The following is a 144,179-nucleotide window of genomic DNA, read 5'->3' as shown; positions in this document are numbered from 1 at the left end:
ACCCCTGACCACTAAGTTCACTCCAGTCAAATAAAATACATCCTGTTTTTGTAACTTTCTACCACAAGGCAGAGCCTGGTCTGCATACACTCTTTCCAGACAAAGATTTGACCCATAGCTGAATTTTAATTAGAAGCAGGGGAGGTGATGGGAAATACAAAGTGCTGCTCCCACTTAGGATAAAGGGTGAAAACGCATTTGGGAAAACACAGAAAATTGAGTTCGTTCATTGTACTGTCTCTCCACTAAAATTAGTTGATAAAAAGTGCTTAGAAATATCCCCAGACATGATCAGTGTATCCATTCTATTAGTTAATTGAATGACACACAATTTGACACTTAAAATACATCCTGGATTTTCTGTACAATCATGAAAATCTCTCACACAGGCTGCATCTTTTTGTTGTTGTTGTTGTTGATAATTTTGTTCTGGAACATTTGCATTGAAGTGCAAAGGTTTAATTATGTTGTGCCCTGCATCTCTTACCCCCCAACCCCTTCCCATGGGAAGGAGGTAATGTTGGGTAACCCCACGTGCTGTGCAGACAGGAATCTTTTTTCTTCCCTGCATAGAGTTTGTAGAAGAGCTTGGAAATGCCTGGTACATGCCAAGTCTCTGGATAAGCCCTAGGTAAGGGGGGTCACATTTTTGTGAGACCTCTTAACTCAGTTCCACAGTTCCACAGGAAGTCAGATGAGATGATCTGATCATTTCATAGCCACGTGGATCAGACTGATCACACAAATGTAAGTTTAGTTTGCAATGTATGTGCCTATATGCAAGCCAGGTGTCTAGGCTCCCATTAGAGTAGCTGGAGAGCTAGTCAAATGAGTTTAGGTCACGATTCACCTCATTATAAAATAGACACTTATATTTGATCAGATTAATCACACCCTAAGCTCTACTGACCATTTTTTCATTGATTATACTGGGAAGCCACTTGATAAATACCTGCTCAGGTTTAGATGTCTATTTTATAAATACCCGACCTTGAGTTCAGTTTCTAGTTTGAGACACCTGATAACGTACCTTCAAATCAGCATCTAGATGCTCAATGAATCTTGAGTGCTATTAAGCTAGCCAGCTGCAGGTACCTCCACTGACTGCGATGGGAGCCGCAACAGCTACCTCACACATAGACACCTACGTGCAGACACCTAAATTTAGGTGTCCTAATCTGCGTGCTGAGCCTAACCTTCACATTAGGTAAATGAATCTGCTCCCAGTCAGGTTTGTAGAAACACAGGTTTAAAATCTGGATTTGAATAACTTTGATGAACTGAAGAGAAGCAAAGGGTTTGGAAAATATAATCTCAACTACACTGAGAACTGAATATAAATCAGCATATGAGCCAAACAGGAATCTGTTCTGTATGTCCGGTATCTAGTCTCCTGTTTTTTTTTTATATCTTTATATACATACCTCCTACTCAGTTGCTCAGAAGCCAGAACAGGATCTGCCTTTGTAGAAATAGATCAGGATCATTTGTCCTCTTAATGGTTATAAGCTGATTATCTGTTTTTGAGTAGATAAAACACACTTTGTGATCATTTGTGCTTACTGAGAAGAAGATGTTTACCTTGTGTTGAAATCTGTTGTATGGTTGATAGCTTAAATTAACAATTCATCTTAATGATTCTTAGTATTTCAGTTGCAAATGAAAATCAGGGATTTATAGATTCTAATGTTCTCAGGTGATGACACCTGAGTGTGCCTGTGTGGGTTTAAATACTTAGCATTTAATGCACTGTAAAAAACATCAGCAGCACAATCTATTTTTACCAGAGATAGTCTATGTAACTAAATGTTTTCAGTGCTAATTAAGGCATTCTCATACAATGACGATGAGTGTTAGACAAATACCTTGTAATCAGGCAGCACTCCAAATCTGCTCCTGTGTTCACACTGGATATTGCTGATAATTATCCTCTTCCCAATCATATTATCATAGAAAACATAGCTGGAAGGGACACTGAGATGGGCTCATCTATGGCATTCTCCTACCCCCAGCTGGATCAGCTATACCTAAAGTTTCTAAGCAATGGGATCTTTTTTAAAAAATGTATTAAAATAATATCTTATCTCTTACAGTTTTCTTCACAGGATCAGACATTGTTTTATTTCCTTTTGTGGGACAGAATTTTTTCTGATCCAAGAAATAAATAAAAAAAAAATGCACCACCTTTTGGTTTATTCTGCATCTTGGGCAAAATGCAGCTACAAATTACCTCTCCATACAAAGAAAATAGATGAGCTCTTTTGTTCCAGCTGTCAAGTTTGGACATAACTGAAAGGGGAACTGTAGGCTTGAGGGTATGAAGAGGAGAATTATTATTTTGTCAAAAGCCTGTCTTCCTACTAAGAGACTCCTAAACATAATAACAGGCATCCAAAATGTACAGAACTATTTCTGAGCAATATCAAGCTGTGCAGATCTAATATCCTGAACAGGAGCAAACTGTCCTCTTGGATGCACGTCAGTCTGTTGGGAATGAGAAGGAGCTGTAGGTGTAAAGCTGAGCAGGAGGTGATTCACAGCCTGTAATGTTTCTCATACCTGAACCCCTAACCATGGCAAATCAGTGTGGAGCTATAAAAAGAAAATGGGGATTCCTCAAGATGAATTCTAATCCCTCCTCTAGCAGATATGAGCAGATGGAAGAAACAAACAGACAGCTCAATGTGTTACATGAGAACTCCCACAGTGTAGGATAAATCCTGAGGTGGCATAGAGCTGATGTAGTGAAGAAACAAGGGGGCATCAAAACGTCTCTTTTTTTTTGTGTCACATTATCCACGAGGTTGTGGGCAGCCACATTTGATTTAACTAGCATTAGGTTTGCTCTAATTAACTTGTAGATACCTAACTTGGGTTCCTAAATTTAAAGATCTGGGGCAATATTTTCAATATATTACTGGAAATGTAATATGCATTTAATCAACCTAAAAAGAAACCTCAGAAAGAAAAAATAAACAAACAAGAGATGTTCTGGGTCACATCTAAAATGGCAGCAGACCCCATTTCTGGGGGAACGGAGTCTGAGAAGTGAAAAAAGCAACCATTCAGAGCAGCTGCAGAGGCAGGAGTGACAGCCACCCCCAGAACCATTCTAGTTTTGGCTCAGCTTTCAGCCCTGCTCACTGGCTGTTGCTCCCCTCCTGATACTGTTACTCCAACAATCCTCCTTTCTTTCCATTTGTATTCTCACAACTTGTCTCACATCACCAACATGCTTACATAGCCTACATGTCTACTATTATCACATTGCCACCTTCACTTTGTATATGTAAATTAAGCTGCTTTTCTCCAGCTCTGAGCTTTTTTAGAGCAGAGAGTGTAGTGTCTTGCATGGGGGATCCTATTACTTTCTCAGCCTTATGCATTCGTGTAATAAACATGATTTATCTTCCTAATGTCCCTGTAATTTCACTTATATGGATTGATCCAGACCTAGACTACGGAGCAATGTTAATATGAACTGAATGATGAAAGTACTTGGTCTTTTAGTATCAAAGATACTAAAGATGTGCAGTTATGTATTTACACTGCTTTGCAATTTTGGGAGCACTGGGGAGCAAAGATGGTGTCTGAATTCCATTTTGTATTGTTGTGGCCCTGAACCTGCACGGTTTTATTAGAGTTGTCCATCCAAAAGCTGAAAGTCCATGAAAGCCTTCATGGACTGTCATAAGTTGTCACCAGTCTCAGTGCTTGAGAGTCGCTGTGCCAATGCAGTCAGTAAGAATCCAGCCATCAACTTGAAACAGGACTGAGATTAAGCTGGCCTGCAAGTCAGACTCTGCTACGTCCTCAGCAATTCAAATGAAAATTTGTGCCGCTGTCAACAGCCAAATTTGTATTTTCATGAAAAACGTGAAGAACCTGAAAAACTTCACAGCCACAATTAATTCATATAAACATATTTGTTTTACCTCAGATGTCCAAATATATGCTGTTCATCTCCGTGAAAGCTCTTGAGGTGCCCAGGTTCCAAGGGCTGAATGTGTCAAGAATCATAGCATGAAAGCTATGCACCAAGGTACTACTGAAACAAGGTACTACTGAAAAATAATATTATAGGTAGAAATGACTTTTTCTGTCTACCTCCAGAACTAAGTGCATCAATATTGATGAAGGAGAGGTGTAGGTAGCCATGTTTTAAAATTAGTGATACATTAAACTCCATTATTTCAAAGGCACCTAACCAAACCCTCCGATTTTGCACATTGTACAGATCTCATTGGAAAAGTGATGTACCCAGATTTAAGTAAATTAATGTCAGTGGGATTAAGTAGGCTGTAAATCAGGAAAACACTTGATTTCCTTGCCTGTGATGAGAATTGAGGGGAAATTCAGTGTGCACACATTCTTTCCTGCTGCCTTGCGAAACCCAAGCAGAAGTTTCTCACACAAGCAGAATGAAAAAGTGAAAATGAAAGCAAAGATAAATTAGCCAGTCAGCTGCTTAAAATAAATGGAATTCTAAAAAATCACTAATGTGGTTAGTTCATTACAACGGGCATTGATAATTGATAAGTTCGTTGCCGTATTGAGAATCTTCCAGGACTAATAAGCTCAGCTCTCAATAAAACAGTTACCTCGTAATGAACATCACTGGTTTACTGCAGTGTTACTGTAGTGCAGGAGTTTTCATTCTTCATGAAAACAGCAGCATCATTTTAAATGCAGGAGACTGGTGTTACTGTGGAGGTTACTTTAGCCTGGTTTCCTTTGAAAAGCTGATCATACAATTTGTCTCCTACTACATCGGACAGCAGCTTAGGGTTCTCAGTGAGCTTCAGTATCCACTTGCCTTAAGAGCACTGATGGCCAGATACAAACCCAAATTATTGCCCCTAATAAGAGAAAAGCTGCGGAGTTCACTCAGCAATCATCTGCTGGGTTTGACCTGCCACCAGCCTGCACCTTCCACATCACGGCACGTCTTGCTCAATTAATGGACGGGCGATGGGGAGATCTGGAGGTTTGGGGGGCAGTAAGAGGGTAGGTGAATCAAAGTGTCAGGGACAAGCTATTTTTTTGACAGCAGAACAAGTAAAGATTATTTTCTACAAATTCAGTACCACGCTGTCCCAACACAAGTCTCCCCTTGTATAAAATCCCCTCTCCCAAAGTATTTCTACTTGACACATGAGAGGTAGGGCTGTGTCTGGCTCTGAGCTATGCCAATTGATTGGCACGTGCACGCTGGCAAATTGGCTGGTACATCACGAGATAGGTGGCCACTGAACTCACACTGCTACCTTTTCCTCGGAGCAAGCATTAATTTCTGCCTTTTTGTTCCACTCAGCAAACTTTTCCTGAAGCCTTTACATTTTTCTTTCCACCTCCTTGATAGAACTGGGTGACTGGCAGATGGCATAATTCCCTGAAGCCTCTTTTCCTTATAAATAAAATGAAAATAATCTTTTATTATTAAATTAAAAAGTCCCTTTTAATTTGTGGGCTAGTATCCTCTAAATACAGAACAATTTTCTTCGCTCATTATGTATTAATACTTCCTCTGCCTGGAAACAGGAACACGAGCACTTTGACACAGAGAGTTACAGGATGTTTCTCCACAATATCAGACAGCTGTGTTGTACCGAGCCATCGCCCCTTCCTTAGTGCCAGCGCACTGTGAATTTAACACGTGTGGCCTTGAGAAGATAAAACAGTGCCGCAGTTCCTGACCCTAACGGTACTAGAGCCAGCAGATCGGGCCACATTGCTCCGATTGGAGCTTTTTGGTCCTCACATGCCAGATTCATACAGCTCTGGCTCCAGCAGGAGCTGTGTCTCAGCACTGTAGGCTGGTGGTCCCCATCCCCATCCTCCCACAGCGGGAAGAGTTTGTTTTTTTTACACAATCACAGAATTGAAGGGGTTGGAAGGGACCTCCAGATACCACCAGGTCCAACCCCGCTGCCAAAGCAGGTTCCCTACAGCAGGCTGCCCAGGTAGGCGTCCAGACGGGCCTTGAATATCTCCAGAGAAGGAGACCCCACAACCTCCCTGGGCAGCCTGTCCCAGTGCTCCGTCAACCTCACCGTGAAGAAGTTCTTTTGCATGTTGGTGCCGAACTGCCTGGGCTCCATTTTGTGGCCATCACCCCTTGTCCTGTCCCCACAGAGCACTAAAAAGAGGTTGGCCAAATCCCTGTCTCCCACACCTCAGGTATTTGTAAACATTGATAAGATCCAACATCGATAAGATCAATGGGTTATAGATTACAGGTTTCAGTAGGAGGAAGGGTTTTATGCTTTGCTGCTGCTGGGGTTGTGTCACCTGTGCCCAAAAGACCACGTATTGCAGTCCCCATCGGGGTCCTGTGCTGATTTATGGTCTGAGACTAAAGTCCTGCCTGCTGTTCCTCATGCCCAAGAGAAGAAAACACACAGTGAGCAGCTTCTCTGGTGGTTCCTTGTCCTGCCTCCTGGCTGACACATCAGACACAGCACAAAGATGGTCAACATGAAGATAAAGTCGCTGATAACCCATTAGTGAGCACTGCTCTGGATCAAGCCCCTAGCAAGAAACGCTTCACTTGAGGACCCATTCCTCCTGCAGCCTCCATCTAGTGTTGATGTGCCAGGCTGCAGCTTCTCACCAAATTAATTCAGTGACTGCACTAACTCTTCTAGCCAAGGTGAATTTCATTGGTGTTATCCCCACTAAACTTTTGGCTTTGCTGGTACTGCCTGTAGGAGCTGCTATCTATTAGGATGCTGCTGCTTCTCCCATTTCCCTATAAAAATCACACTCATTTGAAAGATTTGTATTCGTATTGGATAAAAATCCTACTTCATTGAAAACAAATGAAACAGGTGAACAGGAAGAGTCCAGAAAATGGAAAGTATTTTGTGAAGGAAAGAAGCTACTGTCAGAGGGGAGGGCAAGGTGGGTAGAGCGTGTAATTTTGTGGTGAGAATTGCTCTTTGCAGAACTGGCTTGGAAAAAAAGCCCAGCAAGCAAAAGTGGCTATTCCCAAGGAGGTTTTAGGCAAACTTTTGCTCTGGGCCTGTACCAGCAGCTACAATGTCCAGCAACGTTTGTAGCAGTAACCACAGCAGAGAGTCGCTGACATCTGGAAGTGAGCTCTGAGACACCAGGTTAGAGGACAGCCGGGCTCAGAGGATTCTCCTGCTCCCTTCTTCCACGAGGTGCCTGGATGAGACCAGGATTTGTACCCTGTTGTGGGGGCAAGGGGAGCGTTGGCACCATCTGCCAGAGGCATCTGACTGCGTTCCCCTGGTTCCCTACGCTATCAATAGAGAGAAGCAGGCAGCCTTGAGAGGCGTTTGGAGCAGGCATCTCGTGGAGATGCTCTGACCAGCCCTCCGGAGGAGCGCGCGTCTCTATCGATTGTGTAGGCAGCCTTGCAAGGTTAAGTATTTACATCAGGGACCTCAAGATACATACTCACAGGACAGGAATGAATGCCTTCTTTATATCGTCTCTCATAGCATCCAATGTTATTTCATAATGATGATCCTTGTTCACATCTTAAGAATCTCATAATTGGAAGGCACCTAAGAAAAATCCAATGCGAAAGCCAGGGGGATATGAATCACTTTGAAACCTCTGAGGGCAATGAAGGATGAAAAACGAGTATGGGGAGGATAAGAGAAAACCAGCAAATAAAGATGAAGAGGGAGAGGTCGAGTAACAAAAGGGCTTTGATCATTCACCTGGTCTTGAAGCTGAAGGGAAATAGGCAGCGTGCATTATGTGGAGCAGTGCTGCCACACAGTGACAGGGAAAAAGCTCTGAGCTTCACAGCAGTAACGACACCGGGAGCTTTGTTTAATGCCAGAGCCTAACAGGACACTGCCTCGTCTGCTGAAAGAATGCAAAATGTAATTACTGGAGGCAATGTTATAAATACCTACTCTGAGCCTGGCTGGAGCGACAGGTGTTGAGCTAGTCACCCTGGTTCAGTTTATTACAAAACATCAATAGTAGTTACAGAGTTAAAACTGGATTCAAGCCCTTTCTTTTAGCAGAATGATCAATAATCAAAAAAAAAAAAAATCATTTTCTCTTAGAGTACAGACTAAGCTTTTATGTATGCTATACAGTAATTCTGTAACTGATTTTGAATTATTAGAAAGAAGCTAGTCCTCAGCTAGAAGATGAATACATGGCATGTCTTTCTGTGACTAACAAAATTAGAATGTATTTTCAAAGGGAAAAAAAAAAAAAATAATAATAATAATTCTAGGATCCAGATAAGGTTAGGTAGTAATGTCATATAAATTCCAGCAGTGGGCAGAAGAAATGCATCATGTCTTCAGAAAATCCCAGTCCAAGCAAGTACTGTCCTGAAGTTTCTGTACTGTTTCTGTCTTAATACCAACGTAGCCAATTGTCTAAGAATACAGTAAAACATGTTTCATGGACAGCACAATCATGGAAGTCTCAGCTGGGAGACCTTTGGCTAAAAGGCACGAGTATGCAAAACCTTTTTTGATCTTTTCTTTAGGTAATCCCGCAGGATTCCACATCAGAGAAACCATTATGCACTAATCTATCTCTTTGCTAGCAGAATACACAAAGCAGGAAAACAAATTATTTTCCTTCTCCTGGGTGTACAAACAGGGCCTTCCTCTCCCTGTTGTTGTGGAGCTGCTACACACCTGCCCAGAATTTAAGCAGTCCTTGAGATTTAAAGGTGCTGAACTGGCTCCCAGTGGGATTTGAATGCCCTCAGAAGTGTTGAAAATCAGGTCACAGGATCCCCTGGGAATGGCAGGTTGGTACATTTCAAGATAAATAATTTGCATGAAATTCAGCAGGGAACAGGCCTGCCTTATGTTCCATAGACTAGTCCCATGTTTTCATCACAGCAACCCAATTAATAGGTAGAAGTGTCTTTATGCATGTATTTACTCCTGTTCACATATGTGTATGCATACACAGCTTCCCGTTAGCAGTTTTACATTTCAGCCTCATCTCCACAAAGTCTGCCTTTACTTTTGGATGAGCTGCTATTTAGACTGGCCACCACTGGCCACTGGGGTGAAACAGGCACTCCTAAAAGGTAGATGTCACATCTGGGCTCACTGAAAGCCAAGGAAATAAAGATATAAATAAATAGTTGTGCCGCATAAAAAGGGGATTCTGTATGCTATCTTTGCTGTCTGTGCATTTTACCTAACAAAATTAGGATGGGGACCCAAGAGTGCATTATGACAACTAAACACACTTGAATTTTGAAACGTCTTTTCCTAGCACCCTGTGAAACCCTGAGAAGTTTCTGTAATGATCTAAAAATAAAGTTGGATTAAGTCCCTTATCGTCTCCCTTTTTATTTTATATGAAAGATCAATAAAGATAAAGGTTAGAAAAGCCCTGCCTGGTACTTGCAATCCTGGCTCCTAATTGTCTCCAGTTGGAAGTGTGAACTCAGCCAAAACCGCAATGCTGCTAGCAAATGCTATAAAAAGGAAAGCTGTCTGAAATTGGAAAAGTTTTTTTCAACACTTTCTCAGAGAAGGCAGCAGCAGGTCTGTTTAATACATTGGGGAAGCTGCAGCCAAAAAAAAATCTGTGATGGAGGAGGGTGTGAAAGGAAACATGAGGCTGTCAATCAAAGTGAGAAAGAACAGAATTTCCAGGGAGCTGGAAATGCTATATTAAAAACAAGCTATTTTGAGAAGACCGAAAAATATATTTAATTGGAAATGGAGAGAACAACAATATGTAGTAAGAGAGGGAACTGGAAGAAAATTAAAAAAAAAAGACTGCAACTCACAATACCAACTTTGAAGACATAGGGATTGAAAGAAGTTGCTGGCCAGTGTTGCAGGGGAATGTGAACTCCTCCCAGAGCTGGAACATGTCATGTTCTCTGTGTGCTGGCCTTTGCCATGCCAAGCAAGGATTCTGAGAACTGCTGTGATCAATTTAGAATGATCTGGTGTTCTTTTAAACGAGCGTTTTTTTGCCACAGATTCCTATCATATATTAAAAGTAATATTTGGAAGAACTTTTCAGTGAATGATCATGAAGCACAAACAATATCAAAACGTAAATAGGCAACTGGGGAAAGTCAAGTCCAGACCTAGCTCTCAGAGTCCTCAACATTTATAAAATGTACATACCACTGTCCTTCAACATTTATAAAATGTACATACCACTATTTCTACTACAGTAGGGCCACAAAGCCCATCAACGGGGAGATGAGGAAGCAAAAACACAGATCTACATTTACAGAGAACTTCTGCTGGACATATATTTATTTGATTTTAGAGTACCTATGGCTCTGACAGAAAATGGAGCACAAACAATGAAGATTCACTTGTGCAGAAAACATTTGAATTACTAATACCTTCCACTAGCTTTTAGGAAAGGATACGTGATGAGAAGATGTGATAAGGAAGTAGGACAAGGGAATCATGACTGGGGCACCCTGCATCTCCTTGAACAGTGCTGCTCAGTCCTCAGGCTTGTCAGCATCCCATGGCAGATGAGATTGTTTGCTAGCTGCCTCATCCACACAGCTGCTTCTTTCCCAGGAGGACTGCCTGAGCCAGGTGTGAAGAAAGAGAGGTCATCATTCCCGCGAGTAAACAGAGAACAGCAACATGAAAGAAATGTGAGAGGTTATATTGCAAAACAACAATTTTTTGAAGAACTATTTTAAGTAATCAGGGTCTGCAGAGAGTTGCACATTTCTCAGACTAGAAAGATTTACTATGCATAGCACTAAGAAGTGGCAAAGGAGAGCTTTGGGGTTCAGCAGAAAGACAGATAGAAAGGGGTCCACCTCCCCAAATCCATCTCCCTGGTAACCTAAGCAAGCACATCCTAAACCTTTTTCAGAAGCCTGCTCAGCTCCATCTTAGGAAAAAAAAAAAAAAAAGAAAGAAAAGAAAAAAAGGTCTCAAATATGTTAATGTTCAGTTTACTGCCACTTCCTACAGTGCCAGCATAGTTCTCCATCTTGCACAGCTTCTTGAATTCTCAGATTGCAAAATCCCCACCCTGTGGAGAGAGCAGTCCTATGTCCCTTGAGTTGTTTTGTTGGACATAAGAAATAACACTGTTCTCATCCTTCATAACAGAGGGTCTCGATTCAACTCTATTCTCTCTGCCCCTCTTACTGTTTGGCTTCTTTTACATGGAAGAGCAGAAGCATATGCAATAATCAAGACAAGCTGTGAATATACCTTTACCTATATGTCCCTAAAATGCTTTGAATCATCGTAAAATCTCATTTCCCTTTTTGTTTCTTGGATGCTTTGTATGTACAGATTGCAGAATGACTCTGTGGAACCAATTAGGACACCTGAGTGCTTCTCCACAACCACTGGATGAAAGATGATCTTACTAGTTCCCAAGTATACGACCCCAAACCCTGTAGCACTGAATTTCATCCTATGCCAATTACTCTAGGCCTCAAAGCAATCTCATTCTTTCTGTACAACACAACTGTCTTTAGTGTCAATGATACATCCCAGGTTAAGTGTCACCAGTTTTCTCAGCACAGTCCTAATCTTCTTCCCATGGCCATACATGCAAATATAGAAAATGTAGTGGAAATGTCAATATTTTTAAGTCCTCCCAGCCCTCCAACACCCCCAGTATACCCATTAATGAATGCCACCTTCCCACCCAGGTCTTCTAATACAAGAGTATCCAAGGAAGCCCCAGTGGTTTTATCACACATTGATAACCCCAGTCCGCTCTCAATCCCATATCTGCCACTTCGTTCAGGAGAATGTATCTAGTGGGTTATGTGAAGCAAGGAAGTGGAGCATTCTCCTGACTGCATTAGCAATGTGCCAGCTAATCTTGGAGAAGACATTTCACTTCTTTTTCTTGCAGTCCTCAATTTCAAAGATTAAGGTCTGCAGTGTAGAAGAGCACAGTACAACGTATGTCTTCCAAATCTTTACATGAAAGATGCAGAGGAACTGATGAGCTGTGTATTGTAACGCACATCAGTCTGTTCCTTGGTGGAACCACAGCATTTATTTGGTCCCTTCCACACGCACTGCATTTATTTATTCTTAATTTCCCACATTTCTTTCTTTTTTTTCACCCTTTTTATTCATCTCGGAGTCAACATTTTGGGGAAATCTGATTTTTTTTGGCTGGAGAACAGAATGGGCGAGGACGGTGAGGGAAGGTGCGCAGGGTTTTACTCTGTCCCCTCACGCCTCAGGAGGGGACACTGCTCATCCCCTCCTGAGCAGCCCACAGCCTCCCAGCGGGGTGAAACCCCAAAGCAGGGCACATCTCCCTTTTCTGAGGCTCCGGGCGGACACATTCCAGTCAGACATTTCACTCCTTTTTCACCAACCAGCCCGGCCAAGCCAAGCCCAGCCCAGCGGGGTGGGGGGCGCTCGCCCCGAGCCGGGTCAAGCCGCTTCCCCGAGGGATAAGCAACCAGAGCCGGCTTCCCTCCAGCTACCAGACCTCCCTCAGCCCTCCGGGGCTGAGCTCCAGGCCGGGCAGGAGCCGGGCTAGGGGTCAGTAGCGAGCCGGGCAGTGAGATGGCGGCGGCCGCCAGGCTGTGGAGGCTGAGGCGGCGCCTGGCCGGGCCTGTGGCCGCAGCCCGCAGCAGCAGCAGCAGCAGCGCGGCCCCGCCGGAGAAGCTCACCCTGAGGCGGCAGGCGGAGGGGGTCCGGTGAGCTGCGGAGAGACGGAATCGGGAGAAAATGGGGGGCTCTGAGGGCGGGTGGGTGGGAATTGGGGCGGCTCTGACAGCGGGGACTCGGGGGGGAAGGGTTAGGGGCTGTGGGCGCAGCGCGGAGCCTCACGGAGTTTCCGTGTGCACGCTTGGGGCGTGTGGGGTTCATCAGTCGTTTTGAAAATTTGCTCGTTTTCTGTTTGTTTGTTTGTTTGCCTTGTGCTAACCTTCTGTATTTAACGGCTTTTTGCAGAAGCATTGTCCTGAACAACCCCAAGAAGCGAAACGCCCTGTCCCTCTCCATGCTGCAGGCCCTGAAGGAGGACCTGCTGCACGACGCCAAAAGCAAAGAGCTCCGCGTTATCGTCATTTCAGGTACTCCACAGAAGAGGAATGGCTGAGAGAATAAAAAGAAACAGGCTAATTTGGAGCTTAAAGCTCAGAATATCACTGAACTATACAAAACGGGGCAGGAAGGAACTTGCAAGCTGGTTTCTTACAGCCTGCCAGAATATAAACAGTACCACATGTGAGCCTTCCCACTCAGACCTCGCTGCCCTTCTATATTCATTCTGCTTTCCGCTTTCATACACTTAATTCCTCATTCTTGAAGCCAGCCTTAATAATTGACTAGGTTCTATTATATATCTGTTGATAATTAACACATCTAAGAAGAAATGCTGTTGAAACAGTATTCAAAATGTTAGTATTTCAGTCAGGTTGCCTGGTGTGTTTGCAGAGTTGATAAGCTTTCGTTTTCCTTTTGTAAAAGTAAGCAGCAAGTGAAATGATTGTTTTTAAAGCTACATATGAACAGTAGCTCAAACAATAAATTCAGGTCCTGATAGTCATTACGCTGAAGAACAAACACTCCTAGGTAATGGTTTTCGTGCAGAAGCAGGCTGAGCTTGCATAGCTTCTGTTGCCTTCAGTGGCAGGTACAGATTTGTAAATGTTTAATGTAAATGTAAATGTTTACAGGTAGTAAACAGGGTTCAAAGGGTTTCTTGTGCTCTGTTCCGCCTGCTCTAAGCCAGGATCAGACTTTGTTATTTTTGCCACTGATTTGTCAAAACTCTTTCTAAAACTCTTCAATGAAGAAGAGACCATAGTATTGATACTGCAGTCACCTGCAACCTGCAAGTGTAAAATTTTATCTCTCAGAGCCTCTCTTCCATTTAGATATTAACCTGTAGAGTTCTTAAAGATAATAAAAGTTGAGATGTTCTTAAGCCGTTTTTTTCCTCTGTCCTTTTAAGATAATCTTCCCCTGTTCTCCTTCCAAACATCTTGGAGAAATAGATTTACTAATTTTACTAATTTAGAAAGCTGGGATTTCCTGTACTGAGAGGAGAACATTGCTCACGTGTAAGTGTGCATGCACATGAGAGTGGAAATAAATTAACTTCACAGCAGTGACAAATATATGTATTCAGTATTTCAAACAGCAGTTACACATTTTGTAAGATGCTTCAGGTTACTTTTTGAGAATATGGTGCTCTGGGAGTTTGTGAGTACAGTTTGGTTGTTTTATTTTTCTTGCCTATTTGTTTTTCAGTTTAAAAATAAATTGCATGTTCCTGCTGATTTCCAATTCCATTGCTGAATGGAATGCAAAACAAGAAATCTCAGGAAAAAGACTTGTCTTTGAGTCTTTAACACAGACTTTACAGTGGATTCTTCTTTAATGAGGCACAAATGCAGATGTGATTAAATTTCCAGATAATGTATCGCTGATCCAGTGAGCTGATTGCTGGTGTGTGGTTATTGCTAGACAGACTGTTAGCAATAAGCTGATTCATAAGAAGCAAATGCATAGCTAACGTGGTGGCTTCATAGCTGTAGATGGAAATGTTGCATCCATGCAAATATCTGAGGAGATCTGAAGGATTAAAAAGCTTCAGATTAGTTTATTTTTATGGCAGGTGTCTCCCAAGGAAGGAAAACTGTTGTAGAGTGTAGTGTGTAAGTAGAGGTTGTTTTGATCATAGCTGCCACTTGAGGAAAGCAAATCTAAAACTTACACGTCCAGAATCTTGCTCTTTTTCTACCCAAACCCTGGAGAAGCTTTTTGGGATTCCTTAGATGAGTGTTAGCAGCGGAGGAACAGAGGCCATAACAGCAGAAAAACCTTCTCTAGCAGAAGAACCTCTTTTTCCATTGTTGCCTTAAACACCATAACTAAATTCTTGATGCTTATTTCATAGAAGTTAATCATTAGCATACAATGAACAGGGAATAACCGTATTTGTTAGTCTGAGAGCAGAGCAGTCCATTGTCACTCCAGCTAACTAGTTTACACTGTACCAAAGAGCAGTTCAGTACTGTATCTCTTTTAAAGACTGGGCTGAGAGGTGTAAAGAGCCTTATTTTTAACTGAGTTAACTTGGAGTGGAAGTAAAACTAAGCCTTTAAAATATTTATTGGCATTAGTGTGGTTAAATCGTTTATTGCAGCAATTTAAAGGTATTACAGAGCTCAGAAGGCAGTGTTTAGGAACTGAGTGTAAAATTCCCTCTACTAATCTACTTCTTTTTTGATCATTGACACTTTTATACCTTTAAATGGGGTATTGATACACCACTTGGCTTCTCGATTAGTTCAGACTGACAGAATTTCATGAATTTTTTTTTTGCAGCTGAAGGCCCTGTGTTTTGTTCTGGCCACGATTTAAAGGAACTGACAAGTGAAGATGATGTGAAGCATCATTCCCAAGTATTTGCAATATGTGCAGAGGTAAGCAGTTCTTCATAAGTGCCACCCCCTTTTGCCTGGTTTTAAGAGCAAGCAGTGATACTGGTTTAAGTTAACACCTGATCCTGGTGAACTTCTGTTTTCCCTGGATTTCTCTATGTGCAAATGAAAATCCTAGAATGCCAGTGTGCGTGCTTCCTACTGTTGATGGCCTGGTGCATTCCTTATTTTATCCAGTTCTTCTTGCAGCTGAATATTTGGGCAATATCTTTCCCAGAAATCCAGGCATAACCAACTTCATAGCACTTGTGCTCAAAGGATCATTCCTAGCATCTAGCTAATAACTCAAGACAGGCTTAAACATCGAGTAGACAATGTGAAAGTAAGATCTGAATACATCTCTGACTCTGGTTGCCCAGTCAGCAGACCATACAAGATCTCATTCTTATTGCAGAAGCACAGACCTGAAGGTTGGGATGTTAAAGTGGATCCTGGAACCTTTGGAGAAAATGGTCAAAAAGCCCTTTGATTTTAATGGCATTAGAATTTGACCCCCTGATCCTGCTGAGAGTGATCACAAAAAGTTTGAAACCTTTTGTTCTAGTTCCTCCAGAAGAAATAATGATCTCTATACACATTGTCAAGCTAACATTACTCATATGTAATGCTGTAAAAGCCATGGTTTGAAGGTTACTACTGAAGGCCCGTTGGTATAAGACATAGCAATCATCCTTGCAGCTCTGTCTGTATTTCATCTTGGTATGCTGTCCACGAAGAGGTAAGCACAAATATGACTGAATTACAAGTTAGCCCCTGCATCAGAAAGGAGTCAAGGTGAGACAAAGACTGAAATTCAAAACTGAATTTAGGTAACTTCACCTAAGTGACATAACATTTGCTTGACTTCTTCTATTGGAGATTTAAGTAGAAAATTAAAATTTGTTATCTTGCTACACTGTGCTAATGTGACCATTTTTAAAATCTAGATGATGACAGTCATCAGTTAAATAGATTTTCTATCTGCAAGCATTAAAATTAGGTTTGTTTGGAGATTCCCACTGTATTTAAGGCAAACCTGAGTTAGAAGAGCTAGACAAATTTGTCTTTCTTAACTTCACGTATCTGAAGTTGGATGTCCTGTTTCTGAAAACTACAAGAGTGAAAGCAGAAGAGTGTTTACCCATCCTAAGTCTAACAGAAATAGGAAAAATTGGCTACATAAACCTACATAATTGGCTACACAGCTGAGCAGTGACTGGGAGAGCAGTGGTTTTGTGCATTAAAGCCCTAAAGCAGGTTCTGCAGAGAGGACTTAAACTCCAGTCTATGAAAGTGGAAAGTGCACACTGTGATACCAGGTCTGTGAAGCACGTGCAAGTTTTAGAACAGCCACGACGTAACTTCAGGGACTAACTGACCGCTTTCTCCTGAGCAGGTTATGACTTTAATCCAGAAGCTTCCAGTACCGGTGATTGCCCAAGTAAATGGCTTGGCTACAGCAGCAGGCTGTCAGCTAGTGGCAAGCTGCGACATTGCGGTGGCGAGTGAGAAATCTCAATTTGCTACTCCTGGGGTAAACATTGGATTGTTTTGCTCCACACCAGCTGTGGCCTTGGGCAGATCTCTTCCAAGAAAGGTAGGCTTCCTTTGCAGGCACTCTTTTTAATTTTGCAATTAGTAGGTTCCCCTTGCTAGGAGTTTTAGTTCCATTGCCTTAACTTCATCTTCCTGCAGTACAACATTCAAAATATTTCATTGCCAAAGACGTCTTCGTAACACTTTGGACTGGGGGAAAAGTAATAAAGGGATGACCTCTGCTTAGGGAAAGCAGCTTCCTACTGATCTGATTCCAATCAGCAGGAACTCGTATCAGCAGCACGCCAGCTCAGTGAGCCCTCTGCTTTCCAACAGACAGCTCTGTGCTTTAGACAGTGACGTCCTCCCCCTGATGAGAAACCCCTGCAAGTTCAGGATATCAACTCCACTGAGCTATCAATTCTGGCCAGGCAGTGACATTTCACTACCAGCATGGTCTGCCTGCATTTAGATCAAGATGCTTTAAATAGCATCTAAAACCCTTCCGTACCTTTTTCCTGGTTTATTTCCTACTGATTGTTACTATACATTTCTCACTGCATAAGCAGTAGTATGACCTGTAAAGCCTCCAGAACTGAGAAAATGAATGTTAAGTCGTGATCCCGTTAGATTCATGTGGACAGGCTCTCCAAGCCCAGCAGGGTTCTCCTGAGATTTAAGGACAAGTCCAGTTGCTGGGTAAAACCTTCAAATTTAAATTTCCTATCTTGTATGACCATCAAGTTCAAATACAACTTGTGTGTTTTGTCGTTGTTTGGTTTTTAACTGTGCTATAGTGTACAGTTATAACTGTTTCTAAATTAGTATTTATGATTTTTACAATTACCATTTTAAATTTTGTGGAACATAATTTTCTCTGTGCCACTCTTCAAAGTAGCAGGTGTGTTCCCTACAGTGCTCAGGATCGCTGATTTTACCTTTTATCAAATGAAATGTTGCCACTGTTTGTAGCTACCTAAGCAAAGATACCAAAAGGATAATCAGCTCTTACAGTTCTGGGTATCAGTCAATTGCATGAAGAGTCATGGAAAAAAAATCTCATTGAGAAATAACACGGAATGGTCAGTGAGCACTTGGGGGATATTTTAATTTGAAACCTCAAACACAAGATGCTGAGTGCAACAGGAGACTGAAGTAGATGGAGCTGTAAGAAGGACACATTTAAAAACACCCAGACCAAACTTAAACTCAGGTATTTTCAAAAACTGCACACTGACTTATTAGGTGTTTGTTTATTATTCCATGCTCAGCTTAAAATATGGAGTTCAGATATTTGACTTTGTGGACCATCCACATCTTTCTTGATTTCTACTGCAAACACCAGAGATTCTGGGCTTTTGGAGGCGAAAAAAGCTGCAGTCAATGGGCAGGTCTGAAAAAAGGCCAGCTCTAGACCCACTTTTCTTTGTAGAAACCTCTTAATATTTCCTTGGCTGTTTAAGAAGCCAGATTTAAATCTCAAATTTGCCAAAAGAGTAATTCATACTTGAATGAGGAGACTGAAATTCCCCAAACAGAAGCAGTACAGCAGTGGAATTGACTTAATGTGGTATCTTTTCTTGTTCAGGTGGCATTAGAGATGCTTTTCACGGGTGAACCTCTTTCTGCCCACGAAGCATTAATGCATGGGCTTGTCAGCAAGGTGGTACCAGAAGACAAGCTAGAAGAAGAGACCATGAGAATCTCTCGCAAGATATGCGAAAGCAGCAAATCCATCCTGGCACTGGGGAAAGCCACTTTCTACAGACAGATGGCACAGGACCTTGATACTGCTTACAAAATAACCTCTCAGGTCATGGTAGACAATCTGACTTTGAGGGATGGGCAGGAAGGCATTGAAGCCTTTATTCAGAAACGGAAGCCTGTCTGGTCACATTCTCAGGATGAGAAGAAATGAATACTGTTTCTAAGCTAAGCTTAGCTGTGCTTCGTAATTCTTCACGCAGTTGCCTTTGGGAACTATATTTCTCTTCTTTCTGAAAGTTAAATTTCTTATCATACCTATGCCAAAGCCACAATAAATTATTTCTAAGTATATATATAATAAATTTTAAGAAAAATCAAACGAAATATTTATTTCTTTTTCAGCAATGAATCTTTTCTGTGGTTTCAGAAGGAATGCAGTGCTACAAAAATCAGTTTGACATGTCCCAGATTATACATGGAATCACATGGACTGGGAGAGAACTCGGATCACCCCGTTTAGTACCTGTCTCCCTAGTTCTGGTTGTTATTAATAGAGAATTAAAGGGTTTGGACACATTCCAGTTGTGATGGAGTACTTATATTCCAATGCAGTTCAGTGTGTTACAGGCAGAAGCCAGTAACACTAACCCATTCATTGTTATAAATACACCTGCCTATGAACTGTGTGTGTTATTAGTTTGTCTCCCTCAGCAAATCCTGTTGTTTCACCATCAGTCCAAATTAGCACTTGCAAAATCTAGAGGATTTTGCTGTTGACTCCAGGGAGGCTAAGCCTGGCTTGAGGTATTTGGTTTCCACAAAGGACACACTGCAAAAAGCACTCCCTACGGGCTTCAGCAGAGATTCACCTGGCAATGTTCTGACCCAGTCATAATCTTTAGGCTATGTGTCTTCAGTTTATCACAGAATCTTGTGCACGTAAGCCTGACTTTGTGCTTGGAGCTGGTCTTTACCAGCACTGGAAGAGGTCAGCCTTGGATTTAAGGTCTTGAAATCTTCCAACAACAGGGATTCAGCTCCTCTTCTGGGTAGTCTGTCCAACATTCCTGGTGGAAAAAAAAAAATCTTTAACTTTGAGGCTCCAGTCTGAGCCTCAAAGCATCACTTTTCAAACGTTGCCCCATTGCACTATGTGACATTACTAAGAAAACTTCATCTCCAGCATCTCTGTATGCCTCTTCAAGCAGTCACAGGTTGCACTTAGATCACACTAGGCTCCTCTGTGCCAGACTAAACAAGTCCAGCTTCCTCAACTCTCCTTGTAGGTCACGTTCTCTAGATAATTGACTCTCTGGTGGATGAGTTCCAGTTTCTCAACATCCCTTTTGCACTGGCTGTGCCAAAAGAGTACTATGGTCCAAATATGGCCTCACCGGTGCTGAGCAGAGGGGAATAAAATATTCCTTCCATCTGCTGGCCACTTTGAGCCAGTTGCTATTGCTCACCGTGCATTTTGTCTTATTTGTGATGAGAGTGCACTGCTGGCTCATACTCAGCTGGGCATCCACAATAAGCTGGGTTTCAGCAGGCTGCTGCTCTGCCTGGCAGTTCCTAGCTGGCTCTGGTGCTTGGTGTCACTCTTCCCTGGGTGCAATCCTTCTCATGGCCTTTCTGGATTGAAGACGAGCCACTCAGTATGTCACCTGTTTCCCCAGCTCAGGATCACCTGCAAATTTGCTGAGGGTGTGTTAGTGATGGGGGAGTATGAATCAATAGGGACATCACTCAGGTGTGTTTACTCCTTAGTGCGTGGTTCCCTGCTGGTGCACGTGTCAGTTTGTTTCTCAGTTCTCTGCAGTGAGTGACTTACCCAGTAAAGTTCTGGGATGGTTCTTTCCAGGGGCTGATCATTCCTCCAAGCCAGCATGGATGAGTCCACAGCAGCTTTGGCTGCCTCTGCCCTTCCCAATGCCCTGATGCTGACCCTGTGAGCCTTGCCCAGCACTCCTGAGCATCCCCAGCATCAGGCTAAAAAAGTCCTCCTGGCAGGCCTGCCTGTTTCTCCAGGCACTTTGAACTGAAACACTGCCACAATGGAAAGTCAGCAATTTGGGGTTTGGGCCACAAAGTTGCCAAACGGAGCTAGAGGAAACCCAGGTGAAGTGCTATACAATGTAGCTGTAGCCAGTCTGCTTCAGGATGACCTAAGCATGAGGATCTTGTTGCAAAGGGCATTTCTGGTAGCATCTCCCTGCTTCTGGAAGAGGTCTCATAGTTCAGCCAATCTGCCTCCCATAGAGCAGCAACGGGCTGTACTCCTACCAGCTGCGCTGCTGGGATCTGTGGGTTGAATGACACTTTGCTTCCTAAGAGTGAAATTCTGTTTGTCCTTACACTAGGGAGCCACACCTGGCTAGTTTGGTTACCAAAGATACCTCTTTTCTAACTGACCTACACATTTTTATTCAAACTGCTGATATAAACATGCATCACTTCTGTGTATACACCCCCACAAAGCACTTCTCTCTGCTGTCCCCAATGGATGGTCAGGATGAAAAGAAAGCAATTTCCAATCCTGCTGCTGTTTTTAATTTGAGAAACATAAACTTCAATTCACTGTTACAAATAGTTCATTTCCATGGGAATATGAAAAATGCAGATTGTTGGGAACAGTCATTTTAAAAATATAAAATTCCATTGTAATCAGTAAGAAAGTTGAACATGTTTTATATAAACTCCCAGTTTATATTGGTAAGAAAACGTTATGAACAGTTGTCCTGGTGTCAGCACCCTGGTGTGGTGCTTATCTGCCTGCCGCAATAAACCACAACAGTTAAGAGACAGAAGGGTTAAATCTGGAGCCCAGTAACCTTCATCATGTCCTTTTCAATACAGTAAGATGTTGCACTTAGACTGTGCTCCCATGCTGCTTTAAAAGCATTAGGAAAGAGTAAATTGTTTTTAAAAATATTTATATTTAATGGCTACCTTGCAACTACTCAGCAAATCTCTACTGGCTCTTTTGTTCCAGGCTTTTAGGAATAAGTACATTATCTGATTTTTGCAGAACAGTGCTCTTTTCAACTAAATGCAGTAATAAAATGGTTTCACTGGCCATCTTAAAACATGAATGACAGTTTAGATGAGCACATTCTTTCAGATATTTAGAAATTCTCCTGCAATCGATTGCCATCCACAAAAGGCAGGGTTTTCGTTACCGTTAATTGACAGTTACAAGTTTTGAGGAAAATTTCTGCATTTTAAAAGAATAATTACTTTATTTGAAATATTTTTTACTGAAATGGAATTGAATCTGGTCTTGTTATTCCTGTGCATTGATTTGTTGGATTTGAATGGCCTCATGAGACTCTAGTGTTACAAAGGCATGTAGGTATCCTTAGTGTTATTCGAAGTGAGCAGTGCTCTGTAAAGTTAAGAACAGGCATGCTTTAACGAGACAAAATGGTGATGGGAGAGAAGTTAACTATCAGAAATGGTGGACTGGTTGTTTAGAGGATACACAGAGGGTAGCAGTGTTACCTTATTTTCCATGTAAAAAAAACAAACAATGCCTCAAGTTCCTTCATGAGTCAAATCCATGGACGTTCAGGAAGCACAGAGCTGTAGATGGCTGAGGTCAGGTCCTTAAGAACACCGCTTTTGTAGGGTCGTGGTCTTTTCCAGTCTAATTCACTGGCATATTATGAGATACAACAAACGGTTGTGTTGTATCTTCCTGACCTTTAAGGGAAAAATATTTATTAGTGCATTTTAACTCAGCTTCCACAGTATTTGTTTGTACTATTTTGTGCAATAAAGTAATTATGTAATTAGCGATCATCAGTTCCAAAAATGGCAGGAATATTTCCCTCTTGCTTGAACTGCTAGAGAGAGAAGAGCTTCAGAAGGCTTCAGAATATTCCTGCACTGGCCCCTATGGATTGACAAAGCAACATCATTTTTCATTTCTGACTTGTAATTTTTTTTTTTCCCACATCTGCCTTTACTGTTTAATTTAACAGATTTACAGGCCAGTCCTGGGAAACAGAACGGTTCCAGAATTGTTAATTATGTTCCATAGCCAAGAAACAACAAACCAAATGATAGATTGGGAGCCTTACCGCTGTGGCTATCTGCTGCCTGAGGGAGAGTCTGTCCTAAAATAGCAAGGAGTCTAGCCCTTGTCACCCACTCTTTTTTATTAAAGAGTCTGCTCTGCAGCGGTCTGCCAGGTAATTAGCCTAGTTTCAAGTGACCCTAATAGCATGTGGCATGCACTCAGGCTTCTCTGTAAACTAAGTATGCCTCCATCTGCACAGAGCCGCTGGGATGCAGCTCATCCCTGCAAATGACAGAAAGGTACAGGTTTTCTGGGAGCAGCTAGTATGGAAATGTAGAGTAAATGTAAGCGAGGAATTGCCTGGATGAATGTAATGAACCATCCAGACACTGACCTCAAAGTGTCAGTGAAGCAGAGGCCTTATAAAGAGTCCTTTCAGTCTTTAGGTGGAAATTTTAGAAAAGATTCACAGGCAAAATCTGGAGGATGCAATCCCCTCATGAACAAGATGGACAAGCCAGGGTGCAGAGATAGGTAGAATAAACACAGCACAAGGTTGTTCCTAATTCATGGACTAGTCAATATTGTCCCTCATCACCTCATTTTGGGGATGTATGGTGAAGATGCAGTTGGACAGAGGACTCAGGAGTTGGACAAGGTGTTTATGACTTTCATGTTCAACAGAGCCAAAGAACAGAATGGGAGACGGTCTCATTTGGGCATTTTGTATGAGCTTTGCGTGGTTTTCTCAAGGCAGCCCAGCCTGGAATTCAACTGACTGAGAATTGGTTTGGTGTTGGTTTGAAGAAAACTTCTGTTTCTGTGGAGGAGAGAGCTTGAGAACGTGTACTACAACGGCACGAAAACCTGGATGACTGACTCATTGGCAAAAGCTGGGATCATAATTTTTGTGGTCCAGCTCATGATTTCTGAGCATTTGGATGGCAACACCGTGTCCTGCACAGAATTGCCTGTGGGTAATTCCTGTATGGTGATTCCCATATTCCAGATGGGGAAATTGAGGCCAAACCTGCTCTGTTTCAGGTCCCACAGTAAGCCAGGGGCACTGTAACAATGGCATCCAGAACATGAACAGCTGCTCCTTGTACTTCTTCAGCAACAAAGGTTTCAGTAAAATCAGCAGAAATGCAGGACGGTCACGTGCCCTGAAAAGCCTGCAAAGGCTTCTGAACAGGAATTATGAGCTACTGCATCAAAGGCCCTATGCTTGACATTTATTGGCTTTTTGATGAATGTTGGGGTAATTTTACTGTCAACAGTTTCTCATTAGGAGCCTGGCAGTGTTCTTTCTGACCATTATCTTGCTCAATATCACATCGGGTTGCTACAAAGAGCAGAGATTTTATGTAAAACCCATCTATCTCTGTAGCTGCAAAATGTTTTAATAATTCTACATTAAAATAATTTCATGGAAATGCTGGCTGCCTCCTCTAAGCAATAAGGGCAATAGACAAATGGTTAGATTTCCATGAAGACCTCAAGCCACAGGACAAAACTCATACTGCAATGAGTAGGATTCATTTGTCTTGATTTGAATGGCATTGCACCTCGATCATACTAATTCTGAATTTAGCCACAGAGTAATGCGTCCCCATCCTGTTTTACACATTTTTGAAGGAGACTCACAAAGGGCACAAAGGCATTAGAGCTCTCCACTGCCTACTGTTTCCTGGCTGTTTGCTGACAGTATTAGTTTTTTTTTGTTTGTTTTGTTTTGAGTTTGGTTTTTTTTTTTTTCCTTTTGGTCAATCCTATAGCTTTCATAAAAAGAAAACCGTAGAACTGTACCCCTAATACCACAGCATATTTAAAAAGGGGACAATCATCCATGAACCAACTGTAATAATTTTCACTCTATGACTTTTAAAACGTGAATACGACTATTAAATATTTGGATTCTGAAGTCAGAATAATGGGAGCATCACAAGGCTACTGTGTTTTTTTATTGATTATGGTTGTGAAAGAGAAAAAATGGAAACCAAAACCAGATGATGAAGTAGCAAATTGAATATCTACTACTAACATTTAAGCCAGCTTTATGGGTTTTGGAATCCTGATTCACGACTGTTGTGCAGGCCAGCAACTGACACCTGGATATTTTAACATGGTTTTGTTGTAGCTATTTAGTAAAAGGGAGCCTACCTTTTCCCCCTTAGGTAGGACAGAGTTTTCAGGCTGTCTAGACTGCAGCTTGCAATGCCCTGAAGTTATCTGAAAATAAGAAACATTCCTGTAGCCTAGGTTAAATCGTAACCACAAGTTTTAAACTAACTTCCACAGCAGTGCAAGTTAACCTGTTGGACCTTGGTAGGTATTGATCTCTTTGCCAATTCTGCTGAAGGAAAGTCACCTCTGGAAAAGGCAGGACAGGTATGGATGGCAACACCTCAGACTATCTGCAGCTTGGCTCATTAGAGCAGTATGTCAGTGGGGTCTGATGTAATGGGTCATGTTTAAGAGAACAGAAGCTCCAGCCATCGTCTGCTTTCTGAAGGAGTTTTTAAGGACAAATTAACTGCAACAGGAGACATTCGGGCTGCCTCAGCTGCTGATTACTGAAGAGGCATTAGGGTCTTCCAAAGTGGCACTCAGGTTTTGTTCCAGACCTGTCCTTCTATAAACAATTACAGCAGATGAAATCATTTTTGGAAAGATGAGTGTTTTCTTTGTCAACTCTCCCCCATCAAGGATAATGTGCTATATACCTACTCCGGTCTTCTCCACTTCCTGGCCCAAAATCACTCTCCATATGGACATTGAATGATACTTCTGTAAAGAAGCAATGAAGAAATTGGTAAGAGATATAAAGAACATGGGGGAAAGGAGAAAGCAACTGAATACATGAAATCATTCTCCTAATGTGGCCTTCAGTCTAAATATGAGTGTTTTGATTCTTATACCTGTTTAATGAAACATATATTTCATGACATAAAAAAATTATCATCTGTTGTTTAAGGGAGTCAAGCCTATAACAAAAGTCTATTCTGAGTGTTAGGATACAGTATAAACAATCATGGCCAATATTTATGGGCTAGTCTCCCTTCCTTCTCAAGACCTCACTAGATGAGATTAAAAATATTTTTAAATGAGTGTGCTTTTTCTTGCCTTTTTGGTTTTGAGTCCTTAGTGCAAAGTCAAAACAATTTTTCCTTTTTTTCCCTCCCCCTTTAGCTGGATAACTTTTTTAATGAATGCCAAGACTCTTATATAAGTACACAAATCTGGAAAGCTTTACAAAATACCACGTCGCAGTTTAACAACTGGTGACAATGCCATAAATACTGGAGTGGGGGAGTGGTTTTAACGGAAACTCTGTAAAAAAAAAAAAGAAAGTAAGGCATAACAGATGACAGAGCAGAGTTATGAGAGAATTTGGTTCTCTGAAAGAAGGCCATGCAGGAGAAATGCTGAGGGGCAGGGAAATGACTCTGGATTTCTACACCAGAGTTTACTCAACTGGATGGATATGGTTGGTAAAAAACAATTTCACCAACTGGACTATATTCACAACTGGACTGTATTCACAACACAGGCTCAGGGCATTGGGATGTACTGCAAATGCATGATCATCCGCACAGCAAGGTACTCACCACATACATCCTGCCCATTCTCTCCCATCTAGCACCAGCAGACTTTTCCAAGCTTCATCATGGATTTTTCCTAGTGTGGAGAGTGCACAGTACAAAACATAACGGCATTAATACATTAGGCTGTGTTAATGACCAGGTGAATTCATCACCTTCACTTCCTGGTGAGCACTCTCTGCCACTTACCGTGCAGTTTGCCTCCACAGTACCTTTCTTTTCCTGTCTCCACTTCCCATTCCCCAAGATTTTTCTTCCTATCATGTTTTCCCTAGCCCCTACAATTCTTTTTGTACAATCATCCTTCCATTTGAACGGGTGGATCCTGCTACATTTCCCATTCAGTACTGCTTGTAAAGATTTTTTACTGAGTGTCTGTGCTATTTCCATATTATAACACTTAACCAATGCAGAGGACTGGAAAACTAACCTAATTTACCCCTTTTTCGATGGAACCAGCAAGAATATCCAATCAAGGACAATCAGCCCCTTGTTCGTTGGCCCAATGTTACTATTAATTATTGTTACTATTATTATTATTATCATTGCTATTATTATTGCTATAACCTATTGTAACACCACTACAGTTCAGAAACTGAAATTTTAATGTCTCCTCTCCATATTTGGGCTTGGAAACTGTGATCTTAATTGCTGAAATTAGAAGCCTCTCCAGTGTGAGTTAGGGAATAGCATTTGCTTGGCAGCAAGAGTAGACTTATCCTCTAATGTAGACCGTAAAAACAAATAAACAACGTATTTAGTGCGGTAAAATGGAAGTTGTGGAAGATAACAGTCCTCTTTGTGTGCTGTCTGTGGGAAGCTGTATGCTTTTAGTGGTTTTTCATGTCAGCATTTATTCAGAGTAGACAGTCTAGTAATATTTCAATGGAAAGCCAGAAACCTGTCTGATGTGCTTGATGGCTGAAATACAGCACCAATTTATTCAGTTACCCACTCGTAACCACTAAAGAAGCAAAATCCAAAGAGTAAATTTACCACAGCAAAAGTCCCAGTGAACAGCTCAGTAGCAATTCATCGGCTAAAGCAATCTTTTAAAAAAGTCCAAGATCTTTCTGCCCTGTTCATCACTGTAACACTTAAATACATTTTTTACAAGCCATTTGTTAGATTATTCTGAAACATAAAGAAGAGGAAAAAATGTTTTTACAGCCCTGGACAAGAGAGAAAAAAAAAAAAAAAAAAGATTCACTTCCTGGCTTTCTCACAAAACTCCAATGTGACCTTCAGCAAGCTAATGCCCAAGAAATGTGACTGTCTGGTCCAACCTCCTATTTATTGCTTCTTGGCCTACTTACCTCTAACTGGTACTTGCCTCAATCGCAACTTTGGTTGAGCTAAGGAAATATCTAACCTTGTAAAGAGGGAAAAAAATAAAATTTAAATTTAAAAAAAAAAAAAAAAAAAAAGGAAGAAGGAAAATTTAAAAAAAAAGAAAAAGAAGGAGAAGGATGCCAACAGTGTGATCCATTCTCCTTGTAGTCAGAACTTGTAGTTTATTTCTGCTTTGAATTCATCTGACAACAGCTTCCAAGCAAGGTAAGAGAGCTGCCCCTTTTCATGAGCTCAGCTAGATCTTTCAGCACCTCAGCAACTATACGTAACGGGGCTGATCATTCTTTTTTTCCTGTCCTTTTCCCGTCTTGTCTCTGTAGACTGCAAGCTCTGCAGGGGAAAATTGGTTGTCGCTATGTGTGCAGCCAGGGCCATGGCACAACTGCCCAGATTGAACTCACCTGTGATGAGGAATGAGTGCTGTGCACCCAGTTACAACACTGAGAAGCCAAATATGAAACAATTAAATAATAATTCTCTGTCCAAGAGAGGCTCCTTCAGTTTACTACAGATTCTCAGACATCTTTGCACCTTAGCAGAAAATAAAGTGCTGGCACTATATAGCAAACGGTCAGCAGAGGGCAATAACAGCTCAAATCTTGAAGCAATTCCTGGTTATTCTGTTACCAAGCTGCCAATGTGGTGTTTCTACTTGACTGCTTAAGGGGAATGAGCCCTTGGTTCAATCACGCAGCTCTTGGAGTTGTAACACGTGTGAGAAAGCGCTCCCAAAGTCATGCCAGCCACAGCTCTAAGTTCTCTTCTGTTCCACTTTCACTGCAACCCCCATCTTTGAACCCACATCGATTATGCTGGAGGACCAATTGTGATCTGATAGTCAAGATGTGCTTCTTGAAACCAAATTCTCAGATTTTTGGAAGCAGGAGGACACCTTGTTCTGCTCTAACAAATACACACGTGAGAGATACAGATGTGTTTGGGGAGCTGGACCATTCAGCAGAGCACAGTTTCTGAAGGCCTGACTGCTTTGGCTTTCTGGACAGTTATTTTAGATACAAAACAAGTTCTGGAGATTGTTAGGAGGCTCTGGAGGGAACAAGAGACTTGCAAAGACCTTCCAGCAGACTGGACCTGCAAGCCAGGCAGACAAAGGGGGCAGAATGTGACCACCATGCCTCAGATTTTCAGTAAGAGGTAGCAGCAATCAGAGCACGGATCTCCCAGCCTGAGCTCAGCCAGCCAGCTTCTCCTTCTCACCTCTTCCACCCTGCTTACCAGGTGACCTACAGGACGTCACCTCTCCGTGACTCAACTTCCCCACCTGTAAAGAAAGTTACAGACTGGTCTGTGACACACTGGGAACAGTGAATGATAAAAAACAATCAGCTGTGTTACTCACGGCTCCGTGATGAACTACAAGGCTTGTCAAACCGCCACGCCAGTCTGCCAGGCAGGAGAGGAAAAGTGCTGAAGGAGTTAGTCCAGGTGGACTGTGCACACCAAGGCACATCAGGAGCTGCTGAAAAGTAAAAATACTGCCTCAGGTCCTCTCCCAGCAGGAACAATATTCCAGTTGTAATGCAGATATCCTGCCGAGTTATTCCACCCCTCAGGGCTGCTGAATGCTTTGCAAGAATCTGTAATGGCAATCATTAGACTGTAGTAAATATTACAGAATAGGAACGCCAAATGTCTCTTTATCTGAGCTTCAGTTTTATGTCTGACCTCATGAAAAGCAAGAAAGCACGACCAACCACACTGATAGCATTTATAATACTTGGAATTTCAGGGAACACTGCTTATCAGCATGAATTAACCAGTCCTCCCTTGATTCCCACACCGTAGGAAAAGGATGGGGAGCAATTACATTGTTCAAAGCCACCCCAGTGAGGGAAGCCTGTAACTGCTTCAAGCACAAAACAGTGAGTGTATCAGGCCATGCTGAACCTGCAGAGGAATTCAAATAAACAATACTGAATGATCAGCTGTGGAATGCAGTGAACACAGCCAGGTCAACAAGCGCACTGATAAAAGCACAGGGCGACAAGTGGGATCCAACCCAGCCTGAACCTCCAGCAGCCAGTGGCAACCAGGTAGAGGTTACATTAGCTTTGTGCCAGGCAGCTTCTGGATAATTCTCAGCAGCAGACCAGGTGGAAGATGTAATCGAGATGCTGCTTCGTCACTATTTTGCTGCCAAGACTCCACTCAGAGCAGAGTCATCTCTGCCAGTCGTGATTCAATGCCTTTTCCACTGGACAACCTTCAGCCCTGTCGTACAACTGTGCTTCTACCCAGCTGAGACAGAAGCAGTCTGTGCCCTCTTTCGATTTCCTCCCTGCCACTTCTGAGCCTTCTCTGACTCAGCGTGGCAGCGTACGCCAGGCAGAAACCATTTCAGATTATGGCAAGCCATAACCACAGAAATTGAGCCACAGCCAGCAGTAACACTAAAAGCAAGCAATTGAAACTTTGAAAGAAAAACCCACAGCTGTTATGTAAGAGTGATAAGCAGCTATAATAACCACACCTGGCAAGATAGTATTTTAATCCAAAAAGGTGTTTGCAACCTTTTCAAAATCTTCTCTTCAAAGAAGGTAAAATCTATTTTTTTTTGTTTGTTTGTTTGTTTTTGGAAAAAGGTACTGAACATCTGATTTTAGCAGACTTTTTTCTCTCAAAAACTTTCATCTTTAAGGGTTTATACAACAGTATATGCCAACATTCCCATACAGGTTAAAAATACATTCTTTCATGTGGACAGAGAGTCCCTGTTAACGTGGTAGTTGCACAGAGGATACAAAAATAGCTGCTAGCAGAAGTATATTAGGGATACGATTAAGAAATCAGGTGCTAATGAGACTGCTCAGGACTGATTCACGAAGGGCCTGTGGCTATTCCATGCCAGCCCTTCCAGGAGGTGTCTCTCTCAGGCATGAGTCAGTGCCTTGCCTCTGTGCAGCTCCTTCTGCAGGAAACTCCCTGCAGAAGAGCTGGCAGGTACGTCCTTAAAGGCAAAGCAATGTAAAAAAGGGCTTCCTATGCCTTACCTCTTCCAGCTGCACGAACAGACTACAGGGGCAGCTTGAAGAGAGCGCAAATAAAAGCAGGATGGGGAGGCTGTGGATGCTGGCACAGGCAGGAACCGGTCAGCACTGCAAAGGTACAAAAGATGGCTGTAAGCCAGTTTGGGTCCTGCTGGTCCTTGAATTGATGTTAGCTCTGACGCTCTTGTGCTCTTGAACATTCATGCCTGGAGGACAGATTCTTTACTGCCTGAATTAAAATCCTGCCCTCGGCAAGGTTAATGACTATAATTTATTAAAAGGCGTGGAATAGTTTGTTAAATGATGTTGAAAAGAGAAGATTCGTGAAAACAAGTTACAAAGCGTCCAGACAAACAAAAGGTTTGCACTGTACTTCTCTTTAAATTGAACCAGTCACTAGAAGTCATGCACTTGTCACCCCTTTTGGGCCAAGAGCAGTGTGTAAGCTATACCCACGTGTATCTACCATGTGCATGCAGGTGCCCTGCACCACACTGCTTGTTGATGCTCCCAGGGATGCTGAATGGTGGCTTCCTTCCCGTCATCTGTGGATTTCACAACGGCACATACAGCAGTCTGCGTGGAAAGCAACAAGAGAACAACTTGTAATTTGCCCCTTCCATTGCTATTTTCCCCTAGAAATGTGATTTCAGTGAAGAAGCGTTCTTCCTTGTGAGAACTAGCAAAATATTCACAGACACGACCTCCCAAAAGTCAGAAGTGGCAGGAGAAGGAATTCATGCACAGGTGACCTCACCTGTTCTGTGTATTAATCTTATTCACAAAACACTTTTTTAGCTATTAAAGAAAAATTCTATATTAAAGACTGGTAATGAGCATTTGCAAGAGACCCTGCATTGCTGGATTACAAGAAAGCTTCAGAATTCAAATGTTTTTCTCCTGTTCCCAGAGTCACATTCTCTCAGTAGTCTATTGCAAATAGACTCCTGGTATCTGGTGTTTGGCCAAAAATGGAATCCAACCCCAGAGCTAAGGGTCTAAGCTCCTCCTGCAGTTCATAAAGAGAAATAAATGCTTCAAAAGAGTGATCTAAAACACCTGAAGTGTTGGGAGGTGCCTAGCAGTAGCCAGTAGGGAAATGAAGTCTTTGCTGACCTTGGGAGCTGGAGCATAGGGATATCTTCAAGAGCAGAACTGTGCTACTGCTTTTCTTTTAAAACACATAAAAGAATTTAAAATAGACTTTTAAAAATGTTATTTTGTGTTTATTTATGGTGACTGATACAGGCCTGAATATTGCAACCATCTTGATATGCCTACCTGTGATTTTTTTTTGATCAGAAATGTCTCTCCCATTCCAGTGTTAGAGGTTCAAGTCCCAGCAGTGTCTTGACCTTAAGAACTGAGCTGCTAGGCATGATCAGTTCCTAATGGTAAAACCACTGCTTCCATCTGTCCTTGCACAGCAACAAGGGCAAGAGGAAAGGAGAGGAAGGAAAAAAAAAAAAAAAAAAAAGTAAGAATTATGCTTTCCTTCCTCACTTTTAAGGAAGAGATTTCCCTTTTATGGGGAGATCTCTCAGGTTATTTACTATCAGAGCCAGATATCTTTAATGGTTCCTTCTTTTACCAAGAGAACAAATTATTCTGTAAAAAAGCCAGTTCTTTGCTTCTTGCCACTGCCAGCTGCATGCAACTTCCAAATTACAAAGCACTCACTTAGATGAAGTGAATACTTCATTAAACAATTAAGCAATAAGGCAGAACAAAGGCTGTGGTTTCCAGGCCTTGTTCTGTAATTGTATCCTGCAGCATTAGGAGAACCAATGCTTGAGCAGAGGGTTGTGTTTTAGGCTAGGATTATCCCCTAATAGCCTTGTCCCAAGGTATTAGAGGACTGCCACGATGGGGAATTTTTTTTTAATCCATTGATGGTGATGTAAAACACACGATTTGTCCTTGAAGGTCTAGGGATGAGGATTTCCATCCCTCTTTCTTCCTTTCATCTTACTGTAACGTATTGATTACAAGCTTTTATCTGTGCTCTCACTTTCTGACCCACAAAGGTTATCCACCAGCCTGATTTCTGTGAAGGTGCAGTGTGTTGAAACCCCGTTCAGAAGTAAATAACACCACGTACCCCTGAACACATTTTGGGCACCTTGAGCCTGAGTTACACCGAGGAGGGAAAACCTGCAAGCCATGATGTTGAACAAGGTGAAGTTTGTGCTGACACTTTCTGTTCACCTCAGACAGAATGTGCAACCAGCAAACTTTCAGATCAAACAGACAGGCACCTACAGAGATAAGGCAGATGCAGGTTTAGTTGGCTGATAAGTAGAGATTGTTTGGATTGCAGAAGAAATTTAAATGTCTAAAGTCCACTTACATTCCGCTACAGAGATTTAAACCCTTTTCTTGATCTAGTAAAGGCCCAATTCAGCTCCTAATGAAATTACCAGGATTTGCTCCCCTGACTTTGAAGTCAACTCTGGGGAGAGCCCACAGCCCTACCAAAAAAAAACAGTCAGAATCCCTTTCCAGAACAGTCAGAGAACATCCCAGATAACAATGACAAGCACTTCTCTCAAACACGAGAAATCCCTCCGTGCTGCCCTTCTCCACAAATCATTCAGTTCTGCTGAAACAGAAAATGCAGCTCAAGTGCAAAGCACAGCTCACCGTGCCACAGGACACTCTGTCCTTGGGAACTGGAATTAAGATCATCCAGACTCATGTTATGGGCCAATGGAGGGCCATTAGAAGAATTAACTTGCAGTCCGAACAGGAATCTAAACAGAAATCTAAAAAAAATAAATAAATAAACTTAGATTTTTTTTTTTCCTGAGTGTATGTATTTTATGCTCTTTTAGAATAAATCATTCTATGTATTTCTTTGATTATATTTGCAGTCCTCCCCTTTGGAAATAACATGATTAATATTAAGCTCAGGTCAGTGGCATATTCTTCCATTCCCCAATGTAAGTCACATCCATTTCAGATCTGCTGATTCTGGAAAATATCTAGCTGTCTATGCTCATTGGGAAGTATGGGAGAACAAACTACCAGAAAATGTCAGAAAACAGATTTTTTTAAATATCAGAAATCAAAGAACAGCTGTCAGGTTGTTCTACAGCATGAATGCAATAGAAGCCTATAGGAAAGGGAAGAATTTGCTCAAAGAGCAGGATCTGCTGAAGGGAAGGATTAACAACTACACCAATAAAGGATTTAAGTGCCTAAATTGAAGTTTAAGTGCAACCGGGGTACTGAACTCCCAAAATACCCCCAGCTCCCCTTTCTCTCCCCTCCCACTGAACTACAAACAAACCCCAAGAATGGCACAGCTCCCTGGGGAGCTCCTTCCTCCGTCGACTTCTCCTCATACCTGCAAATCTCGTCTCACCAGTGCGATGCACCAACATCAAAAGGAAGCTAAGGAAAGAAATTAAGTGCAACTTACTAGACAACTTACTAGCGTGCCTATCAGATCAGGCTCAATGTATCTGGAGACAGCAGCACGGAAGAGGGACAAGAAGGGAATGGCTTGATGGAGCCAGAAGGCAGCACAGGGAGCTCGGGAGAAAAACAGTGGGTCAAGAAGCAGGGGTGGAGTGGGGGTGACATGGAAGAGGAAGAAGAAATGGCCTGTGGACGCTCTCAATGCCTCCAGTTCTGCTTCTGTGCAGGTACAGAATGGCACTGGCCACTGCAGCTTCAGGGTTTTTTCCCAGTTAAGCTAGAGCATCCCTCAAAAATCAGGTATTCTTCTGGCTTACTCCCAGAAGAATGCCTTTAACTGCTAAAGGCATTCCTAGAGAACGCCTAATAAATGCTGACTGCCTCTGCTCTCCCAGATCCTATCTTGGCCATTTTTACAGCTAGTGATGGTATCTCAGATCCTTGTCTAGGAAGCATCAGGCTAAGGGGCTCAGTTGTCCCTGAACCTTCAGACCATTCAAACTCATCTCTCACTTTACACACACATACCCCAATCACCTGGGGAAGGAATGGGAGTTGCTCTCTGCAAGGATGGGACTTGGGAAATGGATGGGACTTCAGACTTTCCATCTTTTGAGAAAGTTAATGCTTTTTCGTCCTTTTGCACCCTGGATCAACATTTCTGGAGTTCCGCATCCCAATCCCCATGGCAGAGGATCTGGTTTCAGAGGTTGCTGTTTGTCTCCCTAAACCTGAAGGATTTTTGTCCAATGATGCTCTAAACCAAATGCAAAATTATATATATATTTTTTAATGATTCCCCACCTACCCAAATAAAAAATAAAATAAAATTTTAATCTGGATCACTACCCAGACCTGACCACAAAAATGCACAAAAGCCACTGAGCTGGCACAACTGAGGCAGCAGTGACATCTGGGCTGGGATGTCAGTCTGCTGCTGATTCACAGACAAATCCCCAGATTTACCACTGTAAATTTATCTTGCTGTTTGGATTCCATCCTGGCAGCTAGGCACTGAAAAAGAAAGTGTGCTGGGGCACCAAGTCCGGGCACTAGCCAGGAATGCCTTGCCGAAATCAAGGACATGGCCAATCATTAGGAAAAGTTGTATAAAAGAGTTGTGAAGCTTATCTCCTGTGGGATCAGTGATTGTAAACATGAGTAATAAGGAATGCTAACTAGATGGTATTTGTATTGTTACTTTGTATGATAAGCCACTATCTTGTCCTGAGGTTTCTAATTGCCAATCTGTACAAATAATAAACCACAATACCACAGTTACCACAAACAGAAACTCAACTGCAATGACCATAAAAGTAACTCAAACTTTACTTCAGCTAAACCTGGTTTATGTCATAGTTATCTCACATCCCACTACATATTTGTTCCCTATTTTTATTTTGTGTTGCCTTGCAGTCAAAATTTAAATTACCAGCTTTCTAAAGCAGGGATGTTTTTGACTTTATATCCCATGCTTAGCATAATGGAGCCCTGAATTTTAACTGTGGAGCTTCCTAAGCCTACATAAATTCAAATAAATAACAAATAGTTTTTAACCTTTTTACATTTTCTTTCTGACTGCTCAGTCCTGCTCTTTAAATCCAGGTCATTTGTAGAGGAAAACAAAGACCCAAGATTAAAACTATTTGTGAAGAAAATCCAAAACAGGTGTATAAGATCCTCTTTGACCACAGTTCCTTAGTTCAGTGTGTCCAGTCTCAGCTATTTGCAGTAATAAACATAACAAAGCACATTCTGTGTGAGAAAAAAAAAAAAAAAAAAAAAAAAAACCTTGAATTTTGATCCATAACACAAGGAAAAGGAGCTCAATTGCCAAGAGGAGTTTTGCAAACATTAGCTTGATCCAGTGGCTCTGGTTCTGGCAACATTTCCAGACGGGCTGTCAAATGGGCTTCTCATACATAGGATTGTCCTGACACTGGCAGTTGGGTGCTGTGCTGTTGATGCTGGAGTAAGATATAATTTAGAAATGCACATAAAATACTGTCTTGCTTTCTTAAGTAGCAACCAGAAATGTCAGTATCACATGCTAATTAATGATTAATGTTTGAGGAAGGAGATGCATACTTGACATATCTTTAAACTGGTATAACAAGTTTCCGTACTGCAGAGGAGGGAAGTTCTCCATAATACACAGTAATAGGCTGTGTACTTGGAACTGTGCACAATAAATTTCCCCACCTTCAGGACAGAATGTGTCAACACACAGCTGCTCCCCAGAATAAAGTTAGTTCCAGGATTAGTAGTCAATAACACTGAAGAACGAGGAAAGAAGAAAAAACATACAAACGATGATCAAAAGGACAAAAAAGTCTTTCGGACACACCTGGGGTAGAAAAACGTAGACAGAGCACATTTTTAATGTGAGGCTAGACCTGCTATCAAAAGGTGCTGAGGGTAAATCAAGAAATAGAGAAAATAACATTGTGGAACTGGCAAAGCTCTGGGACTCGGTGATCATCCTCAAGGTGATCTCCTACTCAGCAAAGAGAGCTTTAGCTCTTTAGCAGGGAGAGTTAGCATGTACTTACACATAATGCTGTCAGAATAACACACTGACGTTATCTAACATCCCACACTGATGAATAGTAAAGCACTTTGCATCTGTTCATTGATGTTCCCACACAGGAAATCAGTAAAGTACATGCTTGCATTTAAGTACATTGTCCAATTAAATGCGTTTCCCAAACAAAGATGTTTTCGTTAACCAGGGTCTACATGCTATATGGAGTAGACACAACTCCCACATCACTCCTTTACAAAATGAAGCACTTTCCTCCCCTGTCATGTTGTGTAATAAATGTTGCAGGGGATAGTCATAGCCTATGATCCCATACCAAGTCATTGGCAGAATCAATAAAAAATAGAGCTGGGATTCATCTAACCTAACATTAGCAAGCTATAAAGTAGTCCTCTGGTCAAGAAGGACAGGTAGGACTTTGGTCAAGCTTTGCCATTACTCTGTCCACTGGAGATGTTTCCTCACAATATGGTTTGTCCAACCTGTCATAGACCACTGGAGACACACCATCTCTCTTGACTGTAGAAAGAACAGTTTAGATTAGAGATGCCAACTTTAAAATAACCAAAATTATGTAAGGGGAATCTCTTTCTGGGATCCCAACCACCTGCTGTTCTCCCAGACACCACTCCTGTGGCCCTGGATGACGCTTAATACAGAGCTGCAGACTGGCCATGGTGCCACCATTTCCCAACCCGCACTGCCCTAAATCACACAGCTCCCCCTTTCCACTTCTGTCACACCACTTATTTTGGTTAGGGTCACCTCTTTTTGAAACACTTCCTTCTTCCGTACTTCAAAGGACTTTTGGCTCTAGAAATAATTCTGCCACCACAGCATGAGCAAGAAATAATGATTTCTGCAAGAGCTGTTCAAAGTCCCCTCCTGATAGTGGCTTGACTTTTTTACAATGGTGTGGAATGTGAATCGAATTGTTAATCTGATGGCTGTCGTGGCCTTGCACAAATGACTACCTTCTATAAATAAATTCCTGCCAGCATGATGATATATTAGTAATAAGAGTACAGATAGAGCGTGTGTGTAATGGAGCTGTTATGGGTGGCACCATGTAACGAGGCACACAAAACCCTTACCTCATTCAGGACAGAGGCTCAGGAAAGGAGTATGCAGCCAGGTGAGGAGGCAGGGGGTCAGGCTAGTAACTTTTGGCTGTTTTCACCTCTTTTTCCCTTAACATTCCCCTGTAGTTCAGTGGAGAGACAGCCCCACAGACACGAAGCCACTGCGAACTGAGCTCCTTCCCCACTTCCCCCACAACCTCCAGTGCTGAATGAAAAGTAGTTGGGAGACCCCCAGATCCCTCCAGAGAACATAAAACAGCCCTCACAGCCCCGAGTGCTCAGTCTGGGCAGAAATTTACCTCAGGATTTCCAGGAGAAGCGGGCACCCCTACCCCCACCCCACAGCGGGCCCTCATGGCGGCCCCACGGCGCTCCCCACCTCGCCTCCCTTCTCCGCCCTTTTCGCTCCCGGACCCCATTTGGCTGCAGCCTGCCGCACTTGGCCGTGTGGGAGGGAGGAGTATCGGCTCTATGCCCTGCCCAGCGGGCTCAGGACAAAGGCGGCTGCGTTTCTACCGCCACAGCCGTCCCGCCCGGGCTAGGCGGAGCCGTGCCCAAGCGCCGCTCCCCACCCGGGACGAGCCGCCCCTGCCCGCCCGGCGCTTTAACCGCCCGCCGTGGGTGTTGGCCGGGCGCAGTGCGCATGAGAGCGGGGTCGGCTCCTCAGCAGAGCTCGCTTTGGGTTTTGAGGTTACTCCCTGAACCGGCTGTCCTTCGTCTGGTGTCCTTCCCGCACCCCGCTTTGTCCCCTCGCTGCCTCAGCCAGGAGAGGCGCGGACTTCTGCCCGCAGCAGGTGAGCGCGGGGCTCCCCCTGAGGGAATCTCCTCTGCCCGTGGGGACCGGCTTTCTATCGGCTTTTTATCAACTACCGAGGCGGATTTCTAGCGCTGTGTGGAGCTCTGGGGCTCGGGAAGCGCATGCAATGGGTTTCCTCGAGGGGTTCTCCCCTGAGGGCAGCGAGCCCGGCTTGGCTTCGCCTCTCCCCGCTCCCTTTTCCTCAGCGACCCCTTGGGGAGAAGCCCCGGGGCTCCCCTCACTCCTGTCAGCCCTCAGCCCTCGGTGGGAGCGATCCGGCGTGGGTTTTGTTACTCACTAATGGGATATTTCCCTTCTCACGTCAGCTTTTGCGGTTCCAGAAGCAGCACTCGGGACGGCGGCTGCTCCCTTGGGGTTTTGGCCCCTAAAGTTCCCTCAGGCAGGTTTGTGCGATGCTCTGAGAGCTGCCAAAACGCGGCTCTGAGCTCCTATTTGCAGCATGTGTAACATTAACAGCCGAGGAAAGAGGCTTCAGAGCCCAGGAGAGGTGTTTCTGGGCTCCACGCAGTTTTGTGCCCGAAGGAGAGGAGGAAAAACTTCTTGCCAGCCTCTTTGCTACCTGATGCGAGCCTTAGCCGAGCTGCGTTAAGGGTTATTTTTCTCTTTTCTTTGCATTTTTCTTCCCCAGCCCCTTCTGGTTAAAAACAACTTGCTGCTGCATGTAAAAACAGGCAACTTCAGAAAAAAAAAATGTATGGGGAAAGAGTTTATAAAAGGTCTCATACTGCATTATTTGGCTTTGGTTGTGTGGCATTACTGATTAAGGGTGATGGCAAGGAGCTGGTTTTTTCTTCCTCGTAGCTTCCTGACTCTCCACAATTTAATTTTACACTTGGGGGGAAAAAATAAAAACTGTTGGCTTAAACAGTAGCAGATACTAGCTGCAAATATTTTGCCTGCCTTCTGTCAGGTGCCTGTGCCATCTGGTGATGTGTGAGATGGCTGCTGCTTCATCAGGTTGGGATCTCAGGTAGTTCAGGCGAGGCTTAGCGTGTGTGCAAGAAACCACAGCCCTTAAAACACTCCGGATTCTGGATTTTCAGTAATCGAGGCTCTTAAGGGCATGTTTCCTGAATAGTTTTGGGTTTGGGATGGCAGCTGAAAATGGAGCTCTGTTGTGCTCGGTCCTGTATGTGGGTGTATGATGATGCCTGCTGTAAGAAGTACGCAGATGAAATAGGCAAGAAATTTGGAGGGAGGCTGTCTACTTTTTTTTTTTTTTTTTTCTTAATTGCTGGGATTTTAAACTATAAAAAATGAAGTACCATAAATGTAACAATTGTTTTCTTGTGCCCTCCCTTTTCTGAAGGGAAGAGAAGGAAGACCTTCTTTCCAAACCCTAAAGCATGTCTTAAAAGCTTTTGCAATTTCTGGTTTAGGCTAATAAAAAGGTATTATTTTAAGACTCTTCTGTGGGTCCTTTGACTAATGCAGCATTGCAGATGTGCTTTATTGTACAGCTACCATAGTTCAGAACAATGATTGTGGGTTTTTTTTCCTTCCTTTGCAATGAATATCCCCGTATAAGGGAAAAGCTGGTGTTGAAGCACTAAAGAAAAACATCATATCACTCATGTCTCAGAGAAACAAAGATACTAAGTATTTCTCAGAAGTGGAATAGATTTGCTTCAGAGGTGTTTTTCTCACTGAAGGTTTGCTTAGACTACTTACAGCAGTGAATAAATAAAACAAAGTTTTACGATAAAGTGCTAATAGTGTCTGAAATGGAATGAGGGAGATGCTATGTTACATCTCTTTACTTTGTGTACCTAAAACTCTTTTTCTGTCAGCCACAGTTGCTTTTCCTTGTTTATATGCATGCCTCTGAGAGAAATATTAACCCAGAGTGTTGGTGGAGGGGCTTGCTGGCTGGATGTAGTAACTGCAGCGACTTCACTCCTTAGCAGTTGACAAGTCACAAGCTGGCTGACCTTCGAAAATACTGGAGCGTGAAAATAAATGATGATACGAATGTAGCTTTCAAAGCCAGCCAGACAGGCTGTGTCAAATACTGTTACCACCTCCCTCCCCTTCCTTAATTAAAAAATAAAAGCGAGGAATTTTAATTTCCAGTGTCGCTAGCTGCTTAAAGATCTCCCTCTCAGTTAGGTATGTATTGATTATTGCTATACCAATGAACGTACAGGGTAAGAATTTACTGCTCTGGTTTGCCTCTGCTCTTTTCAGCTCAATTTGCCTTGGGCAGGCAGACCTTTATGTACTCGCAGAGGAATGAAATGTGCATTAAATTAGCTCCATTTTAAAGTAAACATCTCTGCTTTGTGCTTCAGATGGCTTCTGCCCTCTTCCCAATGCCATCACAGCAGTCACAGGCAGATGCAGGCAAGGAACTTGAAATCCCGGTGTGCGAAGTGACACAGAAGCACTGGGGCTGAAAATTATCTTGTCCTCTTAAGTGCTCTGTAAAACAGGATTTGGTTCACCCTTGCTCTGACTGTAGCAGTCGTTACAGGTGTAGCATCGCTGGGGTTAGGGCTCCATTGTGTAACAAGGCAGAAGTTGACTAATTACAGAGGAGTCTGCGCCCAAAATTGTTTATGTAGATTTCATGTTTCCAAAGTGGTGGCTCTCATGGAGAGCACCACCCTGACTTTAAGAGGGGAGACTTAAAGCAAGTAACTTTAAAAGAATCGGATGCTTTCTTTGCAGAAATTTCCATAAGAACATTTGAAGTCAGCGGAGACCTCAGGCATCACCTCGATGTGTTTAAAGCCCCAGCTAATATTGCCCTACATAGCCATGGGTATCATATGCAGTTTTCTCACTAAGCAGATACCGATCATCAAATCTCAACCATAGGCTGCCAGTGAGAGCCTTATCCTCCCCTAAGACGTTAATCTAAAGAAAAGTAACTACCTGTCACTGACCAGTTTTATTTTTAGTTTGGGGGGGGGGGTTGAGAGCACTTCAGGGATGTTCCTCTGGTAGCTTAACCTGCAGTGTTATATCCAAACCCATGCCAGTGGCTGCCTTACCTTTAGGCAATGGGATTCAGCTGGAGCTGCTCTTGATGCCATGCGCTGGAACAAAGCTTGCTTGCAAGGGATGAGGCTAAGATGCAGAAGAATCTGTTTTACAGTCTCCTCCCAGATAAATTCTGTCTTCAGGCTGGATGAATGTGCATAGCATTGTCAAATCTGGTAGTGATGCTCTGCTGTCTGTTTTAAAAGTCGCATGTCCCAGACAGTGGAGAGAGAATGATGAGATGATGATGATCTAGGCTTTTTCAAGAGGTTTCTTGTCTCACTTAACAAAATTTCCAAAGTATATTATTATTAAAAAAAAATATAAAATAGAAAGGCTGTTCTTGAGTATTGAGAAGGACTGGGTAAGAATGAAGGACACTATTGAACCCTCTCTTTCTGCTAACTTGAGGGTTGGATTAACATAGTCAAAGGTGTCATCTAGTGCACTGAGTTTTCTAAATCATATTGTGCTCAGAAAAAGTGTAATAATTGAATTATCGCTTAGGAACCGATGAAAATGATGGTTTGTGATCATTTTAAGCGGGCTACTACATTCAGTTTGAGATCTACTTTGGTGAACTATTTAAGTCTGTGATGAAATAGCTGGACTTGAGTTCTCTGAGTTGGTGCCTTGCCCATCTTGTTCTTTCAAAACCTCTGTACACAGGATTAATTATTTCACTGCTGGCAGCTCTCGCAGATTCTAGTGCAAGTTGTATGAATGACGTTCAGTGTGTTTCTTGAGGCTCCAGGTTCAGAAGACTGAGGGAATCTTTGTTTTTAGTCCTACAGCTAACGGATTTTGTAGCTTTGGAGGAAAGTTTGAAAGTTTGTTAGAGTGCACTGTAGAAATGCAGGAAGATTAAACCGAAATATTTGGGTTGCTTGCCTCGAAGTCCCTTCAATTCTGGGAGTGTCACATGGCTGTTAGCACTGAAATTATTTGGGGGGGGAGTCACACGTGTCTCAGGCTGCTGCAGTACCACGAGAGCACCCCGAGTTCCCAGTTTGTGAAGCATGTTTGAATTTATTCTCCACCTACTCTGAAAATCATCATCAGGATTGAGATCCAAGTGTCTTTCAAAGCGCTTTTCCTCTGCCCCTTGTTTAGAGAGCTGCGCTGCCCTGTTTAGGGGTCAGCATTTCTGTTTGGCCAGCTGTGCTGTGATGACAGTCCCTCTCTAAACAAGGGCAGGAAATGTTGCTGCTGCTGTAACTCAGGTTTGGACAGCCTGGATTTTGTGCGTGCAGTTGAGGAGCATGCATCGTAGCATCTGTGCTTCTGATCTGGAGGAGAAATCTGAGTTTAACCGCGTTGGCCAGTTTCAATCGACCTTGGCTCCTGAACACTAGCCTTGTTGGTTGTTACTTCAGTTTTGTTGGCTCCTTCTATGAGAAAGGCTTTTACATTTTCTGCCTGATCCTAGGGCTTTTCTGTGCCAGCACAAAGGGCTGAGCAATGCCTCAGGCCATCCCGCGTGCTCCTGGTGAGCCAACTGGCCTGGGATATGTCCCTTCTGGGCAGCACTGTCACGTAGTCTGTTCTTCCACTCAGAAAGGTTAAAATGCACTGAGTATCACAGAAGTAGGAAATAAATAACCTCTAAAGCTCCAGAATTTGCTCTGTGTTTCAGGTAGTGAAGGAGGGCTGTTCATAAGGAGGAAATGAATCCACCGTACCGGATCAGCCAACTTTGAGCAGTCTGTAACAACAGCAGCACAATGAAAACGTGTCGTGGGCCAGTCTGTTTTGTTTACCTGTGATCTTGTACAGCTGGCTCAAAGGTATGTAGCAGGAGCACTTAATGCAGGGAAAACCTAATCAGGGTGTTAGATACCTGCTCTGGTTTTGGAAGGCCCTGACCACAACGTGCAGGAGACGGGCTGAGTTCCTGCTCTGCTTGCCTTGTTTTATATGCCCTTCCCTCAGCATCTGGTGGCTGTTGTCAGAGGCTAATTGTGATACAAGGTCTCTGGTCTGCCCCTGTACCATTATTTTTAATAAAACCTACCCCACAGTGGCTCTCTGAATGACCTCAGAGTACTTTCAGATTTTTTTTTTTTTTTTTTTTTAAGATCCATAGCTTTCAACTCAAGCAGTGCCACTTAGTAGAAGATGACACTGCACATTGTACACTTTGTGTGTGTGTTCATATGTCTGTGTACAGCTGGGGGATGAAACAAACCTTGAAGTTCACTGGCCAGTTTGTTTCCCTGTGAAATAACTGCTCAAACCTGGCAAAGCATGTGTGGTGCTGAGTCTAGGCTTAGGAATCTGGCTTTAGAAACTGTTCTCATGAAGTGCGTTCTAGAAATTGTATGTATAATGAAGCGAGGAAAAGACTGATGCTGTGCCCTTTTAGGAACATGCGATAGCTTCCTGAAATTGTTGGCTCTATTTACTGTGAATGTATGGTGCAGGAAAGAGGATGCTGCTGCCTGCTTGCTGGCTCTCAGCTCCTGGCTGATACAGCTGTTGACTTTTGGCCTCCTGGTATCTTCCATTTTTGTGGAATTGATCTTTAGCTCATTAAGATATTTTTCAAACAGGATTATTAACAAACACTTTTTTTCAATCCCCTACTACAGAAACAATTACTTCTGACTGAAGTTCTGTTCTAGTATTTAGAAGTAATCTCAGTCAGTAAAAATAAAAAAAATAAATAGTGTATTTAAAAAAAAAAAACTTTGGCAGCTTCATGCAGTCTCTCTGAACTGTGTACTTCTGTCAAAGTAAAATCAAATCTTTGGAGGTAAAAATTCAATATTAACTTTAATATATTTCATTTTTTTTTTCCCACTACCTTCTGCCAAATATGCATGATACTTGAATTGTGTTCTTCTAAATACCTTGTGAAAGCTAGTGCTAGTGTAACTGATCGTTTCCACTGACAGAATCGCAGCTGCCCTAAGATGCCTTTTGTTTTAACATCTGGGGTTTTCTCCCCAGGCAGTACTGCTCCTGTCACGTTTCTGTGCTCTTGTGTCACGGTCTGATTAGTTGACTTTTAATCCATAACAGGACGGGGGTACACCTGAAAAACAAAGCAATAAGAAACCTAATATGTTGAATAGAGTAAGAAATTAATCCTCTTGTAAGCAACTTTCCTTTTCGCTGTGTTTCTGAAGGGCAGGAGGAGCAGCTGCCTGTGGCCCTGCTGCTCTCACTTGCTCTGATGATGGCTACTGTATTTTTTTGAACCTTTGCTGGTTACCTTGGCAATCCTAGTGAAACAAGCTATCAGTTCAGCAAGAGAAGTTCATTAGACTTGGCTCTACCCATCTCGAATCCATAAAGTTTTTCACCTAAAAGGGGGCATAAAAAGAGTGCAGTCTCCTGTGTCAGCTGTGGTTAGGAAGGGAATTTGCCTGTAAAACGTGTGTGTACAGCAGCACGCAGCTGTAGCTGTGCTAAGCATTGTACAAACACGTAGGAGTAGCTTCTCCCTTAAAGCACACAAACAGAAAGGGGAGAAGGAATAATGTTTGTGAACAGCTTATGATCATAATGACCTCTGATGTGTTAGAGGTGATGTGAAGGACTGAAGAAGGAAGTGTGTTTTCCTTTCGCTTTGTGGTTTTGGCTCTTATTTTTTTCTCCATCACCTCCTTTCTGCAGGCTCACAGCTCAGGAGCAGTGCAAGAGACTTTCTGAAACGAGTGAAACCTCCAAAGCCTTGCGACACAGTGGCAGAGCCAATCCTGTAATGCTTGCTACTTGATCTTGTGGGGGAGGCTCTCCTAACCAGTTGCACCTGCTGCCTTTATTCATTGTTTAGGAGCTTTGTGAAACCTCAGAGCCTGGACTCCAGGATGAATAACAGGAGTATTTACAGCTCGTGGCTTTGACATTTATTTCTTTACTGAGTCTGGCTACTTCTATTGCACTGGGCAAAGCTTGGACCCATTTTTGCTAAGGTCTTGCCGTTGGAGGAAGCAGAGCAGTGCTCCTAAATACTTTCTTTCCACAAAGTTTTGGCTGGCTAGTTGGTTTCTCAGTAACTTGGATGAGTATTTTCATTACATTAGTCTTTAAATTTCAGTCTCAGTTACGCTATTGACTGTAGCCTGAAGCAGTGAGCTCTGACCTCTCCTGGTAGCCTAGTCTATAAAAAGCTTACAAAGAGTTTTGAGTGGAAGTCTAGAAATTTAGGAGTCGTCTGTAATGCCTCACCAAGGGATGGACCAGATGTGGCGTGTCCAGCCTATACAGGACACCAAGATGCCTTCTAAAAACTGTCTCTGTTTTTCCTCTGGGTGCTGCAGGCTTTATGTTGGAGGTGGAGCCTCTCTTGCAGGATATGTTTTATTCTCAGGGTGTTCTTTTCAGGTTTAGCTTTCTGCGGCATAACTTCTTGGCACGTGGCAGCCGGAGGTGCAGCAGCTGCTACAGGGCTCCCGTGTGCACCTGCCTCGTGTGATTCCAAAACCCAGGACCGAGAGCATGCTTCTGCTTCTGTGGTATCACCGAAGGACCTTGAGGATGCACTGTGACTATTTATATTTAACAATATTAATAGGAGGAAAGGAAGAACGTGTAGGTGAAACCAAGGTTAAATCTCACCTCTTTTTTGAACACTAGGGCTGACAGTTACCAGCCACTCGAGTTGTGGCAGTGCAGGGCTGTGCTTCCAAGACATTGTGTGGGTGCCTTCCCACGGGACACTTGTCGGTGCTGCAGAACAGAGGAGGGAGTGCTCGGCCATGCCTCTGGTAATGTCATAGCTCTCTCCTGAGAGGAAGCGACCGGCGGGATGGAATTGTTGCTCGGTATCAGCAGATGTTATCTCACCACCACGAGATGCTAATCGGCTGACCGGCAGGCTTGGGTTTCTCAGTGCGGGGCTGGCAAGGGGTAGGGAGGCAGGAGAAGCAATCCAATTGAATTGGAAATGCGGACTGGGCTTTGCTTCTCGTGTCACCTCGTGAACCAGAATAAAGGGAGAAGCACTTGGGAAGCGGGACCATCTCATTACCCTGATACCACGCAACTGAAACGGTGTCTGGTTGCCCAGCGGCTGCGTGTAGCGTGGTACCTCAGCACCAGCTGCTTTGAGGGATGCATCGCTGCTAATTCCTAGCCACCTGCAGGGTGCCTGGAAGGATGGGCTGGTGAAGAGCAAGGTGGCTCAATCCTCAGCACAATGCTCTTTCTTGTTGTGAATGATGGTTTTAAGCTATTGGAGAAAGATGAGCTCAGTTTCTTTCCTTCCTGCCCCTTTCCTGCTTGTGCTATCAGTGCAAAAGGATGACTTCTGTCTTTGTGGTACTTTGGAAAACGAAGAAGGAAGTTCTGCTGGAGTGTTTTTGGGAGACAAGGCTAGAAAAGTGGGCCCATGTGAACCTAATGAGGTTCAACAAGCCCAAGTGTGAGGTGCTGTACTTGGGTCAGGGCAATCCCAGACATGAATGAGTAGAGAACTCCTTGAGAGCAGCCCTGCAGAGAAGGACCTGGGGGTTCTGCTGGGCAAAAAGTTTGACATGAGCCAGCAGTGTGTGCTTGCAGGCAACTGGGCCCTGGGCTGCATCAGCAGGGGAGAGAGGGGATTGTGCCCCTCTGCTCTGCCCTTGTGAGGCCCCACCTGGAGCCTGCATTCATCTCTGGGGCTCCAGCACAAGAAGGATGTTAGCAGGTCCAGAGGAGGCCACGAGGATGCTCAGAGGCTGGAGCCCCTCTGCTGTGGAGCCAGGCTGAGGGAGCTGGGGGTGTTCAGCCTGGAGAAGAGAAGGGTCCGGGGACACCTCACTGCAGCTTTTTAATACTTGAAAGGCGGCTTATAAAAAGATAGGGAGCAACTTTTCACTCAGGCAGATAATGATAGGACATGATGAATGGCTTTAAACTAAAAGAGGGGAGGTTTAGATTAGATATTAGGAGGAAATTCTTTACTCTGAGGGCGTTGAGGCCCTAGCCCAGGCTGCCCAGAGGAGCTGTGGCTGCCCCATCCCTGGCAGTGCCCAAGGCCAGGCTGGATGGGGCTTTGGGCAGCCTGGGCTGCTGGGAGGTGTCCCTGCCCATGGCAGGGGGTGGCACTGGGGGGGCTTTGAGGTCCCTTCCAACCCAAACCGTTCTGGGATCCTATGATATAACAGAACAGGTTCTAGAATGCTTTAAAGAGCAGAGGACTTTTTGCTCTGGTACGTGCTGGTGTGTGTCTGTTCCAGTGAGCACCTCCCAAATGTGCAAGCACTGTTTCTTCATGGCTGAGTGAAATAAAAGCTCTGTAAACTTTAAAATGCAATTTTGCTATGTAATGTGATGGTGTAAAAATGGCACTACGTTCTCTTCCTAGATCTTTAAATAGAAGTAGTCAGCATAAAGCAGCTTGAGGAACAAGTGAGTTAACTTCAACTGTGTTAGGAAATGAACTGGATTCTGTTTCTCTTATAAGTAAACGCTGTCTGATAAATTACTGTTTAAAAGCTTATAAAAGATGGTGTTTGAACTGGGGCTGTTGGTCTCAACCTCTGGGATTTTATTACTGGTTTATCTTTTTTTAAAAAAGATGACCATCAGTGGTAGCTGTGTTCCAGAGCATTAAAGACGAGCCTTATTTTAACTCGCTAGGATCTTCTTACCACTTATTCTCCTCCTTTTATTTTAAGAACAGGTTTGAATATAACATGCTTTTCTCTGTTTTCAGAAATGAGCACAGCTAGCAACCACACGTAACTTGCTGATGGCATCCTGCACTGTGCTGGGGTCAGGAAGTCCAGGAGGGTGTAATGCCTAGAAATCTCCTCTCAGATTTTCCTGAAGCAACATCTGAAATCTCTCCAAAGCACGCGGTTGGGAGCATGGAGAGGGGCAGCAGCGTGGAGAACCGTGGCAACCAAGCGAGGTGCAAAAATCTTGCTATGGTAAGTGCTTAATGAGCCTTCTGCTTAGTGATAAAAACCACACGAGTAGCTTTGTTCACATCACAAGATTTATTTTTTTTTTTAAGCATTGATCTTTGCGAGTTCCAGCACTAAATGGCTGGCTGTGGTCTTGGTTGTTAACCAGCTGGAAGGCTAGAAGTGTTCTGGTCTGGTACCACAGCTTGAAATTCTGGTCTGATTGTCTCAGAGAGCCTGCAGAGCGCCTTTGCTTGGCCATCCCTTCCAGGGAACTGGGAGCAGCATTTAGGATGTGCATTGCACTGGGTAGCTTTGTTCCACTACCTTCATGTGGTGCGTGGTTCGGTGTAGCTCTAGGAATGACTTAAAGCGAGGGTAAAGGAGCCCAAGGATGGTGCTCGGCTCAATATGCTGTTCCTTGCTGAAGGTCTTTGTTGACACTACTGAACGAAGCTCTCAGCTTATTCCTTCGTGTAATTAGGTGAGTAACAAAGAGCTCACCACAAACAAAGCTGTCCTCGCGTTAGCGAATATGAGTGTGCGGCCATTTAAATAGCGCGTGAGTAATTGAGGGAGTAGGATGCAGGTCTGCATTTTTTCTAATGAGCAGGATGATTCAGGCAGTGAACTCAGCAGGATGGTTTGTACCGTGCCATGCGAAGCCTCGAAAGCAGGTACAGTTCCCTGTGCGTTTTCTTCATTATCACAGCTGTTTGGAAAGCGTCCGCTTTTAATTGGGGAGAGAGCACTCTGGTAAACATGCTTTCCCCAAATGGGATCCTAAATCTCGCTCTTGCATTAAACATGAGATTAAGCTTTCCATCTCTTCCCCTCTGCCCTCCCTGCCAGCTTTCTTTTAGGGAAGTAGCTTGTTGTGAAAGAATAAGTTAGCAAGTTGGTACCTGTGTTTTTCTGTATAACTCAGAAATGCTCTGTTTCGTGCTCCTTCATGAGCTCGTTGGCAACTGGAGGTAATCCTAAAGGTGTTTGTTCTTGGTTGTTTCTAACAAAAATACCACACTGTAGTTAATATTCTGCTTTGTCCTTCAGCTTGTATTGCTAGTAAAAAGGCAAAACAAATGGGACTAAATGTAGTACTTTAACTGTTTCTGATCTGCTCTAGGGGGAAAAAAAAAAAGGGAAGCATCAGGGCGAGAGAGATGAGGCAAGAGCCAGGTATGCCATTTGGGCTGGGATATTTAGTGTATGTTGCTTATTCTATGGAAACTGATTGGATCTCAGAGAATGACAGTGGGAGTTGTGCTTTAACAACGAATTACAAGTTAATTTTATGCAATAGTTTGACTGCATTTTTTCCCGGTGTGTCAACTAGTAGCCAGTCATGTTTCCCTGGGTTTTATTCCTGGCTGTGGCAGCAAGCACAAGCCTGGTCGTTTGAGAAAATCGGTATTGAATAACGAGGCTATATATAAATTGGTGTGTTTGTACAGCCTCATCCTGAGTGTGCTGTGTCAGGAAATGACATAGATTACCTTAATCTAACTAGATCTTACCATGTGATAACCCGTATGATGATGCATCAGCTAGAATTAGAATCCCTTCAGTGTGTGCTGGAGTCGTTTATAGGAGTACAACCTGACTGCGGGGTGAGGCAGTTCCCATCAGACTGGTGCATCAGCTGGAGAAGTTCCTAAAGCCTCTAGTCCTTTACTTGGTACGAGCTTGTGCATGAGGGAAGTGAAGTATAGGCTGAGAGTTAATTTTGGTGCTACAGATACCCTTCTATGGCAAGTGGTGGAAGTTCTAGCAGTGAGTGGGTGGCGTGACCGGTGAATAAGGCTGCTGACTGGGGTGTTTGGAAGGACAGATCTGGGGCATGGGTGTTCCCCTTCACTTGGAGGGGAGGGGAATAGGAATAGCCCTTTCTTAGGTTTCTTTGGATGTAGAGAACAGTTCATTGTCCACATTTCAGTAAAAGTAGAGAGATTACTGAGAGCAGAATGTCAGGAGTAAAGGCATAATCACAGTTTGAGTTTGAGAGGGGGTCTGTGAACTAACAGCAATAGAATTCTACCACTTGTAACCCTGTAACCCTGGAACTAGGACTGGGGTTTTCAGTGCTCCTCGGATTTTTTTTTTTTTTTTGTGTGTGTGATCTGATGTAAGAAAACAATATTCTACTGTCTTGCACCTTGTGCATTTTCATCGCTGAAACAGGCTTTAGAAATCCTCAGGATAAAGAGTAGTATTCATCAGATACTTCTCTTTCTGTGCTCTTGTGTAACTGTGTATTAAAAGCAAGATTTTTATGCTCCACTAAGTAGATCAGGGGATTCATAAGAGGAAAAACTAGTTGTTGGGAAAGTGCTCCAACCTTACCTTCTTCCTGCTGTAGCTTTGCTCCTTCTTGTGAGGAGCAAATGGGAGCAAACTTCTGGGGGCCTAAAGGGAAGGAGAGGATAGTGAACTTTGAAGATAAATAATTTCTTACCGGGCCAATCTCGAGAGAGGAAGGGAGGGTCAGACTTCCAGGAACACCGGACATTCTTAGTTCTGAAACAGAAGCAGCTACAACTTACTTGACTCTTCATTTATCTCTTTCCTGGATCTGTTCAACTGGGGACACAGCACAGAAGTTTAGGGTTGACTTGGACTTCTTCTGATGGCCTCGCAAAAAAGTGTAGCCCTGCTTTTACGACAGCATTGTACAGGTTTCTTCGTACTTGATTACGAAAAAGAGGCTCTTCAGCTTCCCAGTGTCAAACCACATTAGTCACTAAACATAACCTTTGTATTGCCTCTGTGGAATTCAAACAAACCTGGGGATGTGATAATGCAGACGGCATCCTGGGCTGGCTTTAGCCTATGCTGACAGCTTTGAGCTGGTTTGGCTGACTGTTGGCTGCTGTTGCACCCTGTGTGTCTGCGCTGGCATTGCTCCTCGTGGAACCCGTCACCGGGTTAGGGATGGCTAGGAGATGGACACGAATTTCCAGGTGCACAAATGTGCTTAAAACAAAGTCAGTGCGACTCTGAAGTCAGCTGTTGGCTGATGAGTTTAATTTCAACACATTTCTCACCCCCTTATCTATGCAGTGGTGCTCTGAGTTAATCTTTGACAATTGCAGTCCTTGAAGACACATTTTTGAATGGGAAAACAAGGTGTTGGTGTCTGTTCTGTCTCAACTGCAGTAGGATTTTCTGTAGAAATCAGATGTTCAGGTCTGGATTTATGCTGCCAGATTTATCATAGCAGCTGAAGACAAGTACAAGAGCCTACGTTCAGATGGGTGGAATGTTTGCCTTGATATTTCCATATCCCACCATCATCTAAACCTCTTTCCTACTGCCAACTTCGCTGCATCTTATAGCCGTAAAAGCTATGAGGATCTGAATCTGCAGGTATATTCTGACCTCTTTGTATTGAGGATGGTATTAAAACATATCCTTGGCAAAGGGATGAGACAGGTGTACCTCCTCAATGCAGGGGATCAGTTACCCTGCGCAATAGGAAGGGTGAACAAGCACATTCTGTTCTGCTCGGCAATTTTAAATCCCAAAAGCCATTCTTGAATAGGTGGTGTAAGAATTAACCTGCAATGAAATATGTCCTTAAGCTGCTGTAACTGTTTACTCTGGAGATAATACTAGGTCTTAGCTTTTTTTGAAATAATTTCCCTTCTCTTAGAACAGATGTGTGCAGGCTGACTTATTAAAGATCAGTCTCTTTGACTGCTTCATTCCTGCAGTTGTGCTGTGTCTGTTCTCAGCTGTGAGCAACTGCTTTAGTTTCTAGGTGTGAATTACGTGCTAGGACAATGGTATCACCTGCTAAGATCATACCAGGAGGTGTTGGGTGTTCCTTAGGTGGCCTCTGCTGACCTGGAACTGCACTAGTGACAAACTCTACGGGTGTCTTGGATGTGTTGATGTGACTTCAGTACCTTTTGTATCCCAACATGTCTTGTTGAGGGCTAGGGGGTTTCCTGTTGCTCCCAATGGGCCTTGCTCTGCTTTTTCTAATTTTCCCCTTTGTTTCACACAGATCCCTGCTGAATGCCAGTTAATCGCTGCTCTTTTGGGGTGGTGGTGACCTCCAGAGTTTGATCAAGTGACTCTTTCTTCTGGTCACTAATCAAGTGGCTTAAATTGGCGGGTGGTCATGATTCTTAAATGCACCTTACTCTTTACTTCTTTGAACAAGCTTCCTCTGTGGCTCTACCAGGATTTAATACCCAAAAAATAATTGCTATGACCTTACCCTTTTTGGATTAGTCCAGATCATTCAAATGCAACAGACTCGGCAGACTTGGTTTGATTCTGTCATCCTGGGATTCCAGTGTGCCTTTAGGACATCCCGGTAAGAGGGAGATTGCATTTCCCCAACCCCCATGGCTGCATTTGGGTGGGTGGCAGCTGTTCCTTGCGGGGCACGGACAGCTGTGCTGAGCTTCATCTGCTTCAGGTTGATATTAGTGTGACTTGGAGGGAGTAGGCCTTGGGGAGGGAAAAAAAGTCATTGTTCCTACCAGTGGAGTGAGCAGTTGGAGAGGATGAGGAGCTTGAGAACTGCTTGCTTCAGACTGCGGGTGTAGAAGGAGGGTAAAGAGTGGCCTTGCTGTAAAATGTGCTGGGGAGAATGCCTCTCCTGGGGCACACACAGTGCCTGTTACTTTCACGATCTATAAACTGCATCTTTCTGCTTCAAAGCACAGAATCGTTAGGGTTGGAAAAGCCCTCCTAGATCACCTGGTCCAACCACCCCCCTATCACCACTGTCACCACCAAACCATGTCCCCAAGCACCACATCCAGCCTCTCCTTGAACACCCCCAGGGACGGTGACTCCACCACCTCCCTGGGCAACCCGTCCCAGTGCCTGACTGCTCTTTCTGAGCAGAAATGGCTCCTCATTGCCAACCTGAACCTCCCCTGGCACAACTTGAGGCCATTCCCTCTGGTCCTATCACTGGTTACCTGTGAGAAGAGGCCGACCCCCAGCTCCCCACCCCTTCCTTTCAGGCAGTTCCACAGCAATAAGGTCTGCCCTGAGCCTTCTCTTCAAACTAAAGCAGAACCTAGCAGATGATTACTCTAGCAGGTGGGTAAATCTGCTCTTTAACCCTCCCTGATGGGCATTCCTGGGCTTCCAGAGCAGTCTTTCTTGTACTCTGTTCCTTTCTCATTCCATGGATACTTGAATTCAAGTTTCTGAAATGTGAGATCTGATTTCCACGTCTTGCCTTTGGTGGATATAGAAGAGATTTGTTGTAATGACGTAATGTGGCCAACTTCTTACATCCTGGCATACACACAGGGCTGTGCCTGCCTGCCTCCCACTCTTCAGTGTTTTAAAACCTAGCACACTCCATTCTTCCAAGCTTCCTGTGCAGCGAAACTTTCGTCACTCCTGGCTTTGTTCTGGAGCCAGTCCAGCTTGGCTGCATCCTTTTGAAAGTTCAGCGAGTGGATCTGAACTCTGTGTTCCGAGTGAGGATGTGCAGTGATTTCATCACCCTGGTTGTTATAGCCCAGGATGACACTTACATACCTGAGCAGCACTCTTTTTTTTCCACTTCCTCTTTACAGCGCTCACACTGACCTGCAGGTCCTTCTGTTTTATATCACCGCTTGTTCATCACTCTGTAATTGTGGCTTTTTTTTTTTTTTTTCTCCAGTCAAAATTCATCCTGTGGACTACTAGCACATTTATATGGCTCATGAAAGTCTTCTGTCCTGCATGCTTCTTGCAGCTACATCTTCTATCAACAGATAGCAAGTTCATTGTGTTCAGGTAGTGAACTATCAGATAACAGAGGTGTAGAGGAGCTTGTTCAGGGCTTGTATCCCAAACTGCATAATGAAACAAGACTTCTCAAACATAATTCCCTCCCCAACCCCAGTTACAGAGGCACCTTCCGCTAATTTGATCTAGGTTTCCTCATTCATCTAGGATTCCTTATTCATCTATTGCTGTACTTTCCTGGGACTTCGAATCGGTGTGTATCACATCTTGTGCTTATATCCCTTGGCCAAGTCAGTAGCTCTCTCAGGAGAAATTAGATGGGTGTGAAATGATTTGATTGCTGTGAAAACAGTTAGTGGCTTTGGCCTAAAAGTTCCTCCAAACTTTTTGAATGGTTTTCTAAAACAAATTAAAGGGAAGAGGAAATTATAAACTGATCAATCTGTGTTTGATAACCAGAGAGAGATCTTCGAAGTTGAAGTAGATATGTCATTGCTTTTCTAAAAGTGGGTTGGGTCTAATGTAGTCAGTAATCACAGAATCAGTTAGCTTGGAAAAAAAGACCTCTCAGATCACCCGGTTCAACCTTTATCGTGCTAGTTCATGATATTAGTTCATCTAGTTTATTTCTGTAATGCTTCTGGATCGGTTGTTTCCCCACCTACAACCGATTACGCGCCTTGCTAACCATGGAGCACACGGGTACAATTACGTTAACAAAGTGCAGAAAAGCACAGGCAGTATTACAGCCCTTCACCAAATGGGATGGTATTATCAAAATAAGCAGCTGGCGGCTTGTAAAGGAAGTGCTTTTTGACACAGCACCCAATTAAAGTATGGAACTCACTGCCCCAGAATGCTGTGAATGTCGCTCGTTTAAACGAGCTTAAACAATAAGATGAATTCGGGCTAGAAAGGCTTATTATGGTCTGTTAAGCACGTAGATGGGAACTCCTCGAGCTGTGTATTGCTGGAAGCTGGGAGGATGTAGGGAGGAAAAAGATCAGTCCGTCCAGTGCACCCCAGTGCTATTTTCCTCACCCCCTTCCTCTGCCTTGGGCATCAACAGGGGTGGCTCTGGGCAGGCTACCGAGCTAAATGGACCTTCTGGTCTGATCCTGAATGGCATTTCTTGTTCTTATTCACTCACTTCCAGCCTAAACAGTGGAGCTGTACACTCCTGCTTCCCCTTTCTATTAATACACCAGAAGTAATTTCCTTTTTCTTCTGCACTGAAGCTTTTGTACCTGTTCTGACGCTGTTCCTACATGCAGCACTGTCTTATTTCCCCCATTTCTTTTTACTAGTAGACCTCTCTGCCGTGTTATTAGCAGGCTGGGGCTCCAGTGGTGCTACACGGGTCCCTTCTCACATATTTCAATAGCTTGCTCCCTTTGTGTTGTCTAAGAAGCACCCAGGCACTTCTCTCTCTCCCGTGGAGCTGTGCCCATTCATTCTGTGGCACTGGGAAGTGACAGATGAGTCAGTTGAACCCACCTCTGTGGGATTTTGCTGGTTGAAATGTAGCTCTCTGACACGGGTAATGCTGCTCGGTTCCCTAGCAGTTCCCAGAATAATTAATTATTAATGTTTTAACCATTGCAGATGGCTTGGGATTTTCCCCCTCTGTTTTCTGTTAAAGCTGTGCTAGCGTTAGGCTGCTGGGCTCAGTGATGGATGGACTCCAGATTAATTGAGTGTGACCATCAGGCTGCTTCAGGGTCTCCTGACTCTTCCTCCCCCAAAGGAGCACCGGGGCTGAACTGCCTCTTACTAAACAAAACTCAGCGTGGCAGAGACAGCACCTTGTACTGCACGTGCTTGGTAGGAGCAGCTGAATCAGTGTTGTGAAGCTTTCTGTGGCCCCTTGATATTCAGTGGCTGTAATGGGCAGGCATGAAAGTGATCTTTTCTATGAAACAAAAGAAAAAAGCCATCCTCCTTCACAGCCTTTCTTGTTTGGCATGAGGAGGAAACATTTGGCTGCGCAGGACTCTGAAATATTAATGGCAGCTGAGCAGACTTAGTTATTACAGCTGTTTGCATCCTAAACTTCTTCTGGTCAAGAAGTTCTTTTAATCCCAGCTCAGGCACAGTTTTCAGGTTTCAAATGGAGGCTGTCTTTTGCCAGTGGCTTTTAAGGTGGGCAGTGTTGTGCGTGTGTAGGCTTGGCTTGGGAGGTGTGTTTATGAGGAGAGTTGGAGGAAAGGGAGTAGCTTGAGTAACTGCAGAGATTCCGCTTGGGCTGCTAAAAACCCAGATTCTTCAAGGAGAAATGATGCTGGGACACCATCCCAGAACGAACAGGAACTGCTCAGATGAGTTCATTTTCCACATATTTCAAGTATTTGAAATAGGCTTGGTAACTTTAGCTATAACTGGCACCGCTTAACCACAACAAGATTCCTCGCATCTTTCTGGGAGCTCTGCTACAAGCAGTACGAGTGGGAGCTCTGTAACACTGCTCCTAGCCCAGCCCCTGCCCCGCAGGGTCCCCTAGAGCACATCTTTGAGGTGTGACATTGCTCATCTGGAAAGGAAACGAGGAAGGAAACCGAAGAGCTAATGAGCTGAGGCTGTCCTCTCAGACCCTGCTACGCCGTTCACCCCAGGTGTATTTATAAAGGGGTGGCTACTGGTCTCAGATCCTCCCTGGAAAAAAGGAAGCTGCTCAGTTCAGCAGGAGCAGTGAGGGGTGGTAACCTTGGCAGAGCTCTGGCCATACAAATCCAACCGGGCATGGAGAAGCACTCAGTCTGCTAGCACAGAGCTTCTGGAAGTTTTCTGGGCTTCTGGAAGCCTCTGCTTCAATTCACATACCGTTTTGTCCAGCCAAATGAGCAGAGCTCACGTGGGAGCAGCTCTTTTAAACGAGGAGTGTGATGCAGTTACTGCAGGGCTGCTGGGTCTGCTGCCACCACGAAGCCCTTAAACAAAAAGCCCTTTCTCTGCCTGCGGAAGTCTGGTCCTCGCCGTGAGCTCACCCACAACAAAAGCTGCCCGGAGTCCTGCTCAGCTGGAGCGAGGACCTACCTCACAACAGCTCTTTTCCTGTCATTCTCTCCCTCACTAGACATAGCAGCCGAGTGAGTATTTGGGTGGGGAAAGAAGGAGATTGCAACATCCATTAATGGGAAAAAAAGAAGCCTTGTCTGTCTCTGGCTTTTCAAGCACAGCTGTAAAACTTTTCTCAGACTTTGAAGGCTGAGCTCTGCCGTGCGGTGGGTGCGAGCCGCGCAGTGCGTCAGCCTTTGAAGTCAGTGCTTGAAACAGGCAAGTGCAAATGGCATCCAACTCCGGGCTTCTGGAGCAGCCTTGCTGGAAGCTGGACTGTTACACGTTCTGACAGTGCATTTCGGGTGGGAAGATTAAAACACAAACATCCTCACCTCTGTGCTCCTCTCCCAGCCACTTTCACCTTGAAGACAAGGAATGCGAATCTCCAGACAAGAAGCTGCACCGTGAGCTGCTGAACCACCTTTGTATTTCCCTGGGAGGTTTCAGTCTTCTCTTTTAACAGGGAGCTGCCAGCTGTGGCTGACGTCTGCAGCATCCATATCATCACAGCCCCAAATCAGCAAACCTGTCCTGAGGAGTGGGAGAGCTGAGAGTGGCTGAGAGGCTGTGTGATTCTCTTCTTTCATTTCCCTGTAGATAAATGAATGAAACGTTCCCCTGACCACTGAGAAGGCAACTAAGAGCCCTAAAGCGCAGATTTTTCTCATCTGCAGTGTTCTTAAGTGCTTAGGCACTAATTGCCACTTGGTACGAGGCAGTGCTTCAGAGCTCTAAATCTGTAGGCACCGCTGTTCTGCAGAGGTCCACGGTAGGGGAGAAATTGAATCCAGAAAAGGGAAAACCTCACTTCTCGACAACACTTAATTACATTCCAGAACTTATATAGCTCTCTTGGGAAACGTCCTTCCTGGATCCATTGTCTTACTGCGGTGCCTTTCCTAATCGTTCTTTGTCATCTCTGAGCTTCTGGAAAAGTGAGTGTTTCCCAGGGTGGAGGTGGAGGGAAAAGAGTTTGCACGTTGCTGCCTAGGCTCTCGCAGTGATGTTGTGCTAATCAAGTTAATCAAGAGCAGTGACTCACAGAAAATGAAGACTAGATGATCCCAGCGATTATTTATCACTCCTGTGCTCTACAGGAGCGTTTCCTGCCGGAGAAAATAGCCCGAGGCCTTTTACTGCTGGGGAACACATCTTTGTGTGTGTTCTAACTCTTTTCTTTCCGTAACTCAGAGGTAAAATTTTCAGAAACCTTCTCCCCCCTTATTATTCCTTTAAGCTCTGAGGAAATTCAGGCTGAGGGGGGTTGCAGAAATACAGGGAGCTGTATTTCAGTTCCAGCTCTGCCTTTCTGATAACGAAGTCCCCCTGTGGTCCAGAGCAAAAACGGAGCCAAGCCACCTGTTGGCCTGTCTTGAATACCCCCTGTCCATATGCTGCTCCTGAGCCTTGTCCCTGAACCTGACACACACCTGAAGCAGCTAACGCCAGTTTTGAGCTTGAAGAAGCGATCACAGTTCTTCTACAGGCACAGGGCTGTAGGGTGGGTTTTGCTGTTGGCTTTTTAATCTTTTTCTTATGATATTTTTATCAATTTACTCCAACTCAAATGGACATTGCTGAATTAAAGTATTTCTAAGGATGAAATACCAGTTGCTGTGTTTCAGTCAAAAGTAGCGTGCTGTAAACTCCTGGCTTTTATTGTTTTATAGTAAATGAATGCCTCTTTGGGAAGGTACGAAACAGCAAGGAGATGCTTCTGATGTGACTGCTGCCAGCTACGTTGTGCTTCTTTCTGTCTCTAAAAAGAGGGTGCTGTGTTTGCTGTCGGTGTACTTCTCCGTACCGATCTGTAGGGCGTTAATCTTTGTGGCTTTTTTCCCCCACGTAGGACGATGAGAGTATGAAGTACTTAACCCACGAAGAGCAGGACGTTCTCATGTTCTTCGAGGAAACTATAGATGCCTTAGAAGACGACTTGGAGGAACCAGTCCTACACGACAGTGGCATCCACTGTCAGTCTTCAAGGTCAACAGAAGAGAACGTGTCCAGCCATTCGGAGACCGAGGATATCATTGACTTAGTGCAGTCAACACCTGAGAGCAGCGACCACGAAGGCCCTCCTAGCAAAGATGCAGAACCAGGTAGCAGGATTTCTTGAAAATGTGGTTTTCCTTTTGACTCAGCCATGACCGCTAAAGAAATTCTGTGCCTGCCTTGCTACCCCAAGATCAATCTGTTACACATCAGGAGCCGTGAGGATCATGATTGTAACTTGATGTGGAATTGAGGGGTTGCTAAAATTGCTGTTCCTAAAGTTTTTTTTTTTTTTTTTTTTTTTTATCCTCATGATTAAGTTGTTGGACTGCTGTCTCAGTCCCTTACTGTAATTAAATTGTAACAGAACTGAACATAACAGAGTCATCACGGCAAGGCAGACTGGTGCACAGCAGCGTGTCCACGTTCTGGTTCTCTGAGACCTCTTGAGGCTCTCTAAGAGTTTTAAGATAACAAGTTGGTTATAGTGTCACTTAGTGGGACCAAGGCACATGCTTCTAACAAAAAGTTGGGACAATACAGCATACAGAATGATTTCTTCATCCCATGGTTTGCTCTCCCTGCTTCTGGAGAAGATTTATCGCTAGTACATAGGTTGTGATGTGACGAGTCCTCTCCTGTCTGTTCTAATCAAAAATAAGAACATGCAAAACCTACAGAAGAAGCCTTTAAACGTAATAAAGCCAATGTCCAGATTGTGAATGAATGGCAGAAAGGAGGCTGCTAGCGACTGTCTGATAAATATGGTGCTTTGAACTAGAGCATGCCCTCAAGATGTCATTGCTTATTGTTAGCTATGGGCAAAGTGGGCTGAGTCTGGGCTAGAAAGTTCTGGGGAGGGTAATACTGATGCTTGCTAATCCTAGGTGAGAGAAAGCCTTGTATTGTGCTCTGTGCAAAGACTTAACGAGGTTATTGTTGGCTTTTCTTCTTAGTGTTGGATGCTACCTGGCGAGCAGAGAGCCCTAAGCCAGCTGCACCTGCCGACGTTCCCTTGCATCCCTTGGTGTCGCAGCCGCTGAGCTGTGAGACTCCTCCTCTTCCTCCTCCACCCCCTCCTGCCGTGCAGCATCCAAAATTGCTTCGCTCGATCCCCACCCCGCTCATCATGGCCCAGAAGATATCCGAGCAGCAAGCGGAGAGCAGGGCGCGCTTCCCCAGCGCCCTCAAGGAAGGGAGCTTGGACAGGAAGAAGACCCCCGTAGCCAACGGTGATTGTTTTGCAGCTCCAAAGCACCCCCCTGCACCCGCCCCCAAACTGCACCGCTTTCCCAGCAACATCAACATAACCAACGTCAGCGGCAAGGAATTCAACGAGACCATCTCCAAGGCAGCCGTTAACGTGCAGGAGCGGAGAGCTCAGGTGCTGGCCAACATCAACGGCGGAGCCTTTCTGGCAGCCGAGCTGGAGGAGAAGCTGCAGAAGAACGACTTCTTGTCGCGCAACAGGAGCTCTTCCTTACGGGATCTCTCCTCCGAGCAAGCGCGCTATGAGGCCCTGACAAAGCTGGGTCTCGTTAAGGGAAAGCCAGCTCAGGACCAAGTGGATCATGCCCCGAGCGCTCAGCGTCTTGATGCGCAGCCCAAGCAGGCAGACGCCGTTCCCAACGGGTACCAAAACATCCACGAGGTCTTAAAAAGCGAGCCCAGCCCTTTCCTTCCTCTGGGCAAAACTGTGACAATCAAACCAGAGGGAGCTCTTGCTGCTAACAAGGCCGCTCAGCAGAACACAGCGAAGGGCTTTAATGATTACAAGCCCCCTAACCTCAGCCTGGATATGAGGAGGAGGTCGGGTTCGCTGCCCAGACCCTCGGGATTTCGCTCGCAAGGGATCACCGTCAAGTTTGCTGGACGTGGCTCAACAGAAGAAGCCAGGAGAGAGGCACTCCGCAAACTGGGACTGCTGAAAGAGACAGCGTAACAGGGAGGGGGGCATTGTGGCATCGGAGGGGAATCCAAGCTTGGCTTTGCGCTAGAGCAATCCCAACAGGCTTGGGATCAGACGGATGGGAAGAAGAAAGGGGAAGTTCTCAGCTTCGGGCGAGCTCAGGAGGTACTGGGACTGGACTGACTGCTGGCGTTTAGCTCAGAGACTGGCAGCACAAAATGCTGCCTACAGGGGCGGGTTTCAGCCCGCCATCCTGCAGAGATGCTCATCTGTTACTCCTTGTGACTGAGAGATGTATTTCAGTCGTGCTGGCCTGCAGCAGTGGGCACTGCATTAGGGAAGTGCCCAGTGCAGCGTTGTACGGGGCACGCTGAATGGAGGAGCCTCCTTTTTGCTCTTTTTCTAAAGCCAAAACCGAGAGCTCTGTTTTGCACACGTGTCTGTGTCTGTCTGTCCAGGGGAGCTCGAGATGGGTCAGAACTGATGTTTCTGACCTGGGTGACGCACTTCTGTGTTGTTTTGTTGTCTGTATTATCTGGCTTTGCTTTATTCTCTCACCCGTGGTGAAGGCTGCTGCTTCCTTGCTCTGTGCCCGCTCCACTTCAGCCTGCACAGGGTTGGTTTGGGTTCTGACCTCCTAGAAAGCTCCACGTCCAGTGAGAGGCCCCAGAGGGGCCTCGAGGGTGTGCGCGGCGTGCTGGTCTCTGTGCCGACAGCCAAAAAGTCTCCTGACAATCTGAAACCCGCTGTTCTGTACCGGGGGGTGGTGGAGCAGAGAAGCCATAGGAACAAGCCCACTCTGTACCAAATGTGAGAACCTTACTCAAAAGTCTTGCCTCTTACCGTAGTGTTCCTGTGAAGAAGCTGTTACGCCTTGAACAATCGCTGTGCAGCACTGGCCGGGTCCAGGTTCTGTTACTTCTAACTCCTGGTTTGACAGACTTCCTCCTCCTCTGCTCAGAGCCTTATTCAATCCCACCCTGCCAATACCGAACAGAAGCTACAGCCAAAAGTCTTGCAGGCGAAGTGGAGTTGCAGGCGAGAGCAGTGTGTAAGGGCACGTCCTTCCTGAAGGCTCCCTGGCGGTGTATTTTGCCTTAGTTAACAGCCACGCTTTTCATGACAATCCCCAAATGTCTGTCTTGGGCTGATGTTTTTGTGCGTATGGCGAAGCTGCTGCTCTGTTGTAAAGCTCCCTCCCTTTTTGTACACCTGCCACCATCAAAACCAGCCATCTTAAACCAAAATGCCAAAACCCAGCCCCTCCCCATTCCTCGTTGTTACCCCTGCACATTTAAGAGTTCTCAGACTTTTTTTCTAAAGAGAGAAATCTCCTTTATTCTCTGCACTTTCTAAAGCCTCGAGCAACCCCCTCGTTTCCCTAAGGAGCTGAGTACTAAACCTTGGCGGGGAGGAGGGGAGTGGCGATAATAGAAACTGCCCCACCCTCCAGAGAGGAGCTCTGACATAACTGTGATAAACACGTTTGTATTCCTTGTGATAAAGTATTTCAAACTTGCTGAGCTGTACTTGTAAACGAAGCCGGCGTGAAGGAAAAAATCTTTTCATAGCTATTAACCTGCCTCATAAGTTAAAGGGTATTTTTTGTTTGTTTGTTCTTGTTTTTAAATTATCTGCTTCCTGCTTTAAATTTTTAATTGTGTTATGGTCTCTGGGTTCTGTTACGGAGTTATTCTTTTTCAGCCTTTTTACTGGGCTCATGTTCCTCCCTGCGCCAGGCACACTACACACAAGCAACCAGTAATTAAAAATGCGGCCGTGCCTCGGTCTGGCAGAGCACTTCAGCGTGCATAATCGAGTGTGAGAAGCTCTCCTGGAACAACAAAAGCTGCCTGGATGCTGAAAGTAAATCACAGCCTTATTTTGAGGCTGTAGCGGTAAATCAGAGGGAAACCCAAGCACATAAATACAGCGCAGCACCTGCTGTGAAGTCCCGCGCGTGGGTGACGTGGTGCCAATGCATCATGATTTATTAATTTCACTTGCTGAGGAAACTGAAATGTTTCGTGGCCTCTGTGCTTTTAAATCCTGTTAAAGAAAATCTTGTTAGAAATGGGACGTGCACACAGAGCAGTCTTCACAGCGAAGTGCTTCCTTCCAGCTCTTCACCAGTTGCTGACAGCTGAGCAGCCACGGGAAGCGAGGAGGGGGCCACCTGCCACACATCGTTTCGCTGAAATTCAGCCCCATTTGCTAACTCTCTAATGTAACCCTAATAAATAATAAAAGTGTAATATCCAAAGTATAAAGTTGCAGTACGCTGAATTAGCTGGAGCCTGTTCTTTCACTCTTCGTGTAGGGCACTGTTCTCAGCTGCTGGGAAAGGAGACTTGGAGCTTCTTAAATTAAACCAATTTTGCCCAGGGAGGACTCGGACGAGGTATTTATTGTAGTCCTTTGTAATAGCAACTGTCCTGTTGGCGAATTCTTCTCTGTGCCTAAAGCTGTAAGTAAAGCCATGTACTGCTTCCATGCGGCTGCTAGCAGCCTGTATGTAACCCTCGCTCTGCTGCGTGTGTCTCGTTTTGTGTCTACGCTGCTGTGACTTCTTTTTTCTCTGTTAGAAGCACCTGTCTTGCACAAAGCTGATCAGTCTTCTATTAAAGTGGGATAAAACCAAAGAGACGATGGCTGATGGGAAGTGGAATGTCGTTCTTTGTCACCCCGTACCGCGCATCGCTCCTAGAGGAATGCTCCATTTCTGAATGGCTCGCAGGAAACTCACTACGGGATTTTCACGATGAGATGTAGGAACTTTTCTTGTAGCTGGGGAGGTGCAAAGCAGAGCTGGTCCTGTCTTGTTTCAACCAGGGAATGGGCCAGAACCAAAACCAACAGCTTTGGCCTTGGCCCTCACCAAGGGCCTGTCCCATTTAATCCTTTAACTGCTTCTGCCCCAACCTTCACCTACCCAGGGTCTCGCTTTCAAAGAACTCCTTCCCTCACGTAGGGCTGAGCATTTCCTTAGGAGGCGCCTCCCCAGCTATAAATATTTTTCCCCTGAGGTAAGGAGGGTCCTCAGACGGGATGGAGCCAAACCCTTTCCAAGGGAACGCCCTTCTCTTTGGCTAAGTTCTTTTTATTTTCAATTTTTCCCCCCAGACCAGGGCTTTCTCTTGCCCTGCGCAGTGACCTCTCCCACATGAGGCAATGCCTTGCTCAAAGAGCTGCTGCTGCATCCCTGACACCTCCCCTGGATGCTCGGCTGTGATCCAGACTTCACGGGAGGTGGAAGGAAAAATCGGTTTTGTTTGTAGGGCCAGCCCTTACCTTGCAGCCTGCAGGTTGCCCACTGGGTCACAACTACCTCCTGCTGCTTGCAACCAGCAAAATGAAGACAAAATCCTCTTTGGAGGTTGTGGCAGTCAGTGAAGACACATCAGCCTCACAGCCCCCAGCTGTTACGGACGCACAGGGCACTAATTCCTGACAGTGACCAGTGCAGTGCTCCAGCATCACCCCCCGCACCTTCCTGTGCAAGTCACTGCCCTCAGAGTGCCCGGGAGGTCACACCAACACCCCTGCTGTATTTATTTTTCCCATAACTTTGGCAGAAGCTCCCTCAGTAACGCTCATGCACTAACCCCAAGTCCCTGTTCCTCTCTGAGTGCCCCGCAGCCCCCTTTAGATGGCCTCAGGTGTGCGAGGAGTTGTTCAGACTGACTAACAAAGCTCCGACTCCCTTGTACTGATGCCCAGGGCCTGGAATGACACCAAAAGGAAAGCAGCATTCATACAAGCCGGTAGGCAGCAGCAGGGGGATTATTTTTCATATTTAAACCTCTATTAGGAAGCGGCTGTCACCGCGCCTCTATTTCCACCACACAAAGCAGCGCAGGGGTAGAGAATCACCAGGGGCTTAAAGCTTCACGACCCAGACAGACTTCATTACTAGGGAACATTTCCTGCCTTCCTAAATGGATTTAGTGCGCCTGATTAGGTTTCATTTTTATTTGCAACGTGATTTTTCTGGTGCGTTCAAGCCCAGGCACTGGGCGCTGTGTGCCCGGCGCATCCCATCGAACGTCCCCGCTCCCACGTCGAGAGCACGGCCACTGTGAAATGCAGGCACAGGAGTGCAGCAGGGGAGACTTTACCACAGCAGCCCTGAGGTGCTACCAAAAACACTGCAGAAAGTTAAGGGAAAAGCACAACAAAGTTCTCAAGCTCCTGGGCTGCCAACCATCACCTCCAGAAGAAAAAAAAAAGTGGTTCCCCTTTTCCCCACACGCTTTGACAGGCAAATACCAAAGAATAAATAAATGTTCGTAAAGCCTAAGTCTCCTCCTTTTTAAGTTTTACAACCTTTTTGTTGGTTTTTACTTGCCTGAGAGCTCGGATCCAGGAAATGTAGGGAAGGAAGGGAGAAAGGAAGGAAGGAAGGAGTCTTTAACAAACCAGTGTTTGTTCTTCCAACGAGGGCCACGAACACCGCGTTTTAGTGTCCCGCTCACACCCCAGCAATAACAACTTGAAAGCGGAGTTTATAATTCAAACAATACAAGTAAATGTTTTGACATTGACGCACTCCTTTGATTCTTGCCCAAATAGTTTCCTATTCGCAGCCCGCCTGGAACCACTTAGCCGTGGTTAGAAAGCCCTATTTATAGCTGGGGGTGAGGCGCAGCAGCGAAGCGCCACCTGGGCCCAACGTCTTCAGCAGGGAGAAGGGCATGGGAGGGGAGAAAAAACATCACTGGGGAAAAAACACCTTCTGGAGCTCAAAAGAAAAGGCAAAACGACCAAGTCTTTCTTTCCTGAGGGCAATAGCAGGCAGGTGGTGGTGGTGGCAGTGTGTTTATTTTGGAAATTTTCACTTACCTGGCTGGGAGGTGGAGTCTTGAGGCCACAGTGCCACCTCTGGTGGGCAATAGTGAGGGATCAGCAAGCCCCTTGGCCAATTTTTTCACTTATTTATATTTTTGGATACATCGGGCCCCTGTGCCCATGCCAGGCAGGCAGGAGGGCTGGGAAACGCCACACCACCAGCATGCGGAGTCTGTATTCAGAAACAAGCAGGGAGATCAGTGTTTGGTCACCAGCACCACGTTTCCTCAAGGCAGATGCGCTCCCATCTGAACACTGTCCCAGCAAGTTGCCAGAGCCTAAAGCAGCTGCTCCTTGCAACTCCCAGGGGGGTTGCTGCCAAGTTCAGGGCTGCTGCTTCAAGGAAGGGGCCAAGTGCAATGAAAAAACCTGGAAACTCCAGCAAAGCAGGCTGTCTTCGCAAGGCAGGACTGGTTTTCTAAGCCTTCCTATAGATCAAGTCACCTTGTGTGCATCGGTGTACGTGCACAAATGCTTCTCATGCAGTAATTCCCTTTACATGGCAAACAGAACTGACTGCTTACCTGGAATGACTGCACAGTTAATAAAATTGTAGCAAGTCTGAAAACCCAGCAATGCACCAAAAAGGATTCATACCATTTTTAACACATTATTTCATTGAAAGGTAGAAAAAGGGGGCAGACACCACCAGCTGAGGCTCAAGGTGCTGCCCACAGTTATGCTCCCAAGAAAACCTTGCACTTGCAGATTTTGGCTCCACTCAGGAGCCAGGAGTAACACAGCACCACGGCTCAAATAGGCTTTGAGCCAGCGTGCCATAAATCATGCAGCACATTTTCTGCTTGTCAGCACGCCAGCTCAACAAGCCTGACCACGGTGAAGCCTCAGCTTCAAATGCCCGGACCTAAATTCTTTCCAAATTCTTTCCGGAGACAGATAAGATAGCGGAGAAATCCCTTACGCAATCAAGGACGGGAAACAATTTCTCGCTCATCTACGTGTGCTTTCCCGGATGGGAAAGTGCTCTGCGTTCAGCTACCTCCGTGCAGGTTAAGGGATGCTTGCTTAGAAATCCTCTTCATGGGGACGCCCGCAGCCAGCGTCCCTCAAGGAGCACTCCCAGGGGAACGTCTTTGCCCCCGTCACGCAACGCCGGGGTGAGAATTTGTCACTGAGTCCTTGGTGACATTGTGGAGCCCCTGGAGGTCACCGTGCTGTAGCAAGAGAGGATCGATTGTATTAGACATGACCTTACTGAAAACACTATTAAAATACTCAGAAATTCGCTATTAAGGTACTCAGAAATTATTCTGAGTAACTGCATTCTGCAGGCCCCTCCGAGCAGACCTCAGCATTGCTTGCTGAGGAGCATCTTCGATCCCCATTACCTAATGGTTGGAGCAACTTGCTTTTTCCATTCCCCATGCTGACAGGTCCTGCTCTATGCCATAATCTAACAAAAAGCAGTCGGTGCCTTGCCTCATGCTGGGAGTCACACAGCTCCAGCATCACGAGCCGCAGATACAAACCCGCTTTTCTGGGCTTGGTTTGGGGCACAACTTGAGCAGGTTACTGGTACAGGTTACTCCCCTGATCCCATACCAAAACCAGACTGCACACCTGACCGTGGTGATCAGATAACCTGGAAAGGCAGACCAAGGAAGACAAACCCTTCTAATGGTGTAGAGTTAAAGGCAGCCTTACAAACCCTGCAGCAACAGCCTGCACGTGAACCTGGGAGCCAAACTTTCTCAAGCAGCAGGAAGCCAGCCTGGTGGAGGGCCAGGAAACTGGAAAGCAAACAACAAACAACATCTGAACATCCTTGCACCCTATGAGAACAAGTTCAACACTGAAATCATTGCAAGTGAAACAATCAAAGGGAGATTTTTTTCCCCAAGAACTACAAAAGAATTTATTCCGAAATTCATTTACAAAAGGTTTCACTGAGATGCTTTTGTTTTACTTCATTTCAGCCTGAAGTCAAGGAAACCTCCAGCTGACCTCACGCTGTTGTCAGCAAGTTGTTTTAAAAAATGTTGCCATCAGTCCAAAGAATCCAAGACAAGAAGCTGAGTTTACTATTAGGAACTGGTAGGCATCCTACATCAAAGAAGTGGAAATTATCCATTGGGGAAATCTTTCTATGGTCATATTGCTCAGTTATAAACGTGGTTAGTAAATGCACAAATGGAAGTGCAAAAAAATGGTATGAAAATAGTTCCACATGCTGTTCTTACACCAAAATTGAAACCAAGACTCCATCTCCCTGCAAAGTACTTCTCCCTGTGGGGCACTTCACTTCCCACAGCTACAATGTGGAAGTTACTTTCTCTGAGTGCAGAGACAACAGTAGCTGGAGACACTTTTGAAAGGATTTTTTGGAGGTGACTGTGCATATTCAGAATACCTGCCTGCTTAGCAAATGAGATCTAAACCTGGCAGAAATCTAGAGAAACACATCTGTGTGGGATGCTCTAAATTAAACTTCAGGTGATGTTCCACAAACTGGAAGCTGTGTAATGGCATCCCATTATGCTGTCCAGCCAGGTCCTCAGGGAAATTGTGCACAGACCATTCCAGTGCTTCCCCATCCCCAAATGCTGTTACAGCACATGCAGGCAAAGGAGGAGACCTAAAATTGCTCTGACAATTAGTTTTTTCCCTACTTTAACTGCTCAATTCCATGATTAAAGACCATTTAAGTAGGTGTATTTTCAAAACCTTGAATTCTTCTCTCCAAAGCATCATCAGGAACCTTATGTGTTTTAAAACTCACTGAGCTAACAGCATAACTAGGCAAAACCGAAGATGCTGTCTTTATTTTAGACCCGTCAGGTGATGGCAACAAACGCCATCAGTGCACAATTTCACCAACACTTCAAATGAATTTACCACCAAAGGGAGTTCTGCTTCCCTCGTGTCAGTCCACGTATGGTCCACCAGCATTTCACCCTGTCAGGGGCTAGCCCACGGACTGAGAAGCGATGCAAGAAGCCAAGAGAGAACTCACCTACCTCACAATCCCAACAGCACCTTGATCTAACATGGGTCAGTCTTCTGCTCTGGTTCACCGTGGAGCTGCAGGACCCCAAGAGGGCAACAACTGGCTGCTGTAGGTGAGCCAGCAGTGGAGCCATCTCTTTCAAAGCCGCCGTCTGCGTATGACAACAGAAGTTATGTTACAGAAGACCTCAGTTTCACAGCTTCTTGCTACCCAGCAAGAAAGTCCCGCAGCTCTTACCAAGCAAGAAGTCTGTTTCCTTACCAAGCAGGCAAATCTGTTTCAGGAGTGCTTTTCGAGGCAGGAATCCTCTTGCTTTGGTACAGCGTCAACTGCTGAAATACCTGTATAAAGTACGGCCTGAGGTACAGCCCCGAGATACACCATGAACTCCTCAAAGCATTATTTTAGAAGAACAAAGGCAACGTAACGAGTCGGACACCAATTCTAAATTACAACACTTTATTGCAGCATTGGCAAAGGTCAGATTTCTGAAGCTGGTGAAGATCGGGCGGCATTTCTGTATGAAATGTTACAATTTTACAAGTCTCTCTTCCTACATGCAGAAACCAAAAAACAGTGGTAAAAAGAATTTTAAAAGAGCTAGAAAAAAAAAGAATTAGTAACATACAGATGAGCTCCTTAACTGAATTAACTACTTCTACCTGAAAGCAAACAAAAATCTATGCTAATAAATAACAGATTGTCAGAAACAGACCAAGAAACCTCATTTCTACTTAGAAAAAAATAAAAATTCTACTTGTTTCCAGATGTATTTATTTTTTTTTTTAAACTTTTGTTTGTTTCAATAGACACAGAGGCTTATCAACCCATGAAGATCAACAAAATATTTGGATCCGCTCCTTGACATCCCCCTGTTATGCTGACTGGCACGTTTTGGTTTTCAATGATACATACAATGGGCTCAACTATATCCCTGTCCTTAGGCTGGTGTCAGGCTGTTCCAAGCAGTATGAGTCAACACCCTGTGTTAATCCACTTCACATTCTATTTTAAACCTTAACAGACATTTTACCTCCTTGGCTCTAAAGTTTTGTGTTTTTTATCACCCCTTCCCGCTCCCCAACCCCTTCTTTCTCGCTTGTCTGGCAGCAGAAGGCTACTCCTTCACCAGCAGGTCGGGAGGAGCATCTGATGGCTGAGACGTTCTCCCACGTGTCAGGGTTTTCTTTCCCGTTTCACCGTTTGCTCTACGTTTTCCTACTGTAGATTCGCAGCCCCCAACGAACACCCTTCCGACGCCAAGTGCTCGACCCGGAGATAACGCAGCTCGCACCAAGCGTGCAGCTTTGCTTTCCCACTTACTGGGCGCCACCAAGACCTTTTCCACTCCCGTGGAATCCGTCTGAATTTCAGGTTGATCTCTTGTTTCCTCTGAGCTGCTCCCCGGTCAAGTTAACCATCTCATTCGTTTGCTTCTGCTCGTATGAGAAGATTAACCCTCACATGGTTCCCGTTACAAAAAGCTTTGTGTTTTGTGTTTTTTTTTGGCAGGCCATGACTGGAAGCTTCCACTTGTTCTGTGCGGGTTTTGGGGGGGAAGAGAGGAGGCTGCTGTTTCTGCCCCACGGCCCCAGCCTGTCCCAGGTTTCGGTTCTGAACGCTCTAGGCTGACATGCTGAGATGTGTCCACTGCTCTCATTTAATTGCTGGAGGACTCCACTATCCACAACATCAGAGATACAGGACCTAATGAAATGACACTTGCTGCTGGATCAACGTCTCCTACGAAAAAAAAGGAAAAAAGAAACGGTTCAGTAAGAAATATCCAATCCTCTCCAGGTTAGCAACCACCCGAATCTGTCCGTGATTTTCATCTACCTTTATCTTTAGCACTTGGAGGTTACACATTTCTATTAGCCATGCACACTTTAAGATGAGACCATGCTGGACAAAAGGCAACAAACCTCTGTATCAGGAACAACAAGCCCCCTACACAACTGCAGCAGATCAATCTAAAGTTGATCAGAGACAGCTGCCTTTCCCTACCAGGCAAGGTGCTAGGTTACTGAAGTGCACAGCTATCTGTGAATTTACAGAAATGCACGTTATTTTAGACAGTTTTAATTTTTGTGCACAATTTCTTCACTTTTAGGAGTACTGCAGAAGTGTTAGAGAGGGCTTCCTAGAGCCAGGTAGTTGTTCACAACATTTTTAGAGAGTATTGAAGCCTTTGATCATCCTTTGGTGATGAAAGACAGCTCCCTACCCAGAACAGCCACATTTTATTCTCTTAAGAGTGTAAAAATGCATTGAAAGATCACACCAATTTGCAGAAATGTGATCCACGATCAGGAAATCTAGAAGTAGCACCAATCTTGTGTCACTAACCCTGGATACCAGAACCGACAGCTGTGCTGGAGTGGTTTTTGTTGATTTCTAGACTATAAAATTTAGTAGTGCAAAACAAAGTGAAAATTTGACAATATTTACAATCCCAAGGAAGTTCCTGGGCTCCATACCCAGGTCTTTTACCACGTAAATGAAACAGGCCATATTCTTTATGTTAATGCATAAACCTCAAGCATTTGCTAAACAGTAAGTTAATCTAAAACTTGCTTTTATTGGAAATCTTGCGAGAAAAATGTTGCAAGCAGGTAAAACTAGCCATAGGGCTTTCTGCATTTCTCAGAACAGAAGCATCCACAGTGATTTACTGCTCTTACATACTGCAGTGTTTTGTTATTCAATCTCTCATTAATTCAGCATTCCTGTGTTTTGTTTAAATACACAGTGTTTTCGTCAGGAGGTACTGAGCTGATGCACCTGCAGAACTTACTGTGCTTTTGCTTTTTTTGTTTGTTTTAAGCCTTAGCATTAGATAACAGAATATTCTAACTCTTTTTTGGTGCGCTCAAATCATCACCAACATTGGCTACTTGGCTGCAAAGCAAGGAACTTCAGTTTTAATAAGATTTAACTTGATGAACGCTCCAGCTGCGAAAAAACTTCAAGCATCAGCGCGTTGCAGAGTTGTGCTTTTATCTCCCCATCTCCCCTAAAAACACAGTTATTTTCTGTTGATGTGGAGGGGAGGAGAAGCGTTACAACTAGCTGTGTGCATCTAACCTAGCAGAAGTTACTTTCATCCCAAACAGCAGCTGCCGTGGCATGCTGGTGGTAGATAAGGCAGAGCGAGTTGTGTTTCAAAGGATTAGGGCACGATGCTGCTGGTAAGCCCGAGCAGTATTTCTACAAACAGGTATTTCAAGGGACATTTCTCTTCAAACCAGTAAACAGCACAGAACAGCTAAAAGTTCAGTTAAAAAAAAAATAAAATCATCATGATTGACTTTTAAAGACAGAAAAACTATGCATTCGCCAAGTAATTTTGACAATAAGCAGAAAAGTGACCCCTCCTTCTGTTCAAAAACCTTGATCCAGACCTTTGTTTGACAAGGTCAAACTCTGAAGAAAAAAAAAAAAAGCTGTAATTAAAAACAGGCTGCAGATGTGTGATTTTGCAAACTCCCCCCACCTCCCTCCCTTCCCTGCTACCAACACAGTTATCAGTTGGTGTAACAACCTTACAGCCATCTTCTCAACTGCATCACGTAAGCATTAATACTGGCTACATTCTCCACAGGAGAGAAAACCATTTACTTAGCCACGCCTGGAGTAGAAAATTGGAATTTGCGTAAGTGTTCAGAAACACTACACCGCTCCTACAGGTGAGGAAATAATAATACACACATGACTTTGAAATCAGGTTCCTTCTGCACATTGACATCACAAGATGACATACAAGAAGAATCCTCCTACTTTTTAACATGTGAGGTGCTTGAGATTAAGCTGCACGCTAGTCCCTAAACCCTTTATGTCCCCCAGCAACCCACACTGCTCTGTGTATTTCTGGAGTCACGCATTTCTTCACAGACTTCAGGCACCTCCCTTCTCCTCCAAACCCCTCTCAAAACTCACTTGCTGCTCTGCTTTCCATGGCCACTTTCAGCTCTGGTGCTGCCTGGTCCCTCTCCATCACATTAACCAAACCCAACAACATCAAAAAGATACAATGAACACCTGAAAGCTACTTTTTTCCATTTTAAACAATGTTTTTTTTTTTCCAGGAACAGTTCTTGTCTTTGTGTGCCTTATTCTGTTGAACGTTCCTTTTTTGTTTTCAGTTACACAAGCTTTAGCAGGGAAGATGCTTGTTTAAGGAGGAAAACAGCATCTGAAGTTCGCACTCCTGCTCTAAGCTGCTCCCCTGCATGGGCAGCAAAGGTGCCTGAAGAGAACCGATGCTTGCTTTCAGCTCTCTGCCCCACAGAGACAGCTCTCTGCTTGTCTTCCACGGGGGAGCATGCACAAACAGACTGAAGGGACTTGATTCCAGGATAATGAATGCAATAACAGATTAAAAAACGTATCGTACTGTAATGTGGAATGGAGAGAAATTTCAACAGATGTGCATTTGACCGAGTCCAAGCACGTTACCATTGCTGGAAGGAGTAAGAGCTCTCAACAGCAAAACTGAAATGCCACAATGCAGAACGTCAACCTAGCCATGGTGTATTGAAAAACAGAGCACTGGATTTTACATAGCTGCTATCAATTTACCTGTGTGAAAATATGCTCTCTGGACCAGCCCTATTTCAATGTGCTTCTGGACTATTACGATTTAAGGTGCCCCGATTATTTCTTCATAAATCTGAATTACCAGCTCCCATACTCTGAAAGTTGCCAATTCACATCTGCAAAACCCAGACTCACTGAAGGAAGGGAACTGTAAGTTGTTCGAGTTACTTCGTATTTCCATCTCTTCAAACAATAAAATACTCCCATATAAAATCCAAGTCATAGCACACAAACTGGGAAGGTGTTTTGAAGATTGGTAGTTTCCAGAAGTTCACGGAACTTTTTTTTGAGGGTTTATTTTTCTTTTTAAGTAGTATGTCAATGTTTTTTTAATGAAATGTTCTCAATAAATGAGAATTTATTTGTAAATATTTGTAAATAAAATGTACAAATTTGTAAATAAAATCTTGTCTTCCTTTCCCTCTAAACTTCACATTGAGTCTAGCCTAGACACCAAATCCATATTTGCAGAGCCCAGCAAGTATCATATTAACAAGGCAGAGAAAAGCCAGGTCTGGAGGTGTTTATCCCTCGTGTCCCAGTGCAGTTTGACAAAAGGAGCTCCAGGAATTAGGACACAACCTCCAACCTACCCTGGGCCTTCCTCCCTTAAGACAGCTAAAAAAGGAGGTCTGCATTTCTATAGATGGCTTTCATGGAAGGTTACAGTGGTGAGTGTATGTAGTAGGGAAAAGGATGTAATGCAGGATTAAAAATGACAACTGAGAAAGGGTCAGTATTAAACTGCCGGTGGAAAAGATGGCAAAGAACTGGGTGAACTGAGCCAGTACACAATTAAATTGAGGATTGAATATCTTAATTTTTTTATGATACCTTGAATGTGAAGATGGGAATAATTTTACAGCAAAAAATTCTGAACCAAGAGTAAAATACTACTGCTATGGTGATCTTCCCATATTTTGGAAACGAATACAAGAGCCCATTGAAAATGACAACCAAGCAGCACGATGAACCAGGGAATACATGTGTCGGTTCTCAAGACAGTGACACACCAACACCAAGGGTTTGTCTGGTCCAAGACAATGACAATCAGCTAGACTGAGGCTAACAGAATATGAGCAATCAGATCTCAGCTGCCCATGACTTCTGGTATTTCACTAAGTGGACTGAAAGCTTCAAAATACAGCATCAGTCAATACATCAGATATATGGTGGGTGATGCATCAAGTATTCTTGTGCAGCAGCTGTAACACAAAAACATGAAGTTCAATTCACATTCTTCCCTATTATCCATGCTCTGATTTTTCAGCATTAATAAAATACTATTATGAGAATATTTAGCTAATAAAATCCTAGCATCCTGTTATTACCTTCATGCTTCATATTTCTTCATTAAGTGGGTTCAAGAGCAATAAGAGTCAGATGCAAATAGCTGAGCTGAAATTATCAACTAACTTAACCATGATTTAGTTTGTCAGCTTACGCACGCATCTCAATGGGCCTGTTCACAGCAACAGGTCTTCTTTCTGTACTACACTTTCAAAACAGCAGGGAGTTTTGAAGTTACTAGTTTTAATAAGACTAGATTTAACTAGTCTTATTAAAGTTAAAAACCTCCTTGGTAAAGCTTACTTCTGTACACTCAAAGTTCTCAGTGTAATTCTTTTTTCTTGGTAACGTGTAATTCTTTCTTGGTAACGTATGCTTTTAAACAGATTTCATAAAATGTAGTTATTTATATTTCATTTTATGAGCAAGTCATTTAATGGATCTCGATCCTCTTTAAAGATAAGTAAGGCGCTTTCTAGTGAAGAGAGGGGCTGTTCTCCAAAACCGTAGAAGAGTATTTTCCTGATAACATCATCATAAAAAATTACTTTTGTAGATTTTGTGTTTCCTGAAGTTCCAGTTTAACAGTTTGATAACCAAAGTCTTATTGTAAGGCTAAACAACTGGAGGCAAGAGTAAGAGTTGTTAAATTGCACTGAATGCTGCTTAAGCAAGTCAAGGAACTCTGCTTTTAATGGTGTTAGAGTTAAGTACCTTCAAGGCCAGTCAGCCTTAAAAGTTCGAGTCCCCCCAAAAATCCTCTCCTTGCAGGATCAGCATGTCTTAACTTGAAGTTATACAAGCAGGTGTTTACAAATAAAGAGCAAGAAACTAATTTTTGACGCAGCACTTTGCACACACTAACAGTAAGAAATCTGACAAAAGCTGAAAGTCTCATTGCATTTAATTCAACACAGAAACAGAATATTAAAAAATAAGAGTAACTACTACAAAAGATTTTTCCTGTTAAGTGATTCATGCATTACAGACACTGCCACTAATTCATTCTTCCATTTACTGCGCTGTTATCACAGGTGAAAGAATTGCCAAATGTGTGTGGGTGGAAGGTTGGTGTGAGTTACTCACCTATAATTCTAAAAATTATTTACTTAGGACCCTGCTAGACCAGAATAGAATCACAGAAAATTTTAGGTTCAAAGGGCCCTCTGGAGGTCATTTAGCCTGAACTCCTGCTACTATGATTCTATAAAAGTTGGGCTAACTGCAAAGCCAGATCCAGTTGTTTATGTAAAGGTAAAACATGAAATCAATTTTTCTACTCTTAACACTACCCAAAAATGCAAGAAACTGCTCATCCTGACATTAACTTTCAGAACCTGCCAGATTGTAGTTTAAAATGTAATCAATGAAGACAATTGCTTGCTCAAATCACCCCTAACCTGAGGAAATGTAGAATAAAAAGTTGCATATCTTAAAGAAGGGAACAGACATGATTATTTTCAGCAAGTTTAGAGTTATTACAAGAAAATAACTGATCTGTCTTTATACACAAAGAAACAACCAGAACTAGCTCACTCGTCTCATAAACAAATCTGTAGTTCAGAGTCATTAAGATTGGAAAAGGCCTCTAAGATCACCTAGTCCCTAAAATCATCCAGTCCAACTGCCCACCTACCACCAATATTACAGACTGTTACACAGACTGGTTCTAGCATATAGAAGAGTGAAGATTTCTTCACACAGACACTAAAATGAAAAGCTCAGTGTAAAAGTTTTGCCCTCAACAAATAGCAAGATACTCTAGTGTCCTCATGGGAGCTGGTGGGGTAGTCTTGACTAGAAAGCGAGGAATACTGCAATTCACCTGTCAAAGTCAGAAGACAATCTTGAATATATCCCATAAATCTGAAGCTCTTAAAAGCATAGGTGACACAAAGCCTGTACTAGTGGTAGTAAGCCAAGGGTAGACCCAGTCTTCAATAAATTAAACTCTGCTTAAGCATCCTTCACTGCAGGTTAAAAAAAAAAAGTTTCCTTACTACGGGCTAGGATGGTTCAACTGATGCATGACTGCAAGCCTGAGCACTGCACCATGCAGCAAATAAAATATGCCCACTAAAACTAACTTCCTGGCCTCTGCTCTAAGGAGCTTATAGATTAGAAGGAACAAAGAATAAGTTACATAAGACAAAACTATATCAGAATTGCAAGCACATGGCACAGACATTTGAACAAGGAAACACTGCTTAAACTGTTCTCTGGACAATGCCTGACCTAGTTTACAGTGAAATCCTAAATTATGTTTTTCCTAAAACATTTGAAAACAAAAGCCTTTGAAAAGAACCACTGTCCTGGGAAATTTTATATATATACACACACACATATAAAACTAGAAGTATCATATTTGCTGATCTGGTCCCTGTATTTAAAGAACTCCAGTGTACTCCTCCTCACACAGGCTACAAGGTACTTGTGACAGATAACTGAAAGACCTGCAAGAGAAGACTGCATAGTTACTTGTAAAACAATTGCAGGTGTTACAGCAATTCAGTGTAACTGAACAGTTTTTGTTTCTATGACAGAATTAGACCACAGTGAAATGAAAAACTAAATGGATAACATTAATCATTCTACTGAATTACATTTAGTACTTCATAAAAGTTAAAATGCAGTCTTTTTTCAAAAAAAAAAAAAAATGATTTTTTTTTAATACAAACGGTTTCTGTATAAGGGCTTGTTGGAACAAGATATCAGAAAGCTACAAAAATTCTTACAATAATGTACCAGAAGGAGGTTGGCAATATCACTGTAACACAGTACAGTGCACGAACTTATTTCTAGTTGACAAATATAGACCACTTAGTAAACTTGTCCCTTCCCATTGTTGCTCTCATCTACCTACCTCCAAGATTATTTTTTCCAAAGAGGAACATGAAAACACTCCATTTCACCTGATCTTCTGCCTATTCAAATCTGTGCTGCAACATTAATTTGCTAGTTTTTCTCAAGCTTAATCTGAGTGAGAGAAGGCACGGAGACATATTAAAACTGCACCGGGACTACTGAATGAAATAATCCTCTGGCTTGCCAACTCTGTCAAGGATACATTCACAGACACCATGTTAGAAGCACAAAACATTGCTCAGTATTTTCAGAGAATGCTTTAGAAAGGAAACCAACAAATCTACTCACATTATGCAGATCATTATCTGCCTCAATTATGAGGGTAATTACTTGCCTAGAACCAGAATTACCACATTTAGAGGAAGATTGTCCTACCTCCCACCAGTTTTAAAGATTAGATCTGCATTAGGTGCTCCCTTCGGATGCTGGTAACGAGGACGCCGTTCACGATTTGTATTTGCTGGAGCCGGACGCTGTGCCAGAGACTGCAACATTTCTGTAATGTCATACGGAAAGAAAGTTAAATACTTTTGTTATGTATCTTTTTAAAGAGGAATTTACACAAATCACATTTCACTGCTACAAAGTAGAAAAAAACATTATTTACACTTTTTTTGCTTTAGAGTTAAGACTTCTCATGTTATTCCAGAGCAGCTCTTTTTTTTTTTTTTTTTTTTAATTACTGAAATTGCACAGACAGCTTTGACAAATCCACACTACCCCACGACGTGAACTTGTGTTTCCAGATGTTCTTACAGAAGGAACTGCCAGCCATGATTTTCATCACAGGTGCTTAAGGAGGGAGCTGTGACCTTTTCCTTCCGAATGCAGCTACCACTGACTGAATCAATGATGAGGGACAAAGGTTCACAGCACTGTGAGAAGCCTTAACATAAAACTGCCCTGCAATGGGAACAACTGGACAATGCTGCTGCCAAGTGAAGACGCCGTGAGAAACTTGTCCTAAATTAGCATCCGTAAGTCAGGTATTTGTCTAAACTAGTCCTAATAGGATCCTTTTACAGAGGAGACAGACCTGAAGAGGGTGACTCAGCTGACCTACATTACAACAGCTGTCTTTTGGATGGAATTTTGCTCTTTGTGATCAGAAGGAAGAAATAGGTGCATGCTGAGAGCAGTTACCAGTTGAGCACTGGACATCCAGGCTTTTGGACAGCTTAAGTAGAAGCATGATGTGTTGACATTTGGTAAAGCTTCACTTCATTTTGTTGTGATAAAAAAAATAGGTCTTTACTAGACTAAACTAATGGTGCTGAAGTATCTGATACAATTACAAATACATCACAAGAACCTCCACATACCCTCTGTCCGTACATCAGCACATCGGACAGCAAGCAGTTCTGACAGTCCACCTGTGCAAGAATCTACCCTGCTCAGCAAACAGATGGCATAGCTGAAGAGGAAAGGTAGAACGAGCTGCTAACCAGCTTATCTCTGAAAGTCTGCTCTGTCTGGTTCTGTAATCTCTGCTAATCTCCAGGCTGGTATTGGAGACACAAGCCCATCATCTGTTAGAAACAAACTTCCACTACTCTCAGGAAGACTTGCACAAGCCAGAACTGGAGACTGGTGAGATTCTATCACCACTTACTGAAAGCTTTGCATGCATTTTGGAAGTTATCCATTCAATCTTTGGGAAACTGCGAAGCTATGAATGATTTAATATACAATATTGGTGTCAACACTTAATAAAGCACGTGTTTGTATGCTGCATGCTCCCCTATCAACACCCAGAAAAGGCCAAGAAAACCATTCAACACACTGAATAGTCCCTGCTTGTAAATGTCAGGAAGTTACATCCTTCAGAAACAATTCTGTTTATCAAGACAGATCTCTAACAAGGCAATGTCAAGACCAGGAAGAAAACAGCAGACGATGGTACACTGCCAGGCAGGCGCTAGAAGCAAGTGCCGAACCATCCAGCACGTGTGTACCTGTCTCTTCTGTTTTCCACACCATGGGTAAAAGAAAATAGTGGAGCTTGTGACAAGTCAGTAACATGAGAAACTGAGTAATTGAGAAGATAACAGGAGGGAGAGAAGGCAAGGGAACACAACATATTAGCTAGGCTGAGCACATCACCTATCTGGTTTTAGTGAAGAAAAAAAATGTACACAAAAATACCAGCCTAAGTTAAGATCACCCAGTTCCTATTGCTTCTTCACATTAAAGTGTGTGCAATACGAATAAACATAAACTAGTATTAAATAATTACTTAATAATACTTTGAAGTACTTCGCAGCTAAGTTTTCATTTATTACCTAAACTGTGTAAATGGAAAAAAACAAATGTACATGAAACAGTTCGGACAACCTTGAGGCACTCTTCCAGGAATTATGACTTTCCCCCACCCTTGGTAACTTCAAAGCTTGAAACAAAGAAAGAGTTGGTTTTAAATGTCAGTGTGTTTATATATGTACCAACTTGTTAGAAGCAAGCTGACTCCTCCAAAGGAACCCTCAAAAGGAACCATGGGCTGCATGTTGTTTATATTTATTTTATATGTAATTAAAAATAATGCCAAACAGGAGTGTTATTTAGCCTGTGTAATCTATTGAATTAGTGTCCTTTTTAGTTTGGTTTTACTTTGCACATTAGCCAGGTCTACAAAAGAGAATCAAAGTAAAAATTAATCAATTTTAAAACTGGTATTAGTTATGGCAAAACCTATTTCTAGAGTGTTATTTCCCATGAATTAATGCTTTACAGACAGCACCTACAAAAAATATGAGAACATAAAATGAAACAAATGTGATCATATTTTAGATATGAATCACAACTGCTCGCAATAAAATCTTACATTAAACAGGCTGATTTTTTAAAGATACCCACAAATTCACAAGACAGGTCCTAATAAACTAAATGCCCTGACCACCATAAAAATATCAGAAGAGTCATTAATGAGTGAAACCCCATAAAAAGTCTGAAAAATGCACTTAAGTGTCTAATTCTGAAGTCTACTGTTTCTTTCTTTTTCATTAGGTGACTTTATAAGAGGGAAGTGTCTTGGAAAACAAAATTTAAGCAGAGTATGACATTTAACACTAAGAACATATTGTATATCCTTTTCACAACTCTGTAGACACCTGCTTTGGAAAAATAATCCTTTTCAGGATTACAAGCTTAGTTCTTGTGTTATCAAAATCCTGAATGAAGTTTCCATGGTGTGTTTTTTTTATATATATATAATTAGATCTGCTGCTTTAATTTAAATTTCCCATTTCTTGATAAATAATGACCTTTCAGCTTAAATGAGATTTCCTGATAATTAACTACTTATACTGTGATTACCACCAGACTGCAGCATCTTCACAACAAAAAATAGAGCAGGAACTTTGGAGATATTAAATGGAAAAATTAACAAGAGAACTGAATACCGTCAGTTTTATTTGTTTTGGCTTTGTTTACTAGTCTTTACTAGGAAAATAGTCTGAAAAAAAAAAAGTGCACTAATTCAGGGACTATATATGATTTGTTGGATTAATTATTTCAATTTGTCAATGTTCCAAAATGCTTGGTTTATACATGATCTAATTTGCTTTTTAAAGCTATAATTTGTAGAAAACTTTCATTTTGCTAATATATTATGTTCCATATTTTTAGGGCTCCTGGAACAGCTGAGGTTAATAGTCTTATTTTTCAGGCAAAGGTTACCAATAAGTATTTGCACGTCTTAATGTGAAGACCCCAAATACCTTTGTGTATTTATATCTAAAAACCAGAGTTTAAATTGCACGAATTGAATTCCTCTTGTATCCAACTCAATTCTCTTCCAGTAATGGAGACAATGCCACAACCATCATGTTAATTTTGTGTTAGCTTATTTTCAAGGAAGCTGTGATCCCAGTTCTTCCCCTTTTCCAAACTAAACAAATGTTTAGATTTATTGAGACCCACTTAAAAGCTCCCTTTCATGGAAGAGCTGTGAAACCATCTTTGAGCATAGAGTAAAGTGTGCATATAACGAAGAGCTGAAGTACAGGTTTTCCATGAAGCATTACAAAATAACATTCAGAACTTCTACTGCTAATTATCATAGATATTTCTGCAGATCCATGAAAGTTCCTCTGAAGATGAAAATGAAGCACTCGGTTATTTTCTTACCCTGGTAGTCCTCTTGTTCTTGCCGTTCGTTGATATCCAAAGTGAGCTTTTTCATCCGCATTCTCTCCTCCTGTTCAGCCTGCTGTTGGTTCCAGTGGTTTGCAGCAAGTTGGGAAGACATCGGCACATTTAAGATCTTAAACTGCAAGTGAAAATAAATTTAAGTGCCCATCAAAGAACAAAAAAAGACAGTAGGGTAATGGTTATTTCTACGTTATGATGAGTTACCTTCTACAGAAGTTTCTACTGAAAAGTATTTTTTCCTTCTTTTTTTTGTTTAAGCTCTACTTTGCTTAATGACACATGAGAAAAATACAAGGTATTGAGACGCTCTGAAGACATACAGAACACACAAAAAAGGCTGAGTAATTGGAACAAAATTAATTCTCACCAGCAACACATAGCTATAATGCTTCATTTCTTATGTTGATACAAGCCTCTTTACATAGACATCCCCACAGTGAATTACACTGGTCTTGAGATAACGACCACAGCTGGCTCAAGAAAGCTGCATCTCCCTACAAAGTCCTCTTCCTTCCAAAAAGGAGATGAAACCCCTAAGCAGAATTTCTACCATTATCCCTTGTGATAACAGAGGAGAGAAAACCTGAGGGTTTCAGCTATCCTCCAGCTTTCCTTGGTGAGTACCCTTCTTTTCTGTGGATGATTCTGGCTCCTTGGTGCTAGGAAAACACATAGCGATGGATACATTTTTTTTTTTGTCCTCAGACTCAAAATTCAAGCTTATATTGCCACAGGAAAATGTTTTACAGTAATCCCAAAATATATAAGTAATTTTTAATCTGACTTGAAACTGAAACAATAGCTTTCAGAAACCCTTTAACACTAAAGTTTGTGCAAACATTCAGAAAAATTTCACTTCCCCTTTCAATTGCATCTCCATTAGAAATAAATATTTGAGCTATAAGTGGGATAATGCATTTAAAGATAATCACACCCCATATTCCACGAACTACTCTGAATCCCGCTGCTTGGTCTCATCATCTGAAATCTATTTCCACAGAAATAGAAACGGGCAAATTTCAGCGTTCTCTTCTGCTACGCTGTCAAAACCGCAGATGAAATGGTGCATTAACAAAACCTCCGTTGAGATGCTATGTAGTAAACAGAGTCTTCACTGCATGTACGTAGTATTTCATGCAGTAATTACTGAAAAAAGCTCAAAGTACCTATTACAGAGCAGTGCCCCACTGGCAGTGCATTAATGAGGAGTGTGAGAAGATACCAAGTACTCAGATGTTACATTTGAAAATAAACTGTTTCAAGCAGTTCAGATTGACTCTTACAAGAACTGAAAAAAAAAACAAAGAGTAAAATAAAGCCCTATCAACTGAAGTGTTTACTTAATGAAGCAAATCAGGCAGAAGATTTTATTATTATTATTATGCAAAGTATCAGTTATATTGAATGCCAATACAAGCTTGTTGTTAAAGCGTATGTAGGAAAGATAAAGTTCCTGAAATTCCAAGAGAAAGGTAAACTGCACTTACTTATTGATGAGCAGACTTTGCAAGTTCCCAGTTATTCTCAAATGAGGTTTACACACAATACACAAGCAAAACTAACCAGCCCATTAGCAGTATCTCATGGTAATAATCATTTCCTAGCTTCACCATGAAGCTCCTCAGCCATCTTAATACGCCCTTTGCTTTTTGCCTATTCCATGGATTTACCGTGTCTAAGTGGGTGGTAAATGTATTCAGACAGGCTGCTCACAGTAGGAAAAAGAAAAAAGTGAAACACATAATGGGGCAAATGAAAGCAAAGGATCCAAAAAACAACATGCTGGTAATTAACAAAATATCACTGAGTCACTATCTCAAGGCAATCTGATGCTTGTCAGCTGAAATCATCAAGTCGCTGACGACAATCACTAAAAGGATGTGACTACTGAGCTAATGGAACATGGAACATTCCCAATCTGCAAAGAGAGGAGAGGTGTAGTGACAAACTCTTACAAAATCTGTGAAATGGGGACAGATTATAAAGAATTCAACTTCTGAGATGGCAAACTGAAGAATGAACTTAAAATGATCACTCAGAAGACCAGATTACATTACGGATTTGATAAAAACTTCACTGAGAAGAGGGAATTTAACATTCAAGCCCAGGTGACCATTCTACGGATATTACCTTTTTATGCTATCTTGCTAAAGATCTTTCAAAGGAAATCTTACCTTAGGTACTAACCACAATTCTTGCTACTGGGTGACTCTCTATTTTACAGTCTAAATCTCACCTGTGTTCAGATCTACTTGGCATAAATCTTGGATGATTTCAAAAAGCATCCAATGGTATTATATCTTGGATCTCATCTCTTATGATGCATCTCTTTACTTCCCTCTGTTCTCTCACTTCTTGTGGGTAACTCATGATGCCACAGTCTGATTTTCAACATCCATGTTGAGTTCTACTGCTGCTACCTTTTGTCAGTTTTGTCATGCAAGGATAACATAGGTGACAGGTAAAAATAAGACACTGGTCTACCTGATATTCTTGCTAACAGCTGCTGTTGATGATCACAGGCTGACCCAGGAGGATAAAATACGATGTCCTTGCTGTTATCAGCATGCAATGACTATTAATTCAGGTTATATGCTGCTGGTGAACAGCAATCAGTTGTTGTGTTATTTCAAACAACTGGTAGCCAATGTCCCACTAAAATCAGGCAGAACACTGGCATTTGAACGGACCATTTAACAACTGGATGTCAGCTATCAAATATTAACCTCCAAAGGGAATCTCAGTGCATTCCATTTTCATCAATAAATACTTCCTTTACAGCTGTGATTTCCAGTTTCTGCAGTACCTTTGACAAAGAGCACAGATCAAGCCAACTGATAAGATATAAAGTGGTTAGTTGACGTTACAATGAGGTGGTGATGCTCACAATGATTGACTGTAAGGATAAGAAATTACTTACAGCCTTCTAGGTTGTCTGCATAATCCTTGTGCTTATATTGAAAATGCTGAAAAGTTTACAGCTATAAGTTACCAGTAAATTATATTTAACACTTCAGAACTCAGTACAATTTCTGCTCACAGATTTTAAAATAAAGCACTTAAGAAGCTATTATTTTCTTTTCAACTCCACCTCTTCTTTCCTGCTTATTTTTCTATAAAAATGACTACTAAGACGTATTTTTTCTGAATGCAAAATTATGGACAAAGAAGCCTTTCATTGACTCAAAAAAATGAAGTAGTGTATAGAGTGACTTTTTAAAAAATAATAATTTCTAGAAACACTTAGAGGAGTCTTGGCAGGAAGAGCCTACTCCCAAAAGCAAATACTAGGGGAAGAAGGAGGAAAATCTCCTGAACAAGTTGTGCTTTCTTTTTCAAGCTGTAGAATGCCAGCAATATTTTCCCCTTGCTAAGAATATGCAGATCCTAATATTTCTGGTCACTTTGGATATTCCCAGTAAGTTATCCTGACGAAGTCAAACACTTTTTTGCACAGTGTTCTCTAAATCCCTTTCCTACTCAATGACAGCAGTTAGAATTCCTCACTTATAACTTTATACACAATGTTCAAGTTCCAGAACAGCAGAATAACCAAACAAATGTAGTAAGGAAATCAGTTAATCATCACTGCTAAATACACACAGTATGTGCTTACTCAAACAGGTATCATTACTTATGCTCTGAAAGCACGTACCTAGCACAGCATTTTCTTAACAGAATAATGAAGCTTAAAAACAGATTCAAAATTACATTTCTCTAGTGTTTTGTGATAACAGACCTTCTCACTTCCTACAGATTTTTAAGTCTTTCATTTGAGAGGGAAAAAAGAGATTCTGTTTCAGCTTACTATTAAGTACTCTACTACTAAGCACTACTGCAAAAATTCAGGTAACAGAAGTCAAAAACAAAGCAATGACAGATCTAAATAAAAAAAAAAACAGCTACAGATGGATGGAATGAAATAATGCCTTGTTTTTGCTTTCCACAAGCTCACTAGAGTCATTCAGTTTTATCATCAATTAACACAACTAAAAATCATCTGTAAATTTCTTGTCACGGTTTATGTCCTTCATGTGGGTAAGTGTTAGGTATTTGTGTATTATACATTTGCTGATCCAGGAACATTCCAGCATATACTGGAGAAAAGAGCCAAGACAAACGTACAGCTTTGCTGCATGAAGCAAGGAGTAGTTTTTGTTGATTGTTTGTTTTGTTTTTGTTTTAAGTTAACAGGATTTTCATTTAAGTTTCACAGACATTCGCTCAGCTCATTCTGGAAGAATCCTCTTTAAGAACCTTCAGATAATGACCGTTTTCCAAGCTGAACAAATTCAGCCAAGTAGCAGTTACTTCAGAAGCTGAATTTAGCAAGCATTATATATTTTGATTTGAAGCTGAAGGTTTTCAGCAACATCTGCAGAATCTTTGAGATTTTGGAATATTCCTTCACCTTTTCTTTCCTACTCCTTTGAACTTTCAGTGCCTGTTTGTCAACCACGTGTTTCATCTTCAACAGTATTTAAAAATAAAACATACCACTGTTCCTGTGGGTTTACTCAGGGAATGTAAAATTAATAATGGTACAATTTAAACAAAGAATTGTTATACTTGATTACTATTAACCAGCAAGAATGCCAAGGAATTGCATGTGGTATTTTCTGTACTTCAAAATTAAGGTCTGCATCCTGTTCTGAGAAAATGAAGAAATAAAAAATGACTTTTAAAGTCATATAGAGAGTGACTTTTAAAAAAGTGAAAGAATATTCCCTACTGCTCTTTTTTTTTTTTTTTTTAATGGAAAACCTATACCTTACATACACTCTTACCTGCTGTTTGTTGCCTTTTCGTGTTAACATGACAAATGGCATTGTGTCTCCAGACTCTGACTCCCCTTCTCCACTTCCAAGTGGGGGACCTTTCTTCAGCTGACTTTTGAGGTGTAGGGGAATAGCCACATCCAACTGATGTACTTTAACTGATTCGCCACTCCGTTGCTGTTAAAAGGATGTCAATTGTATAAATAATCCATGCTAAATATATGAGGAAGCCTAGTAACGTTCACATCTTTATGACTGAGAACATGTTTAACCTTCCAAGAAAGAGTAATATATAAATCAATTCACTAGATCTTATTACATTTTAGTTTTCCTCACTTACAAAGAAGAAATCTACAGGGACAGAATACTTCATATCTTAAAGGAATTCTGGATAACCTAACCTTTTAAGGAAAGAAATCTACAGAAGTGATTAGTGATACTTGAGAATGGAAATCATACATTCAGGATGTTTTTTATTGCATATGATTAATACAGTCCTTGTTCAGGGCTTGCAGTACTCAAGTATTTACCAGATGCAATTGAAAACCATATACAGCGCTTAGAGGTGATGTAAATTTAAGTGCAGCTACGCTTCAGACATGTTATAAGCTAAGCTTGGGTAGTCTACAATGAAGTCAGAAGTGTTGCCTAATATCCGATGCAATTATTATTTAACCAATAAAAGATGTCAGCATGTAATATATTTTCACTGACCAAGCTATTAATGTCTGAAGGCTACTTATCTAAGCATGCCAATTTAAGAAAGGCCATGAGAAAAACAAACAAACAAACATTTTTTAGCATGGTTACCTATGCATTAATCATTTACTTATAAAATAAGTAAATAAATGTAGCTGCACAGCTAATTACATTCCTTAAAAAGGTTTATACCTGAAGATTTTCCAGCATCATTTTATCCAATGCCTGAATGAAGTCCTCATCTTCTGCACAAGGAACATGTTTAAGACCTCCTCCTTTAATCATTACTTCCTATTACAATGGAAGAAAAAAAAAAACACCTCCATTACATCAATTTCAGAAATATGAATATTCAGTCCAGAAGTAAAAAAAAAAAAGTCTTCATTGTTTCCATGATATACATAATCAAAAGCTTTAAAAAAAAGTTAAAGAAAAATGTTTTTTGCTTGAATTATTTTCTTGAAGAATTATCTTCTGACGTTTACTGCATTACGAAGGTTGGTCACTCATAACATTCTGAACATACTAGCATGCATGTACATATTCTATGAACAACAACATCAAAAAGAAAAACCTCTATCCGTACTACACACAGTCTAATTTTTCCTTGAAGTCCATAAAATTAGATGATGTTTTCATGACAAATAACATCCTTCAGTATTTGGAAAGAAAAACGTGACAACAAAAACAGTATTTTAATGTACCTTTTGGTATACAGAGCGTTCACTGCTTAAAACTTTGGAAAAATAACTAAGTATTTTCAATTTTAAAATGAACCAAAATGTAATGCAAAACTGGTAGAGAAATGCTTTTACTCAGTGACACCTACAACTGTGAAGAAACTGGAATTCAACCGGCAACAGGATGCCATGAGCACAAATTTGTCAGCACAAGATCCAATGCCTCATAGTTAAGGCAGCAGACCAGCACCAAGTAAACACATCATCTAAATAGTGCTGGAACTGGAGACCGTGCAATATAAGTGCTAGCTCCACACCTCACTCATTTTGGCTTTTGGCAACAATGCTGCTTGTTCCTCTGCTATAAGCTATGCTGAAATCTATTCTCTGATCAGTGATTTAACAGCAGGGTTAAAAAAAAGAAAGCTTTTATATGCTGCTTTTTAAAGTCGGTATCCCAACACATTGTTCTATTACAATCATTATTTTCATTACTATGTAACTGCAATTCAGGCTTAATTACAATTTGCTATTCCAAAATCCGTATTTTAGGTATTCCACATTTTTTAGTTTGTCTCCTTTTTGGTTTTGAGATGTAGTACAGAGTACAGGTTACCTTGTACCAGTTTGCTACCATTACTGGCATTGCAAAACCATCACTTATGCAACTTTTTCCAGTCTAGCTACCTCTGAAAATGCAGTCCTGTGAAAACACGTAGTAAAGTTGATGGCATTAACATTTTCAGAAGGCAATAGTGAAAGTCTGAAAATATAAGCTCTTAAATGTATTTGAAATAATAGCAGGAGGGGTTTTTGCTGGGTCTTCCTAATACATTATGAGCAGCACTGGCTAAAAAACATTCAGTAAAGAAAACCAAAGCAGCATAAATTAATTTACTTATTTGGAGTAACAATACATACTGTATTCTCCTCATCAGTTTCATTTTCCTTATTGGAGTCTGTAAGATAATCAGTGTTTTCTTCCTCCTCTTCTTCACCTTCTTCTTCCTCATTGTCAGAACCCTCCTGAAACATTCAACGTTTATAATTTGAGAATAAAATAAACTTAACTGTTTTAAAGATAAAAAGTTACGCTTGTTCACCAGTGGTATTCTGAGGAATACAAGGGTTTACACAACTGAATTATACATCTTCAGTCACAACATGCTGATGTCTGTTTCCAACGCTAAAAACACCCTAACACTCCATTTCACTTGGAGAAAAAGCAAAAAGCCCTCTTGCATTTGACTCCTCTCACATTTTCTGCATCTTTCACACCCCACCCTCATGTGAACCTGTTTAGTTTAGTTTTAGTAATGTTTTTGGTGTTTTTTGTTTTTTTAGTGTTTCACAGCAAGTCTACAGTCTGAACTCAGCCAGCTTTATTTACCATTTTCATGAATATATAGCAGAACATGTTGAAAATTTTCATTTAAACATAGGGGTTTTTTTAAAATACTCATTTTATTACTACAATGTTTTTTAAACAGTAGTACAGATCACCTGCAGAGGTTGTGGAATCTGTATCCTTGGAGTTATTCAATCTGGACATTGCCCTGGTCAACCAGTTGTAGGTAACAGGTAACCTTACTTTGGGCTGGGTGGTTGGACAAGACCTCCAGAAGTCCATTTTCACACCCTCAACCATTTATGATTCTAATCATCTTACTAATTTGTGGGTAAAGGCACAAAACCAGCCAAACTTCAGAAACTTTAACGCTGAGTCATCAACTGAAACTAGGAACGAGATTCCTAGTAAACCAACCAACCCAAGTATAAGGAGAAAAAGTGTTTCCTATTTCCTTGATGAAATTCATGTTAGCATTATGCTAACATTATCACGTCAACTTTGCTGTATCATAGTGACAAGTTACAATTTTTATGTACGTCTGCCTTTTTTTATTGGCTACACTTTTGATTGAGAAGATTACCAGCACAGTAAACAAGGAAGCTTATTATGCTCCATAAATCTTATTTGTTCACATTATGCAGGTATACTCTGAACAACTGTTATCTTTCCTACATGACATCTAGTCAATATGTTTGCCTCTGTAACAGATAAAGACAACGATGCGAAGGTATTTTCATGCCACAAAAACTAAAGGCATCTTTTGATTGAAAAGCAGCATATACCCTAAGTAAAGTTGTCAGTTCAAGTTTTTCATCAAAATTTCTTTGGGTAAGCCTCAGACACCACTGTATTCTGTTTTCCACATATAAACAACTGGGACAGAAATATACCCTTGGTGTACTGACTTGGTTGCACATATCCACATTTCATCTGTTAACTGTGACACAGGAGGGCTTCAGAAAGCATCGAAATATTGATTACTCATGCTTTTTATGCAAGGCAAGGCAAATGATTAAATTCACCTCTTCTTCTGGCTCGTTTACTTCACTTTCATTTCCAGATTGTTCCTCTGTCTCTGCTCCACCTTCTTCTTCTTCTTCATCCTCTTCCAGATTCTCTCCTTCTGTAATGGAATCTTTGGAATCTTTGTCATTCACAAGCCCTGTAGATTGGAGAAAGAATTAAAACAAAGAAAAGAGTCAGAATATTAGAAATTATGTGGGTAGGATCACTTCAGAAGTCCATTGCTGCTGAATACTAAAACTTCCAATGGGTCATAATTTATTTTTCAATAGAAGTATTTTCTCTATATAGTTACCTTGTTCATAAATAATCAGTAGCAAGGGTAACAACTTCCCTCAAGAAAAGGAGGAAAACATGGAGAATAATTAAAACCTTCAGTCAAGAAGCTGCACAGTGCAAACAGCTGCCAAGTAATTTCAAACTAAGCGTACAACCTCACTGAAATATGCACTGACATACGAGCCCTAAGTCATGGATGCTCAACTGAAGTGGCAGAGTCCAGAAGACAAACCCCTGCAGCATTACTTCCAGTACATTGTGCTACTTCAAGAGAATCTTCGAGTTCTTAAAGATTAGTCAAAAAGCATCCGATTAAATTTTCTTTAGCACGCTTTAAGTACTCAAACTTTTCCACTGTATTTCTGTTGATAGAGAAATAATAGATGATGGTATTTCTATTTGTTACAGGTAAGAGTTTTGAAAGAAACATTTGCTCAGTCTATAATCAACCTTTCTGACTTTTCTAGTGCTCTGAGGCTGCACTTGAGCCTACAAGGATATAAGTACCCACATGAAGTCTTAAGAAAATCAGAGCCTCTTCCAAAACTATTGGCTAACGTGCTCATCCTACTTGCAGAAAGGACTGACCGTTCTCTCATGGTGTTTTAATTCATCTTGTGCTTTCCTGTACTGACCTGCTTGCCACCGCTATTTCTCAAGCTGTTTTAGGGTACTCTGTGTGCAAGGAATCAAGCCTAACTTCCCAGAAACTGTTTTCTTTCAACAAGATGTCTTTCAGTGTAATATTCCTTACCTGTACCATTCCTACAGTAGTGAAGAGTAAATTTTAGTTTCTTTCAGAGCTGTGGTGCACGTTTTAGTTTTGGATGCAGATTTTTATTAGATTTTTATTTCAGAGAAAATATTTGAGAATTGAGCACGGATCTGATATTCATGAAAAAGGACTTCTTAGAAAACTGCTGTTGCAAAACTTAAACCATCCTGTGCAAAACAGAATGAAGTTCTATCATACCCTATCCTGTTCATACATTGTTTTAATTATTTTCATGGATCTACCAAGTCATTTAATCCTCCAGAGGATCACGGCTTGATGTGGTAGAAAGTGATGTTGATGTCAGCCTTCCACAACACAGCAGATCCAAGCCAGTCATTTTTTGACGATTTTGCTAAGGGATCAGTACAATTACTATACTGTTCAGCATTCGTATTTTGAAATTACTACTTTCAAAATTTGAAGTCACTAAGCACACACACCTTAAAGTTTTTTAACTTTAAGTTTAAAGTTAGCTTTAAGCTAACTTTAAGTTAGCTTAAAGTTTTTTTGGACAGCATATGAACACACCAGTTCTGTGCTCATGGCATCCCGTTATTTGCATTCTGCATATGGCAGAGAACAAATGCTGCAACATGTAGTTCTTAACCAGAAGTCTAGATTCTCAATAGGCAAATAGCTTGCTGCATAACAGATTTATTTATTTAGCTCTACCTCCAGATGCTTTTATCTATGTGCAAAATGCATATACACACAGCCAGGTTTCTTTACAGAATCTCAAAGTTTGACAGCTAAGACCACAAAGGCCAGCTTTAGGAAGAAGTGAATCCTTACAGCCATGCTTAAATTAGACAAAACTGTGAAGTGAATAGCATTTATGGCTATATAGTAGCTAGTGAGGATTTCAGTGCTGTGTGAACTAAGGTATACTTCCTTCTTCATATTCCAGAGGTTTCAATTATTTTTTTGTTTGTTTTTCTTTACACAGTGTGCTCTTCAAAATCTGCTCTGCTCCGGAATTATGCAAGAGTTTCTTTGGAATCACTCTCAGTATTTTCTCACCCACACAAAGTCACCAGAGTGGCACAGGAACCAACAGTCCCCATTTCAAGGTCTGCATGCAACAAACTACTCCAATTCTGCCTAGAATGACACTTCAAACAGACAAAAGCAAAGCACATCACGGTCTGCAGCACGATACATTCTCAGTACTGTTGTCCGTGGGCCATTGGACTGTGGGTACAAGTTGATCATGAACTGCAGTTTTACTAGAGTTCTTAAAAAATATATAAAAAAAAACCCACCACAATTCCCTTCAGATATGCTCACATCATCACAGCCTCCGTACATCAGAAGAGGCAGATGAAAATCTCCCTGAGACCAACTTCAAATAGTCCTAATAAGCAGGACTTGGAAATACCCCCACCCTATATAGAGGTTTAATAGCAAGCAAGCAATTTTGGAAGAGCAATCAACTTGAGCAGGGGGAACTTCCTCATACTTAGTGAACAACCCCCCCCCCCCCCCCTTTCCAGTATTTAACTACATTGAATTAAACTGCTACAGCAACAGCAGTTTTTCAGAGAACAAAAGTTCTTACCATTTGTGTGGAGGAAGTGCTCAGTATCTTGCAGAGAACACCACAGTTTATACAATGAGTTATGAATTATTTCTTAGTTACCATTTTGAGAGCATAAAAGCTAGTAATTTAATTATACCATAAGGGAATTCTTACCTGCATTTCAGTTACTACCTACGTAATTTTAAGGCACATCAATTAAATGAACAGAGTATTAAAAAAAATTCCTCTTAAAGTGTAAGTTGCAATGTTTTACCCAGCAATTACACATACTCATCCCACTGGATTAAAGGATTACTCTGAAAATTGAACTTGTCTACTTAGATGAAATGCTTACAAGGCTGTAATTAACACCTAAAAATGTAAAATTTACATATAAAAGCTTGTCATGAAGAATCTGATCTTCAAATAAAAACTTAAGATTAAAAAACTCTACATAATGAGAAATGAGCATAGTAGCGTCCAAAAACTATTAAAATGTTTTGTACATAGCCCTCCTTAAGTATGATGGTAGTTTTAGATAAACACTCACCTTTTTTTTGTCAACTTTTTTTGTGAGCTGTGCTTGCAAGTCCATCATTTTTTCCTGACATTAACTGATTGTAACATAGATAACTGAAGCAAGATTTATAAATACCTCTTCCATTATTTATAAATAAATCATCACTGTTGCCTTTGCAGGAGCTACAGGCTAGATATTGTAAGGAAAAAGTAAGCTGAATAATCCAAAGTTCTAATTCATGAAAACTAAATTATCCTTTGATCTCTATTGAAACGTAAAGCCCATTCAAAATTATTCCAAAGAAAGTGTAAGGATCAAAATACATGATATCTGGAAAGAAACCCGTTCTCTCTTTTATCATAGTCTTATACTAATGCTTACTTTGCCAACAGCAGTTGTAGTCAAGTTCAGAACTGGGGAAGGAACACATGAGTTGCAAGCAACCAATCTACCACAATGCTTAGGCTGGTTTCCATCCACCAACCACCAGGCTACAGTAATCGAATGTGCAGATGCTCCTTGCTTTTTGTACTGGAGCATGATTTCTAATTTTTTTCTGATAAAATTCATAGCTGTCTTAGCATTTGCACTATTTTATCTGCACCACAGTGCTGCATACGTATTATATACATACACACACCAACAGATAATATATTTCTATCAACTTCCTTGTTGTGTTTTTTATTCTTATTTTTTTAAAAACACCCCAACACTTAGAGTTGGAAGATTCTATGAGCCCTATGGAGATCAGAAAAATGTAATCGAATTGAAAAAAAAACACCTTCAAGAATAAAAAGATCATATCATGAGAATAACGATAGTTACCCATCATCATCATGCAAACAACTTTAAGTTATACAGGAACTGTCAAAAAAGATTTAATTCCCCTTGCACATTCTCTTACCTAATTTTATTAAGAATTCTCTTTCCAAGTCTTGAACCTGTCTGATAGCTTCTTCCAGAGAACTGCAGAGCTTTATCTTTGGTCTCAGGAGTTCCAGTGTATCACTGATCATATAGTCAATGTCTATAGGAAATGGGTGGTCTTTTGTCCAGACATCCAGACTTTTTTTCCACCAAACATACCGCTAGAAAGAAAAATATTCAAGTTAGTTTATAATTGCCAGCGCGCATACAACCAAGTTTGTAATGCCTAGCCACATTTGTGGAGTAGGAAATGCAGAACGTTTCACATCATTACTCTATTTCAAACAAAGAAGATATTCTGACACCACTAAACACTGTTTTAGTGTAATTTCAAGAAGGAAGCAGAAAGAAATCAGGTCCAGAAACTTGCAGCATGATCTCAGTGAATGGAATTTCCACATCATCTCATGGGAACCCATCCTACTGTGTGAAACTCCCATCGTGGAATCTTTTTGCCTTAAATCTATCCCATCAGAACTTGCTGCATCTTGTGGTCATTACTGCTCATCTTCTCAATAAGTGTGCCTGAGAAGAATTTGACTCTTCCTTCTTCACAAACTCTGTTAGATAGCTGAAGACAGCAATCTAACCACACCCATATAACATTGTGTTCTACAAACTGAGCGACCCCATAACGTGGGAACCACAATCCTTCTGATCATTTTATAGTGAACCTCTCCACTAGAATCAGCTCTGTTCCTAGGCTCTCATCTACCAGGAAACCCTGACCTGGAAAAAATACTCTAGATGTGGCCCTTAAAAGTCAAGTAGAAAGGAAATTAAAAGAAAAATCACTTTCTTCAATCTGCTGGCTACACTCTCGTCAATACAGAGTAGTGTGCTGTTGGCCTTCATCACCACAGTGGTGCAGAACTGCCTCTTGCTCTTGTGGTCATGCAGTCCAGGAGTTCTGGCTCTCTTTCTGCAAAGCTGTTCTCTAGGTAGGCAGTACCAGCCTGTGTTGTTGCAGGGAGCTATTCCATCCCAGCTGCCACACTTGATACTTACCTTCACTGGATTTCACAGGGTTTCCATAAGCCCATTTCTCCACTTGCTGAGACACCCTGATTGGCAGACCTAAACCTCCAGTGAATCAACTGCTACCCCAGTGTTCTGGGATTTGTTGGATCAACAGTAACATCTGTATGTCAACATACACTTCACTTTCACATACAAACAGTTACTAGACAGAGAAGATTCTAAAAAATTATAGTGGAGAACAATCAGAAAGATGCAAACAGACTGCCATACATTAACTCGTTAAAGAAATCTGTGGAGCTATGACAAAAGTGTATCAATACCTGAAAGTACACAAGGAAGCAATCAAGTTTTCGTTTGCTGGATCCTCTGTCAAAATATTGCCCGCAGGTATCAAGGATCGTACAGACTAGTCTGATTCTGAAAAGATGCTCTGGGGGATCCAGTGGACTAGGACTACCATCAGGGTTCACACCAAACGATGTGAATGAATATAGAGTTCGAAATATTACAGCCGATTCCACCATTCGATAATTGTAAAGCTCCCCCAAAAACTTGGCACTGCTGATCCGCCGCTGGTTAAACTTTGGCTGGTTAACCTTTACAGGAAAGAAAAAAGTCATTTTATCATGTAGACATAATAGAATCTTTGTGAAACTTTTTTTTCCCTTTTAAAAAACAGAAAAGCAGTATAAATGCTTGATAGAATTAACTATAAGATGGTTATATATAACCACATGCATTACACAAAATCAAAATGTACTGAAGACAGTTATGAGAGCCAGTCAAGAAATAGCTACTATAAGTGTTCAAATACATTTAACATGCTCTGTCCAAAATCCATAATTTTTCACTACCCAGAGAATTGTGATTGTAACCTCAGTCAAAACATGGACTAATCTCCAGTGACTTGAAGTTGCATAAATCTGACTACACTGTGCAAGAATAAATTGAGTTCTGTTATGACAGAGGAGGAAAAAAAACCTGTCCTAGGAATCTTTGCAAACTTTTTTTTTTTATTTATAATGAATCTACATATAAAGGAAACAACTGAAAGATGGCTAGAAAAGTCAGAAAAAATACAGAATCTAAGGATTCTTTTCCTTCAACAGCATTATTTTATTGCCTTTTTTAATTTATTTTTTACCTCCATTCCTAGTCGAATATCCTCTAGTACTCCATCCACAACATGAATTCCAACATCTTCCTGGTAAAGGACCAACCCTGCTAGGAGGTTGGCTACACAGTGAATACTATTATATTTCACATTCCAGATGTTGATCATGCAGCATATAACGTAATCTTTTACTTCTGCATCCTGCCAAGGCAGCTTGCGCATCTGTCTCAGGACCTAGATCAAATTTTAAGACAAGTTGAACATTTTAGCAGACAAAATATCAATATTTTCACAGTCATCACCTCTTCCACAGTTGGGATGAAATCCCTGTAAGCACCTGAAAAGCAGTATTTGTTCTTTTCTTCAAACACCATCTATAAAGCTTTTCATAGCTGCTACAGATGCAGATGTAACCCAAATGCTGTTCTCTAGCTACTAACCAACCTGTTCCATGATTTCATTGTTCTTACGGTCTGCTCTTGCTATTTGTAAGTAACTGTAGTCTATTATCTCTCACTCTGAATGTAAGATACTTAGCACAAAGACTCTTATTTCATTCTTTGTTCAGCACTTAATGCTTTGGAGAGCGTAGGTCCATGACTATGCATTACAAGAAATGAAACTTTAACAATTGAGGATACAAAACAGATCCTTCTTCCTTACAATTGAAGAAAAATGTACCTGTCCCCAAACCCTTCACAACTTAATATCACATCACTTCCAGCAACATTTGTAACAAGATTTTTAAAGGATTTACCTTCTCTGTGGTGACCTTTGAGAGATCTTTGTAGAGAAGCTTACGAATATATTCCTGCAATGGAGGACGTTTTTTCTTCACAGTTTTTTCAGCTGGAGGGGGATTACAGTAGTAGTAGGCATTTTCCACCATTGTAACATAGCGGGCGTCAAGATGCATTGCTTGTTTCTTTCTCATCATTTGTTCCTGGAAACAAATGCAAATGATCAGCTAGAGATATTGTCATTTTCAAGACAAAACCTTTTATATTTAAGTTTGGGACAAAGGAAACATAAAAGGTTGCAAAAAAAAAAAGTTAAAACATTTGATGAAGAAAGGAAAGAATGCATATATATGTTTCTGTGATGCTATTTCCATCGTAATTTTTCTTTACAAGCTCTATTTTTATGAAAGATAACCACAAAAAAAGTTACCAAAAAGTTATCTAATGTCAAACTTGAAATTTAAATACTGCTGTTCATTTAGTTCAATAAGATATTTTGAACAGGGCGGCTTATCTCATTAACCACATCTGATGTAAAGTTGCTGAAATACAGATTTCTTAACACGTATTGCATCAACATGAAAGTGCCAAACTATACAGCAATGTGCAACTCCAGAATTATATTCTTATATTCTATATTATTATATTGAGGGTTTCACAGGAATTTTCAATGATTTAGGCAATGACATTTTTCTTATTACATGCTTCATTGTTACTGTTTACCAAAGCAGTGTAGATTGCACAGAAAACAATACCTACCATAAAGGAATGTTTGAAGAAAAAAAAATATCATAGAAGTTAAAGCTTACTACATATGTCAACATTAATTACTGTATTTAATTGTCAAGACTGTCCTCATTTTCCTCAATGAACATAATCTTTTTGCCATATTCCATTTTGGATACATACTTCAATATTTATTTGGTGGGTTTTTAAAGGTTTCCTGAATCTAAGAATTCTGTACAAGAACAAGTGGTATTCAAAGCTGCTGATTTTTACAGCTAGAGATGTATATGAGCTTAATTCCGTTATGAAACATTTCCATATACATACGTATGCACAGATTTATGTACATCAACTGATATATTCTAAACCACTTCAAGGTAGTTAAACAGGAAAAAAAGCTGCACAGACTTGGACTTCATAATTCAACAGAGGTTGCTTATACAGTAATTCACAGCAAATGTAAGCCAAACTAAGGTGCAAACACTATTTATTGCTGCATACAATTGCTCTATTGGGTTGCATGAATTGACATAAAAACAATGTCAAGAATTTAAACCTTCTTTGATGGAGCAGCACAATTTGTCATCTTGCTGAACTTTCTACTGAGCTTGAATAAGCTTAAACTTCTTTTACAAGGCAGTGACTCAGTTAAACTGAAACGTAAAGATACTCAAACAGCTCCTTAGCCTTGAGTTTCAGCCAGTAGATCAATGAGGAAGAATAACTTGGGGTAACACAGTAACACAACACATAAGGCAATTTTCCTAGATTGCCTGGGAGGTCTCCATGTGACACAAACCCTAATGCACTTCGTTTTTAACCTTTTCCATGACACAAATGGCCTCTCCTTTGATTCTCTGAGTGTTCCTTTCCAAATAGGAAATTCCTGTCAAGTAGTAGCAAATTTACCCATGTTTTGCTAAAGTGCTGCGCATCTACTATCAACTACATAAATTGTTTTACGTGCTGTTTATACTTAGTAGGGAAAAAACAGTTACAACAGAAAGTTCCAAAACCTTACTGTATCATGCTAGTATCATTTTGCAAATCTTTTTGGCCTTTTCTAGATGCATCAGGAGAAAACATGGCAAATTGTATAAGACAGCAAAACCACATTGCACTACAAGCTGAACACTGAAGTGGGGTTAAGTAAAGCATAAGAGAAGACAGCAGATAGGCTTGAAAGGAAGATTTTTTTTTAATAAGAAATAAATCATTTGGGTATTTTCTTGTGTTATAAAGAGTTGTGTTACACTATAAATAAAGGTTTTAATTAAAATGTCTATCCACAAGAGACACTATATATACACACTACCCCACATCTTAAAAATCATAATTATTTTTTTTTGAGCAATTCCAATTCAAACTCTTAAGCAAGTGGCATTACTCCTATTCTCTATTAAAATTCATCACCATTTTAATGAACTGTTTGTCCGTTTTCATTAATGACGTCAAGTCAGATAGACATGTGTAACAGTAACAATACTCTCCCTACAGCAACAAAAACCTTGACTCACTTCAGAAGAAAGAAGCTTGAACACTTAAGACTATAGGTATTTGCTAATTAATTTTGGGTTTTCATTTCATTAGGATAAAATGAAATTTTAGCTATAGAACTAAAGCACTACTTTTGAAGGTTTTTTTTCCCTCTTTTTCTTTTAATAAAAAGGGACAGATCAGAAGCAATGTTAAAATGCTCAAGGTAAAACAATAACAGGGCTTTTATTTTCAAGGCCAGCCACAAAACATCCCTCCATGTTGCAGAATCGTTCCCAAAGGAAAATCCATTGAAAATCAGGTTAATAGTCTCGCTCCTACCCCCAAATAAAAATAAGATTAAACATTTACATAATGAAAAAGATTCTTTTTCAGGGCAACACAGAAAAAGAAGGCACCAAGTAAAACATAACAAGCACTAAAAGCCCAATTCAGAGAAGTATTTCAGCACGACTGACATTTAACCTCTCTGCTTGTTACAAGTCACTGAAAATGTTCAGCTCTTACCAGCACCATAAGCCCATGATCCAAACTGTAAAACAGTATTTAAGTCAAAATTTCTGTAGTTTCTATAGCACCTTTTACACCTCAATTAGTAGGGATTCAAAACATTTTTGCCATCCTGTCTTTTCCTGGTTCGTCATGCATTAGAGATGGAAATTTACTGGAAACCTTATGAGGCTTTATACTTCTGTTACTGAAGCAGTGATTGCTGATTGCTAGCTGTGTTCTTATACCCCTGGATGTATACTAAATGTGACTTCATTGTGAAGACAAATCACATTTTTATGGTGCATGAAATTTTAAAAAGTCAATTAGGTAAAGAAGCTGTGGTAAAGATAATAAAAATTTTAGAAGTTAGGAAGAATTAATAACGACAAAAAAAATGCCAGCAAAAACTGAAGCGTCTTTGGAAGATAACAGTGCTTTCGTGGAAAAAATACTTGGTTATGGAAAGGAATATATTTAACAATAAAACACAGCAGCTGGCAAATCTTTAGAAAATTGAAGCACTCAAGCCTCCTTTCAAGACACAAAGCACTTTACAACTAAGACTTGCAGTTAATTTGTCCAGCTCTTTCCTCTTATGACAGCACCACAGCAATAAATGGTATGACATTCAAAGAGGCTCAGAAAGAAACAGCATTTTTATGGAAAACTGTATTGCAATATACCCAGGTACACAACAATTGCTGCCCTATTAACTCCACAGAACAGGAAGGGAGGCTGCAGATTCAGTGGAGACCTATCACATGTAAGCCTGTGCTTTGGTAAGGAAAGATGTGTGTACAGAAGACAGGGATACGTCACAGCTTTTAAGAGCTATAGCTCTAGAATGAGATACTGAATGCTTAAACCATTCCCTTCATGGAATCACAGAGTGGCTGAGGTTGGAAGTGACCCCTGGAGGTCATCTATTCCAACCCCCTGCTCAAACAGGGTCACCTGGAGCACTTTCCCAGCATCTTGTCCAGGTGGGTTTTGAATCTCTCCAGAGGAGACTCTGCAGCCTCTCCGGGCAGCCTGCGCCAGTGCTCTGTCGCTCACCATGAAGATTTTTCTTGATATTTAGATAGAACTTCCTGTGTTTGTGCCCGTTGCCTCTCATACTGTCACTGGGCACCACTGAAAGGAGTCTTGCCCTGCCATCTCAACACCTTGCCTTAAGATATTTATATACATTGGTAAGATTCCCTCTGTCTTCTTCAGTAAAACAGCCTCTCCTCCTAAGAGAGAAGCTCCCAGGCCCCTGATCATCCTCACAGCCCTCTGCAGGACTCTCTCCAGGAGCTGAAGGTCTCTCTTGTAGTAAGAAGCCCAGAACTGGACACAATGCTCCAGGTGTGGCCTCACTGGGGTGGAAGGGCAGGATCACCTCCCTTTGAAGGTCAGAAGGGAACATTAAAACATCTGATCAGACTTGTAATAAAAAAGTGGTTTAGTAGTTGGCCTGCATCTGCTTAAGCTGCTTCTAATTGAATGCCATTTCCCATTACTAATACCTACCTTTGAAGCATTTCAACCACATTTGCCTCAGTATCTTATCTTGGACAAAACATTTTAAGATCATCTCTCAAGCCAGGAAACGTATTATTCAGGGCTTAAATTCATACAACTGAGATACCCAAAGCTAATCCCCGTTCTTTTTAAATCTTTGCTAGTACTTACCTAGACAAAGATAACATTTCTATTTTTGCTTTAATTACCATCAAACTCTGTTTCTAAAATCCCTTCCTCTAGTCTTCAAAAACTTTTCCTTCAAATTTAGAGCCCCCAATTGTTACTCGAGGCACAGAAACCAGCTGTTTCCACAACTGTCTTCATTTCCAGTTAAAGCATCTTCTCCTGTTCTATTTGTTAATACTATTCCCTCAAATATTATAAAACATGTTATTTGTAGTTCAAGCACAATAGCTTTTTCCTTCAGGAATTTAATCCTTTATTCACATTTTCTTTTAAGTCATGAACGGATTTACAGATCAACCGGAGTTCTTCAGAACACGCTCAGGAAGCTGTTCTCACAGGAGGTGCAATCTGAGCTGAGACAACACTGAACAGGCTATAAAAAACAAAAGATACAAGCCCACAGGACTTACAAAGGCTGATACCACCAAAGCAGACTAGAATATATGTTACACCAGTCCAACCCAATCCTATTCCACAAGGATACAAGATTTCAGAAAGACTGATTTATTTTCCTCTCATACTCAGCCCTGTTTTTATTAAGAGAGTTCAGGAAGTTATCCGCCCCAAGCAGTCAAGATAAAAGTGAATTCCATTTTTCACTTATTTGTACCCAAACCCTGCAACTCACAATGAAGGTTGGTTGCACTCACTGTTAAGGTCAGACCACAACACAACGCCAGAAAAAAAGAATTGGTTTAATTCAGTACATGACAGCCCTTCTGCCCAGAAGACAACAGGTTTTTCTCTTACCAAAAGAACGCTGGTTCTCAAGTGAGATTCTGGTGATCTGAAGAGGAATCTTCCACAGGTTTCCAACAGAGTACATGCCATTTCAATGTGGTGATGAGAGAAGTCTGACAGAAGCATCTGGAATACATTTATACAAAACCACAAATGTTTAACATGCTTTTCAGCTGCAGAAAACAGTAACTTAACTACCAGACTTTAGACTATGGTGGTGTCCCATTCCTTTTTTTTTATTATTTTTTATTGTTAAAGAACAATGCATATTAATTTCACTGTTCATATGTCAACAAAACTAAAAAAAAAATCACCTCATTAAAAAAGTATAAGAACAGTCAATAGCCAAATTTTAGGCTCAATTTATCTGAAAAATAAAATGTTTCCTAAGCCTAGCACAAAAAGAACACTACATTAAAACAAGCATTATCATCTCTTCTTTATCCCTTCCAGCTGCCATATTTACTCTGAAGTTTATGCTGTCAGACTGGAAAGTCACCAAATAACGTTGCATAAACTCACAATACCATCAAAGAATGCCTAATTTTGATACACTGTTTAAGTTAAGCAACTTCTAAAAATTAATGGAGATTTGCATTTTACAGTATTTTATAGATGGTAGAAAAAAATTATGAGTGAGTAAAACTTTTAAGAATTCAGCTTCAATACCTAATGGACTATGAATAGAAGCTATTTCCACGGGAATGTAAGCCTTTAATGACCTTCTGAAAAAAGCCTTTTAATTTTTCTAGAACCTACTTTTAATTTGGGACTTGACATTAAAAAGTAACTTGGAATATTTATTAGCGTACAATTTGAGATGACATTGCCTAGAGATTAATGTTTCCAAAAGGTTTGCTGCCTTGCCACCAAAAGGTTTGCTTTTTCTCCCTTACTCTTTTCTCTCTAAAAACATTAGTTGAAATCAACCTAATGAAAATAAAAGCTCACTTCCAGCTTCACAGCAGAACAGACATAGAAGTAGCGATGTCTATCATTAATTTCAAAAGAAGTTTATTAGCAATTTGGTTCTGTTCAAATGTGGAAGTATATTTTAAAGTCCCGCTACCATGACAAAATTAAATTGGTTATTCCAATTTCTAGAATGGCTATAAAAGTGTCCTCACACACAGTAACAACAGACACCAAGGCTTAAAGCATCCTGTGCAGTGAATTAATGCAGACCATCATCAGTAGATATCTGAAGTGAAATATGATAGGGATATGTTATCAGTATATACAGTAGTATACAACTACCAAAACCAACCTTTAAGCAGTGGAGAGTATCATTTTTGGAGAACATCTTAAACTTGGTAAGCTCACCAATGAATCTCACAGTTTTATTCTTTGTTTCAATGTTGATCTGGTCCTTTTTTCTTACCTAAAAAGAAAGAAAAACAAGCATTTGATTTTAGGCTGTCAAAAATACCAGCTTGTTATAAAACAAGCATCCTCAATAAGCATGGGAATTCAGAAGTGTTTGATATTTGTTCAGTTTCTTATGCTCTACCTTCACCTATCCTTAGCCTCTCAGGTTTCCTAAAAGCCTCTCTACCTCTACAACATGCTTTTACGGCAAGTTTCAAATTTCTTACCCTGCCTGCCTGCAACACCCACACAGTTCTTTAACATTCCAGTATTTATAGACAGACAACAATGCCATCTCCTCTGGGCATGGTGAAGTAGTGGTTAGGTATTCTAGATTCTATTGCTTTTTGATTCAGAAAGTAGTCACCATACAAATAAGACCACTAGTATAAACCTCTAAGGAGATACTAAACACTGACAGCTTTTCCAAGTCTGTTTTAACAAAGAACAGACTTCTTTGTTCCTGTTTTTCATTTCGTTGGCTGTTTTTAATTAGATATCCAAAAATTTAATGAAAAGCACAAATTTATCCCTAGTTCTAAAAATAACCATACTGAGCAAGATACAAAATTACACTTCTGTACAACAGAAGTAACTTTTCCTAAGAATAAAAAGAGTTAGCTTCAAGTATTTCAGAATTCAGTGAATAATTCATATCTTGTAATATTTTCCTAATGTTGACATTAAAATCTGTGCCATAAAACTCAGAAAATGGTGAAAAAATCATCATTGTGCACTGTAACTAGTTCTACTACAAAACCACAACAATCATAGTTAAAGGAACAATGAAAAATACCTTTCATTCCTCACAAATGTATGGTTGGTAAAAACTGCAAAAATTAAAGCTTTAGAATTAAGTGCTATATTACAATAATAACCTCATAATGGGGGCTTGTTAGAATTGGTCAGTTCCCATTCTCCAAGTTACTAATTTAGAGTAAGCTAAAACTTCCAGCTGGAGCACAGCTCCAGATCTTTTCAGTTTAATTGTTACACAGCTCATTTTTATCATTATTTAACACTGGAAATTAAGTATGACACTACAAGCAATGCATATATGTACGGACATTTGGTAAGACCAAAAAAAATTTTGAATATACGAAAATCTATCATTCAAGAGCAAATCTGTTCAGCTGACAGATAACCACTCTAAATTGAGTCAAATGAACTTCAGAATTAACATCAACATAGTATTAAGAATTTTTTCCCCAAAGGATAATGATTAACATATTAATTGGAAAGCAAAAAACTAAACCAACAAAACATACATGAAATCTGAAATCCCCTTTCAGCATGGAACAAAGATCCTCTGCTACATCAGACATACAGGGATGCAACGTGGCAACCAGCCTTGCATAGAATGGTAGCAAATCCAACCTGCAAGCAAAGGTTACAGATACAGAGTGAGACGATAAAATAGACAAAGCTTATTTATGTTATAGAGAAAAAAGTGTTTGTCTACAAGTACTGCTACCATTTTACTTGTGGAGAAGGATGAATGTGCATATACTGATGGAATTGCATCCAAGCAACTTTACTGGCTCATGCTTCAGATTGCAGAATTATTTAAAAACAACAACACAAAAGGGTATAATACCACATCCTAACAGAAGACCTCAGAGCTGATTCACTTTCAAAATTACTGCCTTAAGTGAAATGGCAAACACCATCTTAACTGTGGAATCTGACATATTGCCCTTAAGAAATCCTAGATACAAGGAATATTCAGATCCCTTTCAATATGCAAAGTGACAAATTCTTACAAAATTCCTTTTGGGGGTGAAAGGGCAAGTAAGAATGTCTCTACTTATAAGGTATGAACTAGTAAATGACTGTAGTTCAGTTATTACATAGAAGAAAGCCCGGTAGATGATATGAAGTAGCAACCCTTCTCTAAAATGCTCAGCTAGTATTCCTACAGATAGCAATATTTCAGAATTTAAAGAACTTATTTTCTTTAACCTTTCCTTAATTATATTCCTTCATAACATGTTTCCCCTTAGGGAATTTTGGCATGCAACTTATATTCTCCTAAGTTCATATTTCGTCTGTGATGGGAAGAAACAACCTGGTTGCAAAAATGGGATATGTGCCCTTGATCCTAGTTCACGGCATTGCTATCAATAGTCAGAATATAAGAGCTGCTTCACATCTCTCTGTAGGTACCACTGCTACACACAGAGAAACCAAATGCACAAGTCTTGTACTTTCTTCACCTTATTTTCAGAGCATAAGTTAACACTGTAAATAGGAGATGAACTCTAGAACATGCCTTCTTTTATATAAGTGGAAACAACTTTGCATATTTAAAGTGAGAAATTGTAAAGAAAAAATGGATTTTGAGTTTATACTTTATGACACATTAAGGTTTTCTTTGTTGCTAGGAAAAGAAAAAACACTGCCAAGAAAATCTAAAAGCACAAGCAATATGTAGAGCTTGCCCTGCAACAAAGTGGAACTGGATTCCAGAATAGCATCAGGACAAAAGCCCAAAGCCAAACCATACACAAAGGAGAAGCAAAGCAATGCCACTGGAGCACACTTCTCAGATGTTTAACATCCACAAACAGAAATAGGGATAATTACATATCTAAGTTGTGGAACAGAAGCATTATCTTTGCATTTTTCAAGTAGCACGTTCTAAGTGACCTCCTGACAATGCATAAAACCCCTGGTGAAACATTACAGGTATCCCAGTTACCTATTTAACAGTTTTATGCCCCTGTTAATCAATAACTGTACCAGTATTTACATTTGTCAAGCTTGTTGGAACACACAGTCAAGGATGACTAGCCATAGCAAATTACTACTGCTTTTAAGCATTTAGTCATTAACTCACAGAGAAGTGAAAGTCTTGTTACTTCATAGACATGTACGAGCTAAATTAAGAGGACTCTGGCTCATTTGTGGGAGTGTATTTTGACTGAGGGGATTTCTGTGACATCTCTTAAAAAAAAGAGTAGAAGAAAGTTTTGCTTTCATCTGAGCAAATACCTGCCTGCCGAGAGCTAATAACTTCACCTCTGTAAACTGAACATACCTGAGGGAAAATTAAGCCTTACAGTGCATTGTTGTTGTTCCATCACACAACACAAAAGGTTTCTTCACGGTGAAGAATACTGAGACTGGGTATTTCTAAATAGGTGAAATATAATAAGGAAAAGCCTTGGGTCAACTACTGCGAAACTGGCTATCAGATATTGAATCTGTTCACTTGCTCATTCAGGAGACAAAAAAGTCAGTGTTCAGAAGCGAAGAGACTGCAGTATCAGTGGCACCACCTACTGGTACCTGTATTTAGGTAACCTGTTTTCTGCAAAAGCATTTCTTTTTCTTGAGGAAGAGGCAAAGAAACATCAAGAAAACAACCAAAACCAAAAACCACCACCAAGACCACAAAACCCACAAACAGTATCGCTTTCTCTTCTTGTTCTTCCACGTTACGAAGCGAGATCTAGCATCAGGAACAAGTTGCACCCTATGAACTAACATGAGAAACTGCTACTTATGACAGTTTTCATTTTCACTCTTATCTCAACTGAAATACAGCGAGCTCTGGCCCATGGGGCCACATGAAATCAATGAAATAGCTAAGACGTCATCTTTTTTGTAGAATTTCAAATGTGAATTTACGAACAAAATAAAGACTTCATTCAATTAAAGCCTGTAATTGCAATCTCTCTAGAACTGATGCCTCCAAAGTTTTACTAAGAAGGGTGAAAGCGACATTTTATACATATTGATAATTGAGATTCCACTACAAAGCTTAAAGAACGAAGCAACAGTGCATGGCAGAACTCCTGCCTCGTAAGCACAATCATAACACAGCTAAATGAGATGTACTTGTGTGTCTTGAACAGCTACAAACTGCCTCCTGCACTACTCAGTGGGAAGAATGTGATGCTATAGGTATTTTCACGCTATCAAATGAGCACTTTTTGATTTTGTTTTTTAGCCTTGGCATAAATTCTTTATCTCAAGCAAATCTCTCAATTTTATCCTCAAATGAAAAAGGCCACTGAAAGATTGTAAAGTCAAAGTTCAGTTGAACAAAAGAGGCCTTGTTAACAAAGGTTCTCAGGATAGGAAGATTCAAAGTTAAACATAAAGGAGGTTTACATATTTGAGTTAAAATGCTCATGAAGCAGTTAGCTTCTGAATTAAGAATAGCTAGTGTATAATAGCTGCAGTATACAAACAATTATGTATGGCCGTCTAGGAAAAGAATTCAGATGGATAGCAAAGAACTACACACAAATCCCCTAAAGCTGCAAACAGGATGGTCAAATCATTATACTGTCACTTTAGTACAAGCCATATAGTCCTAAATTACAATATTAATATTTAGTGAAAAATCAAGCCTTCAATACTGATCCGATAGACACTTCTATACTAGCATTGAAAAAAGAAATCTAAAAAAGGCTTTTTGTTCTGTTGGTTTAAGAGGCTCAAGTTACAGCTGAAAGTTAAAGTGTGATCCATTCATAAGCATTCAACAAAGCAGTGTAATGATGGTGTATTCTGACACTAATCTACAGGTAGTTGAGGAAAAATTACCTTTCTTTGCCAAACTAAGTTTACTGTCTTGAAGAACCCTGCATTTATCCCAACCTGCCCAAGCAATGAGGAGCAAGAAAGCTCCCTAGCAGAACCACATAATTAAACTTTCAAGAAGTATCTGCACTACTCCTCAAACAATCCCCCGCCAAAGTTTTGTAATTTCTTGATACAATTATCATGTCTGCATATTTCCTAAAACTACAATCTCTTAAGGGAACAAAGAGAAGTTACTGTACTCTTAAATATCTTATTATGGCTGCCAACATAATTGCCAGGTTTACACTATATTATTTAATGTGCTTGTAGACTAAACACTTTTGGAAAAAACACTGCTTTATCCATATTCTACAAGGACACTGTTCCTCTGAAACTTTTTTAAAAAATCATCAAGAATTTAACTGCAGCAAGCTTTCTGACATTGCTGCTCCAACGTTATCCTGGAGGCAAGTTACAGAAACTCCTGGAATTAGTAAAAACTACTATGCAACAAGAGAAGAGATGTCAGCACGGTTCAGTGAAGAGATACACAAAGCCAGACTGTTAATACAAACCTCTGAAGCATTATTACTTATTTTTTCTAAACCAATTTGTAGCATTTCACAGTAACCTGTACTGTATGCTATTAAGACAAACCCAGAGTTTTTTCACAAGGATTACAAACATTGATTTCAGGATAGAAAGCAGAACTGTTCCTTTATTGTGCACAATAATAAAGCTAATATTAGGGTCAATTGCCCTTTAAAATTGCCTGCATTTATGAGGCAGTTCAGCTGGTATTTTCACAGCAACTGTTTGTGGTTCAAAACAAAAAGCTCAGTCACCACTCCGTTCCTCCTGTTTAGTAGCCCAGAGATGGGCATCGCTAATGCAGGCAAAAGAACAGGCAGATGCATACAACTGGCCTGATCTTACAATGGGAGGCTGGAGTATTTATTTATTCATGGTATTCCTGCAGAGGTTCTCGGAGTACGCAGCAGAAAGAGGTATTAAAAGATAAGAAATTCATGTAAAACATTAATATTAATGTTTACAATTTAAGAACAACAGCAAGAAGATCATCTGACCCAGTTGTTTCAGTATTAGTCCCAGCTATTTAAGAACAAAACTGTCAAGAACGTAACAGCTCCTTAAGCTAACTGTGCCACCTTTAATAATCCACTGAGTTGCTACAATTCTTTATTTTTTATTTTTAATAATTACTGCCCAAATAAATTTGGGGGATAACAGAGCAACCACTAGTAAGACAATGAATGAACACTCAGTATGTTTTTGCCCCACGGTGTTAAAAGGGAATGGAATAAAAGGAGTGTGAAATATAACAGGAAATCCAAGATGATGATGAAACATTTGGAACTAAAGGCAGCATCAAAACAACCTCTGTAGAGAAACAGGACAAGGTGGAGCAAGAAAAGCGACTCCTCCATAATTGCACTTACGTAAGCTGCATCTATTTAAGGTAGAAGTTAAAAGTAGAGAAATATTATTCTAATGAATTTAACGATTTTATCTCAATGTTTGCAGTAATTTCTGTAAGTAAGGATCTTCCTGCAAGTGCCTATCTTATCCAAAGAGACATTCAAGAAAAAATGCCAAAATTCTTCATAGATAAATCTACATGGAGGGAAAAGGTCATTCACAAACTGTTTTGTTTGGTTCCTCTAAGCTGGCCGACTTCAAACCAAGTCTGTTCCAGAAGTTAAAAGGCTATAATGGTTATGTATTATACCAGAATTAACAAATCACAAGAAATCTTCCTTCCTAAACTACTTTGTGTATTTTTATATAAGAGCCTGTCAATAATTAGAGCACAAGTTCTCCAACACATCCTCCTCCTTTTGGTAAGTTTCACTGTTACTTGCATGGTTAGAAAAAAAAAGTCATGAGAAGAACCACTATAAATGCACAAGCACCAAACAAGAGAAGCTATCTAAAAAATTTCTATAATGCTATGGCAAAATATTTTGGTGAATTGTTTGATTATTAATAATAAATATTTCTTTTGTGCTCTAGCATAAAAATCACTCCAGAAGTGCACATCAGGAGTAAACACAGCCAAAAAGTGACTTGAACGTGCGATGGCCTTCATTAATTTAGACAGTTAAAAAAAATAAATATGTTAAGTAACTAAAGGGTGGATCCAGATTTCTTTCCTCCAGTTCTTACCTTTGCCTAGGAACTATGAAAAGGGCTCGCACTAGTTTTCTTCGGTTGGCTTTTGTATTCATATTCATGCAGAAATCCATGGCTGCCTGTAAAGAGAAGAGTCAAAATAATACTTCACCTTTAAATAACGGGGTGGTCTTTTATTTTATATATATATATATAAAAAAATAATCACACAACATAGCATGCTTTTTTGTTTACAGAACCATGCTTGTTACTTGCAACTGTTTTAAAAACAAAGATAAACAAAAATCTCCATTTTTGTCTTGAACAGACAGTTGGAAAACACGTATATTTACAGGAATACAGACCAATTCTTCAGATCAACACGAAGAAAGAGCTTTAGACAGAAGAGGAATAATTTGTCAGGGAGTAAAAGGAAGGAGAAAAACAAGACAGGTCTACTTCTTTTGGAGCAAATATAAGAGAATGGGCAGATGAAACCTCCATTTTTATATTTATATTTATAATTTATATTTAGGCAACAGTTTACTAAATGGGAGAAAAATATTTCCACCAGGTTAAAAGTGAATTCAACTACTGATAAATTCCAAGGCTTCAGTTTTTATTACCGATCAATCTGATGTATCATTATATGATTTTAAGAGAAGAAAAAAATGAAAACTATGACTATACCTTGTCTATGAGGTCTCTGTTGACACAGTTCGGAAGCTGCTGAAGAAAAGCATCTACTATAAGTTTTAAGTGAGATCCAGTGCTGGCTTCTTCATCTTCTTGTTCTAACAGAGTGAAATAAACAAGCAGGACATATTCTTAAGCTACAAAATACAGCGATTTAGTATCACATTCTCCAAGCACACTACATTTGTAATGGTCAATTGTTAAATATTTAACTACCGATTCCAAAAAATGAGATAAAGATGAACACAAAAATTAATTTTTAATGACCAAAATATAAATCCATTGACTGATACACTGATTGTTTATGCCAACAACTGTCCAAAAAGATCACCTTTAAAACTTATCTTCCTATTGATGAATTCATAATAAATCAAGAGTTCCCTACCTCCTAATTTATACTGCTGGGAGCAACAATAAGTACATATTCCTAGAAAACTAGGTAATTTTCTTGGGCATTAAAATGAAGACCATAAGAAGGCCTGGATGTGGGGCAAAACAGCACAGCAAAAACTTAGTGCAATCATGGATTCTACTTTTTATGCGTGTTTCCCTGAATGAGAAACTGATTTATTTTTTTGTTGTCGTTGAGCAAGGAACAAACATTAAGGCCATTTGAGGCTGCAAAAGCTAGAGCAGGCCAACTTTATTCCTTCACCTGTACAGAAACGAGAGTACAGAACCACAAAGTGACAAAGATAGAGGTTTGATCTTGTAGCAGTTGCAAGGCAAGTGACAACTTGTTTTTCAAGCAAATGGCTCAGTGTGTTTTGCAACAGGAAGCAGTGACAGTGATCTGTATCTACTAACTAAGTCAAGTAGAAGAACACAGGACACCTCTACCACTGAAATTCAGATTTTGTGACATCAACTGTAAAGATCTCAACAGATGAACCCCCTACAGACACCCCCTAATTGCAGAAAAGTGGTATGCTTCAAAAAAAAAATCCTGATTTTTTTTTTTTTTTTTTTTTAACTAAAGTCCTAAAGAAGAGTCTAGTTTGCTCTTTAGCACAACATGAGCCAGAACAGAGCTGGAACAAACCCTTGAAAGGACCCTTCCTTGGGCAAAAGAACACCGCTTTCTGAGAAAGGGAACAGGCCAATTTGTTTCCTTTCAGTTCAAGGACTTGCAGCAACAAACAGGAGTGCCCAGGAGGTACTTGAAAGGAAAACACAGACAGACTTCAAAAAGCAGGGTATGGGTGGGGGGGGAGAAATTGCATCCAAAAAACACCCTACAAAATACCCAATAAAAAGTTCTTTATCTTACTGTGTAGTCTGTAAAGACAAACTAGCAAAGACTGAAGCTCCTTTTTCAAGGTACTGAAAGGCAAAGAGAAAACTAAGATGCTGCACTGTGAGATGGTTTTTCTTGGTTTTGGAAATGGATGGGAATTGAGCTTAGGTAGACAAAAAAAAAAATGAGAATTGTTCCAAGGAACATTTTTAGCTACCCTGTCTTAAACATGCTACAGATCAAAGCAGCTGCCATTGTCTCTTCTCTTCCATGGAGAATCAGAAGTTGCAAGAACAAGAGAAGGGCTCATTAAGAAAGGAGGGGAAAAAAAAGAAAAAAAATGAAGATTTTCCAGATGCTCAGACAAAAGAGGTCTCTGAAGTTTCAGTATTTAATGGAACTCTGACTCTCATGACAGAGTTCACTAAGATGAATGCAGGAGAGCTCTTGATCCAGACAGATTTTACTAGCAATTTTTTTTTTTTTTTTGAAGATAGATGTTTTTCCTTCTAGATATTTACAGCTATACCTTCCTGTCTCCTTTGAATGGTCCTATCTTACCCTTCTCCCACTACTGCTGTTTGTTGCCTCGTTTCACTTTTCTGTTCAAACTGACTCTGTGCTCTTGAAAAGTGACTTGGATAGGTGAGGACTTCTATTTTATTTTAAGATAATATTTCAGAAGGCCCTAATACCACATTCAATTTCAACATTTCTCAAATATCTATTCCTTCACTAGCTTCCCCCCCGACTGTAGAATCTACAGATGTTCTCCCATCATATTTCTGCATTTCTTTCTCATTGCAGTACCTGCTTACATTCTAAGTGGAAAGGATTTTTTGTAGTACCTTAAGTATGACTTAAGACTGAAATAATATTAATCAAGAATTTGACAGCGATAGGAAAAGGTCGGGGCTTCCTTCTTTAGGACAAACAACTATTCTAAGTATGCAATTAATGAAAAAATGAGTTCTGCTCGTTTCTCACTTTGATCCTATGAGTTCCGGTCTCTCATTACCACATTTTAAGATTGTGCATAGAATGTAGTCTCACAAGTCATCCAGTTCCACAAGGTGTTTTAATGAGTGTGTGTATATACATTGCTTTAATTCCTGCTCTTCCAATAGGAGTTTTCCCAGCTCTCTTAATAGTGTAGCAAGTAACAGGGTTGAGAATTAGCACTCACCTTTCTACATGTTCTCTCTGTTGCTGACTAACCTTACAAAAACTGAGGCTAGATTGTATGTATTAACACCAGAGTGCCCCTGCTCCCAATAGACTTGATGGTTTCCACCCAGGCCATTCCTCACTTAACATCTTTGTCTCCATTCACACATCTTCATTTTTTCCCCATTTTCTCTTCTCTTTTAAGAACAACCTCAAAACTCACTTCTTTCAGCTTGTTTTCCGTCACTACTGTCAGCTCCGGTGCTATCTGCTCCCTCTCTCTTGCCTGAGCATATTGAAAATAAGAAAATTAAGATTCACTCAAAGTTAACACAATAGAGAAACAAAATTCATTACCTGAATTCCTGGTAAACAATCCTCTTCAACTAGCAACATCAACTTCCCTCTTACATGTCATTATCTTAAATTTAGCTGACAATAGACCCCAACTTCAGGAAAGAAGTGCAGAAATAAGCATAGAAATGCTGTGAAGGATGCTAGACCAGGACAAATTTGCTTGGAAAATGCACGCTTTGGAAAAACACCTCATCTCCCTCGTATTTGGGCATGGAAGAAAAGACTGAAGAGAAGCTAGCCACCAGAATGAAATGCAGAAGTAACAAAAGACACACAGTATCAACTGACTGGACTGTCTACCTTATTTAACCTATTTTCCTTCATTTTTTCCCCTCTAATTTAGCTTATTGCCTCTAGCAATGAAACCCACACTCAAAGATTATCACTTCAGCCAAGAACACTTACTTTTAATAGTGTCATAATAGAATGGTTTCATTCTTTGCTGGCTTTCCACAAAATATTACTAACTTACTCAAACACAGATGCACAAAATATGAAAACGTAGAGCTATATTTTGTAGCTGAAGGACACCTAGTTTTCCTTAATGCCAAACTTCAGTAAATGTTACTCAGGAGAGATGGAAAAAAAAATCTACTTACTCACTAAATAGAAACATCAGAGCTTGAAACATCTAAGTTCAGATTTCTCTCAATTCTGTATATCTGGTGCTACCTACTAAGAGCATCAGAATGCCACAAAAAAAAAAAAATCACTGCTTCTTTACATGTTTTGAGTAACAATATATGCTGCTAACTTTTCAGCCCAGTTTTCTAGCAGAAAAAGGATTCAGTGGTCACATTTTCCTTTCCATCATAAACCTCTGAAGCCACTTGTCAGTAACTGAAATTTGACAAAGGTACAGGATTTGCAAGGAAGCTTAATTTCCATGTTTCATGAAAGAAAACTAATGAGCAAAGACAATCACAAAGCAGCAGTTCTCCACTAAGAAAAAGCCTACATTGTGAGCCAAATGACCTTACTTTCACATGGAAGAAAGTAAAAGACTTTCTTTCTGTTTAATGATAAAAATAACTTCCGTTCTAAGACATTTTAGATTAACCTTTCAGATGAGAGTATGCTTAATGCTCAATCAACTGCTTCTTTAAAAACAGGAACTAGTACTGACGGTTAATACTTCTAATGTGACAAAACGTGTCAGCTTTCTTGTTACAATCAACAGCATCTTCAGTCCCTTCAGTGCCACTGTACATACCCAAACCAGCACCGCACCCTCTGGGAACTATTCAAAGACTGCATCTTCTATTTCTGCCCCCACTTCCTGCTTTTCCTCCCACACTTCTAGCATCTCGCTCTCGCATACTTGGCTTTGTCTTTACATTTGAAGTAGTCTTTATCCTCCTGTCAAGACTTCCTTCAAAAATGACAAGATGGAAACATCCACATTCCTTTGTATCTCCACTGACTCAGTATTTTTGAGCTACCTAGCAGGCTACAACCAATCCTGAATGAACTGCTTCCAGGAACACTGAACTGATTCCAAGAGACCATCTGTGTATTTCCTGTTAGAAAGCTGGAACCAAGGCTCCTCACTGTTTTGAGATCCTTGACCAGATCATAACTCACTAAAGGTGAAAGTCCTGCAGCTTATTACAAACTTAGTATCTTAACCAGTTTAATAAGCTGATCGTGTGACTACTCAGAGGAGCAGAACAGAAGAGAAATTGATTCCAAAGAAGAGGATATGGCTTAGGAAAACACTAAGAAAGTATTATACAGAATTACGCTGACCATTCTTCTCTCAGAAGGAGTTTGAAACAGTCCAGCTCTAGAGCTGCTTTATCTCATTTCTTTGAGCTTGTGAGGCTTTATAGACAAGTCAGGAAACAACAAAATACCTAAAACCAATTCTTTTTACCTTGTTCATCAAGAAGCTTTTTTGTAAGATCTTCCGCCTCATCGCCACAGTCTAATTCCAGGGGATCATCATTAATATCCAAATTCTCCAGCTCCAATTCCAAATCCTCACTCCCAGGTGCATCCTTATTATCTTTGGCATCTTTGGAATCTATTTAGAAGTAGAAATAATAAATGTTTAGATACACGCAGACATGGTTAGAATACAGTTAGCCTCATGTTGGTAAATCTACGTTTCTTTAGTGCTGCCTTCCTTACCCCATTTCCTTTTAAAAAGACTACAAAATTCTTGAGCCTATGACATCTCATCTGCTAGGTCTCAGTGCTTTGGCATCCTTCATCTGGCTTTACCTGCATGCTTGAAAACTGCAATTATTTATCCAGAGTGGGGTCTAATAAGAACTGCCAGCAGTTTTACTGCTTTTATATGTTCTGAACTATACCTGAATGCATGTGGACGACACACATGCATTCAAACACAGCAAGATACTTAGAAACGTAGCCATCTAAATAAAAAAATGTTGGAAAAAGGTGAAACCATCACATGGAAAATACAAGCAAAACAATCTTGCATGCTGGCAAGGTCAGATAGAAAGATGGTATTCATTCACTGGGTTTTCAGAGGATACAGTGCAAACATTATTCAAAAAGAGACAGGTACAGACTAACTTAGAGTTTGCACTGCATATTCCTCATACCACACCTGATAACAAAATTGACAAAGTAAGGTAAGAGAGAAAGTGCTTCTCTCCTTATGCTTTTCAACAAAAAGTAACCTAAAAATGAACACAAAAATCAGAACCGCAAGAAAATACTGAAAAATGGATGTGCTATGTAGAAGATCAACTAATCTTACAATCATTATTCCTGCAGGGGAGAGTGGGGAAGGTGAGGGAAATCTGTGAATCTCTAGAAGATTCAGGAAGGAATAGCTATTATTTTTCTTGGACAATAAACTAGTCCAATCTTTTTCCAAAAGACTACTGTCTCCAACATTTTGCAATCCTTTCAGGCCTCCTTCAGGCATCACTTGCAGATCACGCTTCATAAGAAGTATTTTTTTTAATGTTATTTACCTTGAAAATCTTTTCAAACAAAACCATGACAGATATGAAATAACAAAGGTGATACAAAAATAGCAGACTCAAAGCAGGCAACCTATTTCAAGTCACAGACTTAATTCACTTTTGAATAGGCCTCAGGAGGTCTCTAGTTCAACCCTCTACTCACAGTTGGTTTGAATACTGTGTTCAACCAATTGCTCAGGGATTTTTTTTCTAGGTGTTTTGAAAATCTCTTGAAACAGATTCCTGTCTTCCTGGGCAACCCACTCCAACTCTTTACCCTCACATGGAACTTTTAGAAAGCAGAAATTCCAAAGACACTTGTGAGCTGGAAAGCTGAAATTCCACTCCTACTCACTGACCTACCATACATGTATCAGAAAACTACACAGCCTGTGTCTTTGTTTACTTCCTCAATGCCAAAGCAGTGCTCTTATCTAAACGTGCATCTTCTATTATGCTTTGAGCCAGTGATCACAAATATCACTTTTATCCCATTATAAATGAAGTTCATCAATGCCTGGATGAGACCCTAGGGTCTCATCAGAAGTGAAGAATCATCCAGTCCTTTTAATACAACTTAATAACGAGACTGCCATCATTAACAATTTAGTGTTCACTTTGTTCTTTCACTAACATTTTTCAAAGGTGGTAAACGTTCAGATTTCACACAGAGTTAATATTTACTCACGTTGGTTAATCACCAATTCTTTAAAACCTATAATTCCATTAATTTTAAATTATATTTACTTTTTTGTCCTTACATTCAACTTGGATAATACCTATCCCACATAGCCACTTCCCTAAAAATTCATCCAAACTGGTGGAATGTCCCAATGACCACAAATTTCATTACAGACTAATTACTTGCATCTATTTGGCTCCTCTGTTAGATGTGATAAAACATATTCTGTAGTAAAGTATTCTACCTCTTGATTCGTCCTTGCTGGAATCCTTGCTCTGGGAACATTTTTCATTATCTTTAAACAAGATTGCAGGCACAAAAGCCTTCAAGTCGATGAGGTTCTCATAGAAGTTTCTAGCATCTTCATCTTCCCAAATACCCCCTTCCAGGTCATATTCTCCAGGCTTTCCTGGTGTGAAAATGTCAATACCAGGTCCATGTTCTGCAGAAACGTGAAACCATAATAATGTTATTTATGCAATCTTCTCACCTTAGCACAGGAGACACCTTTAAAGATTAAAAATACTTTTAGAAACATGAGAACCTGTTACTGCCATTATTTTCTCTTTAATACAGCAATGTGTACTTTAAGGTGCTTTTAATAACCCAATTTGAATATATCAATAAGCTATCTTCAATTCTTAAATTGGGTATTGACAGAAAAAAACAAAAGGCAATACCTGAGTAAAAGTTAAATGAAGTACAGACAATAGACACATTAAGTGGTATCAGAAAGGACAGTTAATAGACTTCAAGCAAATTAAGAAGATAATTGCTCTGAGCATGATGAACTGTACCCAACTGTATTCGAAGAACAAAGTTTAAAAAGCTTGCTTTTAAAGTTAAAGGCATTCAAGAAATACAGCTTTTTAAAGCTCAAGATCACTTTGAGTGATCTCAAACAAACGTTACACTCATGATATCAACATCATCTCTTAATCTAAAACTTGAAATTCATTAAGGTGTTGAATAGCTTTGTAAATTAAACACTGTTTTCAGGAGGTGAGAGCCACCTAGTGACTTACCTGGCATAACACTATGTTCCTGCTCATAACATCATTGCACAAAATATACTCCAAATTCATTTTAGAAAAATATTGGATTATAAAACTAATATACCATAATTTAAATATTTTAAAAAGTATATTAAGTGGAACAATTTTGATTTTCCATTTATTCCTGTATTACCTGAAACAATCTAGAGAAGTTACTGTGACTATACAGCATATATAGTCGTCACAGTTGCATGTTACTTTAATAAAAAAACAGTCTTTCTTTCTTTCTATCCATAAGGGGGAAAACCTAAATTAAAATAAATGAAGGGGAAGAACACATCAGTAAAAGGGTTTTGTTAGCTTTCCCACCACATCCAAGCCAGGTCCAGCATCTTGTTTACTTGCTGTAAAAGATGGCCTACCCTCAGGAGTTGGTTTATCTTGAGGAAGGTCAGGCATATTCTCATCCAGAATATCAGCTAGAGACTGAGAATTGGCCAACAGCTTCTGATATGACATTGCAAACTCCTCATACTGCTTGTGCCGATCTTCACTCAGTTCTCCTTTGGAGTGCAGGATGCGCCTACAAAGATCAAACTTACAGTAAGACAACCTTTTTTCTTAAAATCTACTCAAGCTATGCTGAACCTCTACCAATTTCTCTACTACACAAAGCTAACCTTCCTTCTGCGAGAACTGTGCATAGCCCAGATTTGACTGCCGTAGCAAAAATTTGGTCAACGCTGTTTTTTCCCCCCAAACTATACTGAATTATTGAGTTCAATATAATTGAGCATAGCAGTCACAGAAGTTCTGCCTTCAGGTAGCCTTTCCTTTGGATACTGATGAAAAAATCTTTTTTTTTTTTTTTTAAAATATGATTGTGCTGTAAGAGTACTACACGAGCGCATAGTGCTGGAAAGTAAAGCATTTGACTAACAAAAAAGCTGGATAAATGTTGCTTTACATCTGTAACAATACGATTCCTTTCTGTTCAAATAAGGAAGTGGGGGATCATCAGGAAGAGGCTCAAAACAGTTGTACGTGAAAGCAAGCCCATAAGTTTCTCCAACAAGCCAAGTTATTTCAAAGCTATCAGTCCAAATTAAGATCTGCTTTATCACTTTTCTTTGATTTCTTTCCTAAGAAGTGCCCATACTAATCTCAAACTCTCAAATTTCAAATTGAAATCTGTTTTCAAAAGCAACTTCTGTTAGAAAGAGCATAAGCACTATTACTCAACACTTTATGCCTGCTTTAAAAATGGTCTCATTTGTTTTTAAAGAGTAGAGAGTATGGTTCAAAACTATTTTTTTTTTTTTTTTTTTTAATAAAAGAGCATTATGTGCAAGCATTTTCTTTTGTCTGCCTCTTTCTACGGCAGGTGGGTAGCGCATAAAATAAAACAAGTTCTCCTAAAATTCCAAATAGTGTGCAACAACCATACTTTAAGACAGTCTCAAAGGTCATCTGCAGCTTTCTGAAACTAACAATTGTTTGTTTTCAATTAAGGAAACCGCAATTATTAAACATTCCTTAATACTTGACTTACAACCACCACCCAAAAGGCATTTGCCAATCTTAACATCTTACAAAATTCACCGAATCCACCTGACAAAAGGCAAGTCTTTGCCTCAACTTAAAAGGATTCCTTTTTATTCCCTGTTGCATTCGGTTGCTCTGCTTCACTTCAACTGCTGAACTGAGGACATGGAAGTAACCTAAGTTTATCTATTATGTTGGAAAACACCAAAATCTGAATTCAATTTAACCAACTTTTATGGAGTAGCACAGCTTTTCTCCACATGTAAGTTCTTGTATTTTCTCATTTAATTTCTAACACAAAAGTCCTTAAAACATTTTTCCTTCAAGTTCCTTGGAAACTCAGGGACTATAAAGCAACTTTGATAAGCATCAGGAAGTTACTGCCCATTTTATGTAATTTATTAAATACAGCCAAAAAGCACACTGAGTAACAGGCTACTGGAGTTACAAATTTCTAAAGTCAATTTCAAGAAGAAATACAAATAACAAGCCTCTTACAGAGCAGCATCCCTAGAGAAGCTAGGAATTCCAAATACCATAGATTTTAAGCAAGAAATCTTAAGAACTTTCAAGAGTTTGAACCAAAAATACAGAACAAGGCAATCTCTGCTAGCACAAAGCTTGCCCCAGAAGGCCGATGACTACATTAGCATCAGCCTTTTATTAAGCAATAAATAACATTCTTACCAACAGACCCAAACATTTTATACTATAAAAATTGTCTCACAGTCTAAGCAATGCAAATTCAGGGATATCCATCCTGGGGTTTTTAGTAGCAGGTTAAGAGTAAACAAAAGTCATCTTGGTTAACAGCACACTCATAGTGTGAGCGAGAAAATTCCTTGTGCCCCTTGGAACTGTAACCTAACACAGATGTTTTGCTAAAGAACAAGAAGCAGTAACAGCAGAAGTAGTTCTATCTCTTGTCCCTCCTACAAAGGCACACCTCTATAATGTAGATTACCTGCTTCTGTAAAGGAGAACAGGAAAAAAAATATCAAGTTAAAATTAGCACGGACAATTTCTGAAGTGCAGTAGTTCAGTTTGGATTAAGAAAGTGTGTTAAGTGCCAATATGTAACCTTTCCATGGAGATGGCTATCTATTAGGTATATTTTAAATTTAAGTATTTTTATATAAAAATATCATTATATATAATATACATATTATATATATTAAATATTTATATATATAAAAACAATAGCCTCCTAAACATGAACACTGAAACCCTGTGCTATTATAAAGAAAGCATAGCACTGTAACAACAGTAAAACTGCAGTCTAGTTTCCCACTCAAATGTTAACAAATTCAAGCTAAAGCCTATCAGTTGATCTTTAAAAAGCACAATTCATTTTTGCATCCACTCGGTATTACAGCAGAAGGTACTTTATCTATGTCTCCTTAGAATTTTGCAAAGTACCATGAGGATCGTTCATCAGTCTTCTGTCTAGGTTAAGCATGTTTTAAGAAGTTTCTTCCATGCCTAACAACCACTTGTGAGAACTCCCACTAGAACTGGGCAAATCAAGCCGGCTCCTTCCTTCACAGATACAGCCTGCACGGACTTTGCCGTGCTCTTAGCTCTGAAACCAGACAACTGTCAGGCTCTACCAAAGCACACTTCAAAGCAGTTTTCCTAGCTACCCATTCACAGAAACCTTTATGGTTATATATTAAAGCATTATTGCTTTAATATATTAATATATAATATTAATTTTAACTAAGTGATGCATCAGACACAGGGTAGAATATTAATTCCCAATTAACTCAACGAGGTTGCACAGCTTGAATTATTTCACAGTGGCAGTTCCCCTCCTGATAGGTGGATTCAGGAGATGCTTACCTGACAACACAGCATAACCTAAACCTACAACTGGCTGCTGGGCACAAGAGGGAACAGCTCGCTCCCGTTTCACTTCACCAGCTCTGGGTTAACAGTTGTTAAAAGCTGTTGTTGGCAGCAAAGTGGATCAGGTTTCCAATACACAGAGGGCTGTTTTTTCCAATAGGATTATTGCCTCTTTAAAGAACACAATCATTTTTCAAAAATCCAATTTATGAAGATCTCTATAGCATTTCCAGGCTTCTTACCAGCCAAATTTCTGTCTTTGACCTCAACCCTTACAAATCCATAGCACACAACTGCCAAGTGCATGTTATACACAACATAAGGGAATAAAATTCAGCAGGAAAGCTTTTCTCCATGTCTCATTTCTTAAAACTTATTCCCCAACTTTTTTTTCAAGCAGCTAAAATAAACGTTTAAAACTTCAGGGAGAGAGAAATAATTTTCACCCAGTGTTAAATGATACTTCTTCGCATTCTTTCACCAAAGCAAAGTTTGGCACCTAAGTTTGTAGGGTAATTCAGAGTGGAAGGCACATGAAGAAGCCACCAGCTGAATCTCCTGTTCAAGGCAGGATCAATGAGGAGATCACACCAGCCTGCTCAGGGCTCCTCTCTTATTTCTTAACATCTTTCAACATTTTTTCCCCTACATAAATTCCTTTCATAAAGCCTCTGCAATGCTCATTCATTGAAACCCTAAACAGAACCAATGTGACCTGAACCAATCGTAGTTGTGAAAGTACAAAAGTTTATACTGATTATATTAAAAATAACAACGGCTGAATCAATATCTTTATAACAAGGAACTTGGAGAAATAATGGTAGCTCAAAAGTCAGTTTATGCTCCCATGAAATACAACACTGAGCTGTTACCAGACAGGACTGCAGCACAACACCTATCAGCACAGCGGGACGAAGTTTAATGCTCTGATTTGGGAATGTTTGAGCATATTCTAAATGTACGTTTGGCTCTGTGCTGATGATCAGCATTTTAACTGAAACTTGAATCTGCACAGGTTTCATTTCTTTCTACCTGGAATGCTCCCAGAAGGATGTAGCTACTACCAGGTTCAAAGACCAGCAATTGGCTTTAGGCTGGCTCCAATAATGACATTTCATGATGCTTTTAAAAAAATAAAGCAGGTAATTATCTTAAAAAACATATATGCTTGTAATAGAAATTATTCAGATCTTAAAGGTATGTATACTCACACCATTCAATATTTAATATTTAAATAATGTATATAAATATTAAACTGTAATGATGTTTACTAGTTTAATGTAATAATATTTAAATATTTTAATAATTTAATATTTATTTCATATGCACATTTAGGAGGATTTGAATCAAACTGACTATGTCCTCAACATCTTAATATAGAGTATTTGCACACGTAGCGTAAGGGACACCTTGTCAATCCAACCTCATCCTTCCTCCATACTCATTACCATTGACAAGACTGGTACGCTAAAAAAAGAGTAAACAAGCCAAAGACTTTGTGGCATATGCTCCGTTAAACACATGTGGGTGGAAAGGGAGGAATCAGATTGTGCCAACTGGAAAAGACTGTACCAGCTGGTAAATAAGCATTACTCTCAAGCCGCTATGGAAGCATCACCAAAAAGATAGAGTTAAGAGAATTAAAGCTCAAGGTCAACATCAATGATCTTTAAATATATTTATAGAGTCTGGGTTTTTTTTGATCATTTAAGTGTTCAGAGGAAATTCAGACTTTAGGGTATACAGCATAATAATTTATATTCAATTCATAAATTAACAATTTATACGTCATTATCTTCCACACACCACTAACAGCCTCTTGTTTGGTGACAGATACTGCAACAAGCCTAGGCATTTCATAAATGAAATATATTTTCCTCCATAAATGAAAAGCAACATGTAAATGTCACCTGTTTTGTCTTTCAATATTTTGTAGCTCCCTGTGGTCCCTTTTCAGGTGTTTGGTCAAAGACGTAAAGTATTCCTTCAACAAATTCTGGAAGGGCTGTTGTTTCTCTGGGCTAATTATCTCACTAGGAGGAAAGCTCAAGTTAAACTTCTCTGCAACAGTTTTTACTTTCCTTGGTACCAAACCAGCAATGTCATCTCCACAGTGCCGACAAAAGCTGATAACCACAGAAACATGAGTGTGGGACTCTCGGTCAGCGTTAATAATATTTTTAAGCTGCTCATAGATTAAAGACAAACCTTCCTTGTCAGTGAAAATCCCAACTATTGTCAACTCTGCAATGAAACGCAAATCAGTTCTCAACTTAGTAATGTTGGGAGTCTTCTCTTCTTTCCTTGCTTCAAAATGTTTTTTCCAAGCCTGAAGTAATGAGGGAGCAAAATCAGCATAGCGCTGGTGGAAGAGGGAACACAAGTGCACAGCGCAGTTCACATCCGAGATTTTCAGTTTGGCTTCCACAATAGAAGCTACTGCTTCTGCAATGTATTTGCTTAAATTCAGGCTATTAAAATCATGGGACAAGGAGTCCCTTTGTTGCTCTGTAATGGTTTTTAGCTTCTTAACAAAAGCTGTGTTCTTCTTCAGACTGGAGTCTAGTCTGCTGAAGAAGTTTTCCTCGGGGCGATTGTCTGGTGCATTCTGGTTTTTGCTGCGAAGCTCTTTTCTTGCCTGATGGCGCTCCCAAGCCTCCTGATGGAGCTGATGTGCTTCCTCTTTTTCTCTATGAGAAAAAAAAAAAAAAAAAAAAAGAGTAACTTTTGTTACAGAGCCTTTCTTTCAGGTTATCCAGTTCAAAATCTTTCAGTAATGCTCAACTCAGTTTCTTTTAAGACTACCTTTTGGTATTTAACAAGTTAATCCTATAAAGCTAAAGCATCTGCTTCATGAACCACTGCTTAAGTTTACTGCTCCGAGAAACAAGTCCCACGTGTTACAAAACGAAATAGCTCTACGCAGAACACATTAATCCCACCAGACTTGCAAAATATAAACATAAAACTCTGTTTACTCCAGACCGAGGTAAAGCTATTACAGGGGAGGACGGAAAACTATTAACAGCTTATTGTTAAAGGGGAATCTTTTCTTCCTAGACTATTGGAATTACACAGAGAATTTTAAGGAGGTGAAATACATCTGCCCCAACTACAGTTTGGCTATGACACTGTCCTCCGTCATCGAAAGTGACATACTTTACACACAAGAATGTCCAGAAACCTGGCTTTTTTGTTCTAAAGATGCTACCTGCAACATTCTAATACCTTCTGGTATCACCCTGAGAAACATTATCTTGGTAAGATCATGTGCTGAAGTGCTAGGTTACATTCCATGTTTGCCATCCAGATATCAATCAACTATGACAAAGTAAAAAAAAAAAACTGCAGCCACCACTCACAGCACATTTGCTCTCCTCACAGTTTTGGACTCTTAAAACCTGTATTCCCAATTTTAGACAGTAACACCTCTCCATCTCTTATTATATCACACAGGTGCTTTCAAACGATCATTGCATGGAGATCGCCATCAAAAACCAATACGAAAGACCAAAGTAACAAAAGTTAGAAGGTGAAAACTCAAAACTTCGTAAAAATCAAAGCATGCTCACCCAGGCACATACAATTTATAACACCACACACAACTTCCTATAACTCAAAACAGTTATTTTTTTGTAGTTCTGTCCCCAGTCCTCATAGCAGGACTACAGCACCTGGCACAGTCAAGCCATTAAAACACAACTTACTTCAGCTGAGCAGCTGCTTCTTCTTGCTGACGTTTCACTTCCTCCTCTTGCTTCTTTTTCTCTTCCTCTTCAAGTTTCTTTTTTTCCTCCTCTTCTTTCTTCTTTTGCTCTTCTTCTGCCTTCACTTTATCATCATCTTTCTTCTTCCGCTCCTTGTCTTCTTTTTTTCTTTTATCCTCTTCCAATTTTTTCTTTTTATCTTCGGGAACCTTTAAAGTCTCTCTCTTCACTCCAACCTTGACATCTTCTTTTGGCTTCTCCCTGGTGCTCACTGGTCGCCTTTCACCAAATTCTTTTTCTTTATTATTTAACGAAGATTCTTTTTCATCCATGCTTGCTGACTTTTTGCGCTCAGCTGGCATTGTGTTACCCGGGCAAACCTGCAGAATCAAAGAAAATAAGTACTTTTAACTTGCTGTTGATAAGTAAAGCAACTTTCACAACCTGCCCATGCCTGTTAATTCTTACAAAGGTGAGAATAAAATACACCAGAATAAATTACAGACTTAACCTAAGTTTTCTGGAACTATGGAATGCATGTAATGGAAGGTAAGAACTAAGCACTTTATTACAGCCTTCCAAATTATAAAGCTTAGCTCAAGATAAGATGGAAAACACAACAATACTTTCCAAATCTAAATTATTACAATCGTTATCTGAATGTACTGAACACAACTTCACAGTACAAACTGCGAAGTAAAAACATTTGAAGTTTCTACAGCCTGAGAAACACATTATCTTGGAATATAACAAGAAAAAAAAAAATTTGAAAAAAAATCCAAAACCAATGAAGGCAAAGTACCCTGAGTTCATAAATAAAAATACTTGATTCATCAGCATGCACCTGCACCTCACTGACATTTCCACACATCTAAAACCACTCTCTCTTCCCACACCTCTATTTAGGATCACAGGATAGCACAGGTCAGATGAGACCTGAAGAGGTCCAACATCCTGCTCAAAGCAGGGTCAATTCTGAGGTCAGACAAGACTGCTCTACGCTCTATCCACTACAGCCCTACAATCCACACAGGAAGGAGGCCGTGCTGGACAACCTGCTCCAGTGCTTGGCTGTCCTCATGGTGAAAGGGCATCACTGCATTACCCTCCTTCCTCACTCCTCCCAAGATTTCCCCACTCATTGCAAGTTTCTGCACAGCACAAGTAGCAGCTGGGAGAGCGCTGTGCTGACTGAGCCTCCCTGCCACCAGGGCATATGCAAATGAAAACAGAAAGGCTACAGTTATCAGGAGTTAGCAAAGGCTCTAATTTGTGTTTCTACTCATTACTTTTTTCCCCTAAATGATCTGCAGAAGCTTTATCATCTTTAGGGTTTCTTGCACTTTAAGCCATAGATGCATTTGGCAAAGGATCCAAAACCCGACATACATTGAAGAAGAAAGTACAGAGAATAATTTAGACTGGAAGGAAACTCCAGAGGTCACCGAGTTCAACTCCCTGCTCAAAAGGGGTCAAGATCAGGGACGTGTCTCATTAAGTTTGGAGCAGCTCCAAGAACGGAGATGCCAACGGCCCCTCCGGGCCCCTGCTTCCGTACCGAACATCCACACTGGAAAAGCTTTTCTTAATATCATCCTTGAATTTCCTATGCCCCAACTCATGTCCCCTTCTTCTCATCCTATTCCCACACAGCTTTAAGAAGAACCTGGCTCCATCTTCTCCATTCTGTCCCACCAGGTAGCTGCAGACAGTAACAAGAGCTCCCCTTCTCTTCTTACAGACCCAGCTCTCCCTGCGTGCCCTGGTCTCCTGCCGATCCTGGGGGCTGGCTGCAGCGTGTCAACACCTTTGGTGGCACAGAGAGCCTGCAGCTGGACGTGGTGCCCACGTGCGGTCCTGCAAGTACCAAACCCAAGGCCAAGTACCAAATACAGAACCACCCCAGCCTGATTTACTTCACGCTAAATTCCTGTCTTCAAACAAAAATCTATCATCAGCTTTATTTTGTTCATCTCCAAGCTCTTTCGTTTGAATCTGTTGATAAATCCTAAACCCTCAAATAATTTGGGGTCCTGGAACACTGGGAGGCCAGCCGTAAAGTATCTGTGTATTAGCAGAACTAGGGTCCCAGCTCTGCAAATATGTATTCGTCATTTTTATATATTCACATGCCTCGAAGTTAAATGCTCACACAGACAGGAGTGATGGGACAATGCCCAGTTATCAACCCTGCTTTGACTTCACTATATTTCAGTCAGGTTGGAAGAAGAAAATAAGGTGGATTCACATACTCCCCGTATCTACTTAACAAAATGGATGAGACACGTGCATTTCAACCCAACTAAGAGTGTTTCCAATAACTATATTCCAAAAGAGTTGAAAATAACATAAAATAGACACCAGACTGAAGGAAGTCTCTATTTCTATGCAGTCCGTATTCCCTCCCCACACACACAAAGCAGTAGCATAAGTTCATACACTAACCATCCCGTATGGAAACGTGGGTTACATTTTCTCTGATGTTTGTATGTGTCTTCTGAAGAAAGAACTGGTTGCAAAACCACATTATAGTCACGCGCGGGCAGCAACACCGCAGCAATAGAGAACCTGCTCAGGATTTGGCCGCTTTGACAGCAATTGGCAGCAGCGGCAGCAGAGAGATGTTTCTGAGGTTGATTTATGGAAGCAGGGCCGATCAAATCAGCACAGCTTACACAAGTACCAGCACATTTGGCTCCCAAATGCTTGTCTACAGCGAATAGGTTACACAGCTCAGCATCTCTGAACCACTCCGATTTCAAAAAAAAAAAAAAAAACAACTGATTGACATCATCTTAAAACAGTGTTGTTATGAAATCAATACTTAAAACACCACCAAAAAAAAAACAAAACAAAAAAAAAAACACAAGCAGTACCTAAGGCTTCACATTAAAGGTTGGGACTAATTTTCCAGCTCTGCAGGCCGGTTAAATGGGAGCTGTTCCTCATAGATTGACCTGGGAGATGAGAATCCTCTACACACCTCACATTAAGCAAGAGTTCATTACTGTTGCCTCACTATGAATCCACACTGGAAGTTCCCAACAGTTCAAAACGGCTAGTCTCTCTCCCACCACCAAAAAAACGGGAAGTTCTCAGCATTTAAACATTGCTGTAACATACTATTAGCAAGATTACAACTGTTACTACGTTGCATAAAGACTCTCCAATAACTGTGTTCAACTTTTTCTCCAGGAGGACTACAAAACAACACACAGGGGAAATTTAGGCTGGACGTCAGGAGGGGGTTCTTCACAGAGAGGGTGGTTGCACACTGGAACAGGCTCCCCAGGGAAGCGGTCACTGCACCGAGCCTGTCTGAATTTAAGAAGAGATTGGACTGTGCACTTAGTCACATGGTCTGAACTTTTGGGTAGACCTGTGCGGTGTCAAGAGTTGGACTTGATGATCCTTAAGGGTCCCTTCCAACTCAGGATATTCTATGATTCTATGATTCTAATTAGGAGCTAAGTTTAAAATGAGAGCAAAAGGGTTGTTTGATTACAGAAACGTTGGAAAGGCACACCATAATTTCAATACTCTTTGTCTCCCACCTGTTGGTAGTAGGGTAATTAAAATTTGGAGGAGATCCCAAGTATCCAGTTAGACACACATGTAAGTTTGACATCACATCCACTCACTGAAATCGTTACAGAACTTATCCTCTTATTACTTTTAGGATCTCAGAATTCTGTTTTAAAATATGTGTCCTATTTGCTTATATAAAAGCAAGACAAAAAGCTGGGCTGAAAAGAAAAGGGACGGAGCACTGTGATTTCAGTAGGCGATAGGAAGCACTTTTAACCCCACTGGCAAACACCAGTGACAAAAAAACAGTTGGTTTTATCACAGATGATAGATCCTGTCCTCTAACACACAGTACACACATTGCAATCCTTCTCGCTACCTGCTAGGTACAGCTCCTTATCTTGCAAACCCTTCTGGTCGTACTGACAGCTCATTTAAGCCTACCAATAATTAATTGCAGGAGGCAAGCAGCGCGACGGCTGCCTCCAAGCTATACACAGACTGCTTCACTGGTCAGCGCACAGCACAGAGGTGTCCACAGAGCGCATGCTACAGCCCTTCCCTCAGCAAGAATGTTAATTTAGACTGAATTATTTTTCTCAGTCATTGGCTCTAACAAGATCTGTAGTGATGTTATACCTTCAGAGCTCCCAATTTGGCTGAAACTGGTTTAAAGGTTCAAAAATTTGGGGGAGCAGAGAGAAATGGAAATAGGCAGCAGGCTCGCCCAGGCCTCATTACCACAGGCTGCACATAGCTTGGTCCAGATTAAAGGAATAAGGAATAGTAAGACAACTCTGAGAGAAACTTAACGATTAAAACTTTTGTTTAGTACCCAATGCTTCTGTGAACGTACTGTTGAAAAGACAAGATAATGACACAAACTTCAAAAGCCAATAAATAGGAGGAACCAGCACTCACAGCTGAAAATTAGAAAGCACGGAGAGCACAGACAGGAGACAAGGCCTCCATACTCTTCTGGGCTTTCAGCACTGCATTCCTGTAATCACATTTAAATTTTTTGGAATTATCTTCTCGGTTCCATCATTTACAGATGCTATTTTCCCAGAGAAAAATACTAAGCCTCCTTTTTCACTATTTGATCTACATTAACTCACTCTAATCTTAATTTTATTTAGGAGTTGTGTTTTTGTTTTTTTTATTGTAGCTGAATTTCTACTTAGCTGTTTTCACAAGAATCTCAGTATTTCAGAAACTGATGGGAGCAGCTCACAACACTCCAGGCTCAGAAACTTAAACAAGTAAAAGTTCACCAATAAAAAAAAGTTTTCCATTTATGCTTTCCCATAAACATTGCCCATGTAATCGCTTATCCTCAAGGAAACACAAGATTCACAAGAGATATTCAGCACCACTAATGCAGCCACCATTCAGAATAAAAGGATCAACACCAACGCCTTCACCTGATGCCCTAAATCCTCTCAGGTCAGTGAAAACCCATAGTCACAGACTACAGCACCACAACCCTAAATCTTAGTCAAGTATAGGGGGAAGAAGACAACTTTACTAAACTAAGTAGAAACACCGAGATTTTTCAGACGCTTTTCATGCTGCTAGCGGGATTTAAACTGACCACAAACATTCCTCCGTTAGGTACGCTGTTAGGTAGGGGGGGTACACAACGCAGGCAACAAGTCCCACTTCTAACATCGCGAAAAGCACCCGAGAGCGAAGGAGCCGAGCAGCGTTAGCAACCCCAGCGCTGGGAAATGGGAGTTTTGAGGCGCTGCGGTGCCACCAGGGGCCGGGCCGCTTTTACTTTCGCTTCCACGCCTCCCCCAGCAGCGCTGCGCTGCCGGAGCTGCCCTGCCCTTGGGGAAGAGGAGGGGGAAAAGGGGGGGTGAAGACAAATCGGTGCGCGTGGGACAACAAAACAGCTGTGGCGTTACACCCCCACCTCTTCTTCTTCTTCCTCCTCCTCCTCCTCCTCCTCCTCGGGCCGTCCCCAACCCCTTCGCTTCCCCCTCCCCCCCCTTCCCCTCTGCCCCCCCCGGTGCCACCTCACGGCCCCGCCGCCCCCCGGAGCCGCCCCCAGACTCCCTCAACCGCCACCCCCGGTTCCCGCCCCTCACCCCCGGTCCCCTCCCGCTGTCCCCAGCCTCCCCTTCTCCTCCCCTTCTCCTTCCCGTCCCCTCCCCGCCCCGGAGCTCCCCTCACGTCCCCCCCGCCCCCGTCACCTCGGCCCGGTGCAGGCATCGCCCGGCCGCCGCCGCCGCCGCCGCTCCCCGAGGCCCCCTCTCCCCTCACGCCGCTCTCCGTGCCCGCGGCCGCCCTCCGCGCTGCCTGAGGCGAAGCGGAGCTTCCCGGGCCGAGCCCCGCCGCTCTCCCCTCGCCGCCCAGCTGATAAATAAAGGATAAGGGCGGCGGCTCGACGCTCGCCCTTTTGGCCGCCACTTAAGGCTCGGCGGAGGGAGGTTGGTGGCGGCAGAGAGACAGGCAGCGCGCGGGGCAGCCCCAGGTGAGGGCCTGAACGAGGGCGGCCGTGCTCGGGTTACCGGCGGGGTGCGGAGGCGGAAGTGGCTGAGGGAAGGGGGGGGGGGGGGGCGTCGTGTGGTGCCGCGTGACGTCACCGCTGTGTGGTGCCGCGTGACGTCACCGCTGTGTGGTGCCGCGTGACGTCACCACCGTGACGGTTTTCGCCCGTGCGGCCTCACATCGCGTCACGCTGCCCGGGCGGACGGAAAACTCTGCTGTTTCTTGAGGCTAGGGGAACGCCTGCCCTCTGCCACAGGAAATTTTGGGGAAGAAAACCCCAAATTCCCTCACAACGTGTGTCCCGTACAGCCCTGGCTGTGAGGCGGCCCCGAATTAGCCCCGCCTGAAACCCCTGGCACGGTCCAGCCTCAGTAAGTGTTGATTTTGGGGTTAAAATCCAGTTGCTTAAGCACTCAGGTGTTTATTTTCATAGAATCACAAAGTCATTAATGTTGGAAAAGATCACCTGGTCCACCCACCCCCCTATCACCACTGTCACCACCAAACCGTGTCCCCAAGCACCACGTCCAACCTCTCCTTGAACACCCCCAGGGACGGTGACTCCACCACCTCCCTGGGCAACCCGTCCCAGTGCCTGACTGCTCTTGCTGAGCAGAAATGGCTCCTCATTGCCAACCTGAACCTCTCCTGGCACAACTTGAGGCCATTCCCTCTGGTCCTATCAGTGGTTACCTGTGAGAAGAGGCCGACCCCCAGCTCCCCACACCTTCCTTTCAGGCAATTGCAGAAAGGAATAAGGTTGCCCTGAGCCTCCTCTTCTCCAGACCAAACACCCCCAGTGCCCTCAGCCGCTCCTCACAGGACTTGTGCTCCAGGCCCTTCACCAGCTTCGTAGCCCTTCTCCTAACATCTTCTAGGGCCTCCATGTCCTGGTACTGAAGGGCCCAAGTACTCTGGCTCCTGTGAGCCATCACTTAGGTGCAGTGAGGTGTTTGTGCTCCTCCAGGCTTAGGGTGAGCACGCAAACACCTGGTCGCAACATGTGAGCCAGGCCTCGAGGGACAAAATGAGATTATTGCACTGTTAAACCCACTCTCAGTCACAAGGAAGAGGCAAAGAAGCAGTCCAAAATAAGATTATTCATCTGTTAAACCCACTTTATTCACAGGGAAGAGGCAGCCCAAATACAAGACTGCTTACCGACTCAGTTTTTGGTGTACTCTGCCAGCCAGTATGGGGCTGGACAGGTTTTTTTCCAGGAAAGAGCTCTCCTCCTGCTGTTCATGCCTCATTTTGCAGACACATCTGAAAATCTCCATCTGGAAAAGTTTATGAATATTTGAAGGGGTGAAGTCATGCTTCTTATTTACATTGATCGTTCAAGTGTTTTTGCGGCACAGAGATTTCATTTGCCTCCCAAGATGGTTACTGGGTTGCTTAGACTGATTTGCTAGAATGGGGAAGATCCATGTGATGTGCTAAATGGTGAAAAGATGGGTTAAAAGGGGAGGACATCTGCAAACATATTGGTGTTTTTGGAACAACACCAATACCATAGCCTGTGAGTGGATGCCTCTGAATGCAGCTTTTCTGTTATGGTTTTAAAAAGGTAGACTCAGCAGTATATTAGGGCTAAATTGCAGGTTCAGTGGCCTTACATCAAGAAATGTTGGTTTCTTTTATTTTGAAGAATGGTATTGCCACCTTTTCTAGCATGAATAAAAAGCATGATCACTAAAATTTTGAAACAGTTGTACCTTCTGTATTTACATCACACCAGCCACAGCTACAACTTGTTGGAACTCTCTTTGGTAAAGGCACTGCACGTAAACACCGTTTTACCTTTGATAGATCAGAAAGCTTTTTCTTATCAAGTATCTGTTTCATTTGTGGCTGCTTAAATACTGATCAGGTTTTCCTAGTAATTTACCTAAAAAAATAAAAAATAAATCCATGTGGATCTCATTACCTAAATTTCAGATGTAAAGTGTGTCTTTCAGTTTTTTAATTCTTGAAGCTCTTCCTGACTTTTTCAGTATGTTTCTTCAATTACTGGCACCAAACATGCACACCGTTCAGAGAGTAATCGCACTCATGCCAAGTACTGGCCTTATGTAGAATCTGTAGGTGTGTTCAGTATTTGCCTTGTAGCCAAATACAGAAAATTATCTTTTTTTGCCAAGTGAGCTGATATTCACATAACTTTTTCAGATCCATCTGTTTTATTCCTGTGATTTTTTGCGATTATTTATAGTCACTGTTTCCTGGAAAGGAGCTACATTTTGGTACGCATACTTTTTCAAGGTGTACAAACATATGTCTGATCCTGTTAAATCACATTTGCTTACATCCAGTCCAGTTTAGCATTCGGAGTCAAGATAACCTCTCTTCACCATTTAACTCCAGCTGACAAACCTTGTCAGGGTATACTCTATGGGAAATTTTGGGGTTGATAGAAATACTAAAGTGCCATTCCTTTAAAAAGCACCCATCTGATGATGATTTTCTATTTAAAATGTTGCAAGATTAGTCTGCTAGGTAGTCACCTCTATTTTGCACATTGCTTTTGAAATATTTCTAATTTTCTTAACCAAGACATGAGGTAGAACTGAATCAGCCTCATACAGGAGCCTTCTCTCAGGCAGCCTCTCTGCCTCTGCTGGCAGAATCAGGCCAGAACAGTCCCGTTGAGGAGCCAGAGCACATGGACTTAGCAGTGGTGTTTCTGCTGGCACGGGTACCATCTTCTGACACTTAAGACATGAGCCAAAGTCAACAGAGCCTCTCTTTTATTACCCTAGATATAGTTACAGCAAGACTTTTCCCACAGGTAATCACGTCTCAGACAAGACGGTTATGCTGGCAAAAGTCTGTAAAGCACTTTACATCTTTAATTTTAATTTTTAATCACAAACAAATAAACAAAACCAACACACAACTCAACAGATAGACTTGATGAGATATATATTCCATAAACTCACACTTAGACTTGATTAAGGCAGTAAGTAAACCCTTATATATGCAAATATTTTATTACTCCTCTGGGATCCAGATTGTGTGGCTGAACCGCCGAATTTGGTCTTTCATAGCTCTGGAAGATTTTTAATGTTCAGCCCCATGTGTATCGGTGTTAATTGAGAAATACTCAACTAGCTCTTTATCTGCTTCGACGCAAAACCACGCTGATACCTGCTATTTGCTTAGGGACTGTGGAAAAGTATTTCATCATCCGTCTGCAACATTTGTGGGTTTTCCCTAGTGCAGAAAATTATTAAACTACATCGGAATTTTCTGCCTCTCTACAAAATGACGGTTTCTTTATCCTAATGTACACTAAAAATCGATACTAAAAACCATATCCTTTATTCTGTTGTGGTGTCATCTGTCTTTCTATGGCAGTAGCTTTTGGTTTTCTTTGCAGCTTTGAAGCTCGTTCCCTTTTTTTGCCCTCCCAGACTGGCTTTTACAAACCTGCACCAAACCAACCATCCCACCTGCAAGGAAGCGAAGCGGCCCCCATCCAGGAACTGTAAATAGCGTAAGATCCCTGGCCAGCTGTGGTGTCACAACCCATTTGGTTGCAAAATCCAGTTCCACCTGTTCCAACAGCACGTAGCCACTGTTTGATTTGAAGAAAGAAATGCTCTCTTCGATTTGATTTCCCTGTTGCGCAGGCAATCTAAAAAGCAGGCTCGGTTATCTTATTTCCACAGGCACAGCCAAGCCGGCGCCTCTCCTGCCTCTGGCCTGCACTCACACAAAGCTTACACGAAGCTTTTAGGTTTTGTTCAAACCTCAGTTCTCCTCAGCTCTTGTATTTTTTGGTAGGTTTTCCAGAGGCGGTGATGTTAATGTGTCTTTTGCCAGTCTAATCACAATCCAGCGTAACAAATGCACGGGGTTAAACTTTGATACTGAACCCACCGTGGCATTTTAACAGGGAATTCCAGGATACTGGGATGTGTTTCTGAAGTCACCTAAGGGGGCAGAAGGAGACTGAACACACAGAGAACACCTAAGGAATCGGACTGAACACAGAGATCACCTGTGGAATCAGAGTGAATATACAGAGGAGATCACCTAAAGAATTAAACTGAACACACAGAGATCACCTGAGGAGTCAGACTGATCACACAGAGATGACCTAAGGAATCACAAAATACACAGGGGAGATCACCTCAGGAATCAGATTGAATGCACAAAGGAGAAAAGCTGCCTGCAGTACCTAAAATATGTAATGGGCCATTTTGGTCTTTTATTTCTCGTTTTTCACTTTACATGGTCTTTCAAGTGCCGTAGTTAACATCTGGAAATCGATAACGGTCCTGGGATACTGACTGGAAGGATGAGGGGGAACAGGCTGAAGTTGCACCAGGGGAGGTTTAGGTTGGCTATTTGGAAGAACTCCTTTACTGAGAGGGTTGTTAGGCATTGCAGGGAAGTGGAGTCACCTCCCTGGAGGTCTTTAAAAGACATTAAGATGTAGAGCTTAGGGATATGGTTTAGTGGAGGACTGGTTAGTGTTAGGTCAGAGGTTGGACTCAGTGATCTTGGAGGTCTCTTCCAACCTAGGCAATTCTGTGATTCTGTGACACAAACACGCCTGAAAACCCTTGCAGCAACACCCTGAGGAGCTCAAACCTTCCACTCCAAGCCCCTCTTTGGTGACCACTGAACTCAGTTGCAACCACAGCGTGCCTGCCCCCGACCCACAGGGCAGAAAACGGGCGGAAAACCTCCCCCCCCTCCGCCGGCTGCACACCACCAGGCTCCGCTCCCTGCCTCTCCCCCAGCCCCCGGGCTCCCTCAGTGCTCGGGGCGGGCGGCTCCGGGCTCCTCCCCGCCGAGCCCGGGGGCGGTGGCGGCGGCGAGGCGGGCGGTTGGCTGCGGGCAGCCCGCTGTTAGCGGAGGCCATGGCGGCTGCGGGCCGGGCGGGCAGCGCCGTGTGGGGCTGGCCGTGGCGGGCCGGGCTGCGGCGCTGGTACCGCACGGAGCGCGGTGTGTACGGCTACAGGCCTCGAAAGGCGGCTGGGGAGAGCTCGGCGGAGCCCCGGAGAGCCGGGGAGAGCGGCGGAGCAGGTCCGGGGAGGGGGAGCCCGCAGCCCTCCCGCGGCACCGGGCTGAGGGGAGGGCGGCGAGCGGGGGGCGCAGGCGGTGCGGGGGGACCGCGGCTGGGGCGGGCTTGGCTTGGTTTGGTTCTTGTTTTTTTTTTTTCCATTTCTTATTTTATTTCACTTTGTTTCTTTGTTTTTCAATTCGTTTTATTAATTTTTATTTAATTCTATTCGTTTTTATTTTATTTCACGTTATTTCATTTTATTTCACCGTTTTTATGTAATTTTGTTTCATTTTATTATTTTAATTTTTATTTTACCTCATTTTACCTCATTTTTTTCACACTTTATCATTTTACCTCAATTTAATTTTTAATCTCATTCTTTACTTTATTTCACTTTTTCATTTTTTACTTCATTTAATTTTTTTTACTTCATTATTTTTCATTTCACTTCATCATTTTTCATCTCATTTTATTATTTTATTTCATTTTATTTCTTTTTATTATTTTTATTTCATTTCATTCTTCTCAGCCTTGCCGAGCCAACACATCTCTCTGAAAGCTTTAGGGGGCTTGGGGCTGTTTTTCCTTGTCCTGAGGCAGTTTTTCTGTTACCTGCCCTGCCGACGGCTGTCTGTGAGCAGCTCGAGTCCTTATCACAAAGTTGTTTTCTTCGGTTCCCCGTGAAGCGTGCTGATACCTTGCCAAACTCCATGGGCAGAAATAATTGTGCTTGGGCTGCACGGACTGCCAAAATCACCTTAGTCGAGTAAATGTGCTCCCGGAGAGATTTTCTTGCTCATAAAAGTACCAGTGTCATATGCCTTAAGTCTTTTATATTAATATATATTGGGCTTAAAGTAGCTAACTACATGTAATTCTCTTCTCTAGCAGTGATTGTGATGCTTTTAGCCCACTTTTATAGCACAGAAAAATAATTTTGAGCAGAAAGCTGCCGTAGAAGCATTGTCCCTGCATTAACTGCTAAGGAGACTGATGTGAATTAAGTCTCCTCATGAAGGAAGGGAAGCGTTAATATATTTTTATGCCACGTTTTAAAATTGCTTCTAAATGTCTTCCTTGCTGTAAGCATTGAGGGAGCAACCTGTTTGAAGGCCCCGACTACAGGAGCGGAGCGGCTGAACCAGTGCCAGCAGCTGAAATACAGAGAGCAAAGAAACAACTTTGTGAAATACTCTTGCTCTGAAATTACATGGTTTTGGAAAACGAAAAACTTCGCACCTGGATACTGTCAGCACTGTGTCTTTATCAGGGATAACAGACCACGCTAGAAACACATCATAAAAAATTATAATCCAGTATAAGATAATTCATTTGTAGCTGATTCTGTGTGCTATGTATTTTATTGAATATATATTTGATAAAAGGTATGTTCGCGTATTTGAATGTCTGGTATGTTTGACTCAGCATGGGCACATGCCGTTGGCTAGTGGCTCCTGCAGACACAGGCTTTTTAAGCTTTAGGAACTGAATTATTATCAAGACCCTATCTTCCCATCATCCCAGCAAGGAACAGGGTAGCATAAGTGTTATGATCAAGTCAGCTCAGGAAATAGGACTTTGCACACTGGTACCTTACCTTTCTCAAGTTGGATGTAGCCATCACCATAAAGAGACTAGAAGCAAAATGAAGTAGCTTTCCATATGTGTACAGGGGCAGCCATGAAGGAAATGTAAACTTGCTTGAAAATCTGATAAATAAGCAGATACAGCAGTTTGATGATAGGAGCTCTTGTGGGGTGATAAGGTTAAAAACCTGCTTAGGAAAAACCTTTCCAGCTCAAAGCTTGGTGGTTATCGATGGACAGAGTGCTCCTCTGCTGGTACTGTAAATGGATTAAATATGAGCATGTGCTATACCATTCTGCTTTCTTTTTGTGTTTAGTTGACCATGCTCTTGCTCGGTTAATAACTGCGTACTCTGAACATGGCCACAAAGCAGCCAAAATAAACCCACTGTGTGCTGGCCAAGCTGTTATGAATATGGTACCTGAAATCCGAGAGTTGACAGAAGTTCTTCAAGGCCCTCTCATTACCACAGGTAAGTCTGCAGCCTTATTGCAGCAAGTTTTTCTCCTGGCTGGTTTATTGAGAGGCTGCGTACTTTGCAGGCCAGCCAAATACTGAAGAGCAGTTCAATCAGTAATGTATTGTTGGACAAAAGGCTATTAACTTCAACCTACTTACATGTTTGCACAAATCATTGTGTAATGAATGGTTACCTCCTAGCATCTTCAGTAACCATGAAAAATTTTAATTGTACTTAAAACTGCTGAGGTTGTACATTAATTTCTGTAGCATTTTACAATTTAGCATATTTTTGACTGTGTAGTGAAGCTGTCATGGCACTGTGTAGAAGTCAAGATTTGTCTTTTCTCAGATCTTTGACTCTTACTGTGGCCTTGACAAAATGAGGGTCTCTCTCCATGCTATATTTTCTCCATCTACGAAATAGGCATTTACTGCTTCTGATGCACATAGGATTGGGATTCATCTCTCAGAGCAACAAAATGAATGCTATACCAGTCTCAAAAACAGTCACTCGGTGTCATCCACATTAAACTCATTCAGGACATTTTGAGCACCTTGCAAATAAGCATGAGACCCTCCTGTTAATAACACTCAAGTGTGCTTATAATTTTTTTCTTGAATTTTTAATTTAAATGAAGGAAAGGAAATGAGGACACGAATTTGTACTCTCAAAATCTTAATGTAATTGCAAGATGTCAGGTTATTTCTTAGTGCTTCCCCCCATCTCCCCACAAGTGACTTAATAACATTTATTTTTGACCAGGGCTTCTGAACATGGGAAAAGAAGAGGCCTCCCTGGAGGATGTATTGGCTTACCTTGACCATATATACTGCGGGCATATTTCCATAGAAACAAGCCAGCTTCCAACCTCGGAGGAGAGAAAATGGTTTGCTAAAAGGTTTGAAGAGTTAAAACAAGAAGCGTTTACAACTGAAGAGAAAAAGCACTTGTGCAAACTGATGTTGGAGTCCCAGGTACCTTGTTAACTATTATTTGATTCTAACAGAGTTGCAGAGTCTGTTTTGGATCCCCTGCTGCTCTGGACATTATCTGCTCAGGAAAAGAAGAATCACTACCCTAAAAGGTTTGACAGGGTCCAAGAAGAAGAAGAACAAGGTTTTGCCCCAAAAAGTGCAATGCATAAATGCAGGAATCTTCACTGGGAGTCATTGCTGAATTTACTTTGCAGCCATTATTGAAACATAGAGCAATGCTTTTTGATTTGCATTGATTTATTTGGAAATTATTTGGAGAAAAATATTTCCAACGAGATCCAAACTCCAAAGGCTCTTAGAACTAATTAGAACATACATTACATGAATGTGTCTCACAGACAATATATATTCCTTGACATCTGGAGACACAAGTAATGACCCTGCAAACCTGAGAGTAATCAGTCTTAGAAAGTGGGACTCTTTCCAACTAGTGATTTGACAGTGTATATTAAAAGTTCCTGGTTGGAACACAAGGTTGGGCACAACTCCATGAAATTTTGTGCTCTGTGTTCTCCTTTCACCCTCAGCTATAGCTTTACTCCATCTGTTTTACTAGCTTTAAAGCACAGTGTTTGTCAGGAGTTTGGGAGAACAAAACAGAGTTGTACTGAGGGTTTAGCCATGTAGTTGTGGTAAGTTTGCTGCTTTTCAGCAGAGGAACATGTATCCGGTACATTCTGTAATGAAGTAAAAGATTTATGTACTTGCAAAGTGTGCAGAGACAAATATTTCTTTACTGTGCAAAAGTTCAGTTTTCTCCTTCCCTCTCCCTGTGTTATCTAGAGGGATGGAAAGGTAGAAGAGCAGGATCTCTGAAGGTGTCCATGTTGCCAGTTTTACAAGTGTATGGAGTGTTAAATGTAATATAAACAAATGACTAAACAGAAGTATATGACACATCTCTTTTTTTTTTTTTTGCCTCTTGGGCAATTAAAAGAATTTGTTATGACACAGGAGGGTGAAAAGTGACATCAGGACCCTGAGGAATCCCATATTACCTTCAGTATGACCAGAACTGTACTTAGAGTATAGAATTTTAACTGTCAGGAAAAATGCTTCCGTGTGTGATCAGTTTTGTATATGTTCTTTAGAATTAAATGTTGCTTAACTAGAAGGTGTTCAGGAGTTGGCTTGGATCTTTGGCTGTGACTCAGTCTTCCCTTCTCAGTTACAGTCTTCGTTTATTTTCAGTCTTCAGTTGCAAAACACTGCAGACACTTCGATTGCTTCCAAAACTTTGTCACTTAAGAGAGCTGTCTAGGAATAGGGAAGTGGGAGGAGTGAAAGGAAAATACAGGAAATACAGATTCCTTTATTTTCCTTCTTTCAAGAATTCTTGTACCTATGTACTAAAGATTGTGTCTAATGTAATCAGTGAAACACTGCTTCTCTAGCACTTGATATCTCAGGATAGTTAAGACTTCTGCTGTAAAATTACTTATTTTACCATTGTTTTACTGTAAAATTACTTACATTACTGTTCCTTAATTTTCACTTAAGCCAGGTAAACTGTTAAGAAATTGGTAAATTGCTCTCATGTAGTTTTGTATCCGCCTCCTTCTGTGTTAGAGCAGCTTTAGCCCTCAATCCAACGTTTGTTCTACCTAAAAGGAGAAAAGCATATGTAGACATCATGGCTTCTGGTCTTAGCTTGGGGTGGTGGAGAATGAGCTGGGACTTTCAAGTGGTATGCTTAGGTTTGTCCAGGTACAAAAATAAATGATATTTCAATTTTATGAACAGAATACTGCTTGGCATAGCATAATACTGAAGTTCTTCTGTTTTTAACAGGAGTTTGATCGCTTCTTAGCCACAAAGTTTGCCACAGTGAAGCGATATGGTGGCGAAGGAGCAGAGAGTATGATGGGTTTCTTCCACGAGCTGTTCAAGATGTGTGCGTACAGTGGCGTGACAGACATCATCCTTGGCATGCCCCATCGTGGGAGACTTAACCTGCTCACGGGCTTACTTCAGCTTCCACCTGAGGTAAGAGATCTATTGGCAGTTGCTATGTGCCTGGTTTATTTGCAATGAATGAATAACCCCAAAATTTGTCTTGCTGCGAATGCTGGAGCAATCAAAGTTACCTTTGTGAGAGGGTGTTCTGCTCCTGTCAGTACCTCTGCCACATCTCCCTGAGAGACTGGCAAAAGAACTGTAATAAAGTTCTTTTTTGTGCTGGTATCTTAAGCAAACATGCTGTTTCAGGAGTAGGAAAGCATATGATCCTGGAAATGTTTTTCTTTTATTGTGTCTGTGAATTGGAAAGGGGATTTAACCAAGGTTTTTTTTTTTTTTTTTTTTTTCCATGCAGCTCATGTTCCGTAAGATGCGTGGTTTGAGTGAGTTTCCAGAGAATTCACCGGCCATTGGGGATGTGCTCTCCCACCTGACATCTTCTGTGGATCTTGACTTTGGTTCACACAGGCCTGTGCATGTCACCTTGCTCCCTAACCCCTCGCATTTAGAAGCAATCAATCCGGTGGCCGTGGGCAAGACGCGAGGAAGGCAGCAGTCTCTGCTTGACGGAGATTACTCCCCAGAGAGCTCTGCACAGCCTGGAGACAAAGTTATTTGCCTGCAGGTATTTTGCTCACAACTTCTAACTCACCTTTATAAGACTTCCTAGACTAGCATTTGAACAGAAATGGTGTATATAAAAATATCAAACAAAACTGAATTAATGTAGAATATGAAGAATTAGGATCTGCTTTATGAAGAAAGAGGAGGAGAAGGAAGGAGGATTTTTAGGTGACATACATGATAATATTGGTCTTCAAACAATTCCACTTCCTAGATTTCGAAAGTACTTATTTTAATACCTTGCATTGAGAGCCACATGTGTCTTTCCTCGCAGACCAGTTTTGCATTTAAACCATTTAGACTACCACTGCTAGCCTTCTTTTAAATTAAATGAGTTTGGAGAAGAGCTATCAACAAGGTTGAAAAATGCACAGGAAGGTTTAGAATTTTGTCATTTTACCACGGTACTGTTGAAGTAAGTCTTCTTATGCCTACTGGAATTGCTTCATACTCTCTTTTTTGGAGTTTCTTACACACATTTTTCCTAAAGTATCTGTTCTTGTCTCTATTTGTTATGGCAGGAGTAGGTATAAGTCTTGGCTTACTGCTATATAGCAAAGAGAGTAGCAAATCCTAATCCAGAGTTACTGTTTGTTGATTTTTCTATTCCTCCTGTGTTCTCTAATGAGATTTTTCCATCTTCTTCCCTATCGTAGGTTCATGGCGATGCTGCTTTCTCTGGGCAAGGCATTGTTCCTGAAACGCTGACCCTCTCTAATCTACCGCATTTCAGAGTTGGGGGGAGCATCCACCTGATTGTTAATAACCAGCTGGGTTATACCACTCCTCCAGAGCGAGGAAGATCATCACTCTACTGTAGTGATATTGGTATGTATAGGTTGAATCAGAAAGAAAATTGCCTCTTGTGTAAGGAAGGCTTTTTAACACCAGTGGGTTCCCGTGGCATGCTATTGCAATGGGCTTTTCGTATCAAGTGCTATCAACCCTAGAGAATTATAATAATCTATGCGCCTTTTGATAATAGAGTATCAATTCAAATTATTATTGATTATTGCCTCCTACTAGCAGAAATTCAAGTTCTAAAAATATGCCCTTCCCCATCTATTCCAGGGCAAAGGCTAATTGTCAAGGGAAAATCCTGTCATGCTTTTACAGAATGTTATAAAATATTTGCGAAATTTAGGTGAAGTCTTTAAATTTCTGCCATGTAATTGGCAGCTTTTAAAAATGTATTGTGGTGAAATGTGTAATAGATGTATTTTCAATATATCTTTTTAAATATAATGAAAACTATTCCCACCTTTTTTTTTTTTCTCTGAGTAAGACTTATTACTCAGCTACTCCTTCATTTTCTTGTTTTATTTATTGTCAGGTGAACTTGTTGAGCTTTTAATTGAAAGGCCATGATTAATGTTATTAATCATTTAATTGGGAGGCTCATGCCACTTCGAAGCTTAATCTTAGAAAGCCTTTTGCTTTGGGCTGATCTTTCTTGGTGATAAACAGATATTGCAATCAGCAAAACCACAGGCGTAGTAGTTATTTCCTTTGTGTAAGTCTCGTAGAATTGAGAATAACCTAGTGTGTGTATATATATATGAAGTATAATATCACCTGTTTTTCTTATGGCTTCATCAAAATGAACAGCTAGATTTCAATGAATCTGTTAAGGTATATAGCATATATTAGGAGTTTTTCTGTGGGCTGATTTTGTGGGGAGTTTTTGTCTGTTTTTTCTCCATCCTTAGTTTTTCTTTCTTCTTACCTGGTTATTGAGGGGTGTGTTACCCATATGGGGTTCAGGAGGAAATAGGATATTGGTCAGAAGTGGTAGAGTGACAGAAGCATCTTAGTTTACTTGAATTTGGGCAGAGAAAACACAAGAGGAGCATTGCTGAGAATGTTTGCATCCAAAATACAGGGAAGGGTGTTAAGATGTGTGAATTCTGCAGCATTCCCTTTAGTGAGAATTTTCTTCGTGCCTGGGGTGGCAATGGTTTGAATGACCACTAACTAGCAAAAAGATTTTGTCACCTGGATGGGTCTGTGGTAGTAGTTTATAGCTTAGGATAACAAGGAAACAAAACTGTTTTTGTTTGAAAGATGCAGTCAA

The 144,179-nt window shown here is 41.3% G+C and overlaps 4 protein-coding genes across 8 annotated transcripts in view; 3 read left to right on the top strand and 1 right to left on the bottom strand.

Moving 5' to 3' along the window:
- Positions 1–12,495: 12,495 nt before the first annotated feature.
- ECHDC3 (enoyl-CoA hydratase domain containing 3) lies at positions 12,496–19,147 on the top strand. 2 transcript variants are annotated; one of them, XM_084306050.1, is made up of 5 exons: positions 12,496–12,640; positions 12,897–13,018; positions 15,282–15,379; positions 16,773–16,973; positions 19,022–19,147. In XM_084306050.1, the coding sequence occupies exons 1-5, from the start codon at positions 12,507–12,509 to the stop codon at positions 19,025–19,027; spliced, it is 561 nt and encodes a 186-aa protein (XP_084162176.1). In that variant the 5' UTR covers positions 12,496–12,506; the 3' UTR covers positions 19,028–19,147. The 2 variants fall into 2 exon arrangements, with proteins under 2 accessions (XP_084162176.1, XP_084162175.1); XM_084306049.1 differs by lacking the exon at positions 19,022–19,147 and adding an exon at positions 18,501–18,997.
- An 18,999-nt stretch (positions 19,148–38,146) lies between these two features.
- On the top strand, positions 38,147–63,608 carry PROSER2 (proline and serine rich 2). Of its 2 annotated transcripts, XM_084296269.1 has the most exons (5): positions 38,147–38,447; positions 43,092–43,242; positions 48,102–48,318; positions 58,910–59,162; positions 60,012–63,608. In XM_084296269.1, exons 3-5 carry the CDS (start codon positions 48,184–48,186, stop codon positions 60,995–60,997), a joined length of 1,374 nt encoding a protein of 457 aa, XP_084152395.1. In that variant the 5' UTR covers positions 38,147–38,447; positions 43,092–43,242; positions 48,102–48,183; the 3' UTR covers positions 60,998–63,608. The 2 variants fall into 2 exon arrangements, with proteins under 2 accessions (XP_084152395.1, XP_084152394.1); XM_084296268.1 differs by lacking the exon at positions 43,092–43,242.
- A 5,610-nt stretch (positions 63,609–69,218) lies between these two features.
- On the bottom strand, positions 69,219–131,211 carry UPF2 (UPF2 regulator of nonsense mediated mRNA decay; the record flags this gene model as incomplete). 3 transcript variants are annotated; one of them, XM_084306538.1, is made up of 23 exons in its annotated part: positions 131,160–131,211; positions 125,434–125,813; positions 123,637–124,416; positions 118,756–118,916; positions 117,583–117,780; positions 115,591–115,740; positions 113,581–113,643; positions 110,948–111,051; positions 110,312–110,397; positions 104,857–104,965; positions 103,488–103,601; positions 102,230–102,346; positions 97,087–97,272; positions 96,360–96,563; positions 95,536–95,811; positions 94,212–94,395; positions 90,214–90,353; positions 88,762–88,866; positions 87,353–87,451; positions 86,471–86,638; positions 81,660–81,801; positions 77,910–78,030; positions 69,219–70,523 (listed from the first exon to the last, which is right to left on the bottom strand). In XM_084306538.1, exons 2-23 carry the CDS (start codon positions 125,793–125,795, stop codon positions 70,514–70,516), a joined length of 3,879 nt encoding a protein of 1,292 aa, XP_084162664.1. In that variant the 5' UTR covers positions 125,796–125,813; positions 131,160–131,211. The 3 variants fall into 3 exon arrangements, with proteins under 3 accessions (XP_084162664.1, XP_084162662.1, XP_084162663.1); XM_084306536.1 differs by lacking the exon at positions 113,581–113,643; XM_084306537.1 differs by lacking the exons at positions 69,219–70,523; positions 113,581–113,643 and having other exon boundaries at positions 77,906–78,030.
- Positions 131,212–136,292: 5,081 nt separating this feature from the next.
- The window catches only part of DHTKD1 (dehydrogenase E1 and transketolase domain containing 1), a 17,909-nt gene continuing 10,022 nt past the window's right edge, over positions 136,293–144,179 (top strand). Inside the window, exons 1-6 of the mRNA XM_084282454.1 lie at positions 136,293–136,497; positions 138,381–138,536; positions 139,290–139,501; positions 141,314–141,508; positions 141,837–142,106; positions 142,762–142,933. Of these exons, the coding sequence (XP_084138580.1) occupies positions 136,332–136,497; positions 138,381–138,536; positions 139,290–139,501; positions 141,314–141,508; positions 141,837–142,106; positions 142,762–142,933 (1,171 nt within the window). The 5' untranslated portion in view covers positions 136,293–136,331. The remainder of the gene's footprint in view (positions 136,498–138,380; positions 138,537–139,289; positions 139,502–141,313; positions 141,509–141,836; positions 142,107–142,761; positions 142,934–144,179) is intronic.

Source organism: Netta rufina, assembly GCF_964035555.1.
Source record: "Netta rufina genome assembly, chromosome: 1".
Classification (NCBI taxonomy): domain Eukaryota; kingdom Metazoa; phylum Chordata; class Aves; order Anseriformes; family Anatidae; genus Netta; species Netta rufina.
The sequence above is the reverse complement of the archived record's forward strand: the minus strand, read 5'-3'. Positions and strand labels throughout refer to the sequence as shown.

Coding starts and splice junctions, on each gene's coding strand:
- PROSER2 (XM_084296268.1), top strand. CDS start 48,184: ATGCCTAGAAATCTCCTCTCAGATTTTCCTGAAGCAACATCTGAAATC. Junction 48,319..58,909: donor GGTGCAAAAATCTTGCTATG/GTAAGTGCTTAA, acceptor TCCCCCACGTAG/GACGATGAGAGTATGAAGTA. Junction 59,163..60,011: donor TAGCAAAGATGCAGAACCAG/GTAGCAGGATTT, acceptor TTTTCTTCTTAG/TGTTGGATGCTACCTGGCGA.
- ECHDC3 (XM_084306049.1), top strand. CDS start 12,507: ATGGCGGCGGCCGCCAGGCTGTGGAGGCTGAGGCGGCGCCTGGCCGGG. Junction 15,380..16,772: donor TATTTGCAATATGTGCAGAG/GTAAGCAGTTCT, acceptor TCTCCTGAGCAG/GTTATGACTTTAATCCAGAA. Junction 16,974..18,500: donor GCAGATCTCTTCCAAGAAAG/GTAGGCTTCCTT, acceptor TTTCTTGTTCAG/GTGGCATTAGAGATGCTTTT.